This window comes from Salmo salar, chromosome ssa20, assembly GCF_905237065.1.
Source record: "Salmo salar chromosome ssa20, Ssal_v3.1, whole genome shotgun sequence".
Classification (NCBI taxonomy): domain Eukaryota; kingdom Metazoa; phylum Chordata; class Actinopteri; order Salmoniformes; family Salmonidae; genus Salmo; species Salmo salar.
In genome coordinates, this window is record NC_059461.1 from 3,419,619 (window position 1) to 3,549,488 (window position 129,870).

Below are 129,870 nucleotides of genomic sequence, written 5' to 3' on the forward strand. Positions count from 1 at the left end.
TACTTTTGTTATGCAACGATGTAAGGCTGGGCGTAATAGACTACTGTCCCTATGACCTCGACCTGTCCACAGCCATACAAATAAGTTTTAAGGAGAATCTCTCCCATCCCTAAAAAAAGTCATCACACAAATTAGCTGAGTATCTGGATGTGTTTACAAAATACAATTATTGTACAGTATAAATAAAAATGACTCTTAGCTCCTAATGTACCCTAAAATCAGAAACAGGTTCCGTTACAGAGTAGGCTACAAAGTGCATCTCTGAATGGCGCAACGCATTATCCAAATATGTCTGGACAGGGTTGTTCTTTACGCATGGATGTTTATATACGTTCTCTTTAGGGCTAAACAGTACCAAAGGGAAAAAAGTGACATGCTGGCAGAACGACCCTGGTTTAATTTCCGCCAAATAATTGACCAGTAATAATTCGCTGACGGAACATCAATATGATAACCTATTGCGAGACGCGTAGTCAAATTATAAATATGCACGGGGAAAAAAACGATAAAAAGTGCAATCGATAAAAAGGGCAAAGGAGCACACATCTAAAGCAAATGGCTTTATAAAGGAAGAAAGTGTACATCTAGAAGTAGCCTAAAGAGTCCTTCGTTTTGAAGCCTACATTATATTGGACAGTGGCCTCGCTCATGCTTCCAGAAAGCTATGCGCCGTTATGCATCAGTTTGGACATCTTCTGCACTTTATTGAACGCTGGAAAATGCTAAAAGACTATTCACCACCCGTCCACTGTTCATTCTGACTATTTAATTTAAAAAAAACATCATTTCACCTCTATTTAACCAGGTAGGCCAGTTGAGAACAAGTTCTCATTTACAACTGCGACCTGGCCAAGATAAAGCAACGCAGTGCGACAAAAACAACAACACAGAGTTACACATAAACAAACATAGTCAATAACACAATAGAAAAACTAGATCTAAAGATAGGCTACAGGTGGAACATTAGGCATTCATATTATACCTGACCATACACTTGTCATGCACTGCGCTCTTCTGCAGTGACTCCATCATAGTCCGTCCCATGGCTCACTAATACAGTTTTAGATCAGTTGAAGTTCTGCTATTGCAGCCATTGGCCTTACTGTAGCCTACGATGTTTTTAAATATTTGATTTTGCGTTGGCATTGGACGTGGGAACATGAGAACCATTTTTCTCTCATTCTGGATGATGTCTCTTTACGCATATCTTTATTTCTATATAATATAATATGCCTATTTTATTCAGAGCTGGACGTGGTATTGGACTGTGGCATCTGACAACAGTCCAGTAGGCGCATAGTTTCTAATGAAGACCATGGTCGTAATTCAACTGTCCAGTGCGTTTTTTTTGTTGTTGAGAGGGCGGGACAACCGTGACTTTAGCCACATTTATAAGCTTTCTTTGTCCGTATTCGTTTACACTTCAAGGATAAGATGCATCTTCGACTAGCTAAGGAGGTGGTCAGGAAGATCTAATCATGATCAGATCACAATGCGTCTTTTGATTTTCTAAACCTCTTGACAAATCAAATCAAATTTATTTATAAAGCCCTTCTTACATCAGCTGATATCTCAAAGTGCTGTACAGAAACCCAGCCTAAAACCCCAAACAGCAAGCAATGCAGGTGTAGAAGCACGGTGGCTAGGAAAAACTCCCTAGAAAGGCCAGAATCTAGGAAGAAACCTAGAGAGGAACCAGGCTAGAGTATCTCTACCGCTCTGCTGTCTCTAGAGAGTTGAAAACAGCAGATCTGGGACAGGTAGCACGTCTGGTGGACAGGTCAGGGTTCCATAGCCGCAGGCAGAACAGTTGAAACTGGAGCAGCAGCACGACCAGGTGGACTGGGGACAGCAAGGAGTCATCAGGCCAGGTAGACCTGAGGCATAGTCCTAGGGCTCAGGTCCTCCAAGAGAGAGAAAGAAAATGGTGAGAGAAAGAGAGAGAGAGAGCGAGTGGGAGAGAGAAAAAAGAGCGAGAGAAAGAGAGAGAGAGAGAAAGCAAGAGAGAGAGACTCAATCAGAATATGGACAAAATCAGGACAACGGACACATGTTAGAACCAGATATGAACAGAACTTTTGACTGATATAGCCTATTGAACAATCCAACCCCTGCTTATGAAATGTAGTCCTGTGTAATAGCATTTTCCTCATGTTCTCCCTATTCCAGAGAAACTGCTCACCAGATGACCCTGCCCTCCTGAATCATGTTTACTAAGTTTGAACACCATTTGACATTGAAAAGGAATATGGAATAGAAACCGTGGTGAGAAAAAAAGTTTACAAAATTCCCTAAGGAGTTCCAGGATTTATCTTAGTCACAGGCCACTCCGGCTTCTCAGGATTCTCATCAAATTGTGTGGTGAATAAAAGCCTGCTCACTACCTCATCAAATATATTGTTTCTCCTTGTGCTTTCACTTCCCTTTTGAAATGGACCTGCGAGTGTCTGAGTGTCTCTCTCTCTGTCTGGAACCCAGCATAGTTCTTATTGTATTTTTTCTAGATTTTATTCATCTCCCTGCAGAGAGTACGGTCAAATCTCTCTCTCTCTCTCTCTCTCTTGCTTTCTCTCTCTCTCTCACTCTTTTTTCTCTCTCCCACTCGCTCTCTCGCTTTCTCTTGCCATTTCTTTCTCTCTCTCGCGCTCTTTCTTTCTCTCTCTCTCTCTCTCTCGCTCTTTCTCTCTCTTGCTCTCGCTCTCTCTCTTCTGAGGCAGCAGGCCCGTCTTCTCCTTAATTATAATTGGGTGCAGCTTGAAGGTAATCACAAATGTGATCCCGGTGACATGTGGTGGCGGTGCTGTGAGAGCTGTGTGAAACCTGATGAGAAACAACAGCCTCCTGGATCTGAGTGTGTGTGTGTTTTTTGAGAGGGTGGGACAACCGTGACTTTGGCCAAATTTAAAAGCTTTCTTTGTCCGTATCAGTTTACACTTCAAGGATATCCGTATAAGATGCATCTTCGACTAGCTCCGGAGGTGGTCAGGAATATCTAATCACGATCAGATCACAATGCGTCTTTTGATTTTCTAAACGTGTTGACAAACGTTGGCAGAATCAGAATGTGGACAAAATCAGGACAACTGATGCATGTTAGAAGGGGCTTTTGACAGATATAGCCCATTGAACAATCCAACCCCTTCTTATGAAATGTAGTCCTGTGTAATAGCATTTTCCTCATGGTCTCCCTGTGAATGAATGCACCCCTGATCACCCGCACACATTGTTCATTTTCATAGCACCACTTTGCTCGTATAATTCCTTTTTGCATCTATTTGCTCTCCTCATCTCACCTTGTCCTTTTGCTTGTGGACTTCAGTTCACAACACAACAGCTGTCTGTGACCAGGATTAAAATCCAATCCAAATCTTTATACCATAAGCACTAACTGCTACACAGCCTACATTGTTGTCACCATATTAACATTATAGTCAACAAACTAGAACTAACGCGCTAGTAAACCCACAATCCAATCCATGGCTGGCCCCTGTGGCAATAAATGTATAAACACGAAAGCTTACCTTGACTTGGAAGACTTGCAGTGTTGGCTAACCTTAGCCAGCTTAGCTAACATAAATAGCATTCCTCCCTGTTTGTCAGGATGTTGAGTAGACTAAATTAGCTGTAATAGCTAGCTAAGTAAGTGGAAAGTATATGAAATATAGCTAGCTCTCTTTCTCTCTCTCTCTGCTACTTTCACTTCAGTTTTGAAGAAATTAATTTGTATTTTACTCTCTTTGACTCACTACTCACCACATTTTATACACTGCAGTGCTAGCTAGCTGTAGCTTATGCTTTCAGTACTAGATTCATTCTCTGATCCTTTGAATGGATGCACAAGATGTTAGTTCATACAGACAGCACTGATAGGTTGGAGGACGTCCTCCGGAAGTTGTCATGATTACTGTGTAAGTCTATGGAATGGGGTGAGAACCACAAGCCTCCTAGGTTTTGTATTGACGTCAATGTACCCAGAGGAGGAAGGAAGCTAGCTCTCCTCCAGCTACACCATTGTGTTACCCTACAGAGTGCTGTTGAGGCTACTGTAGAACTTTGTTGCAAAACAGTGTGATTTAATCAGTTATTTGGTGACGTGAATATATTTTGTAGAGTTTATTACAAAAGGATAACTTTTTTAATGTTCCGCTATTTAGATTTTTATGAAATTCATTGAGTAGGATGGTTCTCCCCTTCCACCTTTGAGGAGCCTCCACTGATGTATTCCACTATTGTTACAACTTGTAGGGTGCATATGTCACAGGCACAATCTCAGTATAGACAATACCAAACATGGACACCTTTCTCAGTCAACTCTTTGTTTCTATCCCATCTCTAATGCTCTACCACTGAGCTCAGAGATAATAGATCGTTTTTGACACCATCCTATTATGTATTGGGATGCAGGTGAAGATTGGCAGCGGGAGATTGCCTGTGTTAGGGGAATGCCAGGGCCCAGACTAATTCACTTCCTTTAGTCAGTGGTTTAAATGGCCACTCAAGGTTCTGCATTATGAATATGACAGCAGAATGGGGCAGCTGTGCTAGCTGATATTGCCATGCATGAGCTAACTGAGCGTCAGACATTTTTTATCTATTTCGTGTATAGTATTTCGATTTTTGCAAAGATTTTTTGTGTTTTTTTTTATGCTTGTATTTAAGTTAGTGTATTACGTCCATTTAAGTTAACCATTTACTTCAGTGCCACTGCTACTTTCTGGACAACTGTCCCAACTAATGCAGCTCACCAATCAATGAGCATATGATTACTGCTCTTATCTTGGATTGATCTCTATCTCAGCTGATAGTCCTACCAACTACAGTACACTAGCAGGTTCCAAAGACTGCCCAGGATGGGGCGCGAAGACATATTCCAGCATAAAAACAAGTAAATAATTGACCTCATCTGAGTTTCACCAGGATGGAAACACCTCTCTGCAATTAAATGTAAACATCAGACACCTTGAGAGTGAGTGACATTTCTGACTGTTGTGTTGTTTTCTTTTTAAAAGAGGGAGCAGAAGGAGCTTGATGTTTTGATGAGTGTGTGGTTTGAGGGCGAAACCAGTAGAGGATTCCTCACGATGAGACAACACATCTGGTCTAATAGATCTCCTATGGATTCATCCACAGCTTGATTCACACACTCAGACACACACGCACATACGATCGCAGACACACACATACACACACAGGCACATGCGCACACACGGACACACACACACACACACACACACACACACACACACACACACACACACACACACACACAATAATTTCAGAAAGAAACATGCAAACGTGATTGTTCTGAAATCCTTTCAACCCTTCCCTTCTATGTACTGCAGGCCCCCAAAGCATCAAAGATGAAAAACAAACGGTATTACTCGTAGTAAAATAACTTAAAAATGGAAATTCTGTGTACATCAGAACATTTCTTAGGGTTATGGCTAGGGTTAGGGTTAGAGTTAGGGGTAGGGTTGGGATTGCGTCAGGGTGTGAACATGAAATTGGGGTTAGGGTTAGCACTGAACTGGGATGTGGACATGAAGCTTGGGTTAGGACTAGGGCTAGGGTTAGCATTGAACTGGGGTGTGGACATGAAGCTTGGGTTAGGACTAGGGCTAGTGTTAGGGTTAGCATTGAAACGGGATGTGGACATGAAGCTTGGGTTAGGACTAGGGCTAGGGTTAGAGTTAGCATTGAAACGGGATGTGGAAATGAAGCTTGGGTTAGGACTAGGGCTAGGGTTAGGGTTAGCATTGAACCGGGATGTGGACATGAAGTGTTGGTTTAGGACTAGGGCTAGGGTTAGGGTTAGCAATAAACTGGGATGTGGACTAGAAGCTTGGGTTAGGGCTAGGGCTAGGGTTACTGTGCAGTGCAAGTAAAATAAAGTGTTACCGGATTTAAACACACACATTTCACTCAGTGGCACTGCTAATATCAGAGAATATAAGATGTCATCCAACCTGATTTGGATGGCTGATGAGCTGGCTACACATTTGTGTGGCATATTACATGACCAACCTCTGTAGCTACAGCCAAAGACCACTTGCCATGCATATATCCTACTTAGCGTGAAATGATTCAGCACACCTATCCATATGATTGAAGGGGAGGTGCTGGTGTTGCTGCCGTACTTTAAATGCAGTTGGAAAATGCTATATCATAAGCCAAAAATATGTATTTTCTTGCTATGCTAGAATAAATAGCAGTAATTTATCAAGTTGTACAAGGCGAACTGGTAGTTGCATAGTTGTGAAGGGCCAAAATGTGTATGCAAAGGTCAATGACAGTGTCTTATGACATATGCTCACTTACAGTATACAGTACCTTCGGAAAGTATTCAGACCCCTTGACTTTATCCACATTTTGTTATGTTTCAGCCTTATATTAAATGGATTAAATAAAACAATTTGCTCAGCAATCTACACATAATACCCCATAATGACTAAACAAAAGCAGGTTTTTCCAAAAAATTCTGCAGCATTGAAGATTCCCAAGACCACAGTGGCTTCCATCATTCTTAAAAGGTAGAAGTTTGGAACCACCAAGACTCTTCCTAGAGGTGGCTGCCCGGCCAAACTGAACAATCAGGGGAGAAGGGCCTTGGTCAGGGAGATGACCAATAACCCGATGGTCACTCTGACAGAGCTCCAGAGTTCCTCTGGGGAGATGGGAGAACATTGCAGAAGGACAACCATCTCTGCAGCACTCCAGCAATCAGGTCTTTATTGTAGAGTGGCCAGATGGAAGCCACTCCTCAGTAAAAGGCACATGACAGCCCGCTTGGTGTTTGCCAAAATGCACCTAAAGAACTCTCAGACCATGAGAAACAAGATTCTCTGGTCTGATGAAAATTGAACTCTTTGCTCTTCGCCCCCTACCACGTCGGTAAGAAACCTGATACCACCCCTACGGTGAAGCATGGTGGTGGCAGCATCATGCTGTGGGGATGTTCTCAGCGGCAGGGACTGGGAGACTAGTCAAGATCGAGGGAAAGATGAACGGAGCAAAGTACAGAGAGATCCTTGATGAAAACCTGCTCCAGTGCGCTCAGGACCACATACTGGGGCAAAGATTCACCTTCCAACTGGACAATGACCCTAAGCACACAGCTAAGACAGCGCAGGAGCAGCTTCGGGACATGTTACTGAATGTCCTTGAATGGACCAGCCAGGGCCCGGCCTTGAACTGATCGAACATCTCCGGAGAGACCTGAAAATAGCTGTGCAGCGATGCTCCCAATCCAACCTGACAGAGCTTGAGAGGATCTGCAGAGAAGAATGGGACAAAATCCCCAAATATAGGTGTGCCAAGATTTGTGCGTCATAGCCAAGAATACTCACGGCTGTAATCGCTGCCAAAGGTGCTTCAACAAAGTACTGAGCAAAAATTGATGAAGGAAGAAAACAATTTAATCCATTTTAGAATAAGGCTGTGATTTAACAAAATGTGGAAAAAGTCAAGGGGACTGAATTCTTTCCGAATGCAGTGTAACTGTAGCCTCCTCACATATTACAGTGATGCAGTATGGACGTGACATTTTCTTTATTTGACGAAGCGTAACAGACGGGATACACGTGTAGTTCAACATCAGTGTTTATAAAGTATAGAACGAAGAAAAATCTAAGTAAATATGTAAAACACTCGTTTTCTAAACCTTGTCCAATGTGGGTTGTTTCAACCCATCCCGCTGTTTTATACAGATACAGAGGTATAGCTCTGGCTCTAGAAATAATATTACAATGTCTTCTTCTAATGTTATTGGGAAGCAGAGGAGGCTGATCGGCAGAGATTTAGGAGGACGGGCTCATCGTAATGGCTGGAACTAAATAAATGGAATTGTATCAAACACATCAAACCATTCCATTTATTCCATTCCAGCCATTACATTGAGCCGGTCCTCATATCATCCCCTGCTGCCTTTTTCAAATGATTTTTTTTCTTCTCACACAAAGATCACCTCCCAAATATAACTAGCTAATATCTATTAAAATCACTATCTGTCAACTGCATACAGTGCCATGAATAATTATTTGCCCCCTTAATTATTTTCTACATTTTTGCATTTTTTTATACTGAATGAAATCAGATCTTCAATCAAAACTTAATATTAGATAAAGGGAACCTGAATTTACAAATACCCCCCAACAAATTGATACTTATTTGATTTATTTAATTAACAAAGTTATGCAATACCCAATTCCCCTGTGTGAAAAAGTAACTGCCCCCTTACACAATAACTCGTTGTGCCACCTTTAGCTGCAGTGACAGCAGCCAAATGCTAACTGTAGTTTTTGATCAGTCTCTCAAGTCGCTATGTAGGAATTTTAGCCCACTCTTCCATACAAAACTGCTGTAACTCAGCAACATTTGTGGGTGTTCAAGCATGAACTGCTCGTTTCAAGTCCTGCCACAACATCTCAATTGGGATAATGGGACTCACGTCGTCCAAAAGTTATACTTTTGAATCATCTGTCCATACAACATTCTTCCAAGAGTCTTGATGATCATCCAGGTGCTTCCAGGTGTTTTTAGACAAATGTCAGTCAACTTCTTTTGTTGGTGGCCGCCCACAGGAAGTTATGTGGTCTGGATGCATAGCGGACCCTTTTAGAAGAGTATGTGATGGCATAGTCTGGTGAGAGCACATGGCTAAAATAGAGTTAGTATGATAAACTAGAATGTATGAAGAGATGGTTCCTTGCCTGCTGGACTATGTCGCTTTTTGTTTGGTTTGTCATGTTGTAAATAGCATAGTTTGTAAAGCTTAAAGTATAATACAATTATACAAAGTGTCGGAATGATTTACGGAACTGAAATAAGAATGTGAACTGAGAACATGCTTCAACTTTGATTGCAACTTGTAGAGACATTTTTTTTATGTTAACTGTCCTTATGTCTGCCTCTGCTTCACTCTGCCTGCTCAATCCAGACTTAGAACCTGTCACTTTCCACTTTGACACTTGCATTAAAATCAAAGGAACCTGTTACTGTATACTCCCAAAGAACTTCTGAATTGACTGAATGGTTTTTCTACCAAAAGAATACTGATTCTTAAGAGGAAAAATTATTTGTAAAATTATTTTCAAAACATTTTCCATTTTGTGTCCTGAACATGAGCCGGGTCTATTGAGCTCAGCTTGTACACCTGTGAGTGAGAAACAGGTGCAGCAGGTCATTACACCAATGGAAATGATTGTTTGGCAGGACAAATGGAGATTTACAGTCTATGATTGATGATCTTCTGTAAGTGACAGCAGCTAGGGAGAGGAGATTTCCTAACCACTTGACTGGGCAGTTAAAAAAAAATCATGCAATGGAACTATATCCAAAAAATAGGGTTATTGCCAGGTGTGTTAATTGGGCATGGCAGGGCATAGCAGGGTATGGCCGGGTATGGCAGTCGCCATGACCATGCTCAACACCAACAATTGTAAATAGGCTACTAAAATCATTCAAATCCCAATTTAAAATGCAATTTAGCAGTAAAAGGGGCCGACTTTAGGAGTGAAGGCTGTTTGTATGGCTGTCTGGCTTTATGGATAGCAGAGATCTGTATATAATGACGAGATGTGTATGCCTGCACCCAAACAATGGGAGTCGTTGTCCCAAAGGCGGGAAGGCAGGCGACAAGTTTAGGCGACATTGGTGTTATTTTGGATAGATTTTGGCGTTTCTGCTCTCTACAGAGAGGTTTCACTTAGACGCAGCTGCAGGGAACAGCGGGACTTTTTCTCAACACATTGCAGAGGTAAAAATGGCTGTAGTACATGGCATTGGCTGGGTAACTGCTGTTTGACATGACATGAAACTAGAGTTTAATCCCGGTGCTGAGCTAGTGGGTAGCAGGCAGCTGATTATTTATTGTATGATGTGTTTGTAGAATGTTGAAATCCCTATTGACTGAGGTGAATGAAGCTACAGCAACAAGGTGATAATGGCTGGAGTAAATTTAGCTAATTATTGGTAGGCATGATATTTTAATTATTTCGCCCAGTAGGCTAGTGCGATTTTGGTTTCATGTATTGACAATAAACACAACTAATAAACACAACTGAACAACTTGTAATTTAGAGCATTTCCCCAAAATGCATGTGTTGTTTTTAGCTTCAAAGGCAATAACAAGCGTAGGCTGTATAACAAATAATGATTACTTAGTCGGGCAAAACATTTTTTTGCTGTAGGCCTACTTCATCCTCCTCTGTCCGCATTCCTGATTGCTACCTGTAGCCTACCTGCCTCGGCTATAATGCATTTCCACTTCTCACTCTATAAATCTTGCTTATCCATCTTTCTGAATTAAAATGAGATGTTCTAACAGATCAATCTTGCTGGCAAAACTGAACAGTTTGCAACTGCTGCATGTGTAGGCAACACAATAACATCAGCCAGACAAAAGCTGCCCTGGGGAAAAATGTGCATCCCCAATTTTCTCTTTTTGATTCCCTTAAGTACCCTAGTAGTATTCTTAATGTATATTTGTCAGATAAGCATCATTTGCAATTAATACCACCATTTCTAAAGATCTGCGTGTCAGTTATGATTTTAATATATGCCTACGCATTGTAGGCTACCTAACTGTGCCCTCAAAAATATATTTACTGTGCACAAGCACAAATGGAAGAATTCTTTAGGCTGTTGCCGTCCATTCAGCAGGGCTGAATCACAGGCGTGTAGATTTTCCTTTTGTATTTCGTGATTTCTGTCATTCTTTGGTCAAGTTTGTTTATCTTCATGCGTCCTTGTAGATTGTAGGCCTAAGTAAGTCCTTTGATGTAAGTATTTTCTTTAAATACATGTGTAGGATGCATGTTTGCATTTGTGGTCAGCTGTTTTCTGCACAGTTTTATTTACTTTCACACTGATTTCACCATCTGAAGTCGGCCTTGTTATGACTTGATAGCATGTCGGCCTTGTTGTTACTTGATAGCATGTCGGCCTTGTTGTTACTTGATAGCATGTCGGCCTTGTTGTTACTTGATAGAATGTCGGCCTTGTTGTGAGCTAATAACGTGTATTATGCATCCATTTCATGTATTCCCTATTCCACAAGTAAATTAGTCAGTTCATGAAGAGGTTGAGTGGTGGTTCACATTGTAGGCGTACACTCCATTCCACAGACCTTTAAACTAATGCAGTAAAATATCCCCCCCCTCCAGAACTGATGCCACTGGTTATGGCTACTGGCCAGTGTTAGAGTTGTGGCTACTGGCCAGTGTTAGAGTTGTGGCTACTGGCCAGTGTTAGAGTTGTGGCTACTGGCCAGTGTTAGAGTTGTGGCTACTGGCCAGTGTTAGAGTTGTGGCTACTGGCCAGTGTTAGAGTTGTGGCTACTGGCCAGTGTTAGAGTTGTGACGGGTATTACAGACATTACATTTCTTCACATTCTTTTGTTAGCTTCACAGAAAAGAAACATTTCAATGCTCAATTATAAACCCATGAATATCAAATTCTCCAATTAGTATTTCTAACCCAAAGGCTACATCGTCCTGGGGAAAGAGAGAGTAGCATTGATTCAATCACAGCAGGAAGTTAGGTGACTTTTGATTGAATTCCCATCTTGGCTGTGGTCCATGACTGTGCCATGCATGAGAATGTACTCACTTCTCCATCAACGACAGACAGACAGAACGTCAGACATCGGCAACATGACACAGAGTCTGTCAGCGTTCATGAAAATTCATGACGCTGCAAATAAATGTAAGATGGATGAGACAAAACATATGTCGATAGCCCACAGCAGCTTGTAGCCCAGCTGTCATGTGTTTACGATGACAACGTGATAGGAATTCAAAAGGGATGTGATAGGCAAAGAAAAATATATCTGTATAGTGCATCCTTGTATGTTGCCATACTAGTAACAATACTATAATTTATAGCATCCAAAAGTATTATTATGTCCTGCTAATATTGTTAATTCCTTTGAAATAATACAAAGTTGATTTCCATTTTTTGGTCATAGAAGACTTGAACCATTTGGCAAACATAAAATACTATAGCAAACCATAAAAATTCTGGCTACACAACCATAAACAATTTCCAGCCCACGACACCGGCTAGGGGGCAGTATTTACACGGCCGGATAAAAAACGTACCCGATTTAATCTGGTTATTACTACTGCCCAGAAACTAGAATATGCATATAATTATTGGCTTTGGATAGAAAACACCCTAAAGTTTCTAAAACTGTTTGAATGGTGTCTGTGAGTATAACAGAACTCATATGGCAGGCAAAAACCTGAGAAGATTCTGTACAGGAAGTGCCCTCTCTGACCATTCCTTGGGCTTCTTGACTCTCTTTATTGAAAATTTAGGATCTTTGCTGTAACGTGACACTTCCTACGGCTCCCATAGGCTCTCAGAACCCGGGAAAAAGCTGAATGATGTCGAGGCAGCCCCTGGCTGAAAAACATTAGCGCCTTTGGTAAGTGGTCTATCAGAGGACAATGAGACTGAGGCACGTGCACGAGGCGACCCCATGTTTTTATTTTCTCTCTCTTTGAACTAAAAAAACGGTTTCCCGGTCGGAATATTATCGCTTTTTTACGAGAAAAATTGCATAAAAATAGATTTTAAACAGCGGTTGACATGCTTTGAAGTACGGTAATGGAATATTTAGAATTTTTTTGTCACGAAACGCGTCGGGCGCGTCACCCTTCTTTACCCTTTCGGATAGTGTCTTGAACGCACGAACAAAACAGAGGATATTTGAACATAACTATGGATTATTTTGAACCAAACCAACATTTGTTATTGAAGTAGAAGTCCTGGGAGTGCATTCTGACGAAGAACAGCAAAGGTAATAACATTTTTCTTATAGTAAATCTGACTTTGGTGAGGGCTAAACTTGGTGGGTGTCTAAATAGCTAGCCCTGTGATGCCGGGCTATCTACTCAGAATATTGCAAAATGTGCTTTCACCGAAAGCTATTTTAAAATCGGACATAGCGAGTGCATAAAGGAGTTCTGTATCTATAATTCTTAAAATAATTGTTATGTTTTTTGTGAACGTTTATCGTGAGTTATTTAGTAAATTCACCGGAAGTTTACGGGGTATGCTAGTTCTGAACATCACATGCTAACATTGTTTGGTTTCCTTATAGTCGGTTGATTACACCACAGTCACTGACCTGTGAAATTAATGGGTGAGGGGACAGGGGAGAGTTAAAGGTTGAGTTAAAGACTTAATATTTCAGATTTGGTGGTAGCCTATCTATGTGGAACGAGGTAGCCTGGTGCACCAGAACAAGTGATACAATAGTGAGAAATATCACTAATGTAAATAGTGTGGCTTGTTAACCTGGCAAGGAGCTGGGTGAAGGTAAGATGGATCACTGTGTGACTGTATCGCTGTGTGGCGGCCCATTGAAGATGGCTGTGTGTCAGATGGTATGCTGGGGAACTGGACTGAGGTAAGGTGTAGAGAACTTCACTATGATCATTTACAGAACATTTTGGAAAAAATCCAATCACATGGTGTGGACAGGACAAAGGCCTTGTGTAGCTCAACGATGAATAAAGTTCAAACGGAGGGGTCAGGCAAAATAAAACAGTCCCATCTTTATCAGAGAGATGAAACATTTCCATTTATCTGCTTGGTGTGAACAGGATCGTCAGGGCTTTTAACCACTGTGGACTCTGTGAGGTTATAAGGACTGGACTGGACTACTAGTGTTCTCATCCATACACACCATCCATGTGTACGCACACACACACACTCACGCACGCACGCATGCACGCATGCACGGACGCACGCACACACACACAAACACCTCAACACACACACACACACACACACACACACACACACACACACACACACACACACACACACACACACACACACACACACACACAAACACACAGACTCACACACACAATAAAGGGCTATCCGACCACTGTAGTGTTCAGTGAGACAGAAGGCTAGCTTGTGTAATTGGTAATAAACTACTGCTTTATGCCATCTTGGATTGGGGAATACGCATGATGATCTGTATAGAAACTTGAGAGGTCAGAATTGATTGTGGTTTACAACAGGTAAATTGTTGCGCATGTATGAGAGTTAAAATGGTTTAATTTATTTATTTGAATTTTGATTTATTTCACCTTTATTTAACCAGGTAGGCAAATTGAGAACAAGTCCTCATTTACAACTGCGACCTGGCCAAGATAAGGCAAAGCAGTGCGACAAAAACAACAACACAGAGTTACACATAAACAAACGTACAGTCAATAACACAATAGAAAAGAAAAATAGAAAAATCTATGTACAGTGTGAGCAAATGTAGCAGAGTAGGGAGGTAGGCAATAAGTAGGCCATAGAGGCGAAATAATTACAATTTAGCATTAATACTGGAATGATAGATGTGCAGAGTATGATGTGCAAGTAGAGATACTGGGGTGCAAAAGAGCAAGAGGATAAGTAATATGGGGATGAGGTAGTTGGGTGTGATATTTACAGATTGGCTGTGTACAGGTACAGTGATCGGTAAGCTGCTCTGACAGATGATGCTTAAAGTTAGAGAGGGAGGAGAGAACTGGAAGGAAAGGTGGCCAAAGCAAGTGTTGGGTTTGGGGATGACCAGTGCAATATACCTGCTGCAGCGCGTGCTATGGGTGGGTGTTGCTATGGTGACCAGTGAGCTGAGATAAGGCGGGGATTTACCTAGCAAAGACTTATAAATAACCTGGAGCCAGTGGGTTTGGCGACGGATGTGTAGTGAGGGCCAACCAACGAGATCATACAGGTTGCAGTGGTGGGTAGTATATGGGGCTTTGGTGACAAAACGGATGGCACTGTGATAGACTACATCCAGTTTGCTGAGTAGAGTGTTGGGGGCTATTTTGTAAATGACATCGCCAAAGTCAAGGATCGGCAGGATAGTCAGTTTTTTAATTGTATTTTTAGCAGCATGAGTTAAGGAGGCTTTGTTGCAAAATAGAAAGCTGATTCTAGATTTAATTTTGGATTGGAGATGCGAGTCTGGTGAGTCTAGATTTAATTTTGGATTGGAGATGCGAGTCTGGAAAGGAGGTTTACAGTCTAACCAGACACCTAGGTATTTGTAGTTGTCCACATATTCTATGTCAGAACCGTCCAGAATAGTGATGCTAGTCGGGCGGGAGGGTGTGGGCAGCAAACGGTTGAAGAGCATGCACTTTGTTTTACTAGCATTTAAAAGCCGTTGCAGGCCACGGAAGGAGTGTTGTATGGTGTTGAAGCTTGTTTGGAGGTTTGTTAGCACAGTGTCCAAAGAAGGGCCAGATGTACATAGAATGGTGTCTCCTGCATAGAGATAGATCTGAGAATCACCAGCAGCAAGAGCGGCCTCATTGATTATATACAGAGAAAAGAGTCGGCCCGAGAATTGAACCCTGTGGCACCCCCATAGAGACTGCCAGAGGTCCAAACAACAGGCCCCCCGATTTGACACACTGAACTCTATCTGAGAAGTAGTTGGTGAACCAGGCGAGGCAATCATTTGAGAAGCCAAGGCTATTGAGTCTGCCGAAAATAATGCAGAGATTGACAGAGTCAAAAGCCTTGGCCATGTCAATGAAGACGGCTGCACAGTACTGTCTTTTTTGATGGTGGTTATGATATCATTTAGAATCTTGAGCATGGCTGAGGTGCACCCATGACCAGCTCGGAAACCAAATTGCATAGTGGAGAAGGTACGGTGGGATTCGAAATGTTCCGTAATCTGTTTGTTAACTTGGCTTTTGAAGATTTTAGAAAGGCAGGGCAGGATGGATATAGGTCTATAACAGTTTGGGTCTAGAGTGTCTCCCCTTTTGAAGAGGGGGATGACCGCAACAGCTTTCCAATCTTTGGGGATCTCAGCCGATATGAAGCAAGGTTGAATAGGGGTTGCACTAGGGGTTGCACCAATTTTGGTGGATCATTTTAGAAAGAGAGGGTCCAGATTGTCTAGCCCAGCTTATTTGTAGGGATCCAGCTTTTGCAGCTCTTTCAGAACATCAGCTGTCTGGATTTGGATGAAGAACAGGCGGGGGGGGGGTCAAGTTGATGCAGGGGTTGCTGAGATGTTGGCCGGGGTAGGGGTAGCCAGGTGGAAAGCATGGCCAGCCGTAGAAAAATGCTTATTGAAATGATCGATTATCGTAGATTTATCGGTGGTGACAGTGTTTCCTATCCTCAGCAAATTTCTGTTTGAAAAAGCTAGCCTTAGCTTTCCTAACTGACTAATTATATTGGTTCCTGACTTCCCTGAAAAGTTGCATGTCGCAGGGGCTATTCGATGCTAATGCAGAACGCCACAGGATTTTTGTTCTGGTCAACAGCAGTCATGTCTGGGGTGAACCAAGGGCTATATTTGCTCTTAGTTCTGCATTTTTTGAATGGGGCATGCTTATTTAAGATGGAGAAGAAGTCACTTTTGAAGAGCAAAAGTTTGATGGTTGTTCCATCTAACTTCAAATTACTAGAATAGTACACAACGCCAAACAGAAAATCCAGTAGAACATCCAGGTTAAGGGTTAGTGGCCCAGAGTAGAACATCCAGGTTAAGGGTTAGTGGCCCAGAGTAGAACATCCAGGTTAAGGGTCAGTGGCCCAGAGTAGAACATCCAGATTAAGGGTCAGTGGCCCAGAGTAGAACATTCAGGTTAAGGGTCAGTGGCCCAGAGTTAAACATCCAGGATAAGGGTCAGTAGCCCAGAACAGAAGGTCCAGGAACTTTACTTATGATTTATGTTTTCATTTGTTGAGCTACTAGTACTGCTTGTTGATTTTTAGGAGGCAGCTATAGTAGCTGGAAGATATGTGTAACAGTATAGCTTCCGTCCCTCTCCTCGCCCCAACCTGGGCTTGAACCAGGGACCCTCTGCGCACATGAACAACTGACACCCACGAAGCATCGTTACCCATCGCGCCACAAAAGCAGCGGCCCTTGCAGCGCAAGGGGAACAACTACTTAAGGTCGCAGAGCGAGTGACGTCACCGATTGAAACGCTACTAGCGCGCACCACCGCTAACTAGCTAGCCATTTCACATCGGTTACATATGAATATCTTTGTTTTTATTTCATTGAATGTATTTTATTATATCTGGGTGCTTACATCACCTGCTAGCACCCTGGTACTACCGGCAGCTTCTGTTCTCCTCAGTCCATGGAAACACATAGAGAAAGAACAAGTTGTCAGATTGTGCGTTGAAGACTGTGTTTCTGTCCTGTACAGATCTATATGAAAGCCCTAAAAGACAGCCGGGTGTAGCTCTTCATTTCTTTGTGTATTTAGCTTACACAAATAGCATAAATGTGCTCAACACCAATTGGTAGGTGATAATGATTTGTGGTGTGATCTAAAGCTCAAGGGACTGAAGGCAATTTGCAGGACTAGACAGGGCAAAGATTTTTGCACACCCATACCAAATTACCCATACCAAATGATCCATACCAAACGACCCATACCAAACGACCCATACCAAACGACCCATACCAAATGACTCATACCAAACGACCCATACCAAACGACCCATACCAAATGACCCATACCAAATGACCAAATGCTCTAGATACATTAGAAGAGATAGATGTTCAACTTATGTCATCTAATCTAATGTTATCTAATGTTTGGTTATACTGTACAATCAAATAGAAAGTGTTATAAAATGGGAGGGTAAGGTGTGTAATGGAAACTCACTACTTTTGCTACGGCTATCTTATAGACCTATTCTTTTATATAATGATGGTTATACAACAAGACTCTGGAGAGCTACCCTCCTGTTTGTTTTCGGTCCAACCCTGTTTCTGGAGAGCTACCGACCTGTAGGTTTTCGCTCCAACACTAATCTAGTTAGCTGGTTGATAAACTGAATCAGATTAGTGACAACTGGGGTTGGAGAAAAAAAATGCTTCCTGATCTTTCTTATGTCTCAGAGAGGATAGACACTTCAGAACAAACTTCCTTTAGTTTTTTGGGAAGGGACTATCTGTTGTTCCATGTAGTAAATCTGCCGTTCAATGCATTTGTATGGGATAATAGCAGTAAGTCTTTCTTATACACTATATATATAAAATTATGTGGACACCCTTCAACACCACTTTTTTATTCTCCTCAATTAGGTTGGAAAAGTATGCTCGTCGGAAGACTTCCAGTTTGGTGGAGAGCCATTTCAATTCCAATATTCTGGAAGCTTGCTTCAGGGCTTTGGTATCTTCTGTATACCAGGAAGCCAATGTTTTATGACAAATGTTTCAGGTTTTTAGAGGTGCAACTGTATTTAGGGTATTACGCAAGGTGAAGTTTAGATCCTCGGTTAGGTGGTGAACTGATTTTTGTACTCCGACATTCTTGGGTAGGTGGAGGGAGTCTGGAAGGGCATCTAGGAGGCTTTGGGTTGTCCAAAAATGTATAGTGTGGCTTTTTCCAATCTGTGATTGGGGTCTGAGCAGATTATTTGTTGCGTTTTATTTCTTTACTTACCTATTGTTCACCTAACACCTTTTTTGCACTATTGGTTAGAGCCTGTTAGTAAGCATTTCACTGTAAGGTCTACACCTGTTGTATTCGGCGCACATGACAAATAAACTTTGATTTGATTGCAAACATTATAAAATAGTGATCCGATAGTCCAGGATTATGAGGGAAATCATTCAGATCCACAATATGAATATATCTACAAAACTAGATCCAGAGTTTGACTGTGGCAATGCGTAGGTCCGGAGACATGTTAGACAAAACCCACTGAGTCGATGATGGCTCCAAAAGCCTTTTGGAGTGGGTCGGGTGACTTTTCCATGTGAATATTGAAGTCACCAAAAATGTGAATATTATCTGTCATGACTACGAGGTCTGATAGGAATTCAGGGAACTCAGTGAGGAACGCTGTATACGGCCCAGGAGGCCTGTAAACAGTAGGTATAAAAAGTGATTGAGTAGGCTGCATAGATTTCATTACTAGAAGCTCAAAAGACGAAAACAAAGGGGGGGAATATGGTCACTAGTGTAACCAGGATAAGAGGCCTCATTTAACATAGTAAATTCATCAGGCTTGAGCCATGGTTCAGTCAGGCCGATCACATCAAGGTTATGATCAGTGATTAGTTCATTGACTATTACTGCCTTGGAAGTGAGGGCTCTAACATCAAGTAGTCCTATTTTGAGATGTGAGATATTACCACAATCTCTTTCAATAATGGTAAGAATAGAGGAGGTCTTTATTGCAGTGAGATTGCTAAGGCGAACATGTTTAGTTTTGCCAACCTAGATTGAGGCACAGACACGGTCTCAATGAGGAAAGCTGAGCTGACTACACTGACTATGCTAGTGGCAGACTCCACTAAGCTGGCAGGCTGGCTAACAGCCTGCCGCCTGGCCTGCACCCTATCTCATTGTGGAGCTAGAGGAGTTAGAGCCCTGTCTATGTTGATAGATAAGATGAGAGCACCCTTCCAGCTTGGATGGAGTCCGTCACTCCTCAGCAGGCCAGGCTTGGTCCTATTTGTAGGGGAGTCCCAGAAAGACGGCCAGTTATCTACAAATTCTATCTTTTGGGAGGGGCAGAAAACAGTATTCATCCAGCGATTGAGTTGTGAGACACTGCTGTATAGCTTATCACTCCCCCTAACTGGGGGCGACACAATTACTTATGCCAACACATCTTTCTAGCTAAGTTACACGCTGAAGTTATGTTGCGCTTGGTGACCTCTGTCTCTGTCATCCTAACATTGTTGGTGCCAACGTGGATGACAATATCCCTATACTCTATACACTCGCCAGTTTTAGCCTCAGCCAGCACCATCTTCAGATTAGCCTTTACGCTGGTAGCCCTGCCCCCTGGTAAACAATGTATGATCGCTGGATGATCATTTTTTTGTCTAATATTGCAGGTAATGAATTCGCCAATGATTAGGGTTTTCAATTTATCAGAGCTAATGGTGCGAGGCTTCGACAGCTCAGATTCCGGAACGGGTGGAGGGGAGACCTGAGACAGGTCGGGCTCTGACTCCAAGTTGTGATTTTGTCACCTGTGTGTGTGTGCGTGTGTGTGTGTGTGTGTGTGTGTGTGTGTGTGTGTGTGTGTGTGTGTGTGTGTGTGTGTGTGTGTGTGTGTGTGTGTGTGTGTGTGTGTGTGTGTGTGTGCGTGCGTGCGTGTGTGTGTGTGTGCATGAGTGTGTTTGCGAATGGTGTGTTTGGATGAGAACGCTAGTAGTCCAGTCCAGTCCTTATAACCTCACAGAGTCCACAGTGGTTAAAAGCCCTGACGATCCTGTTCACACCAAGCAGATAAATGGAAATATTTCATCTCTCTGATAATGATGGGAATGTTTTATTTTGTGTGTGTGCGCGTCTCAACTCTAGCAAAGTTGTAATTTTTACATTGTCATCCATTTTTGTCTCCACAATGGCAATTTAATTAATTTGTTTTTCACTGTTGTCACAGCCCTTTGAGTATTTTCATTGTCACCTGACTACATCTGTTATGGGCTGGGACTCCAAATAATATTTTTAAAAAAACATTTACTCAGCCAGTTTGTGTGTGTGTGTGTGTGTGTGTGTGTGTGTGTGTGTGTGTGTGTGTGTGTGTGTGTGTGTGTGTGTGTGTGTGTGTGTGTGTCCAACTCTAGAGAATTTGCATTGATTACGTTGTCGTCAAGTTTTGTAGAAGAGAACAATTCTCCACCATGGCATTTTAAGTAATTTGTGTTTTGATATGCATCGCTGATGTGGTGCACAGCTTCAGATGCATGTACTTTTCCAAGTATTCTCCTCTTTTTTCAGGGACTTTAATATAATTTGAGCAAGGCAGTGCTGCTGCACAAAACCTTTGAAATGCTACAGACCACCATCGAGTAGTGGCGCCTTGAGACCAAAAATCATCCCTGGCGTATACAGTGCATTCGGAAAGTATTCAGACCCTTCATTTTTTCCACATTTTATTACGTTACAGCCTTGCTCAACTGAAGTCAATTTTAATTTGAATCATGAAGAGGTCACAGTCAAACTTAAATGATTCATGGAGAGGTCACAGTCAAACTTAAATAAATCATGGAGAGGTCACAGTCAAACTTAAATGAATCATGCAGAGGTCACAGACAAACTTAAATGAATCATGGAGAGATCACAGTCAAACTTAAATGCATAAGGTAGCATTCTGAAGTGAGCTCCACCGGGGCAGTCCTGTTAGTTCTCTTATATACTGCTTACACAGACAAGTTATATTTGCATGATTTAGCTTATTCCTCATTCATAATGAATTCTTCAGTAATGTTTGGTTTATGCATGTGACAGACCAATTCCTCACGAGGCATCTTCTCTCCTTTTGTTCTCAAAACAAGCTTCTGGGCGTACTGTCAAATTGCAGATACTGATAGTGAGGATTCCGCCTAGGCACGTTCAATCAGTCACTTGCATGAACAAATAAATTGGCTATTAGAAAAGCACAAAATAAAATGTTCCATCACAAGATGTTTCTACAACTTGATTGGAGTCCACCTGTGGTAAATTCAATTGATAGGACATAATCTGGAAAGTCACACACCTGTCTATATAAGGTCTCACAGTTGACAGTACATGTCAGAGCAAAAACCCAGCCATGAGGTCGTAGGAACTATCCGTAGATCTCCAAAGAGGATTGTGTCAAGGCACAGATCTGGGGAAGGATACCAAAACATTTCTGCAGCATTGAAGGTCCCCAAGAACACAGTGGCCTCCATCATTCTAAAATTGTAGAAGTTTGGAACCTCTAAGACACTTCCTAGAGCTGGCTGGCCGGCCAAACTGAGCAATCGGGGTAGAAGGACCATGGTCAAGGAGATGACCAAGAACCCGATGGACACTCTGACAGAGCTCCAGAGTTCCTCTATGGAGATGGGAGAACCTTCCAGAAGGACAATCATCTCTGCAGCATTCCACCAATCAGGCCTTTATGGTAGAGTGGCCAGATGGAAGCCACTCCTCAGTAAAAGGCACATGACAGACCGCTTAGAGTTTGGCAAAAGGCACCTAAAGGACTCTCAGACCATGAGAAACAAGATTCTCAGGTCTGATGAAATCAAGATTGAACTCTTTGGCCTGAATGCCAAACGTCACATCTGGAGGAAACCAGGCATTGCTTATCACCTGGCCAATACCATCCCTACGGTGAAGTATGGTGGTGGCCGCTCTTGTGTGTAGATTGATGAGCGGAAAAAAACAATTGAATCAATTTTAAAATAAGGCTGCAACGTAACAAAATGTGGAAAAGGTGAAGAGGTCTGAATACTTCACGAATGCACTGTATAACACACCGGCCCATTTTTTTTCTTGAGGCCCTAATACTGGCCCATTATTTTCCTTGAGGCCCCTCTACTGGCCCATTATTTTCCTTGAGGCCCCTCTACTGGCCCATTATTTTCCTTGAGGCTCCAATACTGGCCCATTATTTTCGTAGAGGCCCCCATTATTAGCAAGATTATTATCATTTTGCGCAAAAACCCAAGTTAGACATGCCCACTGTGCAAATAATGGACCAGCCCATCTGGCATTTGTTAAAAATGTCAGATGGCCCGTCCGCCCCTGCCACTGAGGCTGGGGTACAAGTAAAGAAATCACATATCCCTAAAGTAACTGTATGAGTCAAACTTGAGTTTTTTTGTTGTTGATTAAATAAAGACTTTTCGGCATCCCCAAAAAGTTTTTAGTCTCTCATATCTCTGGATGTAAATTGTTCCCATGGATTCACGGTAGACCTCTTTGATATGTTGAACTTCAGTAAGCCCTCTGCTGATTGGTGCAATACGGGTTCTGAATCCAGAGGCTGAAAAAAAATCTACCGTGAGTAACTTAGCCTTCAAACGATCCAGGAGTGACAGTATATTTGGCTTCTGAACAACACAGATATCACATCACCTATCCAGCTTTGTTGCTAGCTTTACAAGGCAATATGAAATATCCATTTTCATTTCTCTAAATATTTTGTGCATCAAAGCTGTGACCTTGCAATTTGAAGAATGTGATAGTTGCACAAACATCAAAAATGTATGTTCAAAATCTGGTCACCTTAGGCTACACAACCACAAACCATGTTTAACCTGTTAGGGCTAGGGGGCAGTATTTACACGGCCGGATAAAAAACGTACCCGATTTAATCTGGTTACTACTCCTACCCAGTAACTAGAATATGCATATACTTATTAGATATGGATAGAAAACACCCTAACGTTTCTAAAACTGTTTGAATGGTGTCTGTGAGTATAACAGAACTCATATGACAGGCAAAAACCTGAGAGATTCCTTTACAGGAAGTGGCATGTCTGACCATCTCTTTCCAAAACAAAGGATCTCTGCGGTAACGTGACACTTCCCACGGCTCCCATAGGCTCTCAGAGCCCGGGAAAAAGCTGAATGTCGTCATTCCAGCCCCAGGCTGAAACACATTATCGCCTTTGTCAAGTGGCCGATCAGGGGACAGTGGGCTTAGGCGTGTGCACTGGTCGCCCCCGTCTTTCTTTTTTTTCCTCTATTTACCGAAACGCAGATTCCCGGTCGGAATATTATCGCTTTTTTACGAGATAAATTGCATAAAAATTGATTTTAAACAGCGGTTGACATGCTTCGAAGTACGGTAATGGAATATTTATAATTTTTTTGTCACGAAATACGCCATGCTCGTAACCCTGATTTACCATTTCGGATAGTTTCTTGAACGCATGAATAAAAACGCCGCTGTTTGGATATAACGATGGATTATTTGGGACCAAACCAACATTTGTTATTGAAGTAGCAGTCCTGGGAGTGCATTCTGACGAAGACAACAAAGGTAATAACATTTTTGTAATAGTAAATCTGATTTTGGTGAAGGCTAAACTTGCCGGGTGTCTAAATAGCTAGCCCGTGATGGCTGGGCTATGTACTTAGAATATTGCAAAATGTGCTATTTTAAAATCGGACATATCGAGTGCATAGAGGAGTTCTGTATCTATAATTCTTAAAATAATTGTTATGCTTTTTGTGAACGTTTATCGTGAGTAATTTAGTAAATTGTTAGTAAATTCCCCGGAAGTTTGCGGGGGGTATGCTAGTTCTGAACGTCACATGCTAATGTAAAAAGCTGTTTTTTGATATAAATATGAACTTGATTGAACAAAACGTGCATGTATTGTATAACATAATGTCCTAGGGTTGTCATCTGATGAAGATCATCAAAGGTTAGTGCTACATTTAGCTGTAGTTTGGGTTTATGTGACATTATATGCTAGCTTGAAAAATGGGTGTCTGATTATTTCTGGCTGGGTACTCTGCTGACATAATCTAATGTTTTGCTTTCGTTGTAAAGCCTTTTTGAAATTGGACAGTGTGGTTAGATAAAGGAGTCTTGTCTTTAAAATGGTGTAAAATAGTCATATGTTTGAGAAATTGAAGTAATAGCATTTCTAAGGTATTTGAATATCGCGCCACGGGATTAGACTGGCTGTTGCGTAGGTGGGACGATTTGGTGCCACCTACCCTAGAGAGGTTAACTATATAACCAACTTTCAGCCCATGGCACCTTTAAGAACGCAGGAGGCTGGTGGCACCATCATAGGGGAGAACTGGCTTGTGGTAATGACTGGAGCGGAATCAGTAGAATGGTATCAAATACAAAAACACATGGTTTCCAGGTGTTTGATGCCATTCCATTTGCTCCGTTCCGGCCATTATTATGAGCCGTTCCCCTCAGCCGCCTCCACTGTCTGACACACACTGATTCAGGCAAGCCTTTTTCTCCAAACACCTTTTTCACCCCAATGATGAAATAAAATATAATCCCCCATCAACACAAACAATCCAGTACTGATTCCCGTGTCAAATTGAGTGACATTTCCCCCTGGCTGGAAAGGTAACAATGTTTGGTTTCCTTGCAGTCGGTTGATTACTCCACAGTCCCTGACCTTTGAAATGGACGGCTGAGGGGACAGGGGAGAGTTAGAGATTTAATACTTCAGATTTGGTGGTAGCCTATATATGTGGAACGAGGTAGCCTGGTGCACCAGAACATGTGGTACAACAGTGAGAAATATCACTAATGTAAATAGTGTGGCTTGTTAACCTGGCAAGGAGCTGGGTGAAGGTAAGATGGATCGCTGTATGGCTGTATGGCTCTATCGCTGTGTGGCAGCCCTTTGAAGATGGCTGTGTGTAAATTGGTATGCAGGGATTTCCCCCCTAAAATTCAGGCATTGGGGAACATCACCCCCCCCCCCTCCCTGCGCGTACACTCACGCGCCACGTCTATTTCTATGGGCACAAGCAATGTTCATGACGCCAACTGTTCACACCCCTCTTGTTGGTGGAGAGAATTTTGCAGGTTTATAGCTTATTTCCTGCAATTCTAAACATTTTGTCACAGGGTGCAAAGACATTTTGCAGTTTTAAAGCAAATTGTCTTGCTATTATATACATTTTGCCATCGCCAATGTGTTTTAACAGAATATTTGAATGACCAAAAAATTACAACAATATCTATGGGTTAAAAAAACTAAATAAAAAATGTCAGCTGAAATGGGCTAGTTGATCTGGACATATGTAACAAGTTATGAATAGCTCTCAAAGGTATGCAATGACTGACATGACAAGAGGAACTGAGGATGCAGCTATCCAATTTAGAAATTGCATCTTGTGCATTCTACATTTACAACTCAAGTTTAAAGCCGGACTGAGTTCCAACCCTTCGGCGCCCCACAGTTTGGGAACCACTGGACTAAGGTAAGGTGTAGAGAACTTCACTATGACCATTTGCAGAAACATTATGAAAAAATCCAATCACATGGTGTGGACAGGACAAAGGCCTTGCGTAGCTCAACGATGAATCAGTACGGAATATTTTTTTTTTAATCAAATGTATTCACTACTGTAAGTCTCTCTGGATAAGAGCGTCTGCTAAATGACTAAAATGTAAATGTTAATGAATCAAGTCCAAACGGAGGGGTCAGGCAAAATAAAACAGTCCCATCATTATCAGAGAGATGAAACATTTCCATTTATCTGCTTGGTGTGAACAGGATCGTCAGGGCTTTTAACCACTGGAGGTTATATGGACTGGACTACTAGCGTTCTCATCCATACTCACCATGCTCAAACACACTCACGCACACACACACACACACACACACACACACACACACACACACACACACACACACACACACACACACACACACACACACACACACACACACACACACACACACACACACAATACAGGGCTATCCGTGAGACAGAAGGCTAGCTGTCACCCTATGTTCTGTAATTGGTAATAAACTAATGCTTTTTGCTGGCTTGGATTGGGGAATAAGCATGATGATCTGTATGCAGACTTGAGAGGTCGGAATTGGTTGACATATTTAATTTATATTCTCAAATAGCATAAATGTGCTCAACACCAATCGGTAGGTGACAATGATTTGGGGTGTGATCTAAAGCTCAAGGGACTGAAAGCAATTTGCAGGACTAGACTGGGCAAAGCTTTTTGCACACCCATACAAAATGACCCATACCAAATGACCATACCAAATGACTCATACCGAACGACCCATACCAAACGACCCATACCAAATGACTCATACCAAACGACCCATACCAAATGACCCATACCAAACGACCCATACCAAATGCTCTAGAAGAGATAGATGGTCAACTTCAATCTAATCAATAATGGATGCTCTTCAGCTTTCTGGTGCTGATGGTTTTATGTCATCTAATCTAATGTTATCTAATGTTTGGTTATAATGTATATTTAAATAGAAAGTGTTATAAATGGTAGGGTTTAATGGAAACATACCACTTTTGTTGCCACTCTGTTTAAGACTTTCCAACTGAGAAAAAGAAATAGGAATATATTGCCAGCTTTTTCCTGATATTGAGTGATTACCATCCACTCTGGCGAAGTTGTACTGATTTCATTTTCTTTGTAAAAGAAAACATTTCTCCACCATGGCATTTTAAGTCATTTGTTTTTTATGTTTCGCTGATGAGGTACAGAGCAACCTTTAAGTGCATGTTCACTGTCAAAAAACGTGTTGTTTCAACTAAATATTATTACGTAACTGGTTCCACAGCCTTTTTTGTTTCACAAAAAATTTTGGCTCAAAGTGTTACCTGAATTCAACATTTTTAGTTGGCTCAAACAAAGCTCGAACATGAGAAAATATAGGCAAACATTCAGTTAACTTCAAATGATGTGTTTGATCAATTTGTCAGCAAATAAAACAGAGGGTTGAGGCGGTTTATGTACTTGCCAATGTTGTTTTGTTTGGGTGCCTGCACATCACCTTTTCAGTGATATGCAATTGGTAGTTGGTAGGCATTTTTCCAAGATGGCAGAGCAGTCAGACGTCCTTTGTCCTCCTCTTGTCGTGTCCCGTGTATATATATATTTACATCTTTTCTTCGCATATCCTTTTATATTTTTTTTTCGAAAAACTCAACCTCAAAACACTCTTCTGCAACCCGCCTCACCAATTAAAAAAAAAAGTATTATTTACCTCCAATCTGAAATCCACAACAGAAGCTAGCCAGAGGTTAGCCAGAGGTTAGCCAGTTCACTGGCTAACGTTGGAGTTCAGCTAGCCACGGTTGGCGGTCATCAGCTATCCCTTAGCTCGAAAAGCTATCGCCAGTTTTGTACAGCGCGACTCAGACCAGAGCATTCTGGACCTATTTTCTCTCCATATCCCCGGATTTCTACCGCAGGCTCCGGACATTTAGAGCTGGATCTTGCAGCTAGCTAGCTGCTACCCGAGTGACTATTGGCTAACGTCGGTCCCGGAGGTAACATCAATTATTCCGGAGCTAGCCAGCTGAAGAGTTCCATCAGCCACTCCTGGGCTACAATCACCTATCCGGATCCGTTTTACTGCCGATGCGGAGTCCCATCGGGCCTTCACGACTAAACTACCGACGTTATCTGCCCGAGGGAGCTATCCAACTGGCCCCTCCGTCGCGACGTAACCTGAACGCCCATCTGCGGCCCGCTAATCGTTCGCTGTCTTATCGGCTGCTATCTGAATAGGTCTATTGGACAATTTTCTTGGGCCACTATAACTATAACTATTTTGCCAATTGGACTGGTCCCCCCTACCACACGGAACCCCACTAATCTGCAGACGGAAACGCACAAGGTGGCTAAAAACAGACCTCCCTCCATCTTCTGCCAGCTTGCTAGCTGTCTGAATCTCACTGGACCCTTATGATCACTCGGCTATGCATGCCTCTCCTTAATGTCAATATGCCTTGTCCATTGCTGTTCTGTTTAGTGTTTATTGGCTTATTTCACTGTAGAGCCTCTAGCCCTGCTCATTATACCTTATCCAACCTTTCAGTTCCACCACCCACACATGCTATAACATCTTCTGATTTCAATTATGTTTCTAGAGACAATATCTCTCTCATCATCACTCAATGCCTAGGTTTACCTCCACTGTATTCACATCCTACCATACCGTTGTCTGCACATTATACCTTGAAGCTATTTTATCGCCCCCAGAAACCTGCTCCTTTTACTCTCTATTCTGGACATTATAGACGACCAATTCTCATAGCTTTTAGCCGCACCCTTATCCTAATCCTCCTCTGATCCTCTGGTGATGTAGAAGTGAATCCAGGCCCTGCAATGCCTAGCTCCACTCCTATTTCCCAGGCACTCTCTTTTGATGACTTCTGTAACCGTAATAGCCTTGGTTTCATGCATATTAACATTAGAAGCCTCCTCCCTAAGTTTTTTTTATTCACTGCTTTAGCACACTCTGCCAACCCGGATGTCCTAGCCGTGTCTGAATCCTGGCTTAGGAAATCCACCAAAAACTCTGAAATCTTCATCCCTAACTACAACATTTTCAGACAAGATAGAATGGCCAAAGGGGGCGGTGTTGCAATCTACTGCAGAGAAAGCCTGCAGAGTTCTGTCCTACTATACAGGTCTGTACCCAAACAATTTGAACTTCTACTTTTAAAAATACATCTCTCTAAAAACAAGTCTCTCACCGTTGCCACCTGCTATAGACCACCCTCTGCCCCCAGCTGTGCTCTGGACACCATCTGTGAACTGATTGCCCCCATCTATCTTCAGAGCTGCTAGATGACCTAAACTGGGACATGCTTAACACCCCAGCCATCCTACAATCTAAACTTGATGCCCACAATCTCACACAAATGATCAATGAACCTACCACGTACTACCCGAAAGCCGTAAACACGGGTACTCTCATAGATATCATCCTAACCAACTTTCCCTCTAAATACACCTCTGCTGTTTTCAACCAAGATCTCAGCAATCACCGCCTCATTGCCTGCATCTGTAATGGGTCAGCGGTCAAACGACCTCCACTCATCACTGTCTAACACTCCCTGAAACATTTCAGTGTTTCGGATGGCCTTTTTCAAGCAAAAATTAGCTTCCTGCAACACAAACTCAAAAAGGTTCTGGGACACTGTAAAGTCCATGGAGAATAAGAACACCTCCTCCCAGCTGCCCACTGCACTGAGGATAGGAAACTCTGTCACCTCCGATAAATCCACTATAATTGAAAATTTCAATAAGCATTTTTCTACGGCTGGCCATGTTTTCCACCTGGCTACCCCTACCGCGGTGAACAGCACTGCACCCCCCACAGCTACTCGCCCAAGCCTTCCCCATTTCTCCTTCTCCCAAATCCAGTCAGCTGATGTTCTGAAAGAGCTGCAAAATCTGGACCCTTACAAATCAGCCCGGGCTAGACAATCTGGAGCCTTTCTTTCTAAAATTATCTGCCAAAATTGTTGCAACCCCTATTACTAGCCTGTTCAACCTCTCTCTCGTGTCGTCTGAGATTCCAAAAGATTGGAAAGCAGCTGCTGTCATCCCCCTCTTCAAAGGAGGGGACACTCTTGACCCAAACTGCTACAGACCTATATCTATCCTACCCTGCCTTTCTAAGGTCTTCGAAAGCCAAGTCAACAAACATATTACCGACCATTTCGAATCCCACCGCACCTTCTCCGCTATGCAATCTGGTTTCAGAGCTGGTCATGGGTGCACCTCAGCCACGCTCAAGGTCCTAAACGATATCGTAACCGCCATCGATAAGAAACAATACTGTGCTGCCGTCTTCATTGACTTGGCCAAGGCTTTCGACTCTGTCAATCACCACATCCTCATCGGCAGACTCAATAGCCTTGGTTTCTCAAAGGATTGCCTCTCCTGGTTCACCAACTACTTCTCTGATAGAGTTCAATGTGTCAAATCAGATGGCCTGTTGTTTGGACCTCTGGTAGTCTCTATGGGGGTGCTACAGGGTTCAATTCTTGGGCCAACTCTTTTCTCTGTATACATCAATGATGTCACTCTTGCTGCTGGTGAGCCTCTGATCCACCTCAACACAGACAACACCATTCTGTATACTTTTGGCCCTTCTTTGGACACTGTGTTAACAACCCTCCAGACGAGCTTCAATGCCATACAACTCTCCTTCCGTGGCCTCCAACTGCTCTTAAATACAAGTTAAACTAAATGCATGCTCTTCAACCGATCGCTGCCTGCACCTGCCCGCACGTCCAGCATCACTACTCTGGACGGTTCTGACTTAGAATATGTGGACAACTACAAATACCTAGGTGTCTGGTTAGACTGTAAGCTCTCCTTCCAGACTCACATCAAACATCTCCAATCCAAAGTTAAATCTAGAATTGGCTTCCAATTTCGCAACAAAGCATCCTTAACTTATGCTGCCAAACATACCCTCGTAAAACTGACCATCCTACCGATCCTCAACTTCGGCGATGTCATTTACAAAATAGCCTCCAATACCCTACTCAATAAACTGGATGCAGTCTATCACAGTGCCATCCGTTTTGTCACCAAAGCCCCATATACTACCCACCACTGCGACCTGTACGCTCTTGTTGGCTGGCCCTCACTTCATACTCATCGCCGAACCCACTGGCTCCAGATCATCTACAAGTCCCCCCATATCTCCGCTCACTGGTCATCATAGCAGCACCCACCTGTAGCATGCGCTCCAGCAGGTATATCTCTCTGGTCACCCCTAAAGCCAATTCCTCCTTTGGCCGTCTCTCCTTCCAGTTCTCTGCTGCCAATGACTGGAACGAACTACAAAAATCTCTGAAACTGGAAACACTTATCTCCCTCACTAGCTTTAAGCACCAGCTGTCAGAGCAGCTCACAGATCACTGCACCTGTACATAGCCCATCTATAATTTAGCCCAAACAACTACCCCTTCCCCTAGTGTATTTATTTATTTATTTTGCTCCTTTGCACCCCATTATTTCTATTTCTACTTTGTACTTTCTTCCACTACAAATCTACCATTCCAGTGTTTTACTTGCTATATTGTATTTACTTTGCCACCATGACATTTTTTGCCTTTACCTCCCTTATCTTGTTTGGGATATGGGGCAGTATTTTCACGGCCGGATGAAAAAAACATACCCAATTTAAACTGGTTACTACTCTTGCCCAGAAACGAGACTATGCATATTATTAGTAGATTTGGATAGAAAACACTCTAAAGTTTCTAAAACTGTTTGAATGGTGTCTGTGAGTATAACAGAACTCATATGGCAGGCAAAAACCTGAGAAGATTCCAAGCAGGAAGTGGCCTGTCTGCGTATTTGTAGTCCTTCTTTTGCATCTCTATCGAAACTACAGTATCTTAGCTGTTACGTGACACTTTCTAAGGCTTCCATTGGCTCTCTAAAGCCTTCAGAAACCGGATTGAGGCGTCTCCTGTCTCTGGGCAGATAATAGCAGCTCAGTTTGTCAGTGGACTGCCTGGTGACAAAGAGATTGGAGATGCGCATTCATGAGATCACGTCATTTTTTCTTTTCCTCTTTGAATGAATACAGCATTGTCCGGTTGGAATATTATTGATATTTTACGAGAAAAATAGCATGAAAATAGATTTTAAACAGCGTTTGACATGCTTCTAAGTACGGTAATGGAACATTTTGAATTTTTTTGCCTGGAAATGTGCTCGCATGTTACCCTTTGGATAGTGACCTGAACGCACAAACAAAACGGGGGTATTTGGACATAACTATGGATTATTTGGAACAAAAACAACATTTGTTGTGGAAGTAGCAGTCCTGGGAGTGCATTCTGATGAAGAACAGCAAAGGTAATACAATTTTTCTAATACTAATTCTGAGTTTAGTGAGCCCCGAACTTGGCGGGTGTCAAAATAGCTAGCCCTGATGGCTGAGCTATGTACTCAGAATATTGCAAAATGTGCTTTTACCGAAAAGCTATTTCAAAATCTGACATAGCGATTGCATAAAGGAGTTCTGTATCTATAATTCTTTAAATAATTGTTATGTATTTTGTCAACGTTTATCATGAGTAATTTAGTAAATTCACCCGGAAGTTTTCAGTGGGAATACGATTTCTGAACATCACATGCTAATGTAAAAAGCTGTTTTTTTTATATAAATATGAACATGATTGAACAAAACATGCATGTATTGTATAACATAATGTCCTAGGAGTGTCATCTGATGAAGATCATCAAAGGTTAGTGCTGCATTTAGCTGTGTTTTGGGTTTTTGTGACATATATGCTTGCTTTGAAAATGGCTGTGTGTTTATTTTTGGCTGTGTACTCTCCTAACATAATCTAATGTTTTGCTTTCGCTGTAAAGCCTTTTTGAAATCGGACAATGTGGTTGGATTAACGAGAGTCTTATCTTTCAAATGGTGTAAAATAGTCGTATGTTTGAGAAATTGAAATTATAGCATTTTTAAGGTTTTTGTATTTCGCGCCACGCTCTACCATTGGATATTGGTGAGGCGTTCCGCTAGCGGAACGTCTGTCCTCATTAACTCACCTCATTTGCTCACATTGTATATAGACATATATTTCTACTGTATTATTGACTGTATGTTTGTTTTACTCCATGTGTAACTCTGGGTTGTTGTATGTGTCGAACTGCTTTGCTTTATCTTGGCCAGGTCGCAATTGTAAATGAGAACTTGTTCTCAACTTGCCTACCTGATTAAATAAAGGTGAAATAAAATAAAAAAATTTAAAAAAAGTTACGGTCTTGTCCAATCACTGCAACTCCCATACAGACTTGGGAGAGGTGAAGGTCGAGAGTCATGCATCCTCCGAAACACAACCCTGCCAAGCTTGCTTAACCCGAAAGTCAGCCGCACCAACGTGTCAGAGGAAACACCATACATGAAATCCAAATAAAATTCCTTTGAAATTACAGGTTGTAATGCAACAAAATAGGAAAAACACCAAGACTGATGAACACTTTTACAAGGCACTGTACACCAAACTCCTTAATATACAGTAAGTGGTGACTGTGTCAGTGCACAGCCCTAGAGGCACTAGAGTGCAATAGGACAAGGACACCCCAGCCAGCCAAACCCAGATGACACTGGGCCAATTGTGCACCACCTCAATGTGATGCAATGTCTTAGACCGCTGCACCACTCGGGAGGCAGCCTTTTTCTTTTCTGTGTCTCTGAGATTAGGTCCTGGTCCGAGGTGAGCAGTATGTCCTACGTCTCTGACTCGTTAAAGTACAAATCTTCATCCAAATCGAGGTTAGTTATCGCTGTTCTGATGTCCAGAAGCTATTTTTGGTTCTAGGAAACGATGGTGGAAACATTATGTAAAAAATGATCAGCACAAAAAAACACACACAATAGCAGATATGGTCAGGAGCCCGTTGTAGCTTTTTCCAAAGTTACTGCTACGCCATTAATATCTGTGTTAATAACTGATTTCACATGTATTGCTACACTTTGCACTTCAAAGTAAATCTCAGCTCTGTTAAAAGTACACTCAAGAAAAACTATTACACTTATCACTTCTGGAGATATCAGGAGTCCTCTAAATGTAGACTGAAGCTTCAATAAGACATGGTGGTGTAGTAGGAAGATCCACATTCCATGAACCTAGAGGTTGGGAGTTCAAATCCCAGGTGAGCACATATATTAAAAGCACTGTATGTGACTTGTTCAACAGACTTAATTGAGCAAGCACATTTTTTTAAGTTGCCAGATTCTTGCTTATGTTTTCTCATGTTGGAGCTAAGTTTCGGCAAACTCAACATTTTAAGTTCAGGTACTGTAACACTTCGACCGAAAAGTTGAGTAAACAAAACAAAACAAAAAAGGCTGTGGAACCAGTTACTTAATAATGATTAGTTGAAAAAAATTGATTTTGTGGGTGTTTTTTTTTTTTTTACCGTGTACTTTTTCAAAGCTCTATAGATCTCCAGTTTAGTAAGTGTGTATTTTAAGACCAAATTTGATCTTTGAGCTAGGCAGTGGTGCTGCACAAAGCCTTTGAGATGCAGTAGACCACCCCTGAGTCTGGGTTTCAAGTCTAATAAAAAATCAGATAGGCCTAAAGGAACTGTGTGAGTCAAACTTTTTAAGATTAAATAAAGTATTTTCGGCTCCCAAAAAAAGCTTTTAGTCTCTCCTCATCTCTAGCGATATGTTGTTCCCATGGATTCATGGGAGACATCTGTGATATGTTGAACTTCAGTAAGCCCTCTGCCTACTGGGACAATACAGGTTCTGAATCCGGTGCCTGAAAACAAAGCTGCCGTGAGTAATTGAGCTTCAAACAATCCAGGAGATATGCTATATATGGCTTGGGGGATTGTCTTCTAAACAACACAGGCATCATATCACGTATCCAACCTGGTCGAGTAGCTTTACAAGGCTAAAATAATTGGCCATTCCCATTTCTCCAATGTTTGTGCATCGCAGCTGTGACCTTGCATTTTGACAAATGTGACAATTGGATAAATGTCTAATTTCGACTTGAGTTCGTGAGATCATGTTGCACTTATCCTAGGGGCTAGATTCAATCAGACACGTTAGAATTTCATGCAGCCGCGTTACAAGTTCAAACACTCAAATTAGACAGACAGGCATAAATCCCCTCATCCAAATTGACATGGAAACATCAATGGTTTGACATTTGAGTCATTATTTCTAACTTTCTTGTGCCATTTTGAACTTAATAATGGATTGGTTTGTGACACACAATAGCAGCCTCTCATCGGCCTGTCAACTCCTACTCCTCCAACATCACCAAAACATCTGCTATGTAGATGTTGGCAAATGTTGTTTAATGCTCAATCTAATTGAATCTAGGTCAAGGTTTCTACCAAGTCATCAAGCTTAGCTAGCTGACAGTTAGTCCTATCATGAAGAAATCGCAGGGATGCATGTTGTTTTTTGAGTCGCAGTCTGCAGCTTGACTGGGTTAAAACATACATTAATTTTCAGGCCATCATAGATCACTGTCTCCAATATATGTTGTGATGGTGGTGCCCCAGCCATTCACTGTTGTTTCTTAGACGTTTGACTCTAATATATATAAGATCTAATAAGAAAAAGATGAATGTCATGTCATGTATGTACTTTTGATTACTAGGACATTCCTTGGGGCAATCGGTGCAACTATTGATTAATGTTGTTACAAAGGAAATGGGATGTTTTTTCTGCTCCTGTACGGAAGACAGAAACACCAAGTCACTCTGATTCATACTGTGACATCATCATTTGACTTTTTTCATTTTACACAAGTACAGAGGGAAATAACACATCCAGGAAATATCTGTGTGATTAGGAGTCAATAGGTTTATATATATGTGTGATTCGAGGTCAGTAGGTTTAAATATCTGTGTGATTAGAGGTCAGTAGCCCATTTGGTTCAGGTTATTAATCAACCTTCCAAGGTGTTTTTAAACTATAATTCTTTGAATGACAATATTATAATTTACCAATGTTTTCGAATAGTAATTTTGTAAATTGTAACGTTGATTCACCGGAAGCATTTGAGGGGAAAAAAATTCGGAATTTCACCGCTACTGTAAAATGCTGTTTTTGGATATAAATATGAACTTGATGGAACAAAAAATGCATGTATTGTATAACATAATGTCCTAGCAGTGTCATCTGAGGAAGATTGTCAAAGGTTAGTGCATAATTTTAGCTGGTTATCTGCTTTTGGTGACGCCTGTCTTTGAATTGACAAAACATTACACACAGCTATTTTCAATGTACTCTCCTAACATAACCTAACTTTATGCTTTCGCCGTAAAGCCTCTTTGAAATCGGACAATCTGGTTGGATTTAGGAGATGTTTGTCTTTCAAATGGTGAAAAATAGTTGATTGTTTGAGAAATTGAAATTATTAGATTCTTGCAGTTTATAATTTCCTGCCATGGTCTCTTGACAATAAATCCCAATACCGGGATCAGATCCCCAACAGGATAACCACTACAGGAACAATATCATCCCCATGTATTGATCACATTTTTACTACTACTGTAGAACTTTGTTCTAAAGCTGTATCCGTACCCATTGGATGCACTGATCACAATATAGTGGCTATATTCAGAAATGCCAAAGTTACAAAATCTGGGCCTAAAATAATGTATAAGAAATCATACAAAATATTTAGCTTTGACTCTTGTGAATAATAAGGAGTATCCAGATGCTGCACTTGATGAATTTATGAAATGTCTTCTTCCAATTATTGATAAACATGCACCTGTTAAAAAACTGACAGTTAGAACTGTTGAAGCTCCATGGATCGATGAGGAATTGAAAAACTGTATGGTTGAAAGACATGGGGCAAAAAGAATGGCTAATAATTCTGGCTGCACATCTGACTGGCTGACTTGCTGAAAATTGAGCAATTATGTGACTAAACTCAACAAAAAGAAGAAGAAACTGTATTATGAAGCCACGATCAATGATATAAAGAATGATGGGAAAAAAACTGTTTGAGTATTTTACATGAAATTATGGGCAGAAAGACAAATTCAACTCCATCTTTCATTTAATCCAAAGGTTTATTCATCACAAAACCATTTGCTGATACCAATTATTTTTATGATCACTTCATTAGCCAAGTGGGCAAACTTAGGCAGGAAATGCTAACAACAAACATTGAGCCATCGTACTCATGCATAAAAATATATATATAATTTTAAAAAAGCATTGAAAGTTAGAATTTTGTCAAGTTTGTGTGGGAGAGGTGGAAAAATGAATGCTATTAATCAATAATGACAAACATCCTGGCATTGACAACTTAGATGGGAAGTTACTGAAGATGGTAGCTGACTCTATAGCCAAACTTATCAGTTATATATTTAAACTGTGCCTAGAGGAAAGTTTTTGTCCTGGAGGGAAGCCAAAGTCATTCTGCTACCCAAGAGTGGTAAAGAGTGGCCTTTACTGGTTCTAACAGCAGACGTATCAGCTTGCTGCCAGCTCTTAGCAAACTGTTGGAAGAAATGGTGTTGACCAAATACAATGCTATTTCTCTGTAAACCAATTAACAACAGACTTTCAGCATGCTTATAGAGAAGGGCACTCAACATGTACTGCACTGACATAAATGACTGATGACTGGTTGAAATAAATTGATAATAAGAAGATTGTGGGATCTGCACTGTTAGATTTCAGTGCAGCCTTTGATATTATTTCTCAACCTGTTGTTGAGAAAACGCATGGCTTTTCAAGATCTGCAATATCGTGGATTCAGAGCTATCTATTTAATATAACTTAGGTTTTCTTTAACACCACACTCCAAAAAGCAAGTCCTGCAGGCTCTAGTTTGATCATATCTTGATTATTGTCAAGTCATAAGGTCAAGTGCTGTAAGTGCATGCTCTTCATTGTAATCAGAGGTCTAATATTAATACTATGCAAGCCAGTCCCTAGAATTTCTAACCAAACAGCTGGAGGCAGGGCTTTCTCCTATAGAGTTCCATTTTTATGGAATGGTCTACCTATCCATGTGAGAGACGCAGACTCGGTCTCAACCTTTAAATCTTTATTGAAGACTCATCTCTTCTGTAGGTCCCATGATTGAGTGTAGTCTGGCCCAGGAGTGTGAAGGTGGACGGAAGGCACTGGAGCAACGAACCGCTCTTGCTGTCTCTGCCTGGCCAGTTCCCCTCTCTCCACTGGGATTCTCTGCCTCTCACCCTATTACAGGGGCTGAGTAACTGGCTTACTGGTGCACTTCCATGCCGTCCCTAGGAGGGATGCGTCACTTGAGAGGATTGAGTCACTTGACATGATCTTCCTGTCCGGGTTGGCGCCCCCCCTTGGGTTGTGCCGTGGCGGAGATCTTTGTGGGCTATACTCGGCCTTGTCTCAGGATGGTAAGTTGGTGGTTGAAGGTATCCCTCTAGTGGTGTGGGGGCTGTGCTTTGGCAAAGTGAGTATGGTTATGTCCTGCCTGTTTGGCCCTGTCCGGGGGTATTGTCGGACGGGGCCACAGTGTCTCCCGACCCCTCCTGCCTCAGCCTCCAGTATTTATGCTGCAGTAGTTTATGTGTTGGGGGGCTAGGGTTGGTCTGTTATATCTAGAGTATCTTCTCTTCTTTCTTTCTTTCTTTCTTTCTTTCTTTCTTTCTTTCTTTCTTTCTTTCTTTCTTTCTTTCTTTCTTTCTTTCTTTCTTTCTTTCTTTCTTTCTTTCTTTCTCTCTCTCTCTCTCTCTCTCTCTCTCTCTCTCTCTCTCTCTCTCTCTCTCTCTCTCTCTCTCTCTCTCTCTCTCTCTCGGAGGACCTGAGCTCTAGGACCATGCCTCAGGACTACCTGGCCTGATGACTCCTTGCTGTCCCCAGTCCACCTGGCCGTGCTGCTACTCCAGTTTCAAATGTTCTGCCTGCAGCTATGGAACCCTGACCTGTTCACCGGACTTGCTACCTGTCCCAGACTTGCTATTTTCAACTCTCTAGAGACAGCAGGAGCGGTAGAGATACTCTGAACGATCGTCTATGAAAAGCCAACTGACATTTGCTCCTGAGGTGCTGACCTGTTGCACCCTCGACAACCACAATGATTATTATTATTTGACCCTGCTGGTCATCTATGAATATTTGAACATCTTGGCCATGTTCTGTTATAATCTCCACCTGGCACAGCCAGAAGAGGACTGGCCACCCCTCATAGCTTGGTTCCTCTTTAGGTTTCTTCCTAGGTTCTGGCCTTTCTAGGGAGTTTTTCCTAGCCACTGTGCTTCTACACCTGCATTGCTTTCTGTACAGCACTTTGAGATATCAGCTGATGTAAGAAGGGCTTTATAAATACATTTGATTAGATTTGATTTGTTTGGGGTTTTAGGATGGGTTTCTGTACAGCACTTTGTGACAGCAGCTGATGTAAGAAGGGCTTTATAAACAAATGTGATTGATTGATGAATTGACTAAGAGTTGAGTAAAGACTAACTGCGTCACTTCTTGTTTTTGTAAGAAACATTAATTTGTTGGAAATTCCAAATTGTTTGCATAGTAAACTTACACGCAGCATTGACACACACACTTACCCCACCAGACATGCCACTCGTTTTTTTTCACAGTCCCCAGGTTTAGAACAAATGAAAGGAAACGTACGGTATTATACAAAGCCATGAGTGCATGGAACTTCCTTCAATCTTATATAGCGCAAGTAAACAGCATACCTGGTTTCAACAAATAAATAAAGCAACACTTCATGACACAACGCCTCTCCCCCATGTGACATACTTGTTGTGTGTACTGACATGTATGTGGAACTGTTAGATGCACACACACACACTACATGTTAATGTTTTAAATGTATGGAAATTGAAAAGTATTTTGTCTGTAATGTCTTTTTCGTTATGTGTCAGACCCCAGTAACACTAGCAGTCGCCATTGGCGTTGCCATGGGGATCCTAATAAATCAACACAAAAAAAACACCTGAGGCCGAGCCTGCATAGCCATGCTTTAACTATGCAGCAAACTATCTTCAGACATGTCACTCCCCTCTCCCAAATGACTGGATGTATGAGTTACAGTAAAATAAATGTCTGATGTCTTTTAACATTTCCACACATTGTATCAAGAGCCTAGCAAATACCACATACTGTAAATGAACATCTCCCAAGTGTCTGTTGTTGGAGGGTAGTTTTCCAGCAGCCTGACTTCCATCAGAACGTTCAAAGGGGTGGATGAAGGTGATACGAAGCCCGAAGGATTGGTGATGATACTGGGCTAGAATCCCAAACATCTCAGCAGAGGATCCATGGCTACAGGAAGTTAGCATCATACCCAGTTGGGATCCACACATACTGTACATCATAGGATAGCATGGACTGACTATCATATCAACTGTGTTAGGGTGCCCGCTAGTTATACTGCAATGTAAGCATCTTCAAAGGGAGACGCTAACTACGGTTTTAAACCATGTGACAGATTGCAGAGCTTGGACTCAGAGACTCTGAGAAACCAAGATGTGACTTGAGATGGAATAGCAATCTCTAAATCCACTGAACCCAAGAAAGCCCATCTGTTTATATTGAGTTACAATCTGAAATCATATCAAACAGTATTGTGATACAGTCCATAGAGACAGTCCACAAAGTTGTCAACATAACGTTGAAACTGGGATTGTAGATTTGATGAATCGAAAGGATTTCACACATCGATGCATTGCGCCAATATACTTTTATTTATGTGAAATACCATTCCACAGACAGACAGGTACATATGGTGTGATCAATGAACATACGTCACAGCGGGTGGATAATATAAGATCGTTTTTGAGACATAAAGTATCAAAGTACAATTAATAGAACTTTAACATTCAGTAAACTATCAACATTTTCAATACAATATGTTTTGTTTCATCTGTAAAAAGAAAATAAATATTTGATTGGTCTTTATATTTTTGTATAGCTTTGCTTTGATAATAAACATGTCTCGGAGTGTTTCATGTCTCAGAGTATAAGGCAAAGTATTAGATCATGGAACAACATTCTCAACACCCTCTGTTTCAAACGGCAAAATGATCTCATTAGAATATGCCAAAAGTAATGATATTTAACCATTGTAGCCAAATGTCAGCCATGCTGACATATTAGTATCACCCAAGCTGACATATTAGGGTCACCCAAGCTGACATATTAGTATCACCCAAGCTGACATATTAGTGTCACCCACGCTGACATATTAGTGTCACCCAAGCTGACATATTAGTGTCACCCAAGCTGACATATAAGTATCACCCAAGCTGACATATTAGTATCACCGAAGCTGACATATTAGTGTCACCCAAGCTGACATATTAGTATCACCCAAACTAACATATTAGTGTCAACCAAGCTGACATATTAGTATCACCCAAACTAACATATTAGTGTCACCCAAGCTGGCATATTAGTGTCACCCAAGCTGGCATATTAATGTCACCCAAGGTGGCATATTAGTGTCACCCAAGCTGACATATTAGTGTCACCCAGCTGAGATGTTAGTTTCACCCAAGCTGACATTTTAGTGTCACCCAAGCTGATACAATATGTACCAACAACAGATGAAGTGGGTTCATATATCAGTTATCTATCATCTACTCCCATCTATTCTGAAGATGTAAGGAAAATGTATATACAATACTGTAACCATTGAAGACGTATGTATAGTATGTTTTGAAATTGAGCACAATCATAATGGCGGTGTATTATCGTTGTGCGCATCTAAACCATATTATAAAGTGCAAAATGAAAACAAAGCTATTTGTTTACAGTACAGTGAATTGACAATGTGCAATTGTATTATGTCCTCTGTGACCTTGCTGCAACCTTACTGCGACCTTTCTGCTTTTAACAAAACGCTCAGTGAAATGAGATAATTGTTGTGTCTTGACTGTTTTTAGACAGGACAGTAATCATAATTCCATCACCCGGTTGCTGAATTGTAACACCAAAATATTGGTGTGCTCAATCGTGTGAAACCAAATAGTCTAATGCAGTAGGTTTTATTTAACTAGGCAAGTCAGATAAGAACAAATTCTTATTTACAATTACGGCCTAGGAACAGTGGATTAACTGCCTTGTTCGATCTATCAACCTTTCGATTACTGGCCCAACGCTCTAACCACTAGGCTACCTTCCGTTACATTACAAAATAAATGTCCTCAGCCTCCAAAACAGATGTCAGTATTTTAGTGAAGGGCATTTATCTTTTAGTTCTTTGTTTTTGCATCTCTCCATCTTGTCCAATTAGTTTCTTTACAACAAATCTAATAGAAGACATCATGACTATTTTTAGAATTCCAACAACAATACATATTGATGACCTATTCAAGTTTCCCTTTCATTGGCAACTACATAAAAAATGCTGTGCTTTTCCATTGACTTGTTTTACTGTTCTCTCTCCTTCCATTCTAAGAGCCATTTACTCCACACAATGGTTGACTTTCAAAGCTTTGGTCAAAATGTGTATTATACAGATGTATAGCGGTTATCAGTATTCCAAGATGTCACTGGCAATCATGCACAACACTCTAAAGAGCACTGGAACAGCAATGGTGGAAATATTGCCCAGAGTTGGATTAGTGCTTTATTGCAGGGCTTCACAGGCCATTTGATGATCAGTATAGCAGTCTGTGTCCCAGAATGAGACATAGGATAGAAACCTGGTTTCAGAAGTGTCTTTAAGATGAAAGTGCTTCCTGCTTCTTTTATCTAGTGTGAATGTCATTACATTTTAATAAATAAAAAAACAAGATAGAATATATTGCTATGGTATGTTCAAAGTTGCCATAGCAAGAGTATTGCATCCCAAGGACAACAAGGAGCTACCAAGGCATGGAGATGGATTGAAGGTTATTGCTCCTGCTTCAATTCTACAGAGCAGAGCTTCCTCATGGATGAGCCTAAAGGTCTATATTGAACATGTCTAGCCGGCGATATCACATGTGAGATGTATAATCATGATGTATTGCCTAATATAGCAGTGTATACATTCCAGCACATTCATCATATTCCCCGTGTACAGAGCAGACATCTCTGTTATAATGTTATTATGCATATATGTCACATATCAAGCAAATACTGTATGATTTCTCAGTGATATGCTAATACAACACCCATCACGTCTGAGTTGTTGGTTTTTCAATGGCGGGAAGATATGTTAGGATCCTTATGGCAGTGACAAATGTTATGATCCTTATGGCAGTGAGATATGTTATGATCCTTATGACAGTGAGATATGTTGTGATCCTTATGGCTGTGAGATATGTTGTGATCATTATGGGGTGCTCAGTGAAGCTAATAGTCCACAGTATGTCAATAAGAACAGTTGTCCAAAAACTACTTTTACACTATGATCATGTAGTCCACTAAACAGCCCTTTTGATCATGCAGAACTGTGAAATATACATTTATTATGAAATATTAACTTGTTTGTTGTTGTTTGTTTGTTGTTGTTTGATACACAGTACAGATGTAAAACCCATTTTTCATTCCCGCCACTGATCCCTTGACCCGCGACCCTATTAACAAAGTTGGTCACAGTTGGTTCACCATAAGTTAATAATGACACACCTCTGTTTGTTACACAGTCATATGGATATACACTGATAATAACGTCTACAAATGTTTCAAGAGACGACTGGTTAAATCCATGCACTTCATGCACAGATGATGGTCAACCTCCAGGCCACCGTAGTTAAGGGTCTCAATGGGTTCCATTCAGAAAGGAGATAAAGGAGCATGTTGGGAAATATGCCCATGAAATCATTTGGATGAGAGCCATGCCTTTCTGTCAGTTCATTTAGATGGTGGATTAACTGTCTGTTGTTGTTGTTGTTGAGCTGTTTTTTCTCAGTCATTTGTCCAGGTGTCTTACAGAAGTCTCTTTCAGAGGGTCAGGAGGCCATGGCCGTCCCTGCCTACTTCATGCCGCTCCGAAGCACCTGATTTGCTGCGATAAGCATGACGCTGATGATGAAAGCGATGGCAAAAGCACATATCAGGCTCTTGCGTACACATGTCTGCTTGACTTGCTGCGTTGGACTAGCTGCTTGACAGGGAAAGGAGACAAGAGGAGTAGGAGGAAAGTTAGAGATTATCAAGATGTAGAGACACACACCTGTGAGTCTTTTGAATAAAATCTCTTTTGATGCTCTGCACATATCTGATACCAGAGGCAAGTTACATTGTAATCTCATCTCCAAATGTACAAGTATATGAACACAATTATTACGGATGAATACTGCTTGCAGATGTGTTTTTACACCAGTGTGTACGATACATAATTACCTAGATTACAGCTCTGATTTCAGTTAGCTCCAAACAAGATAACAAATGCATTAGCACCTGAGAAGCATGACAAAGTAGAGTATATTAAGGAGTTTTGTCACGACTTCCACCGAAGGTGGCTCCTCTCCCTGTTTGGGTGGTGCTCGGTGGTCGTCGTCACCGGTCTACTAGCTGCCACTGATCCTTTTTTCTTTTTTGTTTAGTCTTGTCTGTTTTGGTTGTGCTCCTGTTCCTTGTTTGTGTTGATTAGCGTGGGTATTTATTTTCTCTCTACCCGCTTTGTGTCGTGCGGGTTTATTTTCGTTTCCCTGTTTTATGTTGGGTGACGTTATTTTTGTTCATAATTTTTTAATTCAGGTTATGTCCTTTGGATTTTGTTCTGTATGTTTTTTGATGGACTTTATTAAACTCTTGTTATTGGAATTATCTTCTCTCTTGCGCCTGACTCCTACACCCATCTCTCGTAGAGAGACGTTACAGAAACCTGCACCACAATTATGGAGTCAGCAGGAGCAGACACGCCTTCCCCATCTATGGAGGAGCGTGTAATTCAACATACGGGCCGTTCTCCACCAGTTAGGAACGGCTATGGATCAGGTACTGTCGAGACTGGAGAGATGGGAGAGGAGTGGTATCTCTACACCATCATCCGCCACTCTTCAGCCTGCTCCACCACCCTCTCCAACGGTATCCAGTTCCAACGGTATCCAGTTCCAGCGGGATTCGACTCGCGCTCCCGAGGGAGTACGATGGAGCGGCTGCCGGGTGCAAGGGATTCCTGCTTCAATTAGAACTTTACCTGGTGACCATTCGCCCAACTCCTTCGGGAGAGGAGAGTGTTAACACCCTCGTCTCCTGCCTTTCAGGGAGAGCCCTGGAGTGGGCCAACGCAGTTTAGGAAGGCCCAGACTCAGTGAGGCAGGATTACCCAGAGTTCACCCGCCACTTCTGGGCTGTGTTCGACCATCCACCTGAAGGTAGAGCGGTGGGTGAACGTCTGTTTCATCTGAGGCAGGAGACGAGGAGCGCACAGGACTTCGCGCTGGAGTTCCGGACCCTGGCTGCAGGCGCGGGGTGGAATGAGAGGGCCCTGATAGACCATTATAGGTGTAGCCTACGAGAGGACGTCCACAGGGAGCTAGCCTGTCGGGACACCTCCCTTACGTTTGACCAGCTCATAGACATGTCCATTCGACTGGACAACTTGCTGGCTGCCCGTGGGCGTCCTGATCGGGTCCTGCTTGTTCCACCTCCCAGCCCACCTGCTCCGATTCCCATGGATTTGGGAAGTACTTCTGCTAGGCCGACCGGAGGAGGAGCTTTCTCCTGCACCAGTTGTGGTCGCAGAGGACACACTGCTGACCGGTGCTGGAGGAGCTCGTCAGGGAGTCGAGAGGGCAGGCAGAGCGCTGTTCAAACACCCCAGGTGAGTCCGCACCAGACTCACCCAGAGCTCCCTGTTGGTAATATGTATGTGTATGTTTCCTTTCCTGAATTTTCCCCTCCCAGCATAAGGCTCTAGTAGATTCAGGCGCAGCAGGGAGTTTTATAGATCGTGGGTTCGCTAATAGGTTAGGGATTCCCTTGGTTCAGTTGGACCAACCCTTCTCCGTGCACGCCTTAGATAGTCGACCACTAGGGTCAGGGCTGGTCAGGGAGGCCATGGTTCCACTGGACATGGTGACGCTAGGGGGCCATGAGGAGTGGATTAGTCTCTTCCTCGTTGATTCTCCTGCGTTTCCAGTGGTGCTGGGATTTCCCTGGTTGGCTGATCACAATCCTACAATTTCCTGGAGACAGGGGGCTCCAGAGGGGTGGTCAGAGAAGTGCTCAGGTAGGTGTTTAGGTGTTTCCATCGATGCGAAGACGGTGGAGAGTCCAGACCAAGTCTCCACCGTGCACATTCCCTCCGAATATGTCGATTTGGCTATCGCTTTCAGTAAAAAGAAGGCGACCAATTACCACCACATCGACGAGGGGATTGGGCGATAGACCTCCAGGTTAACGCTGCACTTCCTAAGAGTCACGTGTATCCCTTGTCACAGGAGAAGACAGTGGCTATGGAGACATATATCACTGAATCTCTGAGACAGGGATACATTCGGCCATCCATGTCACCCGTCTCCTCGAGTTTTTTTTGTGAAGAAGAAGGATGGAGGTCTGCGTCCGTGTATTGACTATCGAGGTCTAAATTCTATTACAGTGGGCTTCAGTTACCCACTACCTCTCATCGCCACGGCGGTGCAGTCATTTCACGGAGCACGCTTCTTCACAAAACTGGATCTCAGGAGCGCGTATAACTTGGTGCGTATCCGAGATGGAGATGAGTGGAAAACCGCGTTTAGTACCACATCTGGCCATTATGAGTACCTCGTCATGCGGTATGGGTTGAAGAATGCTCCAGCATTTTTCCAATCCTTTGTAGACGAGATTCTCAGGGACTTGCACGGACAGGGTGTGGTGGTCTACATCGATGACATTCTGATCTATTCCGCCTCACGCGCCGAGCATGTGTCCCTGGTGCGCAAGGTACTTGGACTATTGTTGGAGCATGACCTATACGTCAAGGCCAAGAAATGTGTGTTTTCCAAACAATCCATCTCCTTTCTGGGGTATCGCATTTCCACATCTGGGGTGAAGACGGACTGTGACCGCATTGCGGCCGTGCGTAATTGGCCGACTCCGACCACGGTAAAAGAAGTGCAGCGGTTTTTAGGGCTTGCCAATTACTACCGGAGGTTTATCCGGGGTTTTGGACAGGTGGCTGCTCCCATTACCTCACTGCTGAAGGGGGGCCCGGTGCGTTTGAGGTGGTCGGCAGAGGCGGACAAAGCTTTTGGTCGTCTGAAGGATCTGTTCACCGATGCTCCCGTCTTGGCACATCCGGACCCCTCTTTGCCATTCATAGTGGAGGTGGATACGTTTGAGGCTGGGGTTGGAGCTGTGCTATCCCAGCGCTCGGGCAACCCCCCCCCCAAGCTTTGCCCCTGCGCTTTCTTTTCTAGGAAGCTCAGTCAGGCGGAGCGAAACTATGATGTGGGGGACCGGGAGTTGCTGACTGTGGTCAGAGCCCTGAAGGTGTGGAGACATTGGCTTGAGGGAGCTAAACACTCTTTTCTCATCTTGACTGACCACCGTAATCTGGAGTACATTCGGGTGGCGAGGAGACTGAATCCCCGTCAGGATAGGTGGGCGATGTTTTTCACTAGATTCAACTTCACCATCTCATATAGACCAGGTTCCCAAAACACTAAGGCTGACGCACTGTCCCGTGTCTATGATACTGAGGAGCGGTCGATCGATCCCATTCCCATACTTACACCAGGCCTCTTGCCTGGTGGCACCGGTGGAGTGGGAGGTGGACGCGGACATCGAGCGGGCATCACGATCAGATCCCCCTCCACCAGGTTGTCCAGCTGGTCGGAAGTACGTTCCGCTTGTTGTTCGCGATAGATTGATCAGATGGGCTCATACGCTACCCTCCTCTGGTCATCCAGGTATTAATCAGACGGTGCGTGGTCTTAGAGAGAGGTACTGGTGGCCCACTTTAGCTAAGGACGTGAGGATGTACCTCTCCTCCTGTTCGGTGTGTGCTCAGAGTAAGGCTCCTAGACACCTGCCTAGAAGGGAGTTACAGCCCCTTCCTGTTCCACAGCGGCCTTGGTCCCACCTGTCGGTGGATTTCCTCACCGATCTTCCTCCATCGCAGGGGAACACTACGATCTTGGTCATTGTGGATATGTTTTCTAAGTCCTGCCGTCTCATCCCTTAGCCTGGTCTGCCTACGGCCCTACAGACCGCAGAGGCCCTGTTTACACACGTATCCCGGCACTATGGGGTGCCTGAGGGACATAGTTTCTGATCGGGGTCCCCAGTTTACGTCCCGGGTGTGGAGGGCGTTTATGGAGCGTCTGGGGGTCTCGATCAGCCTGACCTCTGGTTTTCACCCCGAGAGTAATGGGCAGGTGGAAAGAGTTAATCAGGATGTGGGCAGGTTTTTGCGGTCATATTGCCAGGACCGGCCAGGAGAGTGGGCGAGGTTCGTCCCATGGGCCGAGATGGCCCAGAATTCACTCCGCCACTCTTCTACTAACATGTCACCGTTTCAGTGCGTGTTGGGCTATCAGCCGGTCCTGGTACCATGGCATCAGGGCCAGACTGAGGCTCCTGCGGTGGAGGATTGGGTGCAGCGCTCAAAGGAGACCTGGAGAGCCATCCAGGAGTCTCTTAAATGGGCTGGTGGACGGCAGAAGGTGAGCGCTGACCTCCACCGCAGTAAGGCTCCAGTATTCGCGCCGGGGGACAGGGTCTGGCTCTTGACCCAAAACCTGTCCCTCCGCCTGCCCTGCCGGAAGCTGGGGCCACGGTTTGTGGGGCCATTTAAGTCCTGAGGAGAATAAACAAGGTATGTTATAGGTTAAGACTCCCCCCTCACTATCGTATTAACCCCTCGTTTCATGTGTCTCTCCTCAGGCCGGTGGTAGCTGGTCCACTGCAGGACGCTGAGGTGCGGGAGGTCCCTCCGCCCTTCCTGGACATCGAGGGGGCACAGGCGTACACTGTACGGTCCATCCTGGACTCTAGGTGCCGGGTGGGGGGCCTGCAGTACCTCGTGGATTGGGAGGGGTACGGGGAGGAGAGGTTCTGGGTAAGGAGGGGGGACATCTTGGACCCATCATTGCAGAGGGAGTTCCACAACCGCCATCCAGATCACCCTGCGCCTTGTCCTCCGGGTCGTCCTGGAGGCCGGGTTTGGCGCACTGCGGGAGCCGCGCGTCGGGGGGGGGGGGGGGGGGGTACTGTCACGACTTCCACCGAAGGTGGCTCCTCTCCCTGTTCGGGTGGTGCTCGGCGGTCATCGTTCCTTTTTTCTTTTTCGTTTAGTCTTGTCTGTTTTGGTTGTGCACCTGTTCCTTGTTTGGGTTGATTAGTGTGGGTATTTATTTTCTCTCTACCCGCTTTGTGTCGTGCGGGTTTATTTTTGTTTCCCTGTTTTATGTTGGGTGACGTTATTTTTGTTCATAATTTTTACATTCAGGTTATGTCCTTTGGATTTCGTTCTTTTGGTAATTTTTGGACTCTGTATTTTTGGTCCGTTGCCTGTATGTTTTTTGATGGACTTTATTAAACTCTTGTTATTAGAATGATCTTCTCTCCTGCGCCTGACTCCTGCACCCATCTCTAGTAGAGAGACGTTACAAGTTTGGTGTACAGTGCCTTGCTAAATTTTCATTAACCTTGGCGTTTTTCCTATTTTGTTGCATTACAACCTGTAATTTAAAATGATTTTTATTTGGATTTCATATAATGGACATACACAAAATAGTCCAAATTGGTGAAAAAAATTACATAAAAATAAAAAACTATGAAAAAGTGGTGCGTGCATATGTATTCACCCCCTTTGCTATGAAGCCCCTAAATAAGATCTGGTGCAACCAATTAACTTCAGAAGTCATATAATTAGTTAAATAAAGTCCACCTGTTGCCATCTAAGTCTCACATGATCTGTCACATGATCTGTCACATGATCTGTCACATATATACACCTGTTCTGAAAGGCCCCAGAGTCTGCAACACCACCAAGCAACGGGCACCACCAAGCAAGTGGCACCATGAAGACCAAGGAGCTCTCCAAACAGGTCAGGAACAAAGTTGTGGAGAAGTACAGATCAGGGTTGGGTTATAAAAAAATATCTGAAACTTTGAACATCCCACGGAGCACCATTAAATCCATTATAAAAAAAATGGAAAGAATATGGCACCACAACAGACCTGCCAAGAGAGGGCCACCCACCAAAACTCACAGACCAGGCAAGGAGGGCATTAATCAGAGAGACAACAAAGAGACCAAAGATAACCCTGAAGGAGCTGCAAATCTGCAAAGCCACTTTAAGCCGTACACTCCACAGAGCTGGGCTTTACGGAAGAGTGGCAAGAAAAAAAAGCCATTGCTTGTAGAAAGAAATAAGCAAACACGTTTGATGTTTGCCAAAAGGCATGTGGGAGACTACCCAAACATATGGAAGAGGGTACTCTGGTCAGATGAAACAAAAATTGAGGTTTTTAGCTATCAAGGAAAACGCTATGTCTGGCACAAACCCAACACCTCTCATTACCCCGAGAACACCATCTCCATAGTGAAGCATGGTTGTGGCAGCATCATGCTGTGGGGATGTTTTCATCGGCAGGGACTGGGAAACTGGTCAGAATTGAATGAATAATGGATGGCACTAAGTACAGGGAAATTCTTCAGGGAAACCTGTTTCAGTCTTCCAGAGATTTCAGACTGGGACAGAGGTTCACCTTCCAGCAGGACAATGAACCTAAGCATACTGCTAAAGCATCACTTGAGTGGTTTAAGAGTAAACATTTAAATGTCTTGGAATGGCCTAGTCAAAGCCCAGACCTCAATCCAATTGAGAATATGTGGTATGACTTAAAGATTGCTGTACACCAGCGGAACCCATGCAACTTGAAGGAGCTGGAGCAGTTTTGCCTTGAAGAATGGGCAAAAATACCAGTGGCTAGATGTGCCAAGCTTATAGAAACATACCCCAAGAGACTTGCAGCTGTAATTGCTGCAAAAGGTGGCTCTACAAAGTATTGACTTTGGGGGGGTGAATAGTTATGCACGCTCAAGTTTTCAGTTTTTTTGTCATATTTCTTTTTTGTTCACAAGAAGAAATATTTTGCATCTTCAAAGTGGTAGGCATGTTGTGTAAATCAAATGATACAAATCCATTTTTAATTCCAGGTTGTAAGGCAACAAAATAGGAAAAATGCCAAGGGGGGGAATACTTTCGCAATGCAGCCAACTCCACCACTTCCACTCTGCATATCTCTCACCTTTTACACCCTCTCAGTTAATCCACTGAACAAAAATATAAATGCAACATGCAACAATTTCAATAATTTTACTGGGTAACAGTTTATGTAAGGAAATTAGTCAATTGAAATAAATTAATTAGTCCCTAATCTATGGATATCACAAGACTGGTAAGTGGTGCAGCCATAGGTGGACCTTGGATGGCATAGGCCCACCCACTTGGGAGCCAGACCCACCCACTGGGGAACCAGGCCCAGCAAACCAGAATTAGTTTTTCCAGACAAAATTCTTTAAATTGATGTTGGAGGTGGCTTATCGTAGAGAAATGGACATTCAATTCTCTTGCAACAGCTCTGGTGGAAATACCTGCAGTCAGCAAGCTAACTGCATGCTCCCTCAAACCTTGAGACATCTGTGGCATTGTGTTTTGTGACAAACCGGCACATTTTAGAGTGGCCTTATATTGTCCGCAGCACACGGTGCACCTACAGTATGTAATGATCATGCTGTTTATTCAGCTTCTTGATATGCCATACCTGTCAGGTAGATGGATTATCTTGGCAAAGGAGAAATGCTCACTAACAGAGACATAAACACATTTGTGTAAAACATGTATGGAACATTTCTGGGATATTTTATCATGCTTCATGGGACCAGCGCTTTACATGTCGTGTTTATGTTTTTGTTCAGCACAGATGTCTTTCTCAATAAAAGCTATTATACTGGAAGTGTATCAAAGTGTACAATAGGTCTCCTACTGTCCATATTAACCTGAGACACGTTAAAGTGTCTACTACAAAGTGTGTACTACAAGGTGTAGAACTACAAAGTGTGTACTATAACATGTATACAAATCAGTGTGTACTATAAGGTTCCTTACTGTCTATATCCACCTGGCAGGCCCCTGGGTTCGCTATGTGGCTCTCCTCGGTCATGATGATGTTCTCGATATCCTTCATGGTGAGGTGGTCGGAGAATGTATCGTACAGCAGCCTCTTCAGCTCCTCTACCGTCAGCTTCTGCATGTCAGTCTGGACACACACACACACACACACACACACACACACACACACACACACACACACACACACACACACACACACACACACGCACACACACACGCACACACACACACGCACACACACACACGCACACACAGGAACTGATGTTACTACAATGAGATACTGTTCTATGGTCGATTTTAGTTTATACAATGTTTTGTATTTGGGGATGGTAAGTTAAGTGATCCTGGAAATTTTAGCCAGAGATAACAACCCAACACTGCCCATTGATGCATGTGGCATACTGTATGACTGTCTGGACTTAGGGATTCAATTCTTTTGAGCATTCAACTAGTCTCAGGCGAGACTACCTCTGTCACGTTCTGACCATAGTAAGATGTTATTTTCTATGGTAGAGTAGGTCAGGGCGTGACAAGGGGTGTTTTGTGTTTTTCTATGTTTTCTATTTCTATGTTCTTAGGTTCTAGTTTTTGTATTTCTATGTTGGTTTGTTTGGGATGATCTCCAATTAGAGCCATCTGGTCCTCGTTGTCTCTAATTGGAGATCATACTTAAGTAGGGGTTTTTCTTCCTGGGTTTTGTGGGTGATTATTTTTGAGTAGTGTTTTTTTCTCCTCTGTGTCACGGTTTGTTGTTTTGTCGATTCAGTTTATTTATGTATTGCAAATTTTCACAGATTAAATAAAATGTGGAACTACACACATGCTGCACTTTGGTCCTCTACTCCTTTCGACAGCCGTGACAACCTAATCACGTCACCATGAGCAACCATGACCGACTCATGCCCTCTACATTTTCCCATGTGTATCTTCATATTTTAATGTACATTTTAACTATGGGTATCAAATGTACTTCAATTTACTGCAGGGTTTTCTGTGATTAATTACGATTAATCGCAAATTTGGAATTTGCTCAAATTGAGCTGTAATTTAAGATTATTTATGCAGAAAGCATTACAAAAATATGTACATCTTGATTTTGTTCAAAGTAATGGTTAGCAAAACTTTCCTTAACCTCAATGTCAACTTGTTTTGACATTGCATAGTTGTTTTTAGCTGTATATATTATGTATGTTGGATGTTTTCAGTGTATTTTGAAAGCAAAAATGACAATTAAGTTCAAATTAAATCAGTTAATTTTAACATGTTAAACAGGATAAATAAGGGCACCTAATACACGTGAAAATATGGTGTCAAGTGAAATTTTAGCTCAGCATGTTAAACAGCTATTTCACATGTGAAAATGCAAATTTTATATGTATGTTTTTTAGGGCGGGAGGGGCACACACAATAAGATATGAGTTTGTTCTAGAATCTAGATTGTATACAAAGACACTGCATAGATATTGCTAACTGAAACGCCCTGGCCATAGAGAGGGTTTTTTTGTTCTTTATTTTGGTTAGGCCAGGGTGTTACATTGGGTGGGCGTTCTATGTTCCTTTCTCTATGTTTTTGTATTTCTTTGTTTTGGGCCGTGTGTGGCTCCCAATCAGGCACAGCTGAAGCTCGTTGTTGCTGATTGGGAGTCACACATAAGGAGCATGTTTTTCCTTTGGGTTTTGTGGGTAATTGTTTCTTTTGAGTGTTTTGCACCTGGCAGGACTGTTTGGCTGTCAGTTTTCTTGTTTTTTGTATAGTGTTCACGTTGTTCAATTAAAATCATGATGAACACTAACTCCGCTGCGCCTTGGTCTACTCTCTCTCCCGACAGCCGTTACAGAATTACCTACCAACAACGGACCAAGCAGCGGAGGAAGGAGCAGCACAAGGAGAGGCACCAGGAGAAAAGCTATCTGGAGTCGTGCACTTGGCAGGAAATCCTGGACGGTAAAGGACCATGGGCTCAAGCTGGGAATTATCGCCGCCGCAGTGGGAGATTGAGGCGGCGAGAGCTGAGAGGCGCTGGTATGAGGAGAGGGAGCGCAACAGGCATGAGAGGCAGCCCCCAATTTTTGGGGGGGAGGGGCACACAGGGAGATTGGCGGAGTCAGGCGGTAGACCTGAGCCAACTCCCCGTGCTTACCGGAAGCAGCGTGGTACTGGTAAGGCACCGTGTTATGCTGTGGAGCGCACAGTGTCTCCAGTGCGCGTGCATAGCCCGGTGAGCTACATTCCAGCCCCCCGCAAGTGCCATGCGAGAGTGGGCATCGAGCCAGGGCGGATGGTGCCAGCTCAGCGCGTTTGGTCTCCAGTGCGCCTCCTCGGTCCAGGTTATTCTGCGCCGGCGCTGCGCACTGTGTCTCCGGACCGCTGGGAGGGCCCAGTTCGCCCAATGCCTGCTCTCCGCCCATGCCGGGCCAAAGTGGGCATTCAGCCTGGAGTATGGGTAAAGAGCGTCAAGTCTAGAACTCCAGTGCTCCCCCACAGCCCGGTTTATCCTGTGCCTCCTCCTCGGACCAGGCCTCCAGTGGATCTCTCCAGCCTGGTCCGTCCTGTGCCACCTCCCAGGACTAGGCCTCCAGTGGGTCTCCCCATCCTGGTCAGTCCAGTGCCTGCTCCACGGACCAGGTCTCCAGTGGATCTCTCCAGCCTGGTCCGTCCTGTGCCACCTCCCAGGACTAGGCCTCCAGTGGATCTCCCCATCCTGGTCAGTCCTGTGCCTGCTCCACGGACCAGGTCTCCAGTGGGTCTCCCCATCCTGGTCCGTCCTGTGCCACCTCCCAGGACTAGGCCTCCAGTGGGTCTCGCCAGTCCGGAGCCGCCAGAGCTGCCCGCCAGTCCGGAGCCGCCAGAGCTGCCCGCCAGTCCGGAGCCGCCAGAGTTGCCCGCCAGTCCGGAGCCGCCAGAGCCGCCCGCCAGTCAGGAGCCGCCAGAGCCGCCCGCCAGTCAGGAGCTGCCAGAGCCGCCCGCCAGTCAGGAGCCGCCAGAGCCGTCCGCCTGTCCGGAGCCGCCAGAGCCGCCCGCCTGTCCGGAGCCGCCAGAGCCGCCCGCCTGTCCGGAGCCGCCAGAGCCACCCGCCTGTCCAGAGCAGTTAGAGCCGCCCGCCAGCCCGGTGAGTCCTGTGCCTACGCCTAGGGCCAGGCCTATTTCATGTCTCCCCAGCCTGGTGAGTCCTGTGCCCAGGGCCAGGCCTCCTTCATGTCTCCCCAGCCTGGTGAATCCTGGGCCAGAGCCGCCAGAGCCGCCCGCCAGCCAGGTGAGTCCTGTGCCTGCGCCCAGGGCCAGGCCTCCTTCATGTCTCCCCAGCCTGGTGAGTCCTGTGCCTGCGCCCAGGGCCAGGCCTCCATATCTCCCCAGCCTGGTGAATCCTGGGTCAGTGCCGCCGGAGCCGCCAGGGACGCCCGCCAGCCAGGCGCAACCAGGGTTGCCCGTCAGCCGGGCACAGCCATCGCCGCCTGCCAGCCGGGCGCAGCCATCGCCGCCCCGCCAGCCGGGCGCAACCAGGGTCGCCCGCCAGCCAGGCGCAACCATCACTGCCCACCAGCCGGGCGCAACCAGGGTCGCCCGCCAGCCGGGCGCAGCCATCGCCGCCCACCAGCCGGGCGCAGTCAGGGTCGCCCACCAGACCTTCGGCGCGGCCAGGTGCGCCACCTAAGAGGGCGAAGCCAAGGGTGGAGCAGATGCCACGTCCCGCACCTGAGCCGCCGCCGTAAGAAGGCCCACCCGGACCCTCCCCTTCAGAGTCAGGTTTTGCGGCCGGAGTCCGCACCTTTGGGGGGGGTACTGTAACGCCCTGGCCATAGAGAGGGTTTTTTTGTTCTTTATTTTGGTTAGGCCAGGGTGTTACATTGGGTGGGCATTCTATGTTCCTTTCTCTATGTTTTGGTATTTCTTTGTTTTGGGCCGTGTGTGGCTCCCAATCAGGCACAGCTGAAGCTCGTTGTTGCTGATTGGGAGTCACACATAAGGAGCATGTTTTTTCTTTGGGTTTTGTGGGTAATTGTTTCTGTTGAGTGTTTTGCACCTGATAGGACTGTTTGGCTGTCAGTTTTCTTGTTTTTTGTATAGTGTTCACATTGTTCAATTAAAATCATGATGAACACTAACTCCGCTGCGCCTTGGTCTACTCTCTCTCCCGACAGCCGTTACACTAACACAAGTCTGACTCTGAATCAGTCTCTAAATACTTGTTTACTCCTATTACTGTCAGTATGGGAGGGTAATTATCTGAGAAACTGTCACACAGTAAAAACCTGATTTAATCTAAATTGATTTTACTTCATTCGATCGTAAGACTAGTGTATAAATGGGTGGGGATGGTTGTTGAAAGTCAGGACACAGTTCTGACAGAAGAACGTTACTAAGAATACTAAGTACTAAGGTTGCATTCCAAACACAAAGTCACACCTTCTCCTCTCAGCCCTCAAATTAAGTGGACACTTCTGATGACGTATCATGATGTCTGACGAAATGTGTCACTCATTCGTCCCACGGTTGTGTTTTCAGTTATCGTGCGATACAGTCAATTATGATTGGCTAGAAGCCAACACCTCCGCAGACATCGAATGCTAGCCATCCGACTATATCAGGTAAATCGAAAATTACAATGTATAAGTGTGATGTCGGGGAAAGTTGTATGCGCAAGCTAACATTCCCAAAAGCTAACCAAACAAAAACATCATTACTCATGAGAGGTCACTGCCTTATCAACCCTCCACTGAATCTAGGAATTACATTTGTTTTCCTTTCAAGTCACAAAGTCTCCATGCGATGGATAAATGGTGCGATAGATGACAGTTACAGTATAGCATAACATCCTAATCACCCAGAAGCCTTTGTAGCTTGTGAGTGGTAATAAGCAGGAAGGAAGCGATTTATGATTACTTACCTTCCAGAACACAGAGTCAAAGTCGGTTCCGTGGAACTTGTCTGGCATTCCGGCTGCTGTCAGCTTGGGTCCGAGGAGAGTGACAAACTCTTCGAAATCCACCTGACCATCACCTGTTGATGACAGGAATTTGATGACACCGTGTGTGTGTGTGTGTGTGTGTGTGTGTGTGTGTGTGTGTGTGTGTGTGTGTGTGTGTGTGTGTGTGTGTGTGAGCGCCCGTCTGTGTCGTGTGTGCATGTCTGTGTGCATGCCTGTGTGTGTGTCCGTGTACGTGGGTACATCTGTGTGTGTGTCTGTCTGTGTGTGCGTGCTTATGCGTGTGTCTGTGTGTGCGTGCGTGCGTCTATCTCACCGTCCATGTCCAGTCTCTGTATGATGACCTCCAGCTCCACCTCATTGGGCATGTACCCCAGGGACCTCATGGCCATGCCCAGCTCTTGCTTCGAGATGAAGCCATTCCCATCACGATCAAATACCTTGAACGCCTCGCGGATCTCTGTGAGGAAGACAACACAGAGAAGTGTTACAGAATCAGCCTACCTGTGTCGTGTGCCTAAGCACTAACTAACTTTAATTTCGAAAATAAGGTTTCAAATATGCTACACAAGTGACTGGTCAATCTCTACCAACGAATGTAGCGGATGCACTAAAGACGATGAAAAAAACAGAACAGTTAAATTAATTATCGTTTTTTTCTCCAAAAGCGATCATAGGTCTCCAAGGGATAAATCGATGTGCGGTGAACAAATAGCGCATTCACTTTCACAGTGTATAGATTGGATCTTAAGAGAGCCACTGTGGCCATTTTGACAGACCAAAATGCATTCGTTAAAAAACGAACTAGGTCACTGCATGTAAAAGGTCACTTCAGGAGAAAAATGTATGACAGAAACCTAAGAAGAGGAAATGTTTGCTTTTCCAATAGTTATTTTAATTTAAACTAATCTAAAGCATACCAGAGATCTGTATAATGACGAGATATTCATGTCTCCGCCCTTACAATGGGAGTTGTTGTCCCAAAGGCAGGAAGGCAGGCGAAAAGCTTAGGTCTGCATACTAAGCCCATAGAAACGGACTGGGCTTATTCTGGACAGATTTTGGCGGGAGTGAGCCCTCTCATTTTGCCTCTTCCTATCTGAGCATACTGACCAGGTCCGTCCTTAAAAGACTTCTCCCACAGCTCAAAAGCCCCTTTCCTTACGAGTGACCGAATCCCATCATTCATATGCGTTGTAGAGTCAAATTACTAACTGTAAAAGATCTAGCATACAGGAAACTGGTTCAGGTGATGATGAACAATCTTCCCTACATACACTTGATGATGGGTATATCTGGGATGAATCTGCTCCGGTATCTACTCTGATTGCTTTTGCAGTAGCCAATAATCACAAAACACATTGTTAAAATAATCATGTATGATATTAGATGTGTTAAGTCAGTGTAAGTCTTATGGAAATGAAATGTAGCTCTGTGAGATTACATTCTAGATTTGCTGGTGGAAAATAGGTGACTGCAAACATGCCTATGTAAATAAAAAAGATATGGACCCCCATTTGAATTTGAATGACATTGAATAAATCTATATTTGAATACATAAGGGACAATTTTATATATTCATTAAAGTGATTAGAGAAAGCAGGAATGAGTAGATGTACCTATCACTAAGTATAATGAATTATCATTGTTGTCTTCCCTGTGGCTCAGTTGGTAGAGCATGCTGTTTGCAATGCCAGCATGGTGTGTGCAATGCCAGGGTTGTGGGTTCAATTCCCATGGGGGGCCAGTACAAAATAAATGCATGAAATGAAATGTATGCATTCACTACTGTAAATAGCTCTGGATGAGAGTGTCTGCTACATGTCAAAAATATAATAAAATGTACTTCATTCACTCTGTAGCTTATTGTTAGTGACATGTGGTGTAGTAAATAACGTTTACTGTTGCATTGATGTAGTGGGGTGTCAGAATAGGGATATGTGGGCATGTCCCTGGCCAAAATAAACCCTTGACTGATTTTGACAAATATTTTGGGCAAGAAAGAAAACCAAAATGTGAGACGGATGAATGAAGACAGAATGTGTTGTGTATACATGAGGTGATGCCAATGCTTTAGGAAATAGTTTAGTATTATTTTCAAGGCGCAGAACGGAATGGATACCCATCTGCTACAGGGACAGGGGCACTTGGCTATCATGGATTACAATGTGACACACAATTTACAAGGTGGAGCAGAATGACATTTCCCCACCTCCAGCTGCTTCCGATCCTATTAACAACACCTCCAAATCCACCTGAGGTCCCTCACTCCATCTTTTTCTGGTGTTTGCTGTATAAACAGCTCTTCAGCTGAGCAGAGCCCTTGTAATGTCGTTTGTGTAGGTGGCAGGAAAGTCAGGCGCAGGAGAATCGAATTTGGTATAAATGGAGTAGTTTAATAGCGTTTAACAAAACTCCAAAGTCAAAGTACATAATAAATAAAAGTGGGTACAAGAACCCGTCGCGCACCACTGGGTTCAGGTGGGAAAGGGGCGCTCAGGATAGACCCCGGTTGTGCTGGTGGAGGCGCTGGAAGAACTCCCTGTCTCTCCCAGCGGTCCATGGCGACGCCCAGAAGGTCAAGCATTTCCGTATGCTCCTGGATGGCGCTCCTCCACCTCCATGGCCGTGGTACCTTCTTCTGCTGACTCCATATACTGGTCAGAGATTCTGTAATGTTGTGTGTGTAGGTGGCAGGGAAGTCAGGCGCAGGAGAATTGAACTTGGTATAAATGGAGTAGTTTAATTGTGTTTAACAAAACTCCAAAACCAATGTACATAATAAATAAAAGTGGGTACAAGAACCCGTCGCGCACCAATCCATAATACACGAGCATACAAACAAAACAATCTCTGACAAGGACATGAGGGGAAACAGAGGGTTAAATACACAACATGTAATGAATGGGATTGGAACCAGGTGCGTAGGAAGACAAGACAAAACCAATGGAAAATGAAAAATGGATCAATGATGGCTAGCAGACCGGTGACGTCGACCGCCGAGCACTGCCCAAAAAAGGAGAGGCATCGACTTTGGCAGAAATCGTGACAGCCCTATTCCATTGAAACGCTCAAACGCTGCCTCTCAGGAGGGGCGAGACTCTTAGAGAAGGTGCCAGCACCATTTTAGAAAGTCTATATCTCTTACAATGGGCTATGAACTATAAGAGAGTTACATCATAACAACTAATGACAATATACACTCAGCGGCCAGTTTATTAGGTACACCTTTGCCTCCAGAACAGCCTGAAATCTTTGGGACATGGAAAAGTTGATCAATTGGTATCAAATCAAATCAAAGTTTGTTTGTCACGTGTGCCGAATACAACAGGTGTAGACCTTACAGTGAAATGCTTACTTACAGGCTCTAACCAATAACAGTAGCGAGAATATATACAGGCACCAGTTAGTCGGGCTGATTGAGGTAGTATGTACATGTAGGTATGGTTAAAGTGACTATGCATATACGATAAAGAGAGAGTAGCAGTAGCGTAAAAGAGGGGCTGGCGGGTGTTGGGTGGCGGAACACAATGCAGATAGTCCGGGTAGTCAATGTGCGGGGGCACCGGTTGGTCGGGCTAATTGAGGTAGTATGTACATGAATGTATAGTTAAAGTGACTATGCATATATGATAAACAGAGAGTAGCAGTAGAGTAAAAGAGGGGTCGAGGTGGCACACAATGAAAATAGTCCGGGTAGCCATTTGATTACCTGTTCAGGAGTCTTATGGCTTGGGGGTAAAAACTGTTGAGAAGCCTTTTGGTCTTAGACTTGGCACTCCAGTACCACTTGCCATGCAGTAGTAGAGAGAACAGTCTATGACTGGGGTGGCTGTGGTCTTTGACAAATTTTAGGGCCTTCCTCTGACACCGCCTGGTGTAGAGGTCCTGGATGGCAAGCAGCTTAGCCCCAGTGATGTACTGGGCCGTACGCACTACCCTCTATAGTGCCTTGCGGTCAAAGGCTGAGCAGTTGCCGTACCAGGCAGTAATGCAACCAGTCAGGATGCTCTCGATGTTGCAGCTGTAGAATCTTTTGAGGATCTCAGGACCCATGCCAAATCTTTTTAGATTCCTGAGGGGGGATAGGCTTTGTCGTGCTCTCTTCACTACTGTCTTGGTGTGTTTGGACCATTCTAGTTTGTTGGTGATGTGGACACCAAGGAACTTGAATCTCTCAACCTGCTCCACTACAGCCCCGTCGTTGAGAATGGGGGCGTGCTCGGTCCACCTTTTCCTGTAGTCCACAATCATCTCCTTAGTCTTGGTTACATTGAGGGATAGGTTGCTATTCTGGCACCACCCGGCCAGGTCTCTGACCTCCCTATAGGCTGTCTCGTCGTTGTCTGTGATCAGGCCTACCACTGTGGTGTCATCAGAAAACTTAATGATGGTGTTGGAGTCGTGCCTGGCCACACAGTCGTGGGTGAACAGGGAGTACAGGAGGGGACTGAGCACGCACCCCTGAGGGGCTCCAGTTTTGAGGATCAGCGTGGCAGATGTGTTGCTACCTACCGTCACCACCTGGAGTTGGCCCGTCAGGAAGTCCAGGATCCAGTTGCAGACGGAGGTGTTAAGTCCCAGGATCCTTAGCTTAGTGATGAGCTTTGAGGGCACTATGGTGTTGAACGCTGAGCTGTAGTCAATGAATAACATTGTCACATAGGTGTTCCTTTTGTCCAGGTGGGAAAGGGCAGTGTGGAGTGCAATAGAGATTGCATCCTCTATGGATCTGATTGGGCGGTATGTGAATTGGAGTGGGTCTAGGGTTTCTGGGATAATTGTGTTAATGTGAGCCATTACCAGCCTTTCAAAGCACTTCATGGCTACGGATGTGTGCTACGGGTCTGTAGTCATTTAGGCAGGTTGCCTTTGTGTTCTTGGGCACAGGGACTATGGTGGTCTGCTTGAAACATGCTGGTTTTACAGACTCAATCAGGGACATGTTGAAAATATCAGTGAAGACACCTGCCAGTTGGTCAGCACATGCCCGGAGCACATGTCCTGGTAATCCGTCTGGCCCTGCAGCCTTGTGAATGTTGACCTGTTTATTAAAGGTCTTGCTCACGTCGGCTATGGGGAGCGTGATCACACAGTCATCTGGAACAACTGATGCTCTCATGCATGTCTCAGTGTTGCTTGCCTCGAAGCGAGCATAGAAGTGATTTAGCTCGTCTGGTAGGCTCGTGTCACTGGGCAGCTCGCGGCTGTGCTTCCCTTTGTAGTCAAGGGGCCTACACATTCCCCACATTATTACACAACTGCCACCAGCCTGTACCATTGACACCAGGCAGGATGGGGCCATGGACTCATCCTGCTTACGCCAAATCCTGACTCTGCCATCAGCATGACACAAAAGGAACTGGAATTCGTCAGAACAGGCAATGTTTTTCCTCTCCGTAATTGCCCAGTGTTGGTGATCACGTGCCCACTGGAGCTGCTTTTTCTTGTTTTAGCTGATAGGAGTGGAACCCGGTGTGGTCGTCTGCTGCAATAGCCAATACGTGACAAGGTCCGACAAGTTGTGCATTCAGAGATGTCGTTCTGCACAACAGTGTCGTACTGTACCAATATTTGCCTGTTTGTGGACCGCCTGTTAGCTTGAACGATTCTTTCCATTCTCCTTCAACCTGTCATCAACTAACTGTTCTCTCCCACAAGGATGCCCCTAACTGGATGTTTTTTGTTTGTCACACCATTCGGGTGGTGGGTAGCCTAGTGGTTAGCCTGTTATGGCTAGGGGGCAGTATTTTCACGGACGGATAAAAAACGTACCCGATTTAATCTGATTAGTACTCCTGCCCAGAAACTAGAATATGCATATACTTATTAGCTTTGGATAGAAAACACTCCAAAGTTTCTAAAACTGTTTGAATGGTGTCTGTGAGTATAACAGAACTCATTGGGCAGGCCAAAACCTGAGAAGATTCTGTACAGGAAGTACCCCGTCTGACCATTTCTTGGCCTTGTTGATTATCTCTATCAATTACAGGGGATCTCTGCTGTTACGTGACACTTTCTACGGCTCACATGGGCTCTCAGAAGGCGGCAAAATGCTGAATCGTGGCTTTGCAGGCTCTGGTTGAAACAAAGTAGCGCGTTTGGGTAGTGGCTGGTTACAGTACTGTGAGACTCAGGCTCGTGCCCGCATCGCCCGAAAGCTTTGTTTTCTTTCCTCTGTTTAGCTAAACGGAGATTCCCGGTCGGAATATTATCGCTTTTTTACGAGAAAAATGGCATAAAAATGGATTTTAAACAGCGGTTGACATGCTTCGAAGTACGGTAATGGAATATTTAGAAATCTTTTGTCACGAATTGCGCCATGCTCGTGACCCTGATTTACCATTTCGGATAGTGTCTTGGAACGCATGAACAAAACGCCGCAATTTGGATATAACGATGGATTATTTTGGACCAAACCAACATTTGTTATTGAAGTATCAGTCCTGGGAGTGCATTCTGACGAAGACAACAAAGGTAATGAAACTTTTGTAATAGTAAATCGGAGTTTGATCAGGGCTAAACTTGGTCGGTGTCTAAATGGCTAGCCGTGATGGCTGGGCTATCTACTGAGAATATTGCAAAATGTGCTTTCACCGAAAAACTATTTTAAAATCGGACATATCGAGTGCATAGAGGAGTTCTGTATCTATAATTCTTAAAATAATTGTTATGTTTTTTGTGAACGTTTATCGTGAGTAATTTAGTAAATTCACCAGATGTTTGCGGGGGTATGCTAGTTCTGAAAGTCACATGCTAATGTAAAAAGCTGGTTTTTGATATAAATATGAACTTGATTGAACAAAACATGCATGCATTGTATAACATAATGTCCTAGGGTTGTCATCTGATGCAGATCATCAAAGGTTAGTGCTGCATTTGCTGTGGTTTTGTTTTTTGTGACATTATATGCTAGCTTGAAAAATAGGTGTCTGATTATTTCTGGCTGGGTACTCTGCTGACATAATCTAATGTTTTGCTTTCGCTGTAAAGCCTTTTTGAAATCGGACAGTGTGGTTAGATTAACGAGAGTCTTGTCTTTAAAATGCTGTAAAATAGTCATATGTTTGAAAAATGGAAGTTTTAGGATTTTAGAGGAATTTGTATTTTGCGCCACGCCCATCATTGGATATTGGAGCAGGTGTTCCGCTAGCGGAACGTCTAGATGTAAGAGGTTAAAGCATTTGGCCAGTTATTGAAAGGTTGCTGGATCAAATCCCCAAGGTGACAAGGTAAAAATGTTTCATTCTTCCCCCATGGCAGGAAACCTACTGTACTCTGGATGTTGATTAAGGCAACTCCCCCCCAAACACCTCTCTGATTCAGAGGGTTGGGTTAAATGTAGAAGACACATTTTAGTTGAAGGCATTCAGTTGTACAAATGACTAGGTATCCACCTTTCCTTCTCAATTAACTCTAGACACTGTCGTGTGTGAAAAGCCCTGGAGGCCAACTGTTTCTGCAAAACTGAAACCAGCGCACCTGGTGTTGACAAACATACCACCCTCAAAATCGCTTAGGTCACAAATTTTGTCCATTCTAATGTTCAATCAAACAGTAACTGAATGCCTTGATGCCTGTCGGCCTGCTTTATATAGCAAGCCACGGCCACGTGACTGTCTGTAGGAGCAAACCATTTTCATAAACTGGGTGTTGTACCCAATAAACTGGACAATGACTGTATATTTGCCACCATTGCCAAGACTTGTCAGCACAAGACATCTATTAACATTAATCAAATAAATCAAAACAAACTCCTAACTCCTAGTACTCCAGCCAACTTCGGCTACAATTATAGGCATATCTATAACCAGAATCAGTGCAAAGGGGTCTTGGAAGCAATCTCTTCCATGAGGGCGAACTTTTCCAACAAACTCGGGATGTAACAGGGATTAGTGAGGTTAAACTTCACCTTAACTCCATGCGCTTTGACAAAGCAGAGGAATGCATTAGCATGGTGGAAGTAGTCACTGTCAAAACTGTAGTCACTGTCAAAACAACGCCTGAAAAGTTGGAAAAACAGGTGGCCGACATTACTTCGAAACTAAGCTCACTCGAGAACCACCACAGGAGGTAAAATTTGAAACTGGTTGATCTACCCGAAAAAGTGAGAAATGGGTGCCCAGGCATTGGGGCCAGACATCTTTTCGGACCCCCTGCGCGTTGAAAGACCCTACTGGCTTCCAGCTCCTAAAGGCCCAAGTCCTTATCATGAAGTTTCTCAACTTTCAAGACTAAGTCCTGACTGTTGTGGAAAGCCAGAGCCAAGGGCAAAGTGATGTACGGGACCAGGAGATCATGTTCTTCTCTGACATGTCAGCGGACCAGCACCAAAAAATAAAAGGCTACGACTGGGTTAAACGCCAGCTCAGGTCCATCCCTCAACATTGTCTATGGAATACCTTTTCCAGCTAAACTACGTCTGACGTACAATGGACGGTCACACGAGTTTGAATCTCCCTCTCAAGCCTAGGCATTCATCTGTGATGTATAACGTGATTCTTCTTTGTAGTCGTGTTGCCACTGTGAAGTTTATCACCACCCTGGACTACGGAGAATTAAACCACCATGGATTATGTGACTGGTTACAAGCTAGCAAACTAACGTTAGCCAATTTGTTGGCAGGTAGCTAAAATAACATTTAAGCGAATAATAACTCCTTTGAATAACATTGTCTTGACAAGTGAGCACATTTTCTATGCCAGGTAAAACCGTGCCTCATTAGCTCATTGTTATGGATGTTTCCAAATAAATGTCACTAGAAAACAGCTTAAACAAATGCAAATACAGCTACTTTACTGTTATTCTGGCTGCACTTTTTGACGTAAGTTAACTGTAAGTTACCTGTAGTTGGCTAGGTAGCAACCAACAGATAAGAACGTTGCCAGTGTCACGATTCCCACCGACGGTGGCGCCCCCTCCTGCTCGGGTGGCGCTCGGCGGTCGTCGTCACCGGCCTATTAGCTGCCACCGATTCCCTTTTGCTTTTCCCTTTTTTTATTTTGTGACACCTGTGGTCAATTAGCCATTAGAGGGGCTATTTAGTTTAGCTGGCCCGCTCCTGTTCGTGCGGGATTAATGATTGTTTCTTGTGTGACGGCTTGTGTTCATGTCGACGTTGTTGTACGCCGCATGTATTTTCTCCCCTGTGTGTGGGAACATTTGTTTTTTGTGAGTGTATATTAAAAACACCACTACCCTGTGTTCGCTGCTTCCTGCGCCTCATTCCTCCTCCACAATTACCAAGCCTTAACAGAATCCCGCACCACGATAGAAGGCATGGAATCAGCGGGAGCAGCGGCCACTCCTCTGCCCTCGATGGAGGAACGCGTACTCCACCACACGACAGTCCTCCATCGCATCGGATCGGCAATGGACCAGATGATGGAGAGGATGGACAGATGGGAGAGAAGTGGTATCCTCTCTCCACCTCCACCTCCCCCGATACAGCCATCTTCGCCTCCCATAACGTCTGGCTCTGGCGCGCTTTGTCTGGCGCTCCCGAGGGAGTACGATGGGGCGGCGGCTGGGTGCCAGGGGTTTTTGCTCCCACGGGGGAGGAGAGCGTGAGTGCCCTCGTTTCCTGCCTGACGGGCAGAGCTCTGGAGTGGGCTAATGCGGTCTGGAACGGTCCAGACTCGGCGAGGGACCACTACCCGGAGTTCACCCGCTGCTTTCGGGCCGTGTTCGACCACCCTCCGGAAGGAAGAGCGGCGGGTGAACGGCTGTTCCACCTCAGGCAGGAGACGAGGAGTGCCCAGGACTTCGCGCTGGACTTCAGGACCTTGGCTGCTGGGGCGGGGTGGAACGACAGGGCCCTCATAGACCACTACCGCTGCAGTCTCCGGGCGGACGTCCGCAGGGAGCTGGCCTGTCGGGACACAGCTCTGTCCCTGGACGAACTGATAGATATGTCCATACGACTAGACAACTTGCTGGCTGCCCGCGGGCGTTCGGAGAGGGTCCTGCCCGTTCCACCTCCGTGCACCCCCGCCCCTACCCCTATGGAGGTAGGGGGGGCCGTGCCAAGGGGCACCGGAGGAGGTGGCTCCTCCTGCACCAGCTGTGGTCGGAGAGGACACACGGCCGACCGGTGCCGGAGGAGCCAGTCTAGGAGTCGAGATGGTAGGCAGAACACTTCTCGGTTACCTCAGGTGAGTCAGCACCAGATTCACCCAGAACCCCCTGTTGGTCATGTGTTTTTACCTGTTTTGTTTACTAAATGTTTTCCCTCTTCCCAGCATAGGGCGCTAGTCGATTCAGGCGCAGCTGGGAATTTTATGGACCGTGGACTTGCCATTAAGCTGGGCATTCCGCGGGTGCCGATAGATTCCCCTTTCCCCGTGCACTCCCTAGATAGCCGACCATTAGGGTCAGGGCTAGTCAGGGAGTCTACGGTGCCACTGGACATGGTAACGCTGGGGAATCATAAGGAACGCATTCGTTTTTTCCTTATTGACTCGCCTGCGTTTCCGGTGGTGCTGGGGGTCCCCTGGCTGGCTGGTCACAATCCCCGTATTTCGTGGAAACAGGGGGTTCTCCAGGGGTGGTCAGAGGAGTGTTCAGGTAGGTGTCTAGGAGTTTCCATAGGTGCTACGTCGGTGGAGAGTCCAGACCAGGTGTCCACCGTGCGCATTCCCCCCGAATACGCCGATTTGGCGATCGCTTTTTGTAAAAAGAGGGCGACTAAATTACCACCTCATCGACAGGGGGATTGTGCGATAGATCTCCAGGTTAACGCTGCGCTTCCCAGGAGTCACGTGTACCCCTTGTCACAGGAGGAGACGGCGGCTATGGAGACATATGTCACGGAATGCCTGGGACAGGGGTACATTCGGCCCTCCATCTCACCCGCTTCCTCGAGTTTCTTTTTTGTGAAGAAAAAGGAGGGAGGTCTGCGTCCGTGCATTGATTACCGAGGTCTAAACGCTATTACGGTGGGGTTTAGTTACCCACTACCTCTCATCGCTACGGCGGTGGAATCATTTCACGGAGCGCAGTTCTTCACAAAACTGGATCTCAGGAGCGCGTATAACCTGGTGCGTATCAAGAAGGGAGACGAGTGGAAAACCGCCTTTAGTACCACATCGGGCCATTATGAGTACCTCGTCATGCCGTATGGGTTGAAAAAATGCTCCAGCCGTCTTTCAATCCTTTGTTGACGAGATTCTCAGGGACCTGCACGGGCAGGGCGTGATTGTATATATCGATGACATTCTGATATATTCCGCCACCCGCTCCGCGCATGTGTCCCTGGTGCGCAAGGTGCTTGGTAGACTGCTGAAGCATGACCTATACGTTAAGGCTGAGAAGTGTGAGTTTTCCAAACGAGCCGTCTCCTTTCTGGGTTATCGCATTTCCACCACGGGGTGGTGATGGAGTGTGACCGCGTTAAGGCCGTGCGTAATTGGCCGACTCCAACCACGGTGAAGGAGGTGCAGCGGTTTTTAGGCTTTGCCAATTACTACCGGAGGTTTATCCGGGGTTTTGGCCAGGTAGCGGCTCCCATTACCTCACTGCTGAAGGGGGGGCCGGTGCGTTTGCGATGGTCGACGGAGGCGGACGGAGCCTTCAAGAAATTGAAGACGCTGTTCACCGACGCACCCGTGTTGGCGCACCCGGACCCGTCTTTAGCATTCGTAGTGGAGGTGGACGCATCCGAGGCTGGGGTGGGTGCCGTGCTATCACAGCGCTCGGGTGCGCCATTGAAACTCCGCCCCTGCGCTTTCTTTTTCGAAGAAGCTCAGTTCGGCGGAGCGTAACTACGATGTGGGGGACAGGGAGTTGCTAGCAGTGGTTAAAGCTTTGAGGGTGTGGCGGCACTGGCTTGAGGGGGCTAAACACCCCTTTCTCATCTGGACCGACCACCGAAACCTGGAGTACATCCGGGCAGCGAGGAGACTGAATCCACGTCAGGCGAGGTGGGCCATGTTCTTCGCCCGGTTTAGGTTTACCATCTCCTATAGACCGGGTTCCCTAAATACTAAGGCCGACGCGCTGTCCCGTCTCTATGACACGGAGGACCGGCCCATCGATCCAACTCCCATCATTCCAGCGTCTAGGCTGGTGGCACCTGTGGTATGGGAGGTGGACGCGGACATCGAGCGGGCATTGGTGTTGGAACCTGCGCCTGCGCAGGTGCCCGTGGGGCGCATGTATGTGCCGCTCGGTGTTCGTGATCGTTTGATTCGGTGGGCGCACACGCTACCTACTGCGGGTCATCCTGGTGAGGCGAGGACAGTGGGGAGTCTAAGGGGGAAGTACTGGTGGCCCACCTTAGCTAAGGACGTGAGGTCCTATGTCTCTTCCTGTTCGGTGTGTGCCCAGAGTAAGGCTCCTAGGCATCTACCAAGAGGGAAGTTACAGCCCCTCCCCGTTCCACAACGACCATGGTCGCACCTGTCCATTGACTTCCTGACAGATCTTCCCCCCTCTCAGGGGAACACGGCGATTCTGGTGGTTGTGGATCGGTTCTCTAAGTCCTGCCGTCTCCTCCCATTGCCCGGTCTCCCTACGGCCCTGCAGACTGCGGAGGCCCTATTTACCCACGTCTTCCGGCACTACGGGGTGCCGGAGGACATTGTCTCTGATCGAGGTTCCCAGTTCACATCCAGGGTCTGGAGAGCGTTTATGGAGCGGCTGGGGGTCTCGGTCAGTTTGACCTCCGGTTATCACCCCGAGAGCAATGGGCAGGCGGAGAGGGTGAACCAGGAGGTGGGCAGGTTCCTGAGGTCGTATTGCCAGGACCGGCCAGGGGAGTGGGCGAGGTATATTCCCTGGGCTGAGTTAGCCCAGAACTCACTTCGCCACTCCTCTACTAACATATCACCCTTTCAGTGTGTGTTAGGTTACCAGCCGGTCCTGGCACCATGGCACCGGAGTCAGACCGAGGCTCCTGCGGTGGAGGACTGGGTCCAGCACTCCAAGGAGACCTGGAGAGCCGTCCAGGACTCACTAAAGGAGGCCAGTGCGCGGCAGAAGAGGAGTGCTGACCGCCACCGCAGTGAGGCGCCCGTGTTCGCACCGGGAGACAGGGTCTGGCTCTCGACCCGGAACCTGCCCCTCCGCGTGCCCTGCCGGAAGCTGGGGCCGCAGTGTGTGGGGCCCTTCAAAGTCCTGAGGAGGATAAACGAGGTGTGTTATCGGTTGCAACTCCCTTCCTATTACCGTATTAACCCCTCGTTTCATGTGTCTCTCCTCAGGCCGGTGGTAGCTGGTCCCCTTCACGAAGATGAGGTGCCGGAGGTCCCTCCGCCCACTCTGGACATCGGGGGGTCCCCGGCGTACAGCGTACGGGCCATTCGGGACTCGCGACGCCGGGCGAGGGGCCTACAGTACCTCGTGGACTGGGAGGGGTACGGCCCGGAGGAGAGGTGCTGGGTGCCGGCGGCGGACGTCCTGGACCCATCTATGTTGAGGGAGTTCCACCACCTCCGTCCGGATCGCCCTGCCCCTCGCCCTCCGGGTCGACCTCGAGGCCGGTGTCGGCGCGCTGCGGGAGCCGCGCGTCAGGAGGGGGGTACTGTCACGATTCCCACCGACGGTGGCGCCCCCTCCTGCTCGGGTGGCGCTCGGCGGTCGTCGTCACCGGCCTATTAGCTGCCACCGATTCCCTTTTGCTTTTCCCTTTTTTTATTTTGTGACACCTGTGGTCAATTAGCCATTAGAGGGGCTATTTAGTTTAGCTGGCCCGCTCCTGTTCGTGCGGGATTAATGATTGTTTCTTGTGTGACGGCTTGTGTTCATGTCGACGTTGTTGTACGCCGCATGTATTTTCTCCCCTGTGTGTGGGAACATTTGTTTTTTGTGAGTGTATATTAAAAACACCACTACCCTGTGTTCGCTGCTTCCTGCGCCTCATTCCTCCTCCACAATTACCAAGCCTTAACAGCCAGCCAGTATGGCAATGGAACATTTAGATCGAACGACTGGTTCGCATCCATAGATAAAGAACAAAAATACTGAACGATTGGGTCAAGTCTCTGGCAACCGAACCGATAGACCAGCCGGCTTGGGTAGCAACGGGACTATATATTGTGGAAGGATGAAATAGCATGAATAAATGTATCAAAATAAAGTTTTTATTAAAATATGTCAATCATTACTTGAACATGTTGGTAACCCGTTGTAGAAAAGTGATAATGCTTTCAAAGCCAGTGTTTGGGCCTAACAACACACGTGCCAATACATCTTCCAAACACCGGATTCTCAGACATTAGCACTTAAGCATGTCGCATAGCATGTTGCTAGGTATGCCTTTTATTTGGTTCGTGAGGAATAGTAGTCGAGAGAAGGCAGGAGACAATTAGATTAGACTGCTCCCTTTACTGGATCAGTTGTCAACCAGGCTACACTTTACAATTAGGAGGATGTGGGAAGGGAAGCTTTGAGTGTCTCGGTTAGGGAGACAGGGGAATGGGGTTCAGTGTTTTACTGTTAGGAAAGATTTAGGTTTTTTGTTTCAACAGATCTTTACATATTTTCCTCACTACAAAATACTCATGCAGTGCTTGTGGTTACTAAACATATTTTAGATATGTGTTTATCTAGCTTATTCCATGGTCATATCTTTAGTTATATGATTTCAAATGCAAAACTGAAATTTACTTTGTGGAATGTCCGTGGAGTTGATAAACTATCCAAGCTTAAACAGGTTATTACTAATCTATTGTGTTCCTACAAGAAACTTACTTGTTGAAGGATGAGCTAATTAAAGTATGCAGGAGATGGCAAGCACAAGTGATGGCATCCTGTTTCTCCTCTCATTCTCATGGTATTATGGTTTTAATTAAAAAATCTGTTCCATTTCAAATGGAAAATATTATAACTGATACAGCTGGGTAGATACATTTTGATACAGGAAACTCTTTTGAATGAGCGTATTAATCTGGTTAATGTATATGGTCCTAATGATGATAATCTCAAATTATTTTTGAATTTCTTTCTATTCATAGTATAGCCTCTCTTCCTGGTAAAGTCCTAATGGCAGGGGATTTTAACTGCACTCTTGATCCTCATCTAGATCACTCCACTTGCAGAGTAGAAAGAAATGACAGCATTTCATTAAGAATACAGAACAAGGTTTTACATAATCGGGTTATGTAAATTAGCTCCTTGAGTTCAACAAATGATGAACCCATGGTAACGAGTGTAACAAAATACATCAACAGATGGACATCATTGCAGCCTACATCTATTATTGGTAGAGTAAATATAATTAATAAGAATAATCTGACCCAATATCTTTATCTATTTCAATCAATTCCTCTGGCTCCACCACCTTTATTTTTCCCAAAGATCAGAAAGATACTAACATGTTATCTGGAGCAACAGAAAACCAAGGCTTAGACTTTCTCTTATTTATTTGCCCTAAGACAGAGGGGGGTTAAAACTTCCAAACCTACAGTGGCATTACTGGTCTGCACAACTGAGGGCTGCAATGTTTTGGTTTTCCAAAGAACCATACTTACCCTGGCTGCAGACTGAAATCTTATCCACGAAAGGCTTAACGTTGGATGGATATTTGTACTCTGCTCCCTTTAAGAAACTAAGAAGAACACTACTAATCCTTTTGTTAAAAACAACCTATCTATATGGCACGAAGTACAGCAATATCTGTGTGAATCCCCTGTATTATCCAGTTGTACACCAATTTTGGGGCAAAGACAATTTCACACCTGATAAACATGACTTGGGGTTTAAAGAATGGGAAAGAAAAGGTATTGTTAAAGTAATGGACTTATCCAATGAAAAAGGCCTCATGTCATTTAAAGAACTAAAGGGCATATTGAACTTACCAGAAAAGCATTTTTTCAAATACTTACAATTGAGTAGCTTTATTTTTTCCAGTCTAAAACAATCTGCCCTACAACCTCATTTTACCACTTTAGAAATGTTCTCTGTTGATATGTGTTATGGGAGAGGTCACATGACGTTACTATATGGGAAAATGGTAGCTACTCATAAAGACAACTCTGATAGTAAGATACTTCAGTGGATACAAGATATGCAAGAAGATATTTCCAAATAGGACTGGGGTATGATATGCTCCAGAGCTCAGATACAGACACTAAACACTCGCCGGAAATTGTGGCAAAACAATTGGATAATGAGATCATACATGTATATCACCCTTGTTAAGCTTCCCAAATTTGACCCTAAAATCCAAGACCTGTGTTTTAGATGTAACATGCATCTACAGTAGGAACCTTGTATCATTGCTTGTGGGAGTGTGCTGAGATATAAAAGTTTGGGAGCTCAGTTCTGCGCTACAACTCTGAGATGACCTTTACCGCAATACCAATAATCCCTACATTTTGCATCTTAAACTTTTTGTCAGAGAATTTGTCTTTACATAGGAGAGAAAAGAAAACAGTTGTGTCACGGCTGTCTAGGACCAGTGGAGATGTGGAATCAGGAGCAGGAGACAGAGGGCCGGAGCAACTGTGTTTTAATAATAATAGCAAAACGCAAAGCCGTAGGGCACAGGGCAAGTGGCGAAGTCCGCCAGGGGAAAACACCTTCCCAAAATAAGCGCACTGAAAAAAAATATAATGGACAATAACAGCTTACACTCGCAACTGTCCTGAGTGGACAATAAACAATCCCGCACGAGAACCCCAACTGAAAATACACACTAAATAACCCCCCACTAATGACAAACACAAAACAGGTGCGGGATAGACAGACAAAACCAAAAGACACAGAAACAACGATCGGTGGCAGCTAATAGGCCGGCCAACGACGACCGCCGAGCGCCGCCCGACCGAGGAGGGGCGCCACTTGCGTTAGATACTGTGACAGTACCCCTCCCCTGACGCCGGCCTCGGGGACGGCCCGGAGGGCGAGGCGCCGGCTGATCTGGACGGCGACGGTGGAATTCTTGTAGCATAGGTGGATCTAGAATGTCCGCCGCCGGAACCCAGCACCTCTCCTCCGAACCGTACCCCTCCCAGTCCACGAGGTACTGCAGGCCCCCTACCCGACGTCGGGAGTCCAGGATGGCTCGGACTGTGTACGCCGGGGCCCCCCCGATGTCCAGGGGGGGCGGGGGGACCTCCAGCACCTCATCGTCCTGCAGTGGACCAGCTACCACCGGCCTGAGGAGAGACACATGAAATGAGGGGTTAATGCGGTAATATGAAGGGAGTTGTAACCTGTAACACACCTCGTTTATCCTCCTCAGGACTTTGAACGGCCCCACAAACCACGGACCCAGCTTCCGGCAGGGCAGGCGGAGAGGCAGGTTCTGGGTCAAGAGCCAGACTCTGTCCCCCGGATTATACACGGGGGCGTCACTGCGGTGGCGGTCAGCGCTCTCCTTGTGTCGTTCACCAGCCCGCCTTAGGCACTCCTGGACACCATTCCAGGTCTCTTGAGAGCGCTTCACCCATGCCTCCACCGCAGGAGCCTCCGTCTGGCTCTGTTGCCATGGAACCAGGACCGGCTGATACCCCAATACCACCTGGAAGGGTGACAGGTTGGTAGAGGAGTGGCGCTGAGAGTTCTGGGCCATCTCGGCCCATGGCACGAACTGCGCCCACTCCCCTGGCTGGTCCCGGCAATATGACCGCAGGAACCTGCCCACATCCTGGTTAATGCGCTCTACCTGCCCATTACTCTCGGGGTGGAACCCCGAGGTCAAGCTGACCGAGACCCCCAGCCTCTCCATAAACGATCTCCACACCCTGGACGTGAACTGGGGACCCCGATCAGATACAATGTCCTCGGGCACCCCATAGTGCCGGAAGACATGGGTGAACAGGGCCTCCGCGGTCTGCAGGGAGCAGACGACATGACTTAGAGAACCTGTCCACAACGACCAGGATCGCCGTATTCCCCTGGGACGGCGGGAGATCCGTGAGGAAATCCACCGAGAAGTGAGACCAAGGCCGCTGTGGAACGGGGAGGGGCTGTAATTTCCCTCGAGGCAGGTGCCTAGGAGCCTTGCACTGAGCGCATACCGAACAGGAAGAGACATAACGCCGAACATCCTCAGCCAAGGTGGGCCACCAGTACCTTCCCTTCAGGCCCTGCACTGTCCGTTCCACCCCAGGATGACCCGAGGAGGGTAGAGTGTGGGACCATCAGATCAGGCGATCGCGAACACCAAGCGGAACGTATTTCAGGCCCACGGGACACTGCGGTGGAGTGGGTTCTGACCGACCCGCTCGCTCGATGTCCGCATCCAACTCCCATACCACCGGTGCCACCAGACAGGAGGCTGGAAGTATGGGAGTAGGATCGATGGTCCGCTCCTCGGTGTCGTAGAGACGCGACAGTGCGTCAGCCTTCCGGTTCCGGGAACCTGGAATGTACGAGAGGGTAAAGTGAAACCTCGTAAAAAACATGGCCCACCTTGCCTGATGGGGATTAAGTCTCCTTGCTGCCCGAATATACTCCAGGTTACGGTGGTCGGTCCAGATGAGAAAAGGGTGACGTGCCCCCTCAAGCCAATGTCTCCACACCGTCAAAGCCCTGACCACGGCTAACAGCTCCCGGTCCCCCACATCATAGTTGCGCTCCGCCGGGCTCAGCTTCTTAGAAAAGAAGGCACATGGGCGGAGCTTCGGGGGGAACGCCCGAGCGCTGCGATAGCACAGCTCCTACCCCAGCCTCGGACGCGTCCACCTCCACTATGAATGGCAAAGAGGGGTCCGGATGCGCCAGGACGGGTGCGTTGGTAAACAGAACCTTCAGACGATGGAAGGCTCTGTCCGCCTCTGCTGACCATCGTAGCCGCACCAGCCCCCCCTTCATCAGTGAGGTAATGGGAGCCGCCACCTGGCCAAAACCCCGGATAAACCTCCGATAATAATTAGCGAACCCCAAGAACCGCTGCACCTCCTTCACAGTGGTTGGGGTTGGCCAATTACGCACAGCCGTCACGCGGTCACACTCCACCTCCACACCCGAGGTGGAAATGCGATATCCTAGAAATGAGACGGCTCGTTTGGAGAACTCACATTTCTCAGCCTTGACGTATAGGTTATGCTCCAGCAGCCGCCCAAGCACTTTACGCACCAGGGACACATGCTCGGCGCGTGTGGCGGAGCAAATCAGGATGTCATCGATGTACACCACCACACCCTGCCCGAGCATGTCCCGAAGGACCTCGTCCACAAAGGATTGGAAGACAGCGGGAGCGTTCTTTAACCCATACGGCATGACGAGGTACTCATAATGGCCCGATGTGGTACTAAATGCGGTTTTCCACTCGTCTCCATCTCGGATACGCACCAGGTTTTATGCGCTCCTGAGATCTAATTTCTTGAAGAAGCGCGCCCCGTGAAATGACTCCACTGCCGTAGCAATGAGAGGTAGCAAGTAACTGAAACCCACTGTGATAGCATTTAGACCTCTATAGTCAATGCACGGGCGCAGACCTCCATCCTTCTTCTTCACGAAAAAAAAGCTTGAGGAGACGGGGGACTTAGATGGCCGAATGTATCCCTGTCTCAAGGACTCAGTGACGTATGTATCCATAGCCACTGTCTCCTCCTGAGACAGAGGATACACGTGACTCCTAGGAAGAACCGCGTCGGCCTAGAGGTTTATCGCACAATCCCCTCGTCGATGGGGGGGTAATAGAGTCGCCTTCGTCTTACTGAAGGCGATAGCCAAATCGGCATACTCTGAGGGAATGTGCACGGTGGAGACTTGGTCTGGACTCTCCACCGTAGTCGCACCGATGGAAACTCCTATGCACCTACCTGAGCACTCCCTCGACCACTCCGTAAGAGCCCTCTGCCTCCACGAAATCTGAGGGTTGTGCGTGGCTAGCCAGGGGATTCCCAGTACCACCGGAAACGCTGGGGAGTCAATGAGGAACGGGCTGATACACTCCTCATGACCCCCCCACGTCTGCATAACCAGTGGCACTGTGACCTCCCCTACTTGGCCTGACCCTAGCGGTCGACTATCTAGGGCGTGCACGGGGAAGGGGTGGTCCAGCTGAACCAGGGGAATCCCTAACCTCTTCGCTAACCCACGGTCCATAAAACTCCCAGCTGCACCTGAATCGACTAGTGCCTTATACTGGAAGTGAGGGGAAAAATCTGGAAAACAAACAGAGGTGTACATGTGGTCGACAGGGGGCTCTGGGTGTGGCTGGTGCGGACTCACCTGGGGGGTCGAAGTAGTGCTCTGCCTGCCCTCCGAACTCCCGGGGGGACCACTCCAGCACCGGTCCACAGTGTGTCCTCTGCGTCCACATTGGGTGCAGGAGAGACCCCCCCTTCGGTCCTCCTCGACACAGCCCCCCCTATCTCCATGGGCTGTGGAGCGGGGGGACTGGGAGGCGGAACGAACAGGCCCCAACTGGAACGTCCCCGGGAAGCCAGCAGGTTGTCCAGTCTAATGGACAAATCCACCAGTTGGTCTAGGGTGGAGGCGTTGTCCCTACAGGCCAGCTCCTGGCAGACGTCCTCGCGAAGGCTACACCTATAGTGGTCTATCAAGGCCCGCTCGTTCCACCCCGATCCAGCGGCGAGAGTCCGGAATTCCAGGGCGAAATCCTGAGCCCTCCTCGTCTCCTGTCTCAAATGGAATAGCCGCTCACCCGCCGCCCTGCCCTCCGGGGGATGATCGAAAACCGCCCGGAAGCGGCTGGTGAACTCAGGGTAGTCGCCCCGAGCCGAGTCTGGGCCATCCCAGACCGCATTGGCCCATTCCAGGGCTCGACCCGTAAGACAGGAGACGAGGACGCTCACCCTCTCTTCGTCGGAGGGGGGGGGGGGAGGACGGTCGCCAGGTATAGTTCCAATTGGAGCAAGAACCCCTTGCACCCAGCGGCCGTCCCATCGAACTCCCGGCGAGGAGTAATCCGGATACCACCGGCTCCCGCTTCAGGGGGTGTGTGTAGGGGCGCAGGGTGAGGGACCGGAGCTGGTCCAGCTGGGGAAGCACCTCTCTCCCAGTTCTCCAACGGGCCAACACCTGGTCCATGGCCGAGCCTAGGCGGTGGAGGAGGCTGGCGTGTTGAGAGACCTGCTCAGCCATGGACGGCGCTTCTGCTCCTGCTGACTCCATTGTGGTGCGGGATTCTGTCACGGCTGTCTAGGACCAGTGGAGATGTGGAATCAGGAGCAGGAGACAGAGGGCCGGAGCAACTGTGTTTTAATAATAATAGCAAAACGCAATAGCCGTAGGGCACAGGGCGCGTGGTGAAGTCTGCCAGGGGAAAAACACCTTCCCAAAATAAGCGCACTGAAAAAAAAGCAGCCCGGCAATATAATGGACAATAACAGCTTACACTCGCAACTGTCCTGAGTGGACAATAAACAATCCCGCACGAGAACCCCAACTGAAAATACACACTAAATAACCCCCCACTAATGACAAACACAAAACAGGTGCGGGATAGACAGACAAAACCAAAAGACACAGAAACAACGATCGGTGGCAGCTAATAGGCCGGCGACGACGACCGCCGAGCGCCGCCCGACCGAGGAGGGGCGCCACCTTCGTTAGATACTGTGACAAGTTGACCTCTGTCTATTACGAGCTAGACGTTCAAATGCTCTCCATTGGATGTACGTCAGTTCCCCCTCGTCATTGGTTAAAATAATTAATGTCACGCTTTTTACAAATGTACTTATATAGTGAAAAAGAAAGAGTTTCACGGAATCTGTTTTTGAATTTCTGTATACCAGTGACATTGTAGAAGCTTTGGAATTGTATATTGGAATCTGTATATTCTCTCTCTTTTGGTTGTGAATATTGACTATAGTTGAAGCATAATCTGCATTATCTGCGACTGCATATTATTATTTATTTATTTGACTATTGGGAATGTGAGGATGTATTTTTTTCTGTTTATCTGTTGTTAATGTTGGTTCTTGTTGTTATGTTTTTGTCTTTGTTTTGGGGTTGGAGGGGTGAAAAACATACATTTTACATTTTATTTATGTAACTGTTGATTGTCCTATTTGAAACAAATAAATAAATAAGTATGTGTAAAAACATTTTTAAAAAAATGCTAATTAAAATATGAATAATCAAGGGGAACTTGGTAAATCATAATCCTGCCGATGTCATTTAGTTTTATGGCCACATGACACACAACTCACAGTCCTTCTGTCAAGCTCTCTAATGAATCTCATATGAATATGATCAGCGATTAAATGAGGAGGACCTTAATATCGGAAACAGAATTAAAAAGATTCCTGTTCAAAACGATCATGAGGAAGCACACCAGTTATGAGGACATTTCCACCAGTTTCAAATATAACTGTGACTCACATATTACCATGAAGAGGACCGTAAAGACAAAGACTACTCTAAAGTGGTTCACCTTTTACAAAGTTGTTTAGAGTATATCTGCACAATACAACCTGGGGCAATAGTCAGCACATGGTCAAAAACTGGACAAAATGGAGGTTACAGTACAGCCTTTAGGGCATGGAGACGGTTTAAGATGCATTATAAACTGGGTGGTTCAAGCACTGAATGCTGATTGGCTGACAGCACATGTATTTATACTGCTCTAATTACGTTGGTAACCAGTTTATAATTGCAATAAGGCACCTCGGGGGTTTGTGGTATATGGCCAATATACCACGACTAAGACCTCCGCGATGCGTCGTACATAAGAACAGCCCTTAGCTGTGATATAATGGCCCTATACCACACCCCCTTAGGCCTTATTGCTTAATTAGCACTCCCTAATTACACGGATCAAGTGAATAAGCATTGATGCTCTTGGCCTCGTTCAGATATTGTTTCCTTGGTGCCGCAACTTTTCTATATCTGTTTGACCCTCTTTAAACTGACCCGTGTTTGTTCCCTTTTCTTTCATTTGTTCCTGCTCGGTTCGGTGAGCTTCAGAGTGGCCTCCTCCTCTTTCTGGGAGTGTGTGCCGCCATTGAAGACAATATTTTTTTTATTTGTACCGAGTGGCATTTCCTTTGATGTAAGAAGGTGCTTCAAACATGCCGTTTATGTACAGTCCCATAGGGGCTTGATGGAGTGGAGATCTGGAGAAACTTCTTTGAAGTTTAACCTCACAAGAGAAAGGTGTTCCAGGCTTCTTTTCCCTACATAACTGTAAATCAACAGGACTAAAATAGAAAGCCATAAACAGTGTATCGTTACAGCTCACAAGTCACTATTTGATCACATACAAAGTACTTGGGAACCAAACAGTTGAAGTAAGTTACTTTGGGATAGCAACAACATTCACATGAGACAAAGGAAACTCCATATCTGAACATTTTCTGAGGACCTGGATTGATCTTACATTAAGGTGATTTTGGCTCGCAATTCAGATAATGCTAAGTCACACTCTCAGTAACATGGTGGAGGAGGTTTGTTGACTGCGCCCACATGGACGGAAAGACCACAGTCAACAAAATATGTAGCAGGATTGGACTAAACAAGAAACATCCTGCTGAATACTCCAAATGGAACACCTTGATCAAAGATTTATGGTCAATCCCATACACTTCAAAAACATTTTAGAGAACAAATAATGAAATGGTTGAACATTCTTAATTCCCAAATAAAACCCCACTGCACAGAAAATATGGATTGACGTCTTTGAGACATCCATTTCCTAAAGTAAAGTTGTTGCCTTGAGTTTAGTTATTCACTTTGTCATTACTAGCTGCAATGGCTTTGTGAGAGCTCAGTAAAGTGGTGAGGAGAGGAAATACCCACTCCTAGAATCCTGGGTTCCTCTACACACATTCACTCACACCCACACACACACGCACACGCACACTCCTTTAATCCTGGGCTCCTATCCATGCTTCAAAGCCAGAGAACTTCTCCAGTCAGTCAGAGCCTGTGTGTGTGTGTGTGTGTGTGTGTGTGTGTGTGTGTGTGTGTGTGTGTGTGTGTGTGTGTGTGTGTGTGCGTGCGTGCGTGCATGCGTGCATGAGTGTGTGCGAGTGTGTGTGTGTGATGTACTCCTCCAGTCAATCTCCCATCTGCCAGGACGACTCCCTCACATCAGTAATTGCTGCAGACCAACCATGCCTTTATGTAAGGCCCCTAAAAATCGATACTTCCAACCAAAACACCTCTTCACTGTGTTTGTGTGTGTGTGCGTGTGCTTGTGCGAGTGTGTGCCTGACTGTGTGTGTGCGTGCGTGCGTGTTTGTGTGGGTGAGGATGTACAGGTATGTGCCTGTGCTCATTCCTGCACGTGTGGATGCGTGTGGCTCTGCTGACTATTTTTAAACAGCTACAGTATGACATCCTTAATCCATCGTCTGCTGGAAAGGGACCTACTTCGGCGATAAATTCTAAAAGGAATCTTGATTATGGTGATATTATTTATCAAAGTGCTGCTGCTACTACTCTTAAACCTTTGGATGCCATCTACCATAGTGATGCATACATCTACATACATCTACCCGCTCCTCCGCTCTCTCCACTGGCTTCCAGTTGAAGCTCGCATCCGCTACAAGACCATGGTGATTGCCTACGGAGCTGTGAAGGGAACGGCACCTCCATACCTTCAGGCTCTGATCAGGCCCTACACCCAAACAAGGGCACTGCGTTCATCCACCTCTGGCCTGCTGGCCCCCCTACCTCTGAGGAAGCACAGTTCCCGCTCAGCCCAGTCAAAACTGTTCGCTGCTCTGGCACCCCAATGGTGGAACAAGCTCCCTCACGAAGCCAGGACAGCGGAGTCAATCACCACCTTCCGGAGACACCTGAAACCCCACCTCTTTAAGGAATACCTAGGATAGGATAAAGTAATCCTTCTAACCCCCCCCCTTAAAAGATTTAGATGCACTATTGTAAAGTGGTTATTCCACTGGATATCATAAGGTGAATGCACCATTTTGTAAGTCGCTCTGGATAAGAGCGTCTGCTAAATGACTTAAATGTAAATGTAAATGTAAATAGTGCCCTTCGTTTTGTTACAGGTGACAGTTTTGATCCTCATCACTGAATCCTGTATCAAAAAGTTGGCTGGACTTTGCTAAAGACCCGTAGATCTCTACATTAGTCCCTTTTTGATCACAAGGCCCTACTTCATAAACTTCCGTCTTATCTAACTTTGCTGTTGAAGTATAGACACCTAAGTTGCTTAACCCGTTCACAGGAGTTCTTTATTCTCCTCAGCGGCGCACTGGTCTAAGGCACTGCATCTCAGTGCTAGCAGCTTCACCAAGACCCTGGTTCAAGTCCAGGCTTCATCACAACCGGCCGTGATTGGGAGTCCCACAGGGCGGCGCACAATTGGCCCAGCATCGTCCGGGTTATTTGTGGAAGAATGTAGTTATTTTTCTGGGTGATTTGTGAGGTTTTATTTGTGCTTACCATAACTGTGTTTTTGTATTTAGTGTATATTTGTATTGTATTATACAAGGCACATTTGAAAAAGAGACCTAGGTCTCAATATGTCTTCCCTGTAAAAATAAAGGATAAATTAAATATACCCTAACATGATACTAACACCACAATACTTGAAAATATAAAGGAATCAACCACATTGCATTCACTCTGCATTACTGGCCTGTATGACAGAGTAAAAACAGGGAAGCTAGTTTAAAAAAATATCCACTCCAAATCATGCATTCTGTTTACAACAAGGCTGTTAAGTAATACTGCAAGACAACGTGGCAAAGACATTAACTTTTTGGCCTAAAAGAAAAACTGCAGGTTTGAGTCAAATGCAATACAACACAACACAAAGTGAAACCCTCTATATTTTCAAGTATTGTGGTGGCAGCATCATGTTATGGGTATGCTTGTCACCGGCAGGGGCTGGGAAGTTTGTTGGGATCAAAAGAAATATGAAAAGAGCAAAGCCCATGTAAAAATTGAGAGGAAAACCCGCCTAAGTCTGATAGTTATTTTTCAGCAAGACATTTACATAAATGCTTGCAGTATGTCAAAGCCACACCAGAATGTCTTTCCAATAGGTGTTGAGAGTTCCTGGGTGGTCTAGTGTCAGTCCTACATAAATTTGCTTGAAAATCAGAGACAAGGTTTGAATATTGCTGTCCATCAGTGATACCTAACCAAATGTACTGTTCTTGACCAATTTTGACAAAAAACTATGGAGTGAGTTGAGCAAAATTAGTAGAATAATATTCCAAATGACTCACAGCTGTAATGGCTGTCAAGGTGCTTCCACTAAGTCTTTACTACTGGGTGTGAAGACATGCAATCAAGACATCATCAGTTTTTTTTGGGGGGGGGTTCTTCTATAACATTCTTTTACTTTGAATATGTGGAGTTGGTTGTGTAAATCAGTAGAGAAAAACATCTAAAATTCATCTTAATTTTAAGGCAGCAAAATGTGAAGACCGTGCAAGGGGTGTGTACACTTTCAAAAGGCACTGTATATTACCACTCAACAACTGCGTTACAAAGAGGGCTAAAGTGGCCAAGAAGTCAATAAAGCATAGAGTTCCTTCATCTGTAAGAATAATGAATGCAGCCACGCCAGTGTAAGATGGATCTCTGTGTTAGTGTTCATCCTCTTTCTGTGGAATATACTGAGTCATTGATCTAACTCCTCTTTTCTCCATTTCCCCTCCCTCTTCAAAGCTGTGTGTTCAAATAATCTCTCCAGAAATCAAACTGAGTCTCTCTATATCCTTCAGGCTAAAACCATGAGAACAACCAAAAAGGTCAAATGCAAAAATCAAATGTTCTGCTACGCATATAAACAAAGCTGTCCAAAAAGTGTATCCTAAATGTATTCAAACTATTTACAAAACATCAATTATTTTTATACCACACTGATCTTATAAAGGGTAAAAACAGGGTGGGATATTGATAACAGTTAATATATTTTCATAATATAAAATAAGTATACTGTATATGCTTCTATATATCCAGTGAAGATCCAATTACTTTTCATTAAACTGAGACACAATATCATCCCTTTAGGGTGGTTTCCTTCATTTGATTGAAAAACCTTCAACCTCCAAAACTCATCACAGTTCATTTCACAGGCAATAAAGTATACACAGTCCTTCTCTGCAATCGATCAAAGGGGAAATAAATGATTTAACCCTACCTGTACTGACGGTTTGTGCTGTTCTGCGAAGGGAGTAGTACACAGCGTTGTACGAGATCTTCAGTTTCTTGGCAATTTCTCGCACGGAATAACCTTCATTTTTCAGAACAAGAATAGACTGACAAGTTTCAGAAGAAAGTGTTTGTTTCTGGCCATTTTGAGCCTGTAATTGAACTCACAAATGCTGGTGCTCCAGATACTCAACTAGTCTAAAGAAGGACAGTTTTACTGCTTCTTTAATCAGACAACAGTTTTCAGTTGTGCTAACATAATTGCAAAAGGGTTTTCTAATGATTAATCAGCCTTTTAAAATGATCAACTTGGATTAGCTAACACAACGTGCCATTGGAACACAGGAGTGATGGTTTCTGATAATGGGACTCTGTACGCCTATGTAGATATTCCATAAAGAATCAGCCGTTTCCAGCTACAATAGTCATTAGCAACATTAACAATGTCCACACTGTATTTCTGATCAATTTGATGTTACTTTAATAGACAAAAAAATCACTTTTATTTAAAAAACAAGGACATTTTTAAGTGACCCCAAACTTTTGAATGGTAGTGTATATCTGACATGATACAGGTGTGAAATATTTTTAAGCCGATAACCATGTGTGTGAGGTGTATAGTTTTGATTCAAAGACTACAAGATTTGTTTAAGACTACCAAGAAGCACACTGTGTGACCCCGACTTAGCCCACTGCAGTAAAAGGTTAACATTTATTTAGTCAAGGTAGAGTCCCACTCTGATTCTTTGTTACCCCATATTGTATGGAGATAAACTATTAACATATTATAGGCCCACAGGTGAAATACAGTATGCAAGGAAAAGAATACAGTATGTTTTTCATTGGGAGAAGTAAAGCCTTGTGGTGGTCTAAAGAGATGCTGGCTAGATTATCAACAATCAGGAGTAACAAGTTCTTCTCTTTGCGTACAGTACAGTATGAGTATTTGGTCATCCTGCACCCAGAGAACCTGAAAATCAGCCAACACATCTTTGCCATGAAGATTGGTCACTGTCACGTGTTGTCCTCATCACCATGGCAACATGTGTTTCCAACGGACGGTTGGTGTTTGACCCCTTGAAAGTACACCCCCACAACGCCCACAAATTCTGCACAGGCAAACATAATGTGCATCATTTCTGACTTAGCCTACTGAGCATATCCCGGATTCTTTAAATATCTTCATTTGTATTCACTCAAGTATTTCCACAGAAATGGAAAGCAAGCCATCACCTTGAGGCTATGAGATGTCAATGTTTCCTCTGCATCTAGAAGGAGATCAACAGACGTATCAAAATAGCCTTGCAGGTTGTCAGTGTCATTATTAATACACTGCTGTTATTTAAAACCTCTTAAGCTGAGAGTCCCCGAAATCGGACGCTAGAATTACTTTTAAAAATATGTATATGTTTACGTAAACATTTTATACAGTGGCAAGAAAAAGTGTGTGAACCCTTTGGAATTACCTGGATTTCTGCATAAATTGGTCATGAAATGTGAACTTATCTTCATCTAAGTCACAACAATAGACAAACACAGACTGCTTAAACTAGTAACACACAAACAGCTATACATTTTCATGTCTTTATTGAACACACCTTGTAAACATTCACAATACAGGGTGCAAAAAGTATGTGAACCCTTGGATTTAATAACTGGTTGACCATCCTTTGGCAGCAATAACCTCAACCAAACGATTTCTGTATTTGCAGATCAGACCTGCACAACGGTCAGGAGGAGTTTTGGACCATTCCTCTTTACAAAACTGTTTCAGTTCAGCAATATTCTTGGAATGTCTGATGTGACCCACTCTCTGGAGGTCATGCCACAGCATCACAATTGGGTTGAGGTCAGGACTCTGACTGGGCCACTCCAGAAGGCACATTTTCTTCTGTTGAAGCCATTTTGTTGTTGATTTACTTCTGTGTTTTGGGTCGTTGTCCTGTTGCGTCACCCAACTTCTGTTGAGCTTCAATTCGCGGACAGATAACCTCACATTCTATTGCAAAATGTCTTGATAAACTCGGGAACTCATTTTTCTGACGATGATAGCGAGCTGTCCAGGCCCTGAGGCAGCAAAGCAGCCCAAACTATGATGCTCCCGCCACCATACTTTACAGTTGGGATGAGGTTTTGATGTTTCAAAGCTTTGATTTGGGAATTCTAAATTCCAACAGAACAAAGTGTATAAATCAATATCAAATATTTCAATGCCCTTGGACACGGGAAAAATGGGTCACCTTTTTTTTAACACAAATGCTACCTGATTCAAAGTATGGAATGACCCTGTGTAGTGGTTGTTTAAGAGACGATAATAATACATTACAATACATATAATACGTTCTCATTTACAACTACGACCTGGCCAAGATAAAGCAAAGCAGTGCGACACAGACAACAACACAAAGTTACACATGGAATAAACAAACATACAGTCAATAATACAATAGAGAAGAAGTCTATACACAGTGTGTGCAAATGAGGTAAGTTAAGGGAGGAAGACAATAAATAGGCCATAGTGGCGAAATAATTTCAATTTAGCAATTAAACACTGGAGTGATAGATGTGCAAAATATGAATGTGCAAGTAGAGATAATGGGGTGCAAAGGAGCAAAAAAAATAAAAATAAATAACAGTATGAAAATGAGGTAGTTGGATGGGCTATTTACAGATGGGCTATGTACAGGTGCAGTGATCTGTGAGCTGCTCTGACAGCTGGTGCTAAAAGTTAGTGAGGGAGATATGGGTCTCTAGCTTCAGTGATCATTGTATGCCAGTTAGCAAGCACTTATCAGACAACTGTTGGTTTTGAGGCAGCATTCTACTGTAGGCAAGCTGATATTAGACCCATGTCCAAAGCCATTGGGCCGCTGACTTGTGGGCCGCTCATGGGCCACTGTAAGCTTGCTACAGCGAAAGTGGATCACTGCTGGGGTGCAATCATAATCACTTCATTCCATAAATGTTAGCCTGGTATTCCCAGTTTCCTGTCTCCCTCTCACTCATCAGGCTTTCATCATACACTACATGGCCAAAAGGATGTGGACATCTGCTCGTAGAACATCTCTTTCCAAAATCATGGCCATAAATATGGAGTTGGTCTCCACTTTGCTGCTACAACAGCCTCCATTCTTCTGGGAAGGCCTTCCACTAGATGTTGGAACATTGCTGCGGGGACTTGCTTCCATTCAGTGAGGTTGGGCACTGATGTCGGGCGATTAGGCCTGGCTCGCAGTCAGCGTTCCAATTCATCCCAAAGGTGTTCGATGGGGTTGTGGTCAGGGCTCTGTGCAGGCAAGTCAAGTTCTTCCACACCGATCTCAACTAACCATTTCTGTATGGACGTTGCTTTGTGCATGGGAGCATTGTCATGCTGAAACAGGAAACTGCCTCCCCAAACTGTTGCCACAAATTTGGAAGCACAGAATCATTCTAGAATGTCATTGTTTGCTGTATTGTTAAGATTTCCCTTCACTGGTACTAAGGGGCCTAGCCCGAACCATTAAAAACAGCCCCAGACCATTATTTATCCTCCACCTAACTAGATAGTTGGTACTATGCACTCGGGAAGGTAGTGTTTTCCTGGCATCCGCCAAACCCTAGAAAGCAAGTGCTTTGAAAGGCAGGTCATGGCTCACATCAACAGCATCCTCCCATATACAGTAGACCCACTCCAATTCGCATACCGCCCCAACAGATCCTCAGATGACGCAATCTCAATCGCACTCCACACTACCCTTTCCCACCTGGACAAAAGGAACACCTGTGTGAGAGTGCTGTTCATTGACTACAACTCAGCATTCAACACCATAGTGCCCATGAAGCTCATCACTAAGCTAAGGACTGTGGGAATGAACACCTCCCTCTGCAACTGGATCCTTTACTTCCTGACAGGCCACCCCCAGGTGGTGAGGGAAGGCAACAACACGTCTGCCACGCTGATCCTCAACACTGGGGCCCCTCAGGGGTGTGTACTTAGTCCCCTCCTGTACTCCCTGTTCACCCACGACTGCGTGGGGTAACACGACTCCAACGCCATCATTAAGTTTGCTGACAACACAACAGTGGTAGGCCTGATCGCCGACAACGATGAGACAGCCTATAAGGAGGAGATCAAAGAATTGGCAATGTGGTGCCAGGACAACAACCTCTTCCTCAATGTGAGCAAGACAAAGGAGCTGATCATGGACTGCAGGAAAAAGGAGGGCCGAACAGGCCCCCATTAACATCAACGGGGCTGGAGTGGAGTGGGTCGAGAGTTTCAAGTTCCTTGGTGTCCATATCGCCAACAATCTATCATAGTCCAAACACACCAAGACAGTCGTGAAGTGGACACGACAAAACCTTTTCCCCTCAGGAGATTGAAAAGATTTGGCATGGGTCCCCAAATCCTCAAAAAGTTCTACAGCTGCACCATCGAGAGCATCCTGACCGGTTGTATCACCACCTGGTACGGCAACTGCTCGGCATCTGTAAGGCGCTACAGAGGGTAGTGCATACGGACCAGTACATCACTGGGGCCAAGCTTCCTGTAATCCAGTACCTACAGTATATAACAGGCGGTGTCAAAAGCCCATAAAATTGCCCATAGAGCCCATAATATTGTCAGGGACTCCAGTCACCCAAGTCATAGACTGTTTTCTCTGCTACCGCATGGTAGACTGTACCGGAGCGCCAAGTCTAGGACCAAAAGGCTCCTTAACAGCTTCTACCCCCAAGCAATAAGACCTCCGAACAGTTAATCAAATGGCCACCGGACTATTACATTGACTCCCCCCCCCCCCATTCGTTTTGTACTGCTACTCGCTGTTTATTATCTATGCATAGTCACTTCACCCCTACCTACATGTGCAAATGACCTCTAACCTGTACCCATGCACACTGACTCGGTACCCCCTGTATGTAGCCTTGTTATTGTTGTTATTGTGTTACTTTTTATTATTTTTTACTTTAGTTTGGTAAATATTTTCTTAACTCTTCTTGAACTGCACTGTTGGATAAGGGCGTGTAAGTAAGCATTTCACGGTAAGGTCTACACTTGTTGTATTCAGCGCATGTGGCAAATAAAGTTTGATTTGATTTGAAACAAGTCTAAACATTTCACAGACAGGTGTTGATTTTTGGAAATTTTCTTTAGTGTATTGGCAAAAGACGAGCACAGAGGAGATTCCAGTTCTGCCCTATCTGGTGTCAGAAGCTCTTTAGGACTCCTCCATCTCATCTCTGTGTGTAATGATGTAGCACAGTGACTTGTAGTCGATGTTGCCAGCCAAGTCAATTGGAATGTCACGTCCTGACCAGTATAGGGGTTATTTGTTATTGTAGTTTGGTCAGGACGTGGCAAGGGGGTTTGTTTTATGTGGTTCAGGGTGTGTTTTGTGTATGTGTTTAGGTAGTGGGGTATTTGATTTATTAGTCCGGGGTTTGTTAATCATTGTTCTATGTTTTGTATATTTCTATGTTCTATCTAGTCTTTTGTATTTCTATGTTTAGTTTATTGGGGTTGAACCTTCAATTGGAGGCAGCTGGTTATTGTTGCCTCTGATTAAGGGTCCTATAATTAGGAGTTTGTTTTTCATGGGGTTTTGTGGGAGATTGTTCTTGTTTAGCTGTTTGCCTGACAAGACTGTCAAGTTTGTTTTGTTTTGTATACGTTTTATGTGTTTTCCTTCTTCACTATAATAAAAGAAGATGAGTGTACATTTTCACGCTGCGTCTTGGTCTCTACCCTACGACACCCGTGACATGGAGCCACAGAGAACGCCTGATCCACCTGAGGATGTCATCAGGAGAGTGCAGTGGGGTTAGGTAACTCATTGGGAACGGATCAAAAAAATTCTACTGTACATGTAGGACTGCGCTACTGATCTCTCTAGTAGTTTGTCAACTGTGATTTTTTTAAAAATGTATTCTTCTTGTTAAGAAGGTAAGGAGTTAGACATTACCAACCTCATCTACTGTGAATTTGATTTGACTTGATTTGAATCCTAGATTTGTCCGTCGGACTGCCAGATGGTGAAGTGTGAATCATCATTCCAGAGAACGCATTTCCACTGCTCCAGAGTCCAATGGTGGCGAGCTTTACACCACTCCAGCCGACGCTTGGCATTGCGCATGGCTGCTCGGCCATGGAAACCCATGATGAAGCTCCTGACAAACAGTTCTTCTGCTGACATTGCTTCCAGAGGCAGTTTGGAACTCGGTAGTGAGGACAGACGATTTTTACACTCTACGCACTTTAGCACTTGGCGGTCCCGTTGTGTGAGCTTGTGTGAGACTAGTCAAGGATCATATCACCTCCACCTTACCTGTCACTCTAGACACACTGCAATTTGCATACCACCCCAATATTTCCACAGAAGATGCAATCGCCATCACACTGCACACTGCCCTATCCCATCTAGACAAGAGGAATACCTATGTAAGAATGCTGTTCACTGACTACAGCTCAGCATTCAACACTATAGTACCCTCCAAGCTCATCATTAAGCTTGAGGCCCTGGTCCTCAACCCCACCCTGTGCGATTGGGTCCTGGACTTCCTGACAGGCTGCCCCCAGGTGGTGAAGGTAGGAAACAACATCTCCACTTCGCTGATCCTCAACACTGGGGCCCCACAAGGGTGCGTGCTCAGACTCCTCCTGTACTCTCTGTTCAACCATGACTGCGTGGCCATGAACGCCTCCAACTCCATCATCAAGTTTGCAGATGACAAAACAGTAGTAGGCCTGATCACCAACAACGACGAGACAGCCTATAGGGAGGAGGTGAGGGCACTTGGAGTGTGGTGTCAGGAAAACAACCTCTCACTTAATGTCAACAAAACAAAGGAGATGATCGTGGAATTCAGGAAACAGCAGAAAGAGCACCCCCCTATCCACATCGATGGGACAGCTGTGGAGAATGTGAAAAGTTTTACGTTCCTCGGCGTACACATAATGGACAAACTGAAATGGTCCACCCACACAGACAGTGTGGTGAAGAAGGCGCAACAGCGCCTCTTCAACCTCAGGAGGCTGAAGAAATTTGGTTTGTCACCTAAAACCCTCACAAACTTTTACAGATGCACAATTGAGAGCATCCTATATCACCGCCTGATACGGCAACTTGCACTGCCCACAACCGCAGGGCTCTCCAGAGGGTGGTGCCGTCTGCACAACGCATTACTGGGGGCAAACTACCTGCCCTCCAGGACACCTACAGCACCCGATGTTACAGGAAGGCCAAAAAGATCATCAAGGACAACAACCAACCGAGCCACTCCCTGTTCACCCCGCTACCATCCAGAAGGCTGAGTCAGTACAGGTGCATCAAAGCTGGGACTGAGAGACTGAAAAATAGCTTCTATCTCAAGGCCATCAGACTGTTAAACAGCCATCACTAACACATAGATGCTGCTGCCTACATACAGACTTGAAATCATTGGCCACTCTAACAAATCACTAGTCATTTTATTAATGCCACTGTAATAAGGATGTTTACATATCTTGCATTATTCATCCCATATGTATATATTGTATTTTATACCATCTATTGAATCTTGCCTATACCGCTTGGTCATTGCTCATCCATATATTTATATGTGCATATTCTTATTCCATCCCTTTACTTAGATCTGTGTGTATTAAGTAGTTGTTGTGGAATTGTTAGATTACTTGTTATATATTGCTGCACTGTCAGATCTAGAAGCACAAACATTTCGCTGCACTCGCAATAACATCTGCTAACCATGTGTATGTGACCAATAAAATTTGACTTGATTTGTGGTCTACCACCTCGCAGTTGAGCCGTTATGACTCCTAGACATTTCCACTTCACAATAATAGTACTAACAGTTGACCGGGGCAGCTCTAGCAGGCCAGAAATTTGATGAATTTACTTATTGGAAAGGTGGCATCCTATGATGGTGCCACGTTGAAAGTCACTGAGCTCTTTAGTAAGGCCATTCTACTGCCAATATTTGTCTATGGAGATTGCATGGCTGTGTGCTCAATTTTATACACCTGTCAGCAACTAAGGGGTGTCCACATACTTTTGTATATATAGTGTATCTGAAGATGATAGAAATCTGCTTTTGAAGAGGATCCATCCTCGTTCCTCCCCAATAGTGTAGGAGGAAATGACGAGAACACATCCCCTTAATCCTGGTCTTGTTGTACATATGCATCCCACACACACTTCAGCCTTCAGAGCAACACAAATGATGGCTTTTGACAACCCTCTCAGGCGCTGGGAGAGCGATGCTATTTGCCTTATCCCCCTGAGTGTCCAATCTGAAAATTGAAAATCAAGTTCTTGGCTATGAGTGTCAATAGTAATTGCCCTGGCCATCCCCTATCACATACCAATGTGCAATTTGGCCAGCTGAAGTCAAAGCTCCCTGCCTCCCCAATCGGCATGCTGATGCTGATGATTTTAACATCTCCGAAGACCAATGACAATTCCCGATCCTCGTCTAAAGAGACTCCACCTAGCAGAGACCTTATAGAGAGCATAGTACATAGAGTGTACATACAGAGTTTCAGTGGTATTAGACGTGAGAAAGAACTGAAAGCTCTGTGCATCTTGGCTCCCCTTAAAAGCTTGAGTAATGAGAATTCAAATAATTCAAAATACGCACATATTGTGAATGATAATTGTGATTCCCACAGCTGTTGAAAAGGATGCATTAAAATCATAAAAACACACAATGGAGATAATATAAGAGTGGAGACGATAGGACACTATGAAAAATCTGGGAAACAGGGCCTGGTATTTATAGCTGACTTTGAAAAGACTTTTGATAAAGTACGACTGAAATTGAAATATAAATGCCTGGAATATTTCAATTTTGAAGAATTTCTTATTCAACGGGTTAAAATGATATATTGTAACCCTAGGTGTAAAGTTGTAAATAATGGCTATTTATCAGAAAGTATCAAGAGGAGTAAAACAAGGCTGTCCACTATTGGCATGTCTACTATATATTGTGGCTATCGATATGTTAGCTATTAAAATTAGATCCAACAGTAATATAAAGGGGCTAAAAATCCAGGGTTTAAAAACAAAGGTGTCATTGTATGCTGATGATTCGTGTTTTCTTTTAAACCCACAATATGGATCCCTCCAAAGCCTCATAGAGGATCTACTTAATGTTTCATAATTACAACCAAATAACGATAAGTGTACTATATTACATATTGGATCACAAAAAAAGAAAACTTTAACATTACCGTGTAGTTAATCAATAAAATGGTCTGACGGGGATGTGGATATACTCTGTATTCATATCCGGAAAGAAGGAAATGATCTCACTACAATATATTTTAATAGAAAGTTAGGAAAAATAGAAAAGATCTTACTGCCATGGAAAGGAACATTTGTGTAAAAATCACCCTGATTAACTTTTTAGTCATATCTCAGTTTACCTATTTTCTTATGGCCTTGCCAACAATTTGTTTTGTTTTTTTTACATTAAATGGGCCTATTTATATAATGAATATGAATTCAGAGGGCAGAAATTATGAAATATTAAACCATTAGACCTCTAAAAGCTTCAGTCATAAAAATGTTATACTTAAATCCGAACTGGTTCACTAGCAGATTAGTAAAAATGTCTCACCCCATGTTCAAGAATGGCATTTTCCCCTTTATTCAGATTACAACCTCTCACTTTCGGTTATTTAAAAAAGAAATAATCTCCAAAATATCACTATGTTTTAAACAAGTCATAGAAAGTTAGTTGCAATTTCAGTTTAATTGACCAGCAAAGACAGAACAAATAATACAACAAATATTATGGTTAATAAACGCAGAACTCAAATGGGGCAGCAGGTAGCCTAGTGGTTGGAGCATTGGGCCAGTAACCGAAAGGTTGCTAGATCAAATCCCTGAGCTGACAAAGTAAAAATCTGTTGTTCTGACCCTAAACAAGGCAGTTAACCAACTGTTCCTAGGCCGTCATTGTAAATAACAATTTGTTCTTAACGGACTTGCCTAGTAAAAATATACTGATAAAAAAAACAATATATATCTTATTTTAAGTATAATCTTTGTAAATTACATCATATATAGCTGAGGTGGAGTTATGTCACGCATGCATCTAACAAAAATATATGAAAATCTCTGCTCTACCCAAAATTACAACCAACTAATTGCAGCATTACCGCAGAAATAGAAGAGGCAAGTGGAAGGGGCAGACAAGTAATGAACTTGTCTGTTCGCCCTGCATTAAAGACCAGTTTCATTTAAGGACAAAAAAATGGACAGCTGTGTAATATAGATTGCAATATAGTTGGGAAGAGATTTTCGATGTACCGATTCCATGGCACATGGTTTATGAACTGATAAACAAAACGATTCAAAACTGTATGTTTTTACTTTCAATTATACTGTATATATTTTTTAAATCAACCAATAGAATGTTATATATAGTGCATTCGGAAAGTATTCAGACCCCTTGACTTTTTCCAAATTTAGTTAGGTTACAACCTTATTCTAAAATTGATTAAATAAAAAATGTCCCTCATCAATCTACACACAATACCGCATAATGACAAAGATGGAATCCCAGAGCTGACAAGGTAAAAATCTGTCTTTCTGCCCCTGAGCAAGGCAGTTAACCCACTGTTCCCCGGGCACCGAAAACGTGGATGTCGAATAAGGCAGCCCCCCGCACCTCTCTAATTCAGAGGGGTTGGGTTAAATACGGAAGACACATTTCAGTTGAAGGCATTCAGTTTACAACTGACTAGGTATCCCACTTCACTTGTCCCAAAAACAGGTTTTTAGAAATTTTTGCAAATGTTGAAAAACCCCCCGGAAATATCACATATACATACGTTTTCAGACCCTTTACTCAATACTTTAATAAAGTACCTTTGGCATCGATTACAGTTTCGAGTCTTCTTAGGCAGAACGCCACAAGCTTGGCACACCTGTATTTGGGAAGTTTCTCCCAATCTTGTTTCTCATGATCTGACAGTCTTTAAGTGCCTTTTGGCAAACTCCAAACGGGCTGCCATGTGCCTTTTACTGAGGAGTGTCTTCCGTCTGGCCACTCTACTATAAATACCTGTTTGGTGGAGTGCTGCAGAGATGGTTGTCCTTCTGGAAAGTTTCCCCATCTCCACAGAGGAACTCTGGAGCTCTGTCAGAGTGACTATCAGGTTCTTGGTCACCTCCCTGACCCAGGCCCTTCTCTCCCGATTGCTCAGTTTAGCCAGGCGGCCAGCTCCAGGAAGAGTCTTGGTGGTTCCAAACTTCTCCCATTTAAGAATGATGGAGGCCACTGTGTTCTTGAGAACATTCAATGGTGCAGATATATTCGTACCTTTTCGCAAATCTGTGCCCCGTCGCAATCCTGTCTCGGAGCTCTACGGACAATTCTTTCAACCTCATGGCTTGGTTTTTTCTCTGACATGCACTGTCAAATGTGGGACAGGTGTGTGCCTTTCCAAATCATGTCCAATTAATTGAATTTATATAAAGTTGTAGAAACAAGTTAAAGTTGTAGAAACATCTCAAGGATGATCAATGGAAACAGGGTGCACCTGAGCTCAATTTCGAGTCTCATAGCAAAGGGTCTGAATACTTATGTAAATATGGTATTTCTGTTTTTTATTACTAATATATTTGCAACAATTTCAAAAATTCTGTTTTTGCTTTGTCATTATGTGGTATTGTGTGTAGATTGCAGATTTTTTTATTTATTTAATCCATTTTAGAATAGGCTGTAATGTAACAAAATGTGAAAAAAGTCAAGGGGTCTGAATTCTTTCCGAAGGCACTGTATGTAAACTAGAGAATGGCGCTGGAGGGTTGCCGCTTTACGGGCTCCTAACAATTGTGCTATTTTGTGTGTTTTTTCGCATTGTTTGTAACTTATTTTGTACATAATGTTTCTGCTACAGTCTGGTTTGACCGAAAAGAGCTTCTGAATATCAGAAGAGCGATTACTCCCCTCGGACTGGATGAAGATTGTTTCTTTCGTCTGAAGCGAAGGATATACTATTGCTCCGGACCAGGCCCAAATCCCTGTCATTTGCATGAAGAGAAGACGGAGATAGAGGGGGGCGCAGATCCGGGTGCCTTGTAACATGGAACCCAAACCGGCTGTGCACGTGCGCCATCGTGCATAAATGTATTTTGTCCCCCTACACCAAACGCGATCATGACACGTACATTAAAATATCAAAACAAACTCTGAACCAATGACATTAATTTGGGGACAGGTCGAAAAGCATTAAACATTTATGGCAATTTAGCTAGTTAGCTTGCACTTGCTAGCTAATTTGTCCTATTTAGCTAGCTTGCTGTTGCTAGCTAATTTGTCCTGGGATATAAACATTGAGTTGTTATCTTACCTGAAATGCACAAGGTCCTCTACTCCGACAATTAATCCACACATAAAATGGTCAACCGAATGGTTTCTAGTCATCTCTCCTCCTTCCAGGCTTTTTCATCTTTGAACTTATATGATGATTGGCATCTAAACTTTCATAGTATTACTACACCGACCGGCAACACAGTTCGTCTTTCAATCACCCACGTGGGTATAACCAATGAGGAGATGGCATGTGGGTACCTGCTTCTATAAACCAATGAGGAAGATGGGAGAGGCAGGACTTGCAGCGCGATCTGTGTCAGAAATAGGAATGACTTCTATTTTAGGCCTTGGCAACGCAGACACTCATTGACGCGCACAAGCAGTGTGGGTGAAATAATTGAATTACAAAGATTCCTAACTTTATTTTGCGCACGCGATGCGAGCGGTGTGGTCAGCCTGTAAGAGATCCGTTCTATTGGCCAACGTGAAAACACTGGATAATAAACTGGTTGAGTTTGGTTCAAGACCATCCTACCAACAGAACATTAAAACTGTAATATTTTATGTTTCACCAAGTTGTGGCTGAATCACGACATGGATAATATACATTTGGCTGGGTTTTCCGTGCATCAGCTAAACCAAACAGCTACTTCCGGTAAGACGTGGGGTGGGGGTGTGTGTCTATTTGTCGATATCAGCCGGTGCGCAATGTCTAATATTAAGGAAGTCTCGAGGTATTGCTCGCCTGAGGTAAAGTACCTCATGATAAGCTGTAGACCACACCACCTACCAAGAGAGATTTAATGTATATTTTTTGTAGCTGTCTACTTACCACCACAAACTGATGCTGGCACTAAGACTGCACTCAACAAGCTGTAAAAGGCCATGAGTAAACAAGAAAATGCTCATCCAGATGCGGCCGGAGACTTTATTGCAGGCAAATTTAAATCTACAAGACGGGCTAAATACCTTTTATGCTCGCTTCGAGGCAAGCAACACTGAAGCATACATGAGAGCATGAGCTGTGCCAGATGACTGTGTGATCACGCTCTCCGTAGCCAATGTGACCAAGACCTTTAAACAGGTCAGATGACAGAAGGCCATGGGGTGAAATGGATTACCAGGTTGTGTACTCAGAGCATGCGCGGACCAACAGGCAAGTGTCTTCACTGACATTTTCAACCTCTCCCTGACTGAGTCTGTAATACCTACATGTTCCAAGCAGACCACCATAGTCCCTGTGCCCAAGAAAACAAAGGTAACCTGCCTAAATGACCACCACCCCGTAGCACTCACCTCGGTAGCCATGAAGTGCTTTGAAAGGCTGGTCATGACTCACATCAACACCATCTTCCCGGAAACCCTAGACCCACTCCAATTCGCATACCGCCCTAACAGATCCACAGATGATGCCATCTCAATCGCACTCCGTACTGCCCTTTCCCACCTGGACAAAAGGAACACCTATGTGAGAATGCTGTTTATTGACTACAGCTCAGCGTTCAACATCATAGTGCCCACAAAGCTGATCACTAAGATAAGGACCATGGGACTAAACACCTCCGTCTGCAACTGGATCCTGCACTTCGTGACGGGCCGCCCCAGTGGTAAGGGTAGGAAACAACACATCTGCCATGCTGATCCTCAACACAGAGGCCCCTCAGGGGTGCATGCTTATTCCCCACCTTTACTCCCTGTTCACCCACGACTGTGTGGCCAAGCACTACTCCAAACATCATGATTGAGTTTGCTGATGACATAACGGTGGTAGGCCTGATCACCGACAACAATGAGACAGTCTATAGGGAGGAGGTCAGAGATCTGGCAGTGTGGTGCCGGGACAAAAACCTCTCCCTCAACGCGAGCAAGACAAAGGAGCTGATCGTGGACTAAAGGAAAAGGAGGGTCGAACAAGCCCCCATTCACATCGACGGGGCTGTATTGGAGCGGGTCGAGACCTTCAAATTCCTTGGTGTCCACAACACCAACAAACTATCATGTTCCAAACACACCAAGACAGTTGTGAAAGGGCACGACAATGCCTTTTCCCCCTCAGGAGAATGAAAAGATTTGGCATGGGTTCCCAGATCCTCAAAATGTTTTACAGTTGCATGGCAAATGCTCGGTATCTAACCGTAAGGCGCTACAGAGGGTAGTGCGTACGGCCCAATACATCACTGCGGCCAAGCTTCCTGCAAACCAGGACCTCTATCCAAGGCGGAGTCAGAGGAAGGCCCAAAAAGTTGTCAAAGACTCCAGTCACCCAAGTCATAGGCTGTTCTTTCTGCTACTGCAAGGCAGGCGGTACCAAGTCCAGGTCCAAAAGGCTCCTTAAAACCACTTACATCTAGACGTTCCGCTAGCGGAACACCTGCTCCAATATCCAATGATAGGCGTGGCGCGAATTACAAATTCCTCAAAAATACAAAAACTTCAATTTTTCAAACATATGACTATTTTACAGCATTTTAAAGACAAGACTCTCCTTTATCTAACCACACTGTCCGATTTCAAAAAGGCTTTACAGCGAAAGCAAAACATTAGATTATGTCAGCAGAGTACCCAGCCAGAAATAATCAGACACTCATTTTTCAAGCTAGCATATAATGTCACAAAAAACAAAACCACAGCTAAATGCAGCACTAACCTTTGATGATCTTCATCAGATGACACACCTAGGACATTATGTTATACAATACATGCATGTTTTGTTCAATCAAGTTCATATTTATATCAAAAACCAGCTTTTTACATTAGCATGTGACGTTCAGAACTAGCATACCCCCCGCAAACCTCCGGTGAATTTACTAAATTACTCACGATAAACATTCACAAAAAACATAACAATTATTTAAAGAATTATAGATACAGAACTCCTTTGTGCAATCGAGGTGTCCGATTTTAAAATAGCTTTTGGGTGAAAGCACATTTTGCAATATTCTGAGTAGATAGCCCAGCCATCACGGCTAGCTATTTAGACACCCACCAAGTTTAGCCCTGACCAAACTCCGATTTACTATTAGAAAAGTTTGATTACCTTTGGTGTTCTTCGTCAGAATGCACTCCCAGGACTGCTACTTCAATAACAAATGTTGGTTTGGTTCAAAATAATCCATTGTTATGTAAATAAGGGTCACGAGCACGGCGCATTTCGTGACAAAAGATTTCTAAATATTCCATTACCGTACTTCGAAGCATGTCAACCGCTGTTTAAATTTTTATGCCATTTTTCTCGTAAAAAAACGATAATATTCCGACCGGGAAAGCGTGTATACGTACAAAGAGAGAGAAAATAAAAGCATGGGATCCCCTCGTGCACGAGCCTGAGTCTCACAGTACTGTGACCAGCCACTATCCAAACGCGCTACTTTTTTTCAGCCAGAGCCTGCAAAGCCACGATTCAGCTTTTTGCCGCCTTCTGAGAGCCCATGGGAGCCGTAGGAAGTGTCACGTAACAGCAGAGATCCCCTGTATTGGATAGAGATAATCAAGAAGGGCAAGAAATTGTCAGACAGGGCACTTCCTGCATGGAATCTTCTCAGGTTTTGGCATGCCAAATGAGTTCTGTTATACTCACAGACACCATTCAAACAGTTTTAGAAACTTTGGAGTGTTTTCTATCCAAAGCTAATAATTATATGCATATTCTAGTTTCTGGGCAGGAGTAATAATCAGATTAAATCGGGTACGTTTTTTATCCGGCCGTGAAAATACTGCCCCCTAGCCATAACAGGTTAACAGCTTCTACCCCCAAGCCATAAGACTGCTGAACAATTAAACAAATGGCCACCGGACTATTGGCAATGACCCCCCCCCGTACACCTTGTATTTGGCGCCTGTGACAAATAACATTTTATTTTATTTGAATTAAGATCTTTCGCTATGAGACTCGAAATTGAGCTCAGGTGCATCCTGTTTCCATTGATCATTCTTGAGATATTTCTATAACTTGATTGGAGTACACCTGTAGTAAATTCAATTGATTGGACATGATTTGGAAAGGCACACACCTGTCTATATAATGTTCCACAGTTGACAATGCATGTCAGAGCAAAAACCAATCCAAGAGGTTGAAGGAGTGGTCTGTAGAACTCCGAGACCGGATTGTTTCAAGGCACAGAACTGGGGAAGGGTACTCAAACATTTCTGCAGCAGGTCTCCTAAAACACAGTGGCCACCATCAGCCTCAATCAGACTAGTCAGGATGTAATTTACTTACGCAAAGGTGATATTAAAACGTTTTTCTATTAAAAAAACAATTTAGTCCATTTTAGAATAAGTCTGAAATGATACAAAATGTGTAAAAAGTCAAGGGGTCTAAATACTTTCTGAATGCACTGTATACATTTGAAGTCGGAAGTTTACATACACTTAGGTTGGAGTCATTAAAAATAGTTTTTCAACCAGTTTTTCAACTTCAGACTTCAACTGTATACACTAAAAGTATATATGGGGGATTGGAAATAATGCAGACAATTACATTGATGGAAGCTACAATCTATCTGCAATATCTACCCCATGAAAAAAATAAAAAAAACACATTGTGATCATCACTGGCTGAAGGAGATGTATAAAGCTGTTCTTATAAAGCTGTTTTTATAATTCCGTTTGTCTAAAACACTACCCTGGCACAGATTTGGGTGTAAAGCCTGAGCGGCTTAGCTCATTGTGAGAGAGTCTGATTGCAGTGAGCCAACACCTTCCGTTTTCTTCTCATATCATTGGATAAATTCTAAATGAAACTGTATCTGTTCAAAGAGCCTGAGGCTATTGCTTACAGATGATAAATAGAACAAAATAAAACAACTAGAAATTGAGATCCATTTGTACTATATACAGTACATCAAATACTCCTCACTCAGAAAACTGGGAAATCAATTTGTACCACCCAGAATATGAGATACTGCCTTGTCTTCTTTCGTAGGTCACATCATGCAGACAGTGTGCAAACACAATTCTATGTGATGTGATGTGATGTGCTATGTCTTTTCTCTGAAAGTCATATTTGCTCTTAAGGAATGTGACACAGTCTGATGTCGGTTATGTGGGACTGACGGGTAGACAGAAGGAAGGAATGGTATAATTAAGCAATAAGTCCCAAGTGGGTGTGGCATATGGTCAATTTACCACGGCTAAGGGCAGTTCTTACGCACGATGCAACGCAGAGTGCCTGGATGTTCTATTTGTATTTCCCCTTTATTTAACCAGGTAGGCTAGTTGAGAACAAGTTCTCATTTACAACTGCGACCTGGCCAAGATAAAGCAAAGCAGTGCGACACAAACAACAACACAGAGTTACGCATGGAATAAACAAACATACAGTCAATAACACAATAGAGAAAAAAAGTCTATGTACAGTGTGTGCAAATGAGGTAAGATAAGGGAGGTAAGGCAATAAATAGGTCATAGTGGAGAAATAATTTCAATTTAGCAATTAAACACTGGAGTGATAGATGTGCAGAAGATGAATGTACAAGTAGAGATACTGGGGTGCAAAGGAGCAAGAAAAAAATAACAGTATGGGGATGAGGTAGTTGGATGGGCTATTTACAGATGGGCTATGTACAGGTGCAGTGATCTGTGAGCTGCTCTGACAGCTGGAGCTTAAAGTTAGTGAGGGCGATATAAGTCTCCAGCTTCAGTGATTTTTGCAATTCGTTCCAGTCATTGGCAGCAGAGAACTGGAAGGAAAGGCGGCCAAAGAAGAAGTTAGCTTTGGGGATGACCAGTGAAATATACCTGCTGGAGCACATGCTACGGGTGGGTGTTGCTGTGGTGACCAGTGAGCTGAGATAAGGCGGGGCTTTACCTAGCAAAGACCTATAGATGACCTGGAGCCAGTGGGTTTGGCGATGAATATGAAGCGAGGGCCAGCCAATGAGAGCATACAGGTTGCAGTGGTGGGTAGTATATGGGCTTTGGTGACAAAACGGATGGCACTGTGATAGACTGCATCCAATTTGCTGAGTAGAGTGAAGTCAAGGATCGGCAGGATAGTCAGATTTACAAGGGTATGTTTGATACAATCCTTAGCTGTGGTATATCGGCAACATACCACAAACACCCAAGGTGCCTTATTGCTATTATAAACTGGCTACCAACGTAATTACATCAGTAAAAATACATGTTTTGTTATACCCATGGTATATGATCTGATACCACACGACTTTCAGCCAATCAGCATTCGTGGCTCGAACCACCCAGTTTATAATGTCTGAGATACCATGGCTTTCAGCCAATCAGCATTCAGGGCTCGAACCACCCAGTTTATATTCATGCAAAAGACACTGCAAAGAACAATGTTGGCTTCTCCTATACCTTATTCAGTCTGTCTGTTGACAAAATAAGCAACTACACTTTTAGAATAAAGAGCTCCAAAAGGCTTCTTCAGCTATCCCCATTGGTGAACCCTTTTTGGTTCCAGTTAAAACCCTTTTTCTTTCCTGGTAGAACCCTTTTTGGTTCCTGGTAGAACCCTTTTTGGTTCAATGTAGAACCCTCTGTGGAAAGGGTTCTACATGGAAGCCAAAACAGTTGTTCCTCGAACCAAAGAGAGTTTTTCAAAGGGTTCTCCTTTGGGTTCTCCTTTGGGAGAGTTGAATAACCTGTTTTTCATCTTATATGTTCTCTATGTTTGCTGGTTGAGAGAGGGACAGAGAGACAGAGAAAGAGACAGAGACAGAGAGACAGACAGACAGACAGCAGCAAGACAATTAGACAGACAGAGAGAGACAGAGACAGAGAAAAAGATAGAGCCAGGGAGAAAAATAGGCAGACAGAGAGACAGAGAGAAAGTGAGACAGAGGGACAGACAGAGAGACAGAGATGTATTCCGAAACTGCTCACAGTCTGAACAACCCTGTTGGCATCCACTCTACTGTAGGTGTCAAAAGATATTCCGAGTGTTAATTTAACACATGCTCAGTCTATAGGAGTTCAAACTCATCATCCAAACTAAATGATAGAATTTCGCTATTCCCGTTTTTCAGCAAGCTTTTGTAATTGAAACCAGTCGCAGCACTGAATGGGTTTCCTCTACTGTGCCAAGCCAAAGTGTGTGTGTGTGTGTGTGTGTGTGTGTGTGTGTGTGTGTGTGTGTGTGTGTGTGTGTGTGTGTGTGTGTGTGTGTGTGTGTGTGTGTGTGTGTGTGTGTGTGTGTGTGTGTGTGTGTGTGTGTGTGTGTGTGTGTGTGTGTGTGTGTGCGTGACTGTGTGTGTGTGTGTGCGTGTGTGCGTGTGTGCGCGTGCGCGCGCAATGTGTGCGCTTGCGTGTGTGTGCGTGCGTACGTGCGTGCGTGCTTCCCCCTGTGAGCCTGTGCGTGCGTATGTGACTCGAGATTCAATTAACTGTTCATCTCGTTTCTGTCCCAGCGAATTTCTGCATCAATAACCACGGTGAAGACGATCTCTCACAAGACCTGACCAGCGACACACAATCAGATGCTGTCATTCACACTTACGCATGCATTCTGTCATGGTCAGATTGGCCAACATGTAATTCATTTGGATTGTCTTACAGTACATTGATATACATCTCCTCAATCCTAAACAGCACAATATAGCAATAGTTAATCCATCAGAATCAACCGTGCAACCAAGTGCTGCTGTCTCTGTCACAGTATATACTGTTACTGGAGAGTGGGTTGACTGCCTTAGGCCTGCTTCCCTCTCTGTATCTGCACTCAAAACTATTGTGTTCCCTTGAAATACAATCTAGAAATATACTCTATCGGATCCATAAACCTCAAATCAGGTGACAGGGGGAGTGTTGGGGAGTGTTGCAGTGTATAAAGCCAGCCAGACACAGTAAGACTGAATCCAACCCTACAATAGTAGATGTCTGTCACAATGTAAGCATTCAGTGATTGAGGTGATTCATCCACTGGCTTTCTATTCCAATACAGGGGGGAGTGTTGTAATATTTATAGCTAGTAAGACAGCCAGCCACCACAACACTGAATATAACCCTACAATGGGAAATGTCTGTCACAATATTTACATCAGCGAGATTCAGTTCAGGTGACAGGGGGATAGTAGCAGTGTGTAATTCAATAGTAAACCAGACAGATCACACAACAATAAATACAGCACTAAAATAAGCTTTCTGTCAAAAAGACAGATTTCTGACATAATACATGTGAGCATGTCTGTGTGTTGTAATGTGTATTACAGCCAGCCACCACAATACTGAGTATAACCCCACAGTACTTAAAATAACCCCACAATACTGAATATAACCCCAGAATACTGAATATAACCACACAATGCTGAATATGACCCCACAATACTGAATATGACCCCTGTCGTGTCTTTGGCATCATTAAAAGTGAAGACTGTTATTTCTCAAATCAATTCTCTGTAATTATTATTACGTGATTAAACTCATCAGGTAAAGGTAATTAACTAGGAAGTCGGGGCACCAAGGAAAATCTTCAGATTACAAAGTTATAATTTTCCTAATATAACTCTTCAGATATTTTAATATCTGATCAATTAGTATTCTTATTAATGAATTATTATTTACCTCACATTAGTCTCATTCCAAACGTCGTAAATTGTTGGTTATCTGCACGAACCCAGCCTTTCCTATGAATCATCCATACACCAATTGGCTAAATCATTGATTTACTAACTAACTAAATAATCACAGACATTCATAAACAAACAACAGTAGATATTGGTTACTAACACAGGATAGGGAAGATTCCCTAGGGGGCAAAGCCGGTATGACGGCTTGGTGGACAAAGGGAAGTGGGTGTGGACTGAGCGAGAGCGGGACAGACCAGAGGGATCACTACACACAGTACTACTATAATTATATTAATTGAAATGCTAATCCTTTGCACATGAACGCTCACTCATTCGGGAATAATTGCAATCAATATATATTCACGTCCAGGTGTCGTCGTGATCTCTGTTGAAATCTTCAGTCCGTCTGCTGGAGAGTCAGTTCATCCACATCTCTTTCTCTCTCTCTCTCTCTCTCTCTCTCTCTCTCTCTCTCTCTCTCTCTCTCTCTCTCTCTCTCTCTCTCTCTCTCTCTGCCTCCCTGAAGATCAAAGTCTTTTGTGATTAGAATGGATACTTCAGAGTACCATTCAGAAATGTTCTCATAGATAGATGTTTTGGCGGTTGTCAGTAATAGCATCCCAGGTTTACATAATTTCTAGTTGCAGACTATCTAAAATTTGCTCTTATTCTGTCGGCATCGATAGTCTCAGAGTTGAACCACTTCCAGCTGTGTAGCCAATGCTTCACGTGGTATGGTTAGGAATTCAATAACGATTCGCAATCACAGCTCACGCTGTGGGTTTGCTCAGTCTTGGTACTTAAACCTGTGCCATCTCAGCTGACGCCGAGGTATTAGTGGTCTGAAGAGGAATTCCACAGGAGGGGGTTTTATTTGTAACAATAGGAAAGGCTGTTCCATGATACCAGATCATGTCTGTATTGACGGGGGCGGGCCAATGACTTAGTTCAACTTTAAAGGGAATACAATTCTCTCACATTAAAGGTTTAACATCACATTACATCATTTCACAAATGGTTTCATCTTTACTCAATCATTTTATGTCCACGGCCCAATACCACCTTTTCACAAGTGGACATTTTGTTTCAAATTCTCGTTTTGGGAAATTAGGAGTTTGCCATGTGAAATCCTTTGTTCTCTCTGTCACTCTTTCTGCATGTCCAGGAGGAGAGAGTATCCGCAACAAATTTACGACCACAGATAACAGAACTTGGGTGTAGGAGAGAGTGGGAAGCCATGATCTATACCCAGAAAGGGCCACTCCATGACACCCCACAATACTGCATATAACCCCAGAATACTGAAAATGAGCCCACAATACTGCATATAAACCCACCATACTGAGTATAACACCACAATACTGAATATATATCCCAACAATACTGAATAGAACCCCACAATACTGAAAATGACCCCACAATCCTGAATACAACCCCACAATAGTGAAAATAACCCCACAATTCTGAATATAACCCCACACTACTGAATATGACCACACAAAAATGAGTATAACCCAGAATAGTGAATATAACCCCCCAATACTGAATATGAACCCAAAATACTGAATATGACCCCACAATACTGAATATACCCCACAATACTGAGCATAACACAACAATACTGAAAATAACCCCAAAACACTGAATATAACCCCACAATACTGAATATTACCGCAAAAAACTGAACATGATCCCACTATAACGGATATAACCACACAATACTGAATATAACCCCACAATACTGAATATAACCCCACAATACTGAATATAACCCCACAATACTGAATATTACAACACAATACTGAAAATAACCCCAAAACACTGAATATGACCCCACAATACTGAATATAAACCCACAATACTACAAATAACCCCAGAATACTGAAAATGAGCCCACAAAACTAAATATAACCTCACAATACTGAAAATGACCACACAATACTGAATATGACCGCACAATACTGAATATGACCCCACAATACTGAATATAAATCCACAATACTACTTATAACCCCAAAATGTTGAATATAACCTCACAATACTGAAAATGAGCCAACAATACTGAATATAACCCCACAATACTGAATATGAGCCCACAATACTGAAAATAATACTACAATACTGAAAGTAACAACACAATACTAAATATAACCAAACACTGAAAATTACCCCACAATACTAAATAAAAGATCACAATAAAATAAGATCACAATACTGAATACTACAATACTAGAATACTGAAAAAACACTACAATACTGAATATAACACCACAGTACTGAATATAATGGTAAATACTGAATATAACACCACAGCACTGAATATAACACCACAATGCTGAATTTAACATCACAATACTGAAAATAACCCCACAATACTGAAAAGTACTCCACAATGCTCAATAGTATCCTACAACACTGAATATAACCCCACATTACTGAATATACCCCCACAATACTGAATATTACAAGTACTGACAATAAACCCACATAACTGAACATAACCCTACAGTACTGAGTATAACACCACAATACTGAATATAACTAAACAATACTGAAAATAACACCACAATCCTGAATATAACCCAACAATACTAAATGTAACCCCAAAATACTGAATATAGCACAACAATACTCAATATGACCCCACAATACTGAATATAACACCACAGTCCTGAAAATAACACCACAAAACTGAATGTAACACCACAGTACTCAAAATTACATGCAAAATAATGAATAAAAGACCACAATACTAAATATTACTCCACAATACTCAATATTATCCTACAATACTGAATATAAAATCACAATTCTAAATATAACCTCAAAACACTGAATATAACCCCACAATACTGAATATTACCGCACAAAACTGAACATGATCCCACTATACCGGATATAACCACACAATACTGAATATAACCCCACAATACTGAATATAACCCCACAATACTGAATATAACCCCACAATACATAAATATGACCCCATGATAATGAAAATAACCACACAATACTAAATATAACCCCACAATACTGAACATAACCCAATAATACTGCGAATGTCCACACAATACTGAATATAACACAACAATTCTGAATATAACATCACAATACTGAATATAACACAACAGTACTGACAATAAACCCACAATACTGAATATAACACCACAAACTGAATATGAACAGACAAAACTGAATATAGCACCACAATACTGAATATAACCCCACAAAACTGAAAATAACACTGAAAATACTGAAAATAAGGCAAAAGTACTGAATATAATACCACAAAACTGAAAATAACCCCGTAATACTGAACATTAACCCCACAATACTAAATACAAACCCACATTACTGAATATAACCCCAAAATACTTAATATAACCCCACCATACTGAATTTAACACCACAATACTGAATATAACACCACAATACTGAATTTACCATCACAATCCTGAATATAACACCAGAATACTGAATATAACCCCATAATACCAAATACCACAATAATACCATAATACCACAATACTGAATATACAGTAACCACACAATACTGAACGTAACCCCACAATACTGAATATAACCCCACAATCCTGAATATAACCCCACAATCCTGAATATAACCCCACAATAATGAATATAACCATACAATACAGAATAGAACCCCACAAAATGGAATATAACACCACAATACTGAATAAAACACTACAATACTGAATATACAGTGACCACACAATACTTAACGTAACCCCATAATACTGAATATAACCCCACAATCCTGAATATAACACCACAATACTGAATATAACCCCACAATACTGAATATAACCCCACAATCCTGAATATAACACCACAATACTGAACGTAACCCCACAATACAGAATAGAACCCCACAATCCTGAATATAACACCACAATAATTAATATGACGCTAAAATACTGAATATAACACCACAATGCTGAATTTAACCTCACAATACTGAATATAAGACAACAGTACTGAATATAACCCCACAATACTGAATATAACCCCACAAATACAGAATAGAACCCCAAAATACTGATTGTAACCTCACAATGTTTGAATATGACCCCACAATACTGAATATAACACCACAATCCTGAATTTAACACCTCAATGCAGACTATAACCCAACAAAACTGAAACTTAACCCCACAATACTAAATATAACACTACAATACTGAGTATGGTGTTTCCCCACAATACTGACTATAACCCCACAATCCTGAATATAATACCACAATCCTGAATATAACCCCACAATCCTGAATATAAACCCACAATACTGAATATAAACCCACAATCCTGAATATAACCCCACAATACTGAATATATCCCCACAATATTGAATATAAACCCACAATACAGAATAGAACCCCAAAAAACTGAATATAACAGCACAATACTGAATAAAACATTACAATACCGAATATACTGTAACCACACAATACTGAATGTAACCCAACAATACTGAATATAACCCCACAATCCAGAATACAACCCCACAATACTGAATATAACACCACAATATTGAATATAATCCCACAATGCTGAATATACCACCACAATCCTGAATTTACCATCACAATCCTGAATATAACACCACAATACTGAATATAACCCCATAATACCAAATATAAACCCACAATACTGAAAGTAACACCAAAATACTGAATATAAACCCAGAAACTGAATATGACCCCACAAAACTGAATATAACACCACAATACTGAATATAACCCCACAATAATGAATATAACCCCACAACACAGAATAGAACCCCACAAAATGGAATATAACACCACAATACTGAATAAAACACTACAATACTGAATATACAGTAACCCCACAATACAGAATAGAACCCCACAATCCTGAATATAACACCACAATACTTAATATGACGCTAAAATACTGAATATAATACCACAATGCTGAATTTAACCCCCAATACTGAATATAATATCGAAAATACTGAATATAAGACAACAGTACTGAATATAACCTCACAATACTGAATATAACCCCACAAATACAGAATAGAACCCCAAAATACTGATTGTAACCTCACAATGTCTGAATATGACCCCACAATACTGATTGTAACCTCACAATGTCTGAATATGACCCCACAATACTGAATATAACACCACAATCCTGAATTGAACACCTCGTTGCAGACTATAACCCAACAAAACTGAACCTTAACCCCACAATACTGAATATAACACTACAATACTGAGTATAGTGTTTCCCCACAATACTGAATATAACACCACAATACTGATTATAACCCCACAATCCTGAATATACTACCACAATCCTGAATATTACCCCACAATACTGAATATTACCCCACAATACTGAATATTACACCACAATACTGAATATAACCTCAGAATTTTGAATATAACCCCACAATATTGAATTGAACACCACAATATTGAATGTTAATCCACAATACTGCATATTACTCCACAATACTCAATATTATCCTATAATACTGAATATAACCCCACAATACTGAATATAACCCCACAATACTGAATCTAACACCAGAATACTGAATATAAGACCACAGTACAGAATATTACCCCACAATACTGAATATAACCCCACAATGGGATATTTTTGTCACAGTGTCAGCGTTTTCTCATTTAGATGATTTCTCCACAGGGTTTTCTATGTAATGGAGCTTTTGTGTCTGCCACAGGCTTACATCTCATTTTCTGTTCATATGGTTGCAGATAATCTTGCAATAGGGAAACATGCATGTGTGAGGATCAATACATACAAACATTAACAACAGTGATCTCTAAACCTTATCTGGGAGAGTTAGAGGGAGCAACACCTTCGTACTAGAATGTTACTGATGGTCAGTCACTGACTGGCAAGTCCACCCTGAGACAATACAACATTGTACAATACAACAGTGTGCTCTCCCTAAAATTACCTTACATTAGAAATCAATCCCAAATAAATTCTCAGTGTTGAGATAAAACGAAATTGAATCTCAATTTTCTGGGCAAATGGTGGATAGGCTTGTAGCACTGTCTTTAAAAGATCATCTCTGGACATCCCACTCCTCTCACAATTCCCCTTTCACCTGCAAACACAACATGTTTTTACTACACGCAATTAGCCTACTAATTGACGATCAAATAAATTGATTAATTGATAACTTCATAATTAGATCAACTATAAAGTTGAGGTAGCAAAGTAACAAATTATCTGTGAGTGACAATCTACAGTGAGTGGACGCTATTCCAAATGGAGTCGCACCTAGTCAACATGGTGAGGCAAGGGACTGATTAAAATGCGGACTCCCTGAGCGCTGTCCGTGGTGCTGAATCTACATGCACTGATGGCGACAGTCTGAAAGAACTCACCGCTCTCTTGCCATTACTTTGACTCAAGACCTCGCTTCACCAAGTATGAATTGATAATGAAACGATTATGTGAGATGAAAGGCTACAGCATAGCTGCGAGCTGGCAACGGAACCAGACCTGGGAACAGAACCAGAGCTGGGATCAGAACAGGTAAACTCTCCTCCTCACCTTCCACCTCGTCCTCGGGCAGGTTGACCGGGGCTCGGTAGGCGAGCATGTCTGGGATGGTGCAGATGCCCCGGTACATTAAATTGGAGGTGATTGGATGCATGATAGGCATGGCTGCGGTGACGGTCTGGGGCTGCCACCTGTGCCCTGATCTTCATATAAGGGAGAGTTCAAGAGAGTCACTCACAACTTTTCCCCAGTTTCAAACAGGTTGCGGAGGATCAAGTCCATTAATAGAAAGGAACAGATGTGGTCCCAGGTTCGAGAGGCAGGAGAGAGGAGAGTATCCGTGGTAGCCTATCCCCCGTTCCTTGGTGAATGAACACGGAGAGGACTAGTGGATTATTGTTTTTATATACATATAAACTTGACGTTGTCACTGTATCTCCTTTTTATTTATCTGGATACTTGACAGTTATTTGTTACACAAATTACGAGATATATCTAGCCTGGGTTGAGGAAATGAATTGACAATCATCGAGTTCAATTAATTGCCTAAATTGTCACACTTATACAGGCTATTTGCTGAACAAGACTAAACACATCACGGTGGCTCCATCTGCTGAGACACACCGCCAGTGAGATGTCAGTGCAGATGAAAAGGAACAGCGGTTTCTCTCACTGGGTTAGAAGACAAACAGATCAAATCCAAAGACAATGAGATCATTCAAAGATGCTTAATCCGTTGTTTTAGTCCAGTCGTTAGTGCAGTGGCAGAATATTCGTTCATCCACTTGTTGGATCTTTTGGATGTGAATTATATTCTTGGTAGGCACAGTGTCCTTTTACCTTTCCATTGAGCTTTTAGTGATACGATCCAGGTGAGAAACACAAAATAAATACGGACAGCGTAGAAATCAAAATTCCAAATGTACCTTCACTCAAAACACAACAAAAATGTAAAGTCACCGAATCCTTAGAACATTCACTGAAAATAGCCTATGCAGTCAGCGCGTGGGCACACTCGCTCGCCTTTATTTGGTCATTGGAATGGGGGCGGCTTTCCATCTCCAAATCACTATTCGCTCCACAGGTGAGGGGACGACGCTCTGTGTGGATCTTGTGAACTGCAACCCTGGCTCCTGTGTATAGTCAGCTCTCTCTCTCCCACAGGAACACATTCCGTACCCTGACTCCAGTGTGTGTGGCTCTCTCGCACTGAGTGAATTCTGTATTCCACACAGCGCACGGACTCAATCCCGGTCTTGCTTGCCCGTAGCGACACACGTGCTCCCCGGGTACCAAGCAAACAATGAGAGCTGTGATTAATGACCACGAGCCACATCGTAGGATACGGATGATTTCTATCCTGGCATCTCTCCTAATGGAAATTAATATATTTTAATCTTAAGCCTTAAATGACATACTCTCGATGTTATACACTGAACAGCCAGGTGTGACATTTTGTCTGTTGACCAGAAACCATCGAAGGTGAAGCTAGTAAATGAGTAGAATTGAAATCATGCTAGTGGCTGTCATAATGCAGTAACAGTAAGTAACACACGTTTCTCATTAAGTTGATAAGGATGAAAAATGTTTCTGTTTTTTCCGATAGCGGTTCTTTACTGACTTGTTATTGTGTAGTTAATAAACTGCTTAGTGTTTTAAAAGATAAGTCACACACCCTTCCTTCCCAAGTGTGGCTGCCGAGGCAGAGATATTTGCGCAAGAATGGACAAGGGCATATACAGTAGGTTAATTTGCTTTTGTAAACCATCACAATTTAGCAACATTAGCCCTTATCAACACTGCTGTGTGTGTGTTGCGCTTCAGGGGAAGTGGTACTCGCTAAGAAAGAAACGTGATGCCCGTAACTCTAGCAAGGCAGAGGTCCTGGTTTCTAGTCTTGGTGTAGCCTGAATTAAGAGGAAGTGGTCCTCGCTTAACAAGCAGCTTGACGTCCTTTACACATGAGTCAGTCTCTCTCTCTCTCTCTCTCTCTCTCTCTCTCTCTCTCTCTCTCTCTCTCTCTCTCTCTCTCTCTCTCTCTCTCTCTCTCTCTCATGCACCAAAAATTCTTCCTGACTGGGTTTGATAACATTGTTAGATCACACTGTGGTTGAAGCTATGTTGACGACTGTGGAGGACAGGGTTGGGTCAATTCCATCTAAACTGAGGAATCCAATTTCTAGTCCTGAATTGAATTCCAACATGGCTGCAATCCTGGTGTTGTTTAATTCATAGAATTGAAAAGTAATGACATTACATCAAACAAATCATGAGTATACTGTAAGAGTAAACACACACACACACACACACACACACACACACACACACACACACACACACACAACCGTTCAAAAGTTTGGGGTGACTTAGAAATGTCATTGTTTTTGAAAGAAAGGCACATTTCTTCTTCATTAAAATAACATCAAATTGATCAAATACAGTGTAGACATTGTTAAAAATGTTGTAGATGACTATTGTTGCTGGAAACGGCAGATTTTTTTGTGGAGTATCTACTTAGGCGTACAGAGGCCCATTATCAGCAACCATCACTCCTGTGTTCCAATGGCACGTTGTGTTAGCTAATCCAAGTTTATAATTTTAAAAGGCTATTTGATCATTAGAAAACCATTTTGCAATTATGTTAGCACAGCTGAAAACTGTTGACGTTGAGACTGGTGTTTTGCGGGTACTTTTTAATGAAGCTGACAGTTGAGGACTTGTGAAGAGGATAGATTTGGAATTCAGTGTATGTTGTCTGGTAGATGTTCCCCATAAACATTTCTTTGCTGACCCTGCATCAGTTCTTAGGAACAACTTCTTCCCACTCTGTGTCCATGAGTTAGGAGATAGTGTAGCATAGAGACAAGGCATGCCTGGACTGGGCTGGGAAGAAATAGAAGCTAAGAGATCACATAGCATGGAACTAATTAGTTAGGGGAGCTGGAGTAGGGTAGCTGAGTTAGGGGAGCTGGGGTAGGGTAGCTGAGTTAGGGGAGCTGGGGTAGAGTAGCTGAGTTAGGGGAGCTGGGGTAGAGTAGCTGAGTTAGGGGAGCTGGGGTAGGGTAGCTGAGTTAGGGGAGCTGGGGTAGGGTATTTGAGTTAGGGGAGCTGGGGTAGGGTAGCTGAGTTAGGGGAGCTGGGGTAGGGTATTTGAGTTAGGGGAGCTGGGGTAGGGTATTTGAGTTAGGGGAGCTGGGGTAGGGTATTTGAGTTAGGGGAGCTGGGGTAGGGTAGCTGAGTTAGGGGAGCTGGGGTAGAGTAGCTGAGTTAGGGGAGCTGGGGTAGGGTATTTGAGTTAGGGGAGCTGGGGTAGAGTAGCTGAGTTAGGGGAGCTGGGGTAGGGTATTTGAGTTAAGGGAGCTGGGGTAGGGTATTTGAGTTAGGGGAGCTGGGGTAGAGTATCTGAGTTAGGGGAGCTGGGGTAGAGTATCTGAGTTAGGGGAGCTGGGGTAGGGTATTTGAGTTAAGGGAGCTGGGGTAGGGTAGTTGAGTTAGGGGAGCTGGGGTAGAGTAGCTGAGTTAGGGGAGCTGGGGTAGGGTATTTGAGTTAGGGGAGCTGGAGTAGGGTAGCTGAGTTAGGGGAGCTGGAGTAGGGTATTTGAGTTAGGGGAGCTGGGGTAGAGTAGCTGAGTTAGGGGAGCTGGAGTAGGGTATTTGAGTTAGGGGAGCTGGAGTAGGGTAGCTGAGTTAGGGGAGCTGGAGTAGGGTATTTGAGTTAGGGGAGCTGGAGTAGGGTATTTGAGTTAGGGGAGCTGGGGTAGAGTATTTGAGTTAGGGGAGCTGGGGTAGGGTAGCTGAGTTAGGGGAGCTGGGGTAGGGTATTTGAGTTAGGGGAGCTGGGGTAGGGTATTTGAGTTAGGGGAGCTGGGGTAGGGTAGCTGAGTTAGGGGAGCTGGAGTAGGGTAGCTGAGTTAGGGGAGCTGGAGTAGGGTATTTGAGTTAGGGGAGCTGGGGTAGGGTATTTGAGTTAGGGGAGCTGGGGTAGGGTATTTGAGTTAGGGGAGCTGGGGTAGAGTAGCTGAGTTAGGGGAGCTGGGGTAGGGTTTTTGAGTTAGGGGAGCTGGAGTAGGGTATTTGAGTTAGGGGAGCTGGAGTAGGGTAGCTGAGTTAGGGGAGCTGGGGTAGGGTATTTGAGTTAGGGGAGCTGGGGTAGAGTAGCTGAGTTAGGGGAGCTGGGGTAGGGTATTTGAGTTAAGGGAGCTGGGGTAGGGTATTTGCGTTAGGGGAGCTGGGGTAGAGTATCTGAGTTAGGGGAGCTGGGGTAGAGTATCTGAGTTAGGGGAGCTGGGGTAGGGTATTTGAGTTAAGGGAGCTGGGGTAGGGTAGTTGAGTTAGGGGAGCTGGGGTAGAGTAGCTGAGTTAGGGGAGCTGGGGTAGGGTATTTGAGTTAGGGGAGCTGGAGTAGGGTAGCTGAGTTAGGGGAGCTGGAGTAGGGTATTTGAGTTAGGGGAGCTGGGGTAGAGTAGCTGAGTTAGGGGAGCTGGAGTAGGGTATTTGAGTTAGGGGAGCTGGAGTAGGGTAGCTGAGTTAGGGGAGCTGGAGTAGGGTATTTGAGTTAGGGGAGCTGGAGTAGGGTATTTGAGTTAGGGGAGCTGGGGTAGAGTATTTGAGTTAGGGGAGCTGGGGTAGGGTAGCTGAGTTAGGGGAGCTGGGGTAGGGTATTTGAGTTAGGGGAGCTGGGGTAGGGTATTTGAGTTAGGGGAGCTGGGGTAGGGTAGCTGAGTTAGGGGAGCTGGAGTAGGGTAGCTGAGTTAGGGGAGCTGGAGTAGGGTATTTGAGTTAGGGGAGCTGGGGTAGGGTATTTGAGTTAGGGGAGCTGGGGTAGGGTATTTGAGTTAGGGGAGCTGGGGTAGAGTAGCTGAGTTAGGGGAGCTGGGGTAGGGTTTTGAGTTAGGGGAGCTGGAGTAGGGTATTTGAGTTAGGGGAGCTGGAGTAGGGTAGCTGAGTTAGGGGAGCTGGGGTAGGGTATTTGAGTTAGGGGAGCTGGGGTAGAGTAGCTGAGTTAGGGGAGCTGGGGTAGGGTTTTTGAGTTAGGGGAGCTGGAGTAGGGTATTTGAGTTAGGGTAGCTGGGGTAGAGTAGCTGAGTTAGGGGAGCTGGGGTAGGGTAGCTGAGTTAGGGGAGCTGGGGTAGAGTAGCTGAGTTAGGGGAGCTGGGGTGGGGTATTTGAGTAAGGGGAGCTGGAGTAGGGTAGCTGAGTTAGGGGAGCTGGGGTAGAGTAGCTGAGTTAGGGGAGCTGGGGTAGAGTAGCTGAGTTAGGGGAGCTGGGGTAGAGTAGCTGAGTTAGGGGAGCTGGGGTAGAGTAGCTGAGTTAGGGGAGCTGGGGTAGGGTAGCTGAGTTAGGGGAGCTGGGGTAGAGTAGCTGAGTTAGGGGAGCTGGGGTAGGGTATTTGAGTTAGGGGAGCTGGGGTAGAGTAGCTGTGTTAGGGGAGCTGGGGTAGGGTATTTGAGTTAGGGGAGCTGGGGTAGGGTATTTGAGTTAGGGGAGCTGGGGTAGGGTATTTGAGTTAGGGGAGCTGGGGTAGGGTAGCTGAGTTAGGGGAGCTGGGGTAGGGTATTTGAGTTAGGGGAGCTGGGGTAGGGTATTTGAGTTAGGGGAGCTGGGATAGGGTAGTTGACGTGGGGGTGCATAACGGGGGGCCATAACGGGTGATGCCAATCAGGTCTCTAATGACAGCATGGCATTGCAGATTTAAACTTCCTCACACAGCTCCTCAGCTCCCTGGCAGTTATTCCCCAAAGACAGGAGGCTCGCAGGAGGCTGATAGCCTTTTCCTTAGACAATTTTTCTCTATCGCACCATCTCTTTAGAGAAGAGGAAGAATTGACAAGTCTGTAACAAGGACCAAGTGGAGGAGAGAGGCAGAGCTTTTTTGGAAGAAGCCTGATTGCATTGTTCTAGATGAAAGAGAGGGGAGAGATAAATAAGTAGGAAAGACAGAGAAAGGGAGGAGGGGAGAGATAGAGAGGAGATTGAACATTTGAGAAAAAATTATTTAAGCCAAATACATTTTATAACACAGAATACAATAACTATCTCAATGCCTTCAAAGTACACTAACCAGATTTAGTTTTTCATTCGAAAATTGAAATCAGCAGTTGGAACTTTTAAAGAAAAAACGAATACAGCAGAAACACATTCCACCAGGCAGACTGACGTAAAACTACAATCCCAAAGTAAAATTATAGGAACATTGTGTATGCCATTTCAGAACACTCTATTGAAAGACATCCAGATTGTACTACCATGTCCATCCATCCCCCCAGAACCCAGTTAGGGATGAGCAAGTCTGTTCGTCTGTCTGGGGGGCTAGTACCCTTCACTTTCTTTCATATTTGCCCCTGAACCAATCATCCTCTCCATTCAGACCGCATTTCTCGCTTGCTGCAGAGAGAGCCGCAGAGCAGCCAGGAAACTACAGTACTTGGGAGTGAATAATGGCCCACATTGCAGCTTATTCAGCTGCAGCCGGATTAGGGCTATGTCCCAAATGACACCCTTTTTCCTATATAGTGCACTGCCTTTTACCAGGGCACCTAGCGCTCTGCTCAAATGTAGTGCACTATATATGAAATAGGGTGCTATTTGGAACATTTAAACTGCAGACTGGAGCCACAGGGACCTGCAGGCTGAAGGATAAGAAAGCAGGAGAAAGAGAGGAAAGGGCTATATTTCTGAATTTGGGACTGAGGAACACAGACTTTATGGTCATTTGGATAAAGCACAACACACTAATGCATCTTTACTACCGGCTAGCCACTTTCTTTCTATGGGATCCATTTAGATGTTTTTATTGATGCACTGAATGTTTGTGTAAGCAGTAAGCACTGATGTTGTGCAACATTCACTACAATACAGGATCAGACAGAGATTTGTTCCAATTGGATTTCCCCTGCATGTCCTATTTCAAACGTTCCCATTTGGTAAGCTTTGGCACCGCTAGCCTTGTTTCAAATCCGCTTTTGCTGACTCTCATACTGCTCGTCTGTGCATACTCACTGAAACACACAGCAGACCCACTTGGTCCACCACATCATTTAGACGTGGAAAATGTGATAATATTTGGTAGATATGTAGATTCATGATATTCAACCTATTTTCACCCACTCAAAAAGACAGTCAAAAGTTTGCTGAATTCCCAATGTGTTATCGTTATGCTTTCAACCATCTAAAAGGACAACAAATTCCAATGGAAAATCCAATGTCTGATTTTTGACTTAGTTGTCACCTAAAATGTGTTATCACTGCGCTTTCCCACAATTTAAAAGCACACCAAAGTTTCAATTGGCAATACAATGTTCGATGTGTTGTTTATTTATACAACAACTTCATGTGTTCTCACTCTGCTTCGTCTAATAACACAACCAAATGACCTGTACTGCAGTTAATTGAGATTACAATAAAGTACATGGTGCAAGTGATCAATCCTGTTTCAGATTCTGTGCAGATTATCATAGCAATTTTGAAGATTCCTACAGACCTGCGACTCTGAACATACGCGCTTTCTATGATTACATAAGAAAACCCTGGATATGAGACGGAAGGGATAGCTGTAGATAGATCAACTCTCCAGTAGGAGGTGCTGCCAGGCCTATAGTTTTATTTTGTAAGTGGACATAACGTTGAAAATCTGACATTGTTACAAAGGTACAAATTCCACGTATTTTACACAAGGTTTGTCTATGTTGAAAATATGTTACCATGATGACATAATCAAGTGGTAAAATGTATACCCTAAAAACAACAGTTTACGTTAATAATTGCAAAAACAAATCCTATGTATTTTTCACATAGATTCCACATCACAATGCAGTGACAAATTACATTTAAATGACGCTGATTTAACCAGTTTGTGCCCGGTGGGGAGCTGCCAAGAGGAGAAGAGTGAGACTAAACCCTTCTCTCTAAATGCTGCAGTGTCATAAATACACTAACCAGAAAGGGTTCTTTTTTGGATGAAAAAGTTTCCAACTCTTTGAGAGACCTTTTTTCTTTGGCTTTCTCTTGGGCATTGTGTTCCTCTCCAATCATTCCTCCCCTCTTCCCTCTGTTCTCCCTCCCCTCTCTTCTCCCTCCCCTCTCCCCTCTCTTATCTCTCCCCTCTCCCTCCCCTCTCCCCTCTCTCTCTCTCTCCTCCCTCTCTCACTCTCCCTCCTCCCTCTCTCTTTCTTTCTCTCTCTCCCTCTCTCCCTCTCTCCCCTCTCCTTCCCCTCCCCTCCCCTCTCCATCCCCTCTCTTCTTTCTCCCTGCTTCATCTCCTCTCTAATCTCTCCCCTCTCTCCTCTTCATCTCCTCTCTGATCTCTCCCCTCTCCTTCCCCTCTCCTCTCTCTTCTCTCTCCCCTCTCTGTCCCCTCTCTCCTCTATGCTCTCTTCTCTTTTCTCTCTTGTCTCACCTCTCCCCCTTTTCCTCGCTGAGACGGACAGACCCTGCTGAGATTTTTAGAGGACAACACCCCAGCTCCTGTTTTTGAAGTGTTGCTCGGTTATTTGACGAACTTCCGCTGTGAGGAGGTAGGGGGTAGGGGGTAGGGGAGAAAGGTAGGTGGAGGAAGGGAGGAATAGACTTGGATATGTGGAAGTGGAAAATAAGAACACAACTCCTGGTGACAAACGGATGAGACAGCTCAGGCTCCCCCGGTGCCACACTGTTGATCCGATGCCTCTAAATAAACCAAGGCTTTGCAGGAGTTCTGAAATGCTTTGAAGATATCTGAGGAAATCTTGGGAGTGGTAGAGAGCTCCTTGTGGCATTGTGCACATTTGCATAGACAGAGTGGTGTATGTGTTTGCAGCTTTTTGTCAGCATGAGTGTGTAAGTTAATGTATACTGGTATGATATAATTCAAGTTGTTTTTCTCAAAGACCCTCATATTCTCTGCAGTCAATCAGTCAATCAAATGTATTTATAAAGCCCTTTTTACATCAGCAGATGTCAGAATGTGACAGAAACCCAGTCTAAAACCCCAAACAGCAAGAAATGCAGATGTAGAAGCACAGTGGCTAGGAAAAACTCCCTAGAAAGGCAGGATCCTAGGACGAAACCTAGAGAGGAACCAGGCTGTGAGGGGAGGCCAGTCCTCTTCTGGCTGTGCCAGGTGGGGATTATAAAAGTACATGGCTATTTAAAGCCAGATTGTTCTTCAAGATGTTCAAACGTTCATAGATGACCAGCAGGGTCAAATAATACTCAGAGTGGTTGTAGAGGGTGCAACAGGTCAGTACCTCAGGAGTAAATGTCAGTTGGCTTTTCATAGCTGAACATTCAGAGGTTGAGACAGCAGGTGCAGTAGAGAGAGAGAGAGTCGAAAACAGCAGGTACAGGACAGGGTAGAACGTCTGGTGAACAGGTCAGGGTTCCCTAGCCGCAGGGAGAACAGTTGAAACTGGAGCAGCAGCACAACCAGGTGGACTGGGGACAGCCAGGAGTCATCACGCCAGGTCGTCCAGAGGCATGATCCTAGGGCTTAGGTCCTCCGGGAGGAGAGGGAGAGAGAGAGAATTAGAGGGAGTATACTTCAATTCACACAGGACACCAGATAAGACCAGAGAATTACACCAGATATAACAGATTGACCCTAGCCCCCTGGCACATAGACTATTACAGCATAGATACTGGAGGCTGAGACTGGGGGACGGGGTCAGGGGACACTGTGGCCCTGTCTGACGATACCCCCAGACAGGGCCAACCATGCAGGATATAACCCCACCCACTTTGCCAAAGCACAGGCCCCACACCAATAGAGGGATATCAACAGACCACCAACTACAACCCTGAGACAAGGTTGAGTTTAGCCCACGAAGATCTCCTCCAACGCACAAGCCCGAGGGGGCACAAAACCAAACAGGAAGATCATGTCTGTGACTCAACCCACTCAAGTGACGCACCCCTTCTAGGCACAGCATGGAAGAGCACTAGTAAGCCAGTGACTCAGCCCCCATAATAGGGTCAGAGGCAGAGAATTCCAGTGGAAAGAGGGGAGTGTGGCGATCATGTCATCAGCTGACAGTATTTCAATGTAAACAATATAATAATAAACTGGGAGGGCCCAGTTCGCCCAATGCCTGTGCTCCGCCCGTGCCGGGCCAAAGTGGGCATTCAGCCTGGAGTGTGGGTAAAGAGCCTACGTACCAGAACTCCAGTGCTCCCCCACAGCCCAGTTTATCCTGTGCCTCATCCTCGGACCAGGCCTCCAGTGGGTCTCCCCATCCTGGTCAAGCCTGTGCCTCCTCCAAGGACCAGGCCTCCAGTGGGTCTCCCCATCCTGGTCAGTCCTGTACCTCCACCACGGACCAGGCCTCCAGTGGGTCTCCCCAGCCTGGTGAGTCCAGTGCCTGCGCCCAGAGCCAGGCCTCCTTCATGTCTCCCCAGCCTGGTGAGTCCTGGGCCAGAGCCGCCGGAGCCACCCGCCAGTCCGGAGCCGCCAGAGCCGCCCGCCAGTCCGGAGCCGCCAGAGCCGCCCGCCAGTCCGGAGCCGTCAGAGCCGCCCGCCAGTCCGGAGCGTCAGAGCCGCCCGCCAGTCCGGAGCGTCAGAGCCGCCCGCCAGTCCGGAGCCGTCAGAGCCGCCCGCCAGTCCGGAGCCGTCAGAGCCGCCCGCCAGTCCGGAGCCGCCAGAGCCGCCCGCCTGTTCGGAGACGCCAGAGCCGCCCGCCTGTCCGGAGCCGCCAGAGCCGCCCGCCTGTCCGGAGCCGCCAGAGCCGCCCGCCTGTCCGGAGCCCCCAGAGCCGCCCGCCTGTCCGGAGCTGCCAGAGCCGCCCGCCAGCCCGGTGAGTCCTGTGCCTGCGCGCAGGGCCAGGCCTCCTTCATGTCTCCCCAGCCTGGTGAGTCCTATGCCTGCGCCCAGAGCCAGGCCTCCTTTATGTCTCCCCAGCCTGGTGAATCCCGGGTCAGTGCTGCCGGAGCCGCCTGCCAGCCCGGAGCCGCCGGAGCCGCCAGGGTCGCCCGCCAGCCGGGCGCAGCCATGGACGCCCGCCAGCCGGGCGCAGCCAGGGTCGCCCGCCAGCCGGGCGCAGCCAGGGTCGCCCGCCAGCCGGGCGCAACCAGAATCGCCCGCCAGCCGGGCGCACTCATGGTTTCCCACCAGTCCTCCAGCGCGGCCAGGGGCGCCACCTAAGTGGGCGACGCCGAGGGTGGAGCGGAGGCCACGTCCCGCACCTGAGCCGCCGCCGTAAGAAGGCCCACCCGGACCCTCCCCTTCAGAGTCAGGTTTGCGGCAGGAGTCCGCACCTTTGGGGGGGGTACTGTAACGCCCTGGCCATAGAGAGGGGTTTTTGTTCTTTATTTTGGTTAGGCCAGGGTGTTACATTGGGTGGGCGTTCTATGTTCTTTTTTCTAGGTTGGTTTGTTTTGTTGATTTTGGCCGTGTGGCTTCCAATCAGGCACAGCTGTAGTTTGTTGTTGCTGATTGGGAGTCACACATAAGTAGCCTGTTTTTCCTTTGGGTTTTTGTGGGTGATTGTTTCTGTTTAGAGTTTTTCCTGACAGGACTGTTTGGCTGTCGTTTTTTGTTTATTTTTGTAAAGTGTTCTCTTTTCATTAAATACCAAAGATGAATACACATCCTCCGCTGCACCTTGGTCTCATTACGACGACAGCCCTTACAGGCAGCATGAGTGAAGGATGCTTTGTTGCGAAATAGGAAGCCAATTCTAGATTTAACATTGGATTGGAGATGTTTGATGTGAGTCTGGAAGGAGAGTTTACAGTCTAACCAGACACCTAGGTATTTGTAGTTGTCCACATATTCTAAGTCAGAGCCGTCCAGAGTAGTGATGCTGGACAGGCGGGCAGGTGCAGGCAGCGATCGGTTGAAGAGCATGCATTTAGTTTTACTTGTATTTAAGAGCAGTTGGAAGCTTCATTTATTAGAACAAGAATTAGAACAAGAAGTACAGCATTACAAACCATTTCAGAGATGTGAGATTATTAACTTGTTCTCTCTAGTAGTGTATAGCTTTGAAATCTTAACATTACATACTTTCGAGGAAAAGAGGCAGATTTCTCGACTCATACCCTGACTTTTAGAAGGGATTGCATGACAAACAGCTTAGCATCCGCGTGACGCAGCATGGCAACGTGAAAGCGATTGGACGACATTCTTCTGGGCAGAGCGTTATACATTTCTCCATTCTTACTAATATCTCTGGTTTCTTATGGTCTAGATTTCTATGTTAGCTGCGCTAATGTTGCTATTTTGTAGATACGTCCTTGTTGTTTCTAGCCAGATGGCCAGAGCTAGCTAACTAACTAGCAAGATGACGAAGGAACAATTTAATTCCCACTCCATAATCCCATACTGCCAGTGCCAGCCGATAACCAAATGTTTAGCTAGCTAAAGTTAGTCTATTTGCTAGCTAACACAACATAGCTACCTAGATAGGAAAGGCCACTGCACTAACTCGGCAGTCAACACAAGTAGCTGTTTCAAGGAAACTAATCCATTGTGATTTAATTTTAATTTCAATACAAGCTACAGTGGTTAGCTAGCTTGCAGGAAGTATTTAGTGTTGGGTGCATTGTGTCTGTGCACTTAGCTCGCTACCATCCCATAGCCACATTACATATGAAGTGTGACTGTCTCATGATATTTAATTGTGGATGTATGGAGAAAATGCCCTATATTTTTCCTTTTTGTTGTCACTCCTGTTGGCTCCCCCATGTGTGTGTTTGTGCTCTCTGATCTGAAGAAAGTCAAGTTGTTGGCCACTGACAAGAATTGCGATTCTACAAGTAGAAACAGTAGGTTTGTCGCTACCTGGTCGGCATGCAGAAGGTACCACATTTGTTCTAGCTAAAGAAAGGAATGGTCTCCCACAGTGATAAGTACCTATCGGCAGTCTATCAGGAGTGAGATTTTTGGTGTGTTTCATGCTTTAAGTTCCACATAGGAATGATTCCACATAGGAATGAAGGTACAGGTGTACTAGCATCTAAATTTGATAACGCTATTGTTACAGGAAATGGAAACTTGTAGTGTACTCAAGGTTTAAAAAGGCCTTAAGTTTGTAATTTCCACTCAGACTTTTTTCCCTAACAAAACATTTTATAAACCCCTACAAAAATGTCCATTAATTATAATCCACACAATAATTCAAATTTCCTGTTGCTGCAGGATTATTTTCCTGCTGTGAGAAACCGGTCAAATTAATTTCTTAAATCTGTAATTAAATAAGGGATTTTATTACCCTATTGAAACAATAAATAAAAGGTTCTGGAATGGAATATAAGAGTAAAAGGCTGGCTTGGGAAATAATCATCTCATAAGATAAGGGAGGACGCTAAAAAAAATTGGGAGCACGGCTTTATTTCTATTAGAGCATATTGAATGACTGTCATTCATATTCCATTCACCCAGTGTCACGTTCGTCGTATGGAGTAGACCAAAACGCAGCTGGAATGTGTATGCTCATCTTCTTATTTATTAAAGAAACGAAACAAAACACTTGAACAAAACAACGACGAAAACCAGTCCCGTAAGGACAAATGACTATACGGAGAAACAACTACACACAAATTCCAATGAACAAACACCCCTATTAAATAGGACCTTCAATTAGAGGCAACGAAGAACAGCTGCCTCCAATTGAAGGTCAACCCAATAAACTAAGCATAGAAATAGAATAAATAGACACAGACATAGAAATAGACTAACATAGAACATTGCCCAAAAAACCCAGAAACACACTAAACAAACACCCCCTGCCACGCCCTGACCAAACTATAATAACAAACAACCCCTTTTACTGGTCAGGACGTGACACCCAGCTCAATGTAACATCGATAGGTTTAGGCTAATACATGCATTTCTAATTTTCCCCATACCCATCAGGAGGTTGCTAGAACTTAGCCTATGAATTAAAGTTAACAACGTAGGTGCAGACACGTCGAGAGAAAAATTTGAGTAATCAATGTGACAGGCAGTGACACATTCAATACCGCATTGCACACTCTTGCCTGCATCTAGCGGATCTAGTGTGTAATCATCAGTTGCAAATCAGAGTTTCTATTGGACAAATTCAGGTATGTTTTTCCCCGTTTCATTCTGTTTGTTTCCGTTTAAGAAACGTTTTACAACAAAATTGACGGAACGAATACAACCCTGATCACACACAAACATAGTTCACTTTCATAGCAGCCACATACAAACAGCATGAACACTTTGCTCATTGTATAACTCATTTTCGCATTTACGCACTCTCCTCCTCTCACCTTTTCCCTTCGCTTGTGTATTTCAGTGCACAACAAATCAGCTGTCTGTGACTAGGTGAAAAAACCTTTCCAAGCCAAACCTTCATATCATAACCGCTAACCACTACACACAGCCTACATCGTGGTCACCATATTAGCTAACATCATAATCAACATAGCTACTGGAACCAAAGTGTTAGTAAACAATCATGCAGTACAGTTTAGCTTTTAGACCGTTGGGCCCCGGTGGATATAAATTTATCAAACTAAAAGTTTACCTTGACTTTGAAGAGTTCTAATTTGGATAGCCACATTGTATCCCTCTCTGTTTGAGCCAGGTGTTTGAGTAGGCTAAACTAGCTAGCTGCAATTGCTAGCTAAGTGTAAGTGAAAGTGAAAAGAATACAAATATAGCTACATTTGAAATTGGAAGTCACACATTTCTTGTTAATAAACTCTAGTTTTGGCAAGTCGGTTAGGACATCTACATTGTGCATGACACAAGTAATTTTTCCAACAATTATTTAGAGACAGATTAATTCACTATCACAATTACAGTGGGTCAGAAGTTTACATACACTAAGTTGACAGTGCCTGGAAACAGCTTGGAAAATTCCAGAAAATGATGTCATGGCTTTTGAAGCTTCTGATAGGCTAATTGACATCATTTGAGTCAATTGGAGGTGTACCTGTGGATGTATTTCAAGTCCTACCTTCAAACTCAGTGCCTTTTTGCTTGACATCATGGGAAAATCAAAAGAAATTGTAGACCTCCACAAGTCTGGTTCATCCTTGGGAGCAATTTCCAAACGCCTGAAGGTACCACGTTCATCTGTACAAACAAAAGTACGCAAGTATAAACACCATGGGACCACGCAGCCGTCATACCGCTCGGGAAGGAGACACATTCTGTCTCCTAGAAATGAACGTACTTTGGTGAGAAAAGTGCAAATCAATCCCAGAACAACAGCAAAGGACCTTGTGAAGATGCTGGAGGAAACAGGTACAAAAGTATCTATAAAACTAGTTCTACATCGACATAACCTGAAAGGCCGCTCAGCACGGAAGAAGCCACTGCTCCAAAACCGTCATAAAAAAGCCAGACTCTGGTTTGCAACTGCACATGGGGACAAAGATCATACTTAATGGAGAAATGTCCTCTGGTCTGATGAAACAAAAATAGAACTGTTTGGCCATAATGACCATCGTTATGTTTGGAGGAAAAAGGGGAGGCTTGCAAGCCGAAGAACACCATCCCAACAATGAAGCACAGGGGCGGCAGCATCATGTTGTGGGTGTGCTTTGCTGCAGGATGGACTGGTGCACTTCACAAAATAGATGGCGTCATGAGGAAAGGAAAATGATGTGGATATATTGAAGCAACATCTCAAGACATCAGTCAAGAAGTTAAAGCTTGGTCGCAAATGTGTCTTCCAAATGGACAATGACCCCAAGCATACTTCCAAAGCTGTGGTAAATAGCTTAAGGACAACAAAGTCAAGGTGGCCATCACAAAGCCCTGACCTCAATCCTATAGAAAATGTATGGGCAGAACTGAAAAAGTGTGTGCGAGCAAGGAGGCCTACAAACCTGACTCAGTTACACCAGCTCTGTCAGGAGGAATGGGCCAAAATTCACCAAATGTGTTGTGGGAAGCTTGTGGAAGGCTACCCAAAACATTTGACCCAAGTTAAACAATTTAAAGGAAATGCTACCAAATACTAGTTGAGTGTATGTAAACTTCTGACCCACAGGGAATGTGATGAAAGAAATAAAAGCTGAAATATATCATTCTCTCTACTATTATTCTGACATTTCACATTCTTAAAATAAAGTGGTGATCCTAACTGACCTAAGACAAATAATTTGTACTAGGATTAAATGTCAGGAATTGTGAAAAACTGAGTTTAAATGTATTTGGCTAAGGTGTATGTAAACTTCCGACTTCAACTGTATCTCTCTCTCTCTCTTTTTCTCTCTCTCACTTTCTCTTGCTTCTCCTTCAATTTTATATAAATGAATTTATTCAAAACTGTTCAACAATTGTCTTACTCTCTCTTTGAGTCAACTACTCACCACATTTTATGCACTGCAGTGCTAGCTAGCTGTAGCTTATGCTTTCTGTACTTGATTCTTTCTCTGATCCTTTGATTGGGTGAACATGTCAGTTCATGCTGCAAGAGCTCTGATATGTTGGAGGATGTCCTCCAGAAGTTGTTATAATTACTGTGTAAGTCGATGGAAGAGGATGAGACCCATGAGCCTCCTAGGTTTTGTATTGAAGTCAATGTACTCAGAAGAGGACGGAAGCTAGCTGTTCTCCGGCTACACCATGGTGCTACCCTACAAAGTGCTCTTGAGGCTACTGTAGACCTTCATTGCAAAACAGTGTGTTTTAATCAATTATTTGGTGACATGAGTATATTAAACATGTGACCCGTTTCAGTAAACTAGGTGTATGTCGTGGTCACTACTTCACAGGAGAGCCATTTGAATGTAAACGTATTTTTCTTATCAAAATGGGTTCTTTGGCAGAAATGCCTTCTCGAACATGTGAACTTTCATGTGCCTTAATAACAAACTTGTATGCCATCTGTAAATATGAATACAATTGTTAAATTACGACCCTAGTTGGTTAAGCCACAGAAAAAGGGAGCAACCATCCCGCTACCCATGATTGGCGGAGATAATGAGTGGGCTGGACATGCCGAAAGATGAGTTAAGATTGATCTGCCATATAGCACACTTCTGTTTATTTGAGCTGGTCAGTTTGTGTAGGTAATCCTGTCTAACGCAGCTTTTTCTTTTTAAATGTATCACGTAGTAAAACTTAACAAAAGACTCAGCTATGCAAGTATCCATTTCAATAGAATGTCACTGCAACAACTGTTTCGGAGCACTCTCGTCTGAGTGTGCCAGAGCGCAGAATAACTGATGAATTTAGGAACGCTTAACACCGGTTGAATATGGCCGGTGTCAGTAAACGTTGGCAAAAAAGCATAATTAAATTGTTGCCAGGGGCACAGTTACAGTCACCAACGCTCTGGATAACATGAAAACAGCCTACCCAGCTCTGCTTGGGTGAGTAAAATGGTCTGAGTTTGGGTGGGGGTTAAAGCTTAAGATGATTCTTATGGCATTGCACACGGTCAGTGTGAACCAGAGTGACTTGACACAACAACGGGCCAAGCAAGCTGTACAAACAAAACGGAAACGACACAAAATGTCTTATTTAATGAAAGGGGTTTTAGTCTACCATGAAGCATTCATCCATGTATACGGGTAAGAGTCAAGCTACAGTTTCAGATATTATACGTTTCTAAATTTATCAGAAAGTTGCTTTCATTGCAAGTTAAAGCTTACTGTTAGCCAGGTTTGTATTGCTAGTACTCTGTTTTATTTCACTGTGGAGCCTTCAGTCCTGCTCAAAATGCCTTAGATAGCTCTTTCATCCCACCCCACACACATGCAGAGACCTCACCTGGCTTAACTTGTCCCTCCAGAGAAGAAACCTCTCTCATCGTCACTCAAAGCCTAGGTTTATCTCCACTGCACTCACATCCTACCATACCCTTGTCTGTACATTATGCCTTGAATCTATTCTACCACGCCCAGAAATCTGCTCCTTTTACTCTCTGTCCTCTACTGCAGAGATAGCTGGTAGAGTTCTGTCATGCTATCCAGGTCTATACCCAAACAGTTCGAGCTTCTACTTTTAAAAATCCACCTTTCCAGAAATAAGTCTCTCACTGTTGTCGCTTGTTATATAACCCCCTCAGCCCCCAGCTGTGCCCTGGACACAATATGTGAATTAATTGCCCCCCCATTTATCTTCAGAGTTTGTACTGTTAGGTGCCCTAAACTGCGACATGCTTAACACCCCGGCCGTCCTACAATCTAAGCTAGATGCCCTCAATCTCACACAAATTATCATGGAACCCACCAGGATTTTATCTAAAAAGGATAATTTCTTTAATGTTTCACTATTTAAATTTTTATGAACTTCCCTGAGGAGGATGGTCCTCGCCCTCCTCTTCTGAGGATCCTCCACTGATCTCATCACATACCCGTAAACAGACAGAAAGAATGAAAAAAAATGAAAACAAATAATGAGGGAATAAGCATCATTAGACCCTCTTCATCCCATAATCTGGAGCTATATTTAGTTTTAACCCACGGGACTGAATTCATTTAATTTCTCTACAAATTATTGCAATTTCCCTCAAGTTACGGTATATTAGTGGGGGGGGGGTGTAATGTAAAGATCTTTTTGGAAAGATAGGTGTTGAAGCCTGAAAGTGTGTGGCAATATTTGATACCCTCCAATTAATTATTTGTCAGTGGCCTAATGGGCCTCCTCGGTGCTATAACTCTGTCCCCAAATGCAAATGAACCTGAGCGAACTGCAACAAGCCCTAGGTACGTGAGCAGTTTTTAATGCAAAGATAATACATTGCATACATCACCCAGCCACAGCGCTCATTAAAAGTCAATCACCTCCAATACGATGTGCCATACGAGGCTACGCTTTTCTATTCTTATTTAAATAAAGTCTAAGTCAGTGGTACATGGCCAATTGACAGGGGGTACTTAAGAAGACTCATGAGACCATAGGCCTACTGGTAAAATGGCAC

At 44.2% G+C, this 129,870-nt stretch overlaps 1 protein-coding gene across 1 annotated transcript; it reads right to left on the reverse strand.

The window, feature by feature from the left end:
• Positions 1–40,435: 40,435 nt before the first annotated feature.
• On the reverse strand, positions 40,436–112,247 carry cabp7a (calcium binding protein 7a). The gene is made up of 5 exons (XM_014159999.2): positions 111,101–112,247; positions 57,007–57,150; positions 56,652–56,764; positions 51,742–51,892; positions 40,436–43,793 (listed from the first exon to the last, which is right to left on the reverse strand). The coding sequence occupies exons 1-5, from the start codon at positions 111,210–111,212 to the stop codon at positions 43,666–43,668; spliced, it is 648 nt and encodes a 215-aa protein (XP_014015474.1). The 5' UTR covers positions 111,213–112,247; the 3' UTR covers positions 40,436–43,665.
• Between the last annotated feature and the right edge of the window lie 17,623 nt (positions 112,248–129,870).

Excerpts from the sequence above, each read along its gene's own strand:
- cabp7a (XM_014159999.2), bottom strand. The coding sequence starts at position 111,212 with ATGCCTATCATGCATCCAATCACCTCCAATTTAATGTACCGGGGCATC. Across the intron at positions 57,151-111,100 it reads GCCCGAGGACGAGGTGGAAG|AGATCCGCGAGGCGTTCAAG; the intron begins GTGAGGAGGAGA and ends TCTTCCTCACAG. Across the intron at positions 56,765-57,006 it reads ACAGAGACTGGACATGGACG|GTGATGGTCAGGTGGATTTC; the intron begins GTGAGATAGACG and ends TGTCATCAACAG.